The sequence below is a fragment of the Rhinolophus ferrumequinum genome, chromosome 9, assembly GCF_004115265.2.
Source record: "Rhinolophus ferrumequinum isolate MPI-CBG mRhiFer1 chromosome 9, mRhiFer1_v1.p, whole genome shotgun sequence".
NCBI classification, from domain to species: Eukaryota; Metazoa; Chordata; class Mammalia; order Chiroptera; family Rhinolophidae; genus Rhinolophus; species Rhinolophus ferrumequinum.
Genome location: NC_046292.1, coordinates 82352588 through 82480731, shown reverse-complemented (window position 1 = coordinate 82480731; position 128144 = coordinate 82352588). Strand labels below are relative to the sequence as shown.

The following is a 128144-nucleotide window of genomic DNA, read 5'->3' as shown; positions in this document are numbered from 1 at the left end:
GAAAATAGAAATGGACTTGCTGCAATGAAACAAGGAAGAGAATCATGCCGGATTTTAAAATCCAAGTTTTATAGATGTGGGGGAAGGGGCACATTTAAGATTATAGTGGAGGGTAAAAATTAGCCTGCAATTTAGGAACTGGTGGAAGTCCTTTAACATTATGAAGTATGTCAAAAATATCACTGCAACCCCAAAGATTTCCAAACATTTGCATTGGAAAAAAGCTAAAGAAAACTATGGCCTGGGCCATACATACTCGTACATGACTTCAGGGCATTTGAAAAGAACAGAAGAAAGTTTGCCAATTTTGGATACCAGGAAAATGTCTCCAAAGGGATTATGTCAGAAAGATCTGGAACCCATAGCCAGCACTAAACAGGGAATGCTGGGATACTACATTTTAATTAATTACTCTAATGCTAGGAACAAGGCAATGAATGTCCTTTTCTTTCTTGTCTACAAGTGTGAGAGTTTCTTCAGGAGAACGGCCTTTGTGTCGGTTTGCTAGGACTGCCTTAAGAAACTACCACAGGCTAGTGGCTTCAACAACAGAAATTTATTTCTCACAGTTCTGGAGGCTGGAGGTCTGAGAACAAGGTGTTAGGAAGGATGGTTCCTCTCGAGGCTGTGAGGGACAATCTCTGCCAACTCTCTCTTTTGTGGCTTGTAGATGGCCATCTTCTCCCTATATCTCTTCATATTGTCTTTTCTCTGTCTGTCTCTGTGTCCAAATTTCCCTTTTTATAAGGACACCAATCATACTGCATTAAGGCCCACCCGAATGACCTCGTTTTTAACTTGATGACCTCTGTAAATGCACTATCACTAAATAAGGTCACATCCTGAGGTGCTGGGATTAGGACTATAACACACGAATTTTGGGGGCACACAATTCAACCTGTAAATCATCAGCTTTATTTCTTGTGTAATCCGTAACAGAATTTGAAAAAAACTGTGTCCCCCTCACACAGTTTAACCTTAACATTTAACAATTTAAATTATAAATTAAAACAGTTATAAAAGAGAAGATTTCTGGTGTTTTATAAATACTGACACTTTAAAATAAAATGGTTACTCTTTTAAGCGTGTCCAAAGGAATCTAAATACCATAAAAATTGATTCAATAATCACAATCCATTAGAAAATGCATGCATAATTTCCTATGGAAATTTTATGTCTTTCCTGTTTCTCCTTTCCATTTCAATTCTGCCACAGAATTTCATCTTCATATAATACAGTTTTATGCCAGAAAGTTCTTATTCTGAACACCACCCTATTATATTTTTCTTTGGCAAATTGTGGATGAATTTTAAATTTTAAAATATGTTTTCTTTCCTGGGATCATTGGGCTATGAGTATTTAAACTTTTTTTTACACTGAGTTGTTGCAACTGTTATTGTTACACAATTGATCAAGGCAATAAAACTATAAATTTATTAAACAGGAAAAAAATTTAATTGAAAATGTTTCTCTTTAAATGATATAAATGGTGCTTCTCCCTCCAATTAGTCCGTTATCCATTGATGAATGGCTGAATGCTAGAGCAGTACAGATCTCTGCAGTGATTTTATTCCTGTTTCCCACCTTTTCGTAGAAATAACTGCTGAGAAAACTTATTTATGGTAATAAACAAATAGGAATGAAAGGTATTTGTTATAACAGTTTCACTCAATTTTTTAAATTGCATTCACAGTATATGCCAAATACCACCTAGTTTATCGTCAAAAATTACTTTTAGTTCTCCCTCTGCTAAAAATTCTATAAAAGTCTTCAAATTGGTGAACATTGAAAACCACCTGACATGCAAAAAAACCTGTTAACCAAATACGAGAGTTTTTCACAGTCTCAAGTTCGAGAGGTATCCCTAGCCTTACCAAATAACTCTTTCACTTAAGCACCTTGGGTAGATCAGATTGGTGTCTTAGTTTGGGTTCTCCCAACAGCAAACGCTAAGATGAGGTGGTCTTAGGTTCAAGAAGTTTATCTGAGAGTTGAACCCAGAAACTGTCTCCCAATGGGAACTTTCTGAGCATAATATAGAATGCACCTCAGAACTAGCCCACCAAAGGACAGGGAGGTTGGGAATTTATACACTCTCATTGCCTGGCCCTGTACATGGCTGAGTACCAGAGGGAGCCCTCCTTAGGCAGAGAAGCACAAAGAAAGACTTGGGCTCTTAAGACTGGAAGGTGCCATGAACTCAGGGGTCGGCCATTTAGGATATGCAGTGGGACATCAGTAGTGTTTGGGATAGCTGAAAAGGAGAAACTTTGTTAATTTTATTACAGATAAAAAATATTTATCTTATGATGTTTTAAAATATATTTTTACCAAAACCTTGAAGCTGCAGATTTATTTCATTTAGTTTATAAAAATATCCTCCCCATATTGACAAAACCAATACCCTTTGTTAAACCTATCAGCAAAATAAAGCTTATTTTCTGACATAAATAGTTTAACTTCATTTTTAATTAAAATAAATGGTAAAAAAAAAAAAAGAGTGGGAAGACAGTCTTTGTGACAGAGAATCCACTGTATTCCCTTAATGCTGGCATTTTGGAATAAACCAGCTTTTCTTTCCACCAAATAAATAAATAAATAAATAAATAAATAAATAAATAAATAAATAAATAAAATGGTAATATAGGAGTAAAAAATCTCATTAACTATTCCTTGAATTCAATCTGAATTTGAAATTGGATAAATATTAAATACCATTAAAACTGACAAGTAAATTTCAGAATGCATATTATAAAGACACTTAAATGATGTAGATATACTTTATTCACTTTATAATAAATTATACAAGCAAGAAAATGAATTGAGATGTTGCTCATTATTTAATTTATAATAATATAGTGCACCACTTAGCTAAAATTGTAAGTGATCTTTGAAGTGAGTGAGATATGTGATAAAAGCATGGTATTTCTTTGGCACATGTGTTTGTGTGCATATATTGATTGTTGCTTTTCTGCTATAGGGAATAATTAAATTAGAACCAAGTAGAAATATCATAAATAATGCCATTAGTTTCTACACCTGGGGATAAAATTTTTCCAGTATTTAAAATATTTACCTACTGCTAAAACTCATTGGTCTAGAAACAAGCATATAATTTTTATTGCTTTTAACAGGAATAGAAAGCATTAAGTGTTTCATAAATAAAATTAGATGAGAGATTAACTTCAACTGGAATGGATTTTTAATAATAGGATTTTATAATGTGCATTTTAACTGCTTTATTGAAAAGCATACCCCAAATCAGAAAGAAATAATGAACAGATTTTATTTGTGGATTTTATCCAACTTACTTTGGGCAGGTTAGTAGCTCCAGAAAAACATTTCAAGTGCATTTAAAAAACTCAAGAGTCACTAACACACACTCCTCTATATTCAAAGGTGCTTTTCTTTCCAGCTAATGATACATTTTAGGCATAAATATTGAGGATAGCCTGATAGAATTGCCTATACCTACATACATGAAAAAGTCATAGAGGCTGAAAAAATATTTTACCTACTATTTGTTTTCATGAACTCCCCCCCCACCACCACCACCAATAACAACAGAGTTGCAGTTTTTAACATTAGTCTGGAAATAATAGAGGCAAAATGGTTAAATGAACGTTATTTTCACTTCAACTCCGCTCTACCATGTAACTGAATATTCCATTTTAACACAAAGCTTCACTCTTAACAGAAACGTGTGTAATACGGGGAAGACTAGAAGGTTAAAGGCTTTATGGTGCCCTAAATAATCACGAAAGGAAGCTTCTATTTTTTTGGTTGCCAAAGGTTTTGAACTCAGGAGCAACGCCCCTAAGTAAGATTTGGAATGGATGTGAAAAGGGCTTTCAGGAACACAGGCAGGTGCTTAGGTCAGTCTGCTAAAACTCTCTATGCTTTTGAACCCCTTGAATAACCCTGGTGTGAAAACCATCAGGGTCTTGGATAGGCACATATTTAATTTAATCACTATTGCCAAATTGCCCCGAAGGTATTTGTGCCAATTTACATTTTCACTACCTGAGTGTGAGGGTTCTCATCATTCTAGATGCTCGATAATATTGGATATCATCAGACTGAAATTTCTGCCAACTTGGTAGGGAAGAAATGTTATTTCATCAATTTCATTTTGTATTTTCCAAATTATTAATGAGTTTGGGCTTGTGTGTTGGTTAGCTAAGTTTCTACTACAGTGAATTGCCTTTTATTTCTTTTCCTCGTTTTAATGTTATTTTCTGAAATGGAATTTTGAAGTTTTTTATATATTTCGTATGCTAATTATTTGTCAATTTCATATGCTACAAATATTGTATTTTAGTCCGTCACTGTCTTATAACTTGAATTACAGTCGTCGTCATCATTACGTCATTTTAATACTGCTACGAATAACAATATAATTAAAATATATTGAGTGCTTGCCCTTGTGCCAGACCTATTTAAATACCTTGTGCGTATTACCTCATTTAATTCTCACAATAGCCCTATGAAGTAGATGGTTTTTATAGATACGGAAATCGAGGTATAGAAAGGCCTAAGGAAACTAAACTAATGAAGATCATTTATCCAGTAAGTGGCACTGAGGAGGCTACTTCTGGAGCACTCATCCTTAGTCACTGCACCGTCTCACACGACTTCATCTTAACACAATACAAGTAGTATTGCAGTCTTCAAATAATTTCATTTTGGCATAATATAAGTGGCATTTAGTTTTATAGTTGAAAGCTATAGTCCCCTTGCTTTTGATGGTTGACATTAAGTTCCCACAATGGGTTATATATCGTGTTTGAATTATGGATGAAGAGAGAGAGAGAGACAGACAAAGACAGACTGACGAGGAAGACAATCTTTGCCCTCAGAGAGCTTACAATGTAGTAAGGAAGATGAATAGGCCCAATAGTGTGTGATGAGCATTGTAACAGGATTCAGCAAAGGTGCTAAAAGAACATACAGCAGGGGTCCCTACCATGCAATCATGTGTGATCGTATAAATAACCATGTCGTATGAATGATTTGTACTGAATCTTCAATTCATAAAACCGCTTCATCTCTAGCACTTGTGCCACCCTTCGCTTCCCTTAGATGTTAATTTGGAGCTAAATGTCCTAACTCACCTCATTGGTCTGCTTGTTGAGATCATTTAGGACTCTGATTTGCCCATGGAAAGTTTTAGCTAGCACTCCTACCAACATGCCAATACAGTTTGCTTAGAACATTATTTACATCCTGATTCAAGTCATTTACCCTTACAAAAATTGGTAAGAGCCCTCCGATAGATTTTGCCAGCAACTCTCGGAGCCATACCAAGCTGCTGATCAGCATCCTGAAGGTGTGCGTGCAGTTTCCTGTCTTCTTCCAGAACATAGAAGGATGGAGAGGGGGGAGTGCAAAGCAGAATGGGGGCCTGGGTGATAAGCAGGTCTAGCAACCGAGGTGGGGGTACAGCAGCGGCAGTTTCTGTGGCTGCTTTTCCTTTTCCCTTTTCACCCTCCCTTCCCCACTAAAAGCTGCATCATCTCTTCAAGAAGTTAATGAAGCTTTAAGTTTTCAGTTGAGCTGAAAATTGTGAAATATTACTAAAACTGCTGGCACCTCAGTTTATTTCTCTTTAAAATGGAAAAACTAATACCGGACACGAAATGAAAAAATTTAATTCTTTAGTATGTTTTGAAGGGAAGAAAGATTAAGAAATGCAGGAGATTATTTTTGCTCTTAAACATTTGTGGTACCAAAGGGAAAAAGTACATCTAACAGTAAAGCCATTTGTGACTTCATACCAGGGCAAATGTTGGTTTATCTGGGCTTTTCTTATTATGTCATTCCAGATTGCTTCTTTTTAAGCACATAAGCACAAATATTTATTTCTTGGCTGCTCGTTTTCCGTTCTCACCTCTATTGCTATTTTAGCAATTGTCCAATAAATGGACAGTGCTGTGATCTCACAGGGTGCTGTAAAAGAGAGAGAATAAAGGGGAAAGGCAAGCACGATGACATGACTAGAAGGAAAGCAGCGAGTCTGCCATGGGCAGACGTGAGAGAGAAAGAGAGCAGAAACGAACTCTATGACAATGCTGCCCCACGGGCAAGGGCTCTTTGCTGTTTATGGGAGAAGAGTGAGGTTCTTTAAAATTATCAAGACGTGAAGCTGGCAACAATGGCAAGTAACAAGGAGCAAGTCCATTCTTCCCCCATAGCCCCCTTTTGAAAGAGCCGTACATGAAGGGAACTGGCAATGCAGAAATGGAGTTTGCAGATTCAGTGCTAGAATTACAAAGCTGATTATGGAAGGATGAGCTTGGAGCTGAGAGAGAATAACTTAATAACTGGCTCACTTATAATAAAGTGCACTAGTGTGGGGTCGTAGCCACTTTATCATTTAGTACACTTACGAGATGTGGCCAGAATCAGGACAGGAATTAAGGAGGTAGGAGAGGAATACACTTACCCTAGGCAAGAAAATATTATTAGTTTCCCCATGAAAATGTTCCTTTTTAATGTAGCCTCTGTAGGGTTACTCATTTATACTATGAGCATTATATATTAGTGCGTGCATTTAACACCTGTCAGGATGTATCTTCTAGGTTCATGGTGTTTGCTGCCTGGGAGATTCTGTAGATGGAAAAGAGGGCTTATTTAAAGCTGATCTTTCCGCTGTGGCAGTAGCAAATTTGTCTGAAGTCAGCCAGGGACTTAGACACCATGTTTTCCCGAATAAGACCTAGCCGGGCAATCAGCTCTAATGCGTCTTTTGGAGCAAAAATTAATATAAGACCCGGTATTATATTATATTACATTATATTATATTATATTACATTATATTATATTACATTACATTACATTACATTACATTACATTACATTACATTACATTACATTATATTATATTATATTATATTATAAAGACCCGGTCTTATATTATAGTAAAATAAGAGCGGGTCTTATATTAAGTTTTGCTCCAAAAGACGCTCTAGAGCTGATTGTCTGGCTAGGTCTTATTTTTGGGGAAATATGGCAATTTTCTTTTCATTGTCCATTTTTTATCACCAGGAAGGTTTTTTTTTTTTTTTTTTTTTTTTTGTGTGTGTGTGTGAGAGAGAGAGAGAGAGAGAGAGAGAGAAAGAGAGAGAGAGAGGTGTAAATTTTTAAATATTAAAAGAATATAATAAATACCACCTCATCTCTGCTACTTAATCTATTTTTGCTATTTCTTAAGATATTTGGGAGAAGGAAGGAAATTTAGTTTCTCTCTTTAGGCACTGATTATATAAGGTAAGATTAATTTTCCTGTGTGATGCATGGAATCCATCTCACTGCTTTGCAGTCATACTTCTGCCTCACTTAAGTCTATTTGCATCTAGCTAAGCACACAGAATAGGATGTAGCTTAGAATAGAAAAAAGAGAGGGGAAGGTAACAAAGAGAAACAAAATGTAGAGGGCAAAGAGGGAGACAAGATAATTCATTTCTAAGCTCATTCTTCGGAAGGATTCAGACCTATTAGGGTCTAGTCATTCATTCAATGATGTAACATTTGTTGAACATTTCCATGCGAAATGTTGCAGGATACAAAAGTCTCTAGGAACCAGGCATACAAAGACAAATAAAACATGACCCCTACCTTCAAGAAGCTTTCTGTCCAGTGGAGAAGCTGCAGGAGGGAAATCGGCCACACTGTCAAGAGCCCTACAGAAAGTGCCTAAGGTGCTATGGGGAAAGAAACGGAGGGCATCAAAGTCACCCTAGTGATCCGAAAGGTTTCCTGGAAGAGATAGTGCTTGCAGCTGGTTGAAAACAAAGGAAATAAGATTTTGGGAAGAGAGATGAGCATCTTTAAAGGCACAGGGCCGGGAAACAGTTCAGTACTACAAGAGCATAGACGAGAGCTAGAACAAGACATAGGAGGAGATGGGGCTACCACAAACTGTGAAGGGTATGGAATTATCTCCTATTTGTAAGTTAATAAGTTACCGTGGCACCGTTTCATGGATGCTGGCAGATGACATGAGACTCCTGGGTCAGAGACAAAGGACTTTATTATCAACGGTATAGCAAAGCAGCATGAACATCAGCATATTTACATTGGTTCCCCTTTCCCCCAAGTCCCACGTGGGTGATGTAATGGGCCCAGTTGGATGCTACACATTCAGTGGATTTGCATTGCAGCTAAGGAACCCAGAGCCAAGGGTACAGTACTTTTTAAGCAAGCAGCCAACTATCAGTCCCACTCTCCGAAGGACCAAGTAGTTACACAGCAGTCATGCTGTGTCACGTTGATCTATTTAGGTATCTATGTAACTATCTAAAAGAACTGTTCAGTATCAGGAGATGAATGAGTCTTGCAGTCCGGCACACTCAGCAAAAAAAGTACAGAGACACTTGGCACCCATGGTGAACTGTGTCTCCCAACAGGGGCTAGAGAATTCAGCAGGGTCTCTACCACAAAGGGCATTTAAGGCAATGCTAAGGGATTTGAACATTGTCTGAAAGCAGGAGGGGCCACTGAAAACTTTTGACCAGAGAAATGTTATGATGACAAAAAGATCACTCACATAGCTGTGTGGAAAGGATTAGACAGATGGCTGAGAGAATGCAGAAAAACTAGTTAGGGGGCAATTCCAGTATTGTGTGCCTAACTGGGAACTGGGAGGATACTGTCGAGGTCCTCTGCATCTGTGTTCTCATCTGTAAATAAGAATATTAATAGTATCTACAGAGATGAGATTAAATGAGTTAACACATGTAAAATGCTAATAAAATGCAGGACACAAAGTAAGTTATTAATAATATTACCCATTAAATTTTTTCTTTTTAATAACTGCACAAAAATCTCTTAGATCCACTTTAAATAGTATCCTTGGACTTGACAATGTTTTACACCCTATATCTTACTTTACTTCACACATTATCTAATTTTCAGGTGTACAAAATATAATTTGACATCTGTGTACTTGATTGCATGCTTCCCACCCAAAGTCTAGTTCCCTTCTATTACCATATTAAATTTCTGTTTTTTAGCCAACCATTCTGTGTTTTTTGTTATGGAAGACCAAGCCCAGTTGAGGATGAGGTATCTGGGGAACATCTTACTGGTGTATCTAGTAGGTATTTCAGTACATAAATCTGGACTCCAGAAGGGAGGTCTTTGCTGGAGAAATAAATGTGGGATAGTCATTGATTGGGTGGTGAGTGAAACCATGAACTTGGATGAAATCATTCTGAAAAGTATAAAACATGAAAGGAGTGAAGGGCAGTGGGATGAAGCTGTGAAGAACACCGATATTTTAGGGGCAGGTAGAGGAGGAGAGCCCTGAGGGGGGCAGAAAAGAGGTGATCAGAGTGGTAGGATGGAGACAAGGGAAGAAGGCACAGAAGCCAGAGAAGGAGCAGATTTCACCAAGGAAGGAGTGTTTAACAAGAAATAACCTGACCTCCAATAGATTGAGTAATAAAAGCACCACGCCCACTGAATAAGGCAATTTGTAGGTAATTTCTGAGTGTAAAGAGAATAGTTTAAGTAGAAGGTAGTGGACAAGTAGGGAATCACTTACATTTGAATTATGGATGACAGAGTTGAGATAGTATGTGTGAAGTGAGGAAGTTACCTCCACGATGAAGTCTTTATAGGATGTCCAGTCTGTGTTGATTGAAGGAGTACGTGAAGCAGAAATGACAATGAAGTGGAAAGTCTTTTTTGCATTTCCTAAAAAAATGTGATTCCATATCTCTCTGGAAGAGACTATAGTTGGCTTTTAAAGTCACAGCAAGAATACGCACTCTTCTTGTATATTGGAAAAGTGAAATGGGCCTGTGGCCCAGATATTTCACTTGCATTTCAGGTAAGGTCTGGCCTCTGTTCTAGCCTTCCCATGTCTTGCTCTCCTGCAATAACAATTGAAAACAAGAGGTTAAGAGAAGAGAAGAGAGCTGGCTATCTTATTGGTCATGACAAAATGTACTGCTGTTTTTAAAAGAGTTGGGAGTATGTTAAAATAGTCAGGAGCAGGGGCAGGCCATAAAGACCACATAATGGAGACCTCTCTTATCTTTCACTGTGTACTAACAGCTTGGGAGAAAATTATGGGAAAAATAAATACTAAAAAAAGTAGATAAAACATGGGTATAGGGTAAAGCAGTGTGCTCACTGTAGGAGATGATTATTATAATTAATGGTGATGCATACGGATGATGTCAAGTTGTGAAAGCTGTGAGAGTCCATTTCTTCTACTCTTCTCTCCTACTACAGGCTGATCCTTTCTTCCTTTCTGTTAACCTTGTCACTATATTTGGCTTTCTGGGGTGTGTGTGTGTGTGTGTAATTCTAGACAGCTAGATATTTGGCTATGGTAAGTAGTTCCATAATAGACAAATATCCCAAAATAACCAAAGGGGTTGGTTAATATTCTTAGTTGAACGTAATCCAAAATGTAAGTAAAATTACGGTTGCCTGTGATTAACGTGAATCACACCCTCCCATTTAAAGATGAGAGAGGAGAATGGTCTTGCCTTAACGTTGACTGTCGCACATTATCTAGCCTGTTGAAAAATTACTGAATTTTCAAGTTGGAAGGGCTTTTATAGATCAAATTTTATAGATCAAATTATTTTTACAAAGGAGAAAATTGAGGCCTAGATAGACTAAGTGATATCTCTAAGGTGACATAACTGGATGGTGGCAGGGCCTAGATGGGCACAAAGGTTTTCCAGTAACTTCATTGTTACTTGTTACATGTGGCATGCGTGTGAGGAGGAGGTCAAACACATTATTATGTGTTCAGATATGTTTGAATATATTTTTAAAAACTCTGCTTTCTCTATCGCACTCTTATGTTTTTCATGCACAGACATGGGTTCAAAAACCTGTTAAGTGTCTATTTATATATTCTTAGACAAAATTTTGTTATTTGTAGAATGTCGAACTATATTGTCGAGAACCTTGCCCCTTTACTCTTTCTATATTCTGCCTTTCAGAAACTTCTCTGAGAACATTTCAGGATGATGATGAAGAAAACAAACTCAAGTTCTCTATGATAACCCTACTGAAGGGAAGATTCCTTGGGAGGTAGGGTGGTGTCTGAACTGTGAAGGGGAGAACAGGATGCAAAAAACACACAGAAGGGGGTAGAGAGAGAAAACTGCAGGGACTTGGTGGCAACTCTCTAGCTCCTTCTTGGTCTTTTTTAGAGACTTTTGTCACCTTGAATATGAATTGAAACTTGCTCTGAATTGCTCGTTTTAAAAATAGCAGTCATGTCACAGATGTGAGTCCTTCCCTCTAACCTCAGAAAGCTGGTGTTCTTTGTTGGCATTGTTTTCTGTGGCTTATGAATGGCCTGTAGTACAGTCTGTGGGCTCATTATTCATCATTCCCCGTCTTTCCTTTTCCTGTCTTCTTTCCATCAGAACCTGTAGCATAGATTGTCAAATCATTTATTTTCATGAATGTTTATATTTACTACTATATATTTCCATTTGCCCTTGGAAAGAGCACTGTTAAAAATTCTGATGTTGTTTCAACTCAGCCACTTCCTAACCCTGTGGCTGACTTTTCAGAGATGTATCTTTTCCCTCTATAAAGCTGGAACATTTATACCTGGTCTGCCACTCAAATGAGATAAAGTGGGAAGTGCTTGTCATTCTCTGGTAAGTGTGGTAAGCAGAATTCAAAGGTGGGCCCCAAGATGCCCATTGCCTGCTATACTCACGCGGTGTAATTCCCTCTCCTTGAGGGTAGCTGTGACCTATGACTGTGATGGGAGTTCATGCTTATGATTACTAATCAATTGACTGTGAGTTCATTGAAAGGGGGGATTTCCCGGGATGGGCCTGAACTAATAAGAGAGAAACTGGAGCCTTCCTGAAGGGAAATATGAAGCTGCAGAGCTACTCCTGCTGACTCTGAGGAAGCCAACAGCCTTGTTATCAACAGCCAAGGGAGGGGTGGGCCCATGGACATGACAAGGACTTGAGTGTGGCCTCTGGGAGCTGTGAATGGTTCCCAGCTGACCGCTAGCAAGAAAGTGGGGACCTCAGACATACAGCTGTATATGCGTGAATTCGGCCATCATCTGAGGGAGCTTGGAAACAGAGTCTTCGCCAGATGCGCGTCCAAATGAGAATGCAGCCAGTCACCACCTTGATCTCAGCCTTGTGAGACCCTGAGCAGAAAGCCCAGCTGAGATTGTGTTGGAATTCTGGCCCACAGAAACTGTGAGATAACATAGTTGTATCATTTTAAACTGCTAAGTCTGTGGTCATTTATTATACAGCAGTCGAAACTAATATAGTTACTCAGTACCGGACACCAAGAGGTGAGGGGTGACGGAAGTGATTATTGTCTCTTATCACCCCCACCCCCAACACTAGGGCATAGGCACTGCCGGTCAGATGTGCCCACCTGGAACTTTGAACCTCCAGGGAGGGACACAAAGACTCAGGGACTAGTAGAGGTCACCCTCAGAAGACAGTGGCAACGGTGGCAGATTCCCAGTCGTGGCAGAGCCTGGCAGTGCTTTCAGACCAGACGTGGCTTCTGTGACATGACTGGCTGTGTCACATGGAGCCAGGTACCCTTAGTTGCTGACTATTTTCCATGCTTTTGTGTTTATAGAAGTTATGTGAACTATCCATTGTCCTTCTCATACACTTACACGTATTTCTCTGCTTCCGCTATTTGCCTCTAAGAACTTGGATTATTATAGATCGTATATATTAAAGTGCCTTGTAAACTGTAAGAAATACTGTAAGTTTAATATACGATTTTAATCGTTTCTCTGTTTTCACTTCAGGCTCATTATGTATGACCTTAGGCCCTCTCTGTGCTGTTATAATTCTTGGTATCATTCGGCATGCTGATATTCCAATAAATAAACGTACCTTTATTTGAATAAATAAATGGAAATAATATGTAAGTTTGTGAAAATGAAAAGACTGTTACCAAAAAACCAAACAAACTGAGTGAGAACTTGTAGGGACTCAGAGAGGGACCATTTCCTGGGAGTATGAAGGGCTTTAAAGGACTTGCTTTCAGACGAACTCAAATGTCAAACAGAGCAATCGCTGCCTGTCTTAAAACACTGAGAAAACAAGTGTCTGTTACTGTGAGGGTCTCCAGGGAAGCTGTTTCCTTGTCCATTCTTCAGAATGGGCTCAAATCTTGGAAACATATGTTCCAGTTGGTTTAAATTCACATCGAGTGTTCACATTTTCCCTTCAGTGAACCAGAAGTCTGTACATATTCTTCACAGACTCCCAGCTTTCCTGTCACTGTCAGAATGGGGAATAAGTGAAATGAGAAGCACCATCTTTGAAAATAAATGATTGAAAAGCACAGATTAAACACACACACACACACAGACACACACACACACACACAGACACACACAGACACACACAGACACACACACACACACACAGACACACACACACACACACACACACCGCTGCATTATCAGAGCTATCTCGGGGGCCTTGGAGTTCACGTGGGAAAGAAGGGTGGAGTTTGGACAGCTAAACATACTCAGCTCTTGCAGTTATGCTCTTAGATTTACATGTTGGGGTTTTGAGACTATAAAAAGTTTGAGAACACCTGATAGCAGATCTGTTTGTTTTGATTATCTAAACCCAAGACCATTGGGTCAATTTACATATGGCCAATGTAAATTGGCCGGGGACCCTTGCGCAGAATGAACTTTTAAGAGAACAGTCTAGAACCATGAATTTCTCTACTCACCACATTTGCATCTAGTCTCCAGCAAGGGGAAGTGAAGTTCTTTTTTGTGCTCCTTGGCAAGAGAGCTCTGGTGAAGCAGAAAGCTAACTTGGGGGTGGAGGCAGTTAGAGAACAAGTGTTCTCTTTAGAGCACAGAGAAGATGGTAGGAGGAAAAGGACCTGGGCTGTTGTGTGGTGATTTGCCGAATAGCTTTCCCAGTATAACCATCTGAGGACTTCATTTGAAGTTTCCAAATAGAGGAAAAGCTGCCACCACAACCTCAATAGAGAAAGCTGTAAAAGTGAATAAATATAGGAAGTGGGTCCAAGATGGTGGCATAGGAGGATGAGCTTGCCTCTCCCAATAACATACTGAATGTAGGCCTATATTTAGAGCCATTCTTTCTGAGAAACATCTGAGAGCCAATTGAACAGTTTCTGCACAACGGACAGTAGACAGATCAATACATTTGGGAATCTCGAGAGCTCTCCCAGAGCTGAGGGAACTATCCAGGACTAAAGGGACTGGTGAGAGCCATTGTTTATGTTTCTCCTCCACTTGGATAGCTGGTGGGAGCTCTATTCAGGTTCTCTAGCCAAACTACAGAGACGCTGTAGCGTATCCCCAGCCACCCCTCCCAGAGCTATCTCCAACAAGAACAAGAGGGCACCACAGTGAACAAGGGTCTCCTCCAGCCAGAGATTGATCCAGTGGGTATGTCAGAGTACTGCTGCATGCACACATGGGGCTGTGTGCGCATGTAGTGTGTGCACATGTAGGGACCTCCTACCTGGAGATTGTGCAGAGCTAGCAAAGTGTTGTGTTATATGCATGTAGGTCTGCCTTGTGCAGTTAGTGAGGCACTACTATGTGCATGCAGGACTGCCCCATCCAAAAAAAGTGTGGAACTAACAAAGTGTTGAGGTGCCTGCACACAAGGCTACCCCATGTGGAGATAGTGGGGTGCTACTAGCATGCACATGGATGGGGCTGCCCCACCAGGAGAGGAGAGGGTGTGGAGCTAGCAAAGTGCAGCAGTGTGTGCACAGAGGGTGTCCTGTGGGAGAACATTGTAGAGCTAATAGGTTATGGTGACACACACACTTAGAGCAGCCCCACCCAAGCCCTGCTCAAGCAATAGACAAAGCAACAGGGCACACCATGCACATACTGGGCAGCCCCACCCACACTACGTAGCCCTGCAGGGATCAGAAGGTCAAGGAAGTGCACCCACAGCAGGCTGCCCTACCCAGAACCCAGTCCTTCTGGCCAGGCTGCACATCAGACACAGCATGCAAGTACCCTAACTACAACCCAACTGCAAAAACCATCTGGCACACAGTCTATGCAGAGGACTTTTTCAAGATTGGTAGATAGAGTTACTTCATCTAAGTCATAGGAACAAACACAGAAAGTCAAACAAAATGGGAAGACAGAAAAATATGCCCCAAATGAAGAAGCAAGAAAAAAACCTCAGAAAAAATCTTTAATTTGCTTGATAAAGAATTCAAAGAAACTATCATAAGGATTCATTTGGTCAATACACATGAGAGTAGAATAGAGGAACTCAGAGAGCACTTCAACAAAAAGCTAGAAAATGTGATTAAAGAACCAATCAGAGATGAAGAATACAGTAATCAAGATGAAGAATACTTTAGAAGGAATCAACAGCAGATTAGTTCATATAGACTGAATTAATGACCTGGAAGACAGAATAGTGCAAATCAACAGATCAGAACAGCAAAATGAGAAAAGAATTTTAAAAATGAGGATAGAATAAGGGAGCGCTGAGATAACATCAAGTACTCTACCATTCACATTATAGGGATTCCAGAAGGAGAACAGAGAAAGAGAGGGGCAGAAGGTACATTTGAAGAAATAATGGCTGAAAACATTCCTAATGTGGGAAGGGAAATAGACATCCAGTTCTAGGAAGCAGAGCTTTTCAAATAAGTTAAGCCTAAAGAGGCCCACACCAAGACATATCATAATTAAAATTGCAAAAATTAAGGTTAAAGAAAGAAGTTGAAGGTAGCAAGAAAAAAAATTCACATGTAAGGACAACCTGATAGGCTCTCAGTTGATTTCTCAGCAACAAATTTACAGGCCAGAAGGGAGTGGCAGTACACATTTAAAGCAATGAAAGAAAGGAGCCTACAGACTAGAATACTCTGTCCAGCAAGGTTATCGTTCAGACTTGAAGGAGAAAGAAAGAGCTTCCCAGACAAGCAAAAACTGAAAAAGTTCAACACCACTAAACTGGTTTTACAGGAATGTTAAAGGGCCTTCTTTATGCAGAAAAGAAAAGGCAATGACCAGAAACAAGAAAATCAGGAAAGAAAAAAATCTCACTGGTAAAGACAAATATATAATAAACATAGTAAATTAACTACTTAAGAAGCTAATATGAAGGTTAAAAGACAAAAGTAGCAAAATTAACTATAATTACAAAAAATAGGAGATATGCAAAACAAAAAAGTGTAAAATATGACATCAAAAACATAGAGGGGGGAATAAAATACAGTGCTGTTAGAATACATTTGAACTTATATGCCTATCAGCTTAAAATAGACTGCTGTAGATATAGATGGATATATGTAAACTTCATGATAACCATAAACCAAAAGCCTAAAAAAAAAAAAAAAAAACAGAAAATAATGACAAAGGAACCCAATGAAAACACTAATGAAAACAAGCAATTCAAAAAGATGATCAAGAGAAGAAAGGAACACAGAAAAACAACAAAAACTACCAAAAAACAATTAACAAAATGGCAATAACCACATACCAACAATAATTACTTTAAATGTAAATGGACTAAATGTTTTAATCAAAAGACATAGGATGGCAGAATGTATACAAGACCCATCTATATGCTGCCTTCCAGAGATTCATTTTAGATTGAAAGACACACACAGATTGAAAGTGAAGGGATGGAAAAAATATATTCCATGCAAATAAAAATAAAAGAAAAGCAGGGATAGCAATCTCATATCAGACAAAATAGATTTTAAAACACAGAATGTAAAAAAAAGACAAGGAAGAACATGAAATAATGATAAAGGGGTCAATCCAAGCGGAAGATAAAACAATTGTATATATCTACTCACCCAACATGGGAGCACCCAAGTGTATAAAGCAAATATTAATGGACATAAACGCAGAAATTAACAGTAATACAAGAATAGTTGGGGACTTTAATACCCCACTTACCTCAATGCATCATTGAGGCAGAAAATTAAGAAGGAAATAATGGCTTTAAATGCCACATTAGACCAGATTAATTTAGACATTTATAGAACATTTCATCCCCAAACTTCAGATTACACAATTTTCTCAAGTGCACATGGAACATTTTCCTGGATAGAACACATATTAGGCCACAAAACAAGCCTCAATAAATTCAAGAAGATTGAAATTATAGGAAGCATATTTTCTGACCATGATAGCATAAAGCTAAAAATCAACGACAAGAAAAAAACTGGAAAAAGAAAAAAAAAACACCTACAAATACATGATGATTAAAGAGTATGCTACTAAACAATCAATGAAGCAAACAGGAAATCAAAAACTATCTTGAGACAAATGAAAATGAAAACTCAACTTTACAAAATTAATGGGATGCAGCAAAAGCAGTTATAAGAGGAAAGTCCATGGCTATATAGGCCTACCTCAAGAAGCAGAAAAAATCCCAAATAAAGGACCTAACTGTACACCTAAAGGAACTAGAAAAGGAAGAACAAACAAAACCCAAACTAAGTAGAAGGAAGGAAATAATAATGATCAGAAATAAACAGAATAGAGACTAAAAAACAATAGAAAAGATCAAAGAAACTAAGAGCTGATTCTTTGAAAAGATAAATAAAATTGACAAACCTATAGTAAGACTCATCAAGAAAAAAAGAGAGCCCAAATAAATAAAATCATAAATGAAAGAGGAGAGATTACAATTGACACCACAGAAATAAAAGGGATCATTAAAGAATACTATGAACAACTATATGCCAGGAAATTGGACAATCTAGAAGAAATGGATAAATTTGTAGAATGATACAACCTTCTAAGAGTAAACCAGGAAGAAACAGAATCTGAACAGATCAATTACTAGCAATGAAATTGAAGCAGTAACAAAAACAAAACAAAGCAAGACAAAACAATCTCCCGATAAACAAAAGCCCAGGGCCAGAAGGCTTCATAGGTGAATTCTATCACAAACTTAACGAAGAGTTAATACCTATCCTTCTCAAACTATTCCAAAAAGTTGAATAGGAAGGAACACTTCCACACTTATTCTATGACGCCTGCATTACCCTGATACCAAAACCAGAAAAAGACACTATAAAAAACAAAAACAAAAACAAAAACGAAAAAGGAATTACAGGCCAATATCCCTGATGAACATAGATGCAAAAATTCTCAACAAAATGCTAGCAAAATGAATTCAACAGCACATTAAAAGTATTATACACTATGATCAAGTGGGATTTATACCAGTCAACATCTGCAAAATAATTAATGTGATTCATCACATCAACAAAACCAAGGATAAAAATCATATGATCACCTCAATAGATTCAGAAAAAACATTTGACAAAATTCAACATTCATTTATGATAAAAATTATTGACAAAGTGAGTTTAGAAGGAACTTATCTCAACATGATAAAGAGAAGCTGTGTATGACAAGTCCATAGCTAACATGATACTTAAGCTAAAACTTTTTCCTCTAAGATCAGGGATAAGACAAAGCTGCCTACTCTCACCACTGTTATTCAATATAGTATTGGAAGTTCTAGCCACAGCAATCAGACAAGAAAAAGAAATAAAAGGTATCCAAATTGGAAAAGAAGTAAAACTGTCACTATTTGCAGATGACATGACACCATATATATATATATATATATATATATATGAAAACCGTAAAGAATCTACCAAAAAATAATAGAATTAATAAATGAGTTCAGTAAAGTAACAGGATACAAAATTAATATATAGAAGTCTATTGCATTTCTATACACTAATAACAAATGATCAGAAGGAGAAGTTAAGAAAACAATCCCATTTACAATTGCTCAAAAAGAAAAATGCTTAGAAATAAATTTCACCAAGGAAATGAAAGACCTGTACTCTGAAAACTATAAGCCATTGAAGAAAGAAATTGAAGAGGATACAGATAAATGGAGGGATATACCATGCTCATGAACTGGAAGGATTAATGTAATTAAAATAACCATACTACCCAAAGCAATCTAAAGATTCAGTGCAATCCCTATCAAAGTACTAATGACATTTTTCTCAGAACTAGAATCAATAATCCTAAAATTTATATGGAATCAAAAAAGACTACTAAGAGCCAAAGCAGTCTTAAGACAAATACACAATTAGAGGTATCATGCTCCCTGATTTCAAACTATACTACAAGGCTATACTAATCAAAACAGCATGGTGTTGGCACAAAAACAGACACATAGATCAATGGAACAGAATAGAAATCTCAGAAATAAAATCCATGCTTATATGGTCAGTTAATCTATGACAAAGGAGGCAAGAATATACGATGAAGAATTGACAGTCTCTTCAAAAAGTGGCATTGGGAAAACTGGGCAGATTCATGCAAAAAAAAAAAATGAAACTACCACTTTAGTACACCATATACAAAAATAAACTCACAATGAATTAAATACTTAAATGTAACACCTGAAACCATAAAAACTCCTAAAATAAAACATAGGTAGCAAACTATTTAACATCTTAGTAATATCATTTGGGATGCATCCCATTTGCAAGAGAAACAAAAGCAAAAATAAACAAACAGGACTTCATCAAACTAAAAAGCTTATGCACAATGAAGGAAACCAGCAACAAAACAAAAAGACAACCCACTGAATGGGAGACTATATTTGCAAATGATATGTCTAATAAGGGGTCATATCCAAAACATATAAAAACTTGTACAATACAATACCAAAAAAATAAACTAGCTAATCATAAAAAATGGGTTGAAAACTTAAAGAGACATTTTTCTAAAGAAGACATACAGACATGAAAAGATGCTTAACATCACTAATCATCAGGGAAATGCAAATCAAAACCACAATGAGATACCACCTCACACCAGTGAAGATGGCTTTTATGAAAAAGTCAACAAACCAGTGTTGGCAAAGATGTGGAGAAAAGGGAACCCTCACACACTGTTAGTAGGACCGCAAGTTGGTGCAACCACCATGGAAAACAGTATGGAGATTCCTCAAAAAACTAAAAATAGACCGACCATATGGCCCAGCAATTCCATTTCTAGGTATTTATCCAAAGAAAATGAAAACAATAATTCAAAAAGATTATGCACTCCTGTGTTCATTGCAGCATTATTTACAATAGCTAAGATATGGAAGCAATCTGGGTGTCCATGGACAGATGGATGGATAAAGAAAATGTGATACACACACACACACACACACACACACACACACACACACACACACACACACTGGAATATTCCTAAGCAATAAAAAAGAATGAAATTTTGCCATTTGCTACAACATGGTTGGACCTAGGGGTATTATGCTAAATGAAATAAGAAAAACTGAGAAAGACAAATATCATACGGTTTCACTTATGTATAGAATCTAAGAAACCCAAACAATGAACAAACAAAACCAGATTCATAGAAACAGAGATCAAACTGATGGTTGCCAGAAGGGAGAGGGTGGGGGGCTGGGGGGAAAAGGTGAAGGGGAATATAGTCAATAATACTGTCAGTTTGCAAGGTGACAGATGATTACTGGACTTACTGAGGTAATCATATTGTAAGGTATAGAAGTGTTGAATCACTATATTTTACGCCTGAAACTAATATAATATTGTATACCAACTATACTTACATTTTGCAAAAGGGAAACTATATATAGCTACCTCAGGTAGAAGTTTAGCTGTACACTTGGAACAGAAATGGTGAGCACACTAGAAAGCCAGTGGTCAAATGACAACAGGACAAGAAGAGTGCACTGGCGTTAAAAGCAGCCACCTCAGGAGAAGCAGCACAATGACAGGAAGCAGGCCCCGGAGCTCACTGGCATCACCCAAACCGGGGTGGGTGATACCTAGAGAGGATGAGTCTGGGGGCCACCCCAGGCCTGGTAGGGCCACATCTGTCCTGGAAGATCCTGTTTCCCCGAAGTTTGTTTTGTTGACTCAGTACATCCCTCAGCAGAGAAGGCAGAGTGTGGCCAGGGAGCCTGGCAGTATTTGGAGGACCATGGCATTGCTGTGGTCACTTTCTTTCACAGGAATAGTCTTGGCTGGGAATAGGGGCTGTGTGCCATTTGACGGGGCAGAAGCAACCTGGCAGTCCACCCCTTTTGGTTGATATGATGTCAGAAGTGCTGTACCTCCGTGCTTTCAGTTTGATTTATGAGCACGGACTGTAATTTAGTGAGGCCACGCAGCTTTCAAATTACCTATGAACATGATGCTTTCACTTAAGGATAATATGATTTCAGTGTTTTAGGGCTCAGATGCATGAAAAGTAGCTAAACCAAGCTTAAATTGTACCCCCTGGCTTATATAGAAATGAATATGGCTGTAAATGAGGCATTTTATGTTTAGAAACATTGATCGCCGATTTATACACATGGCTCACTTTACTCACATTTGTGAAAAGTCAGAGGCGCAGTTTAAACTAAAGACTTGAAAGGTTCCATGAGAGAGCAAGGGATGCTCAGGTTTGCAACTACTTGGACTTACTGATGGAATCTCTTGTGATTGACACCAGGCACTTCGCTAGCGCACATTGTGATTGGTTGTTTTGGTCAAAGCTTTGGTATGGCTGAGAGAGGGAGAATCATAAAGCCTGATTAGGAGACCTCTTACTTACCAGGGAGTGACAAGTGGGCCAGGAATAAAAAACCATGGTGTGAACACGCCAAGTGCAGTGGCAGCTGTGCTGGGCATATATTCACTGCCGACTGGTGCTGGGCTTCATGTACATGGTATCTTCTAATCAGGTAGTGGGTATTATCCTCTTTTACTAGTTAACAGTGACGTATCTAAGGACGCACAGTAAATGGTCAAATTCTATGATGGTGACAATGAGGTGAGATCTTACCCTCTTATCATGCTTTTCTGTTTACGGAATGAATTATTCAATAAGTGATCTCATTTGATCCCTATAGTACATTGGTGATACATGTTTTATTATCATCATTTTTTTGTGTGGGAAAATTTGTACTGGAACTGCTTTTTCAAAAAAACAAGAATTGAAATAGATACTTATTTAAAAAATAAGCCAAATATTCCTCTTCATTACAGATCCACCAATTTTTCACTGTGTGACATTAAGCAAATTGCTTAACCTCTATCAGCCTTAGTTCCTTGCACGGACATTTTGGAGTACAAAGAATGACGGTGAAGATCATTGTAAGTTGTTTAGTATTGTTAGGGTTCAATAAATATTAACCATTTAGAAATAGTTATCACTAGAGATTCAAACTTCCTTGGGTCTTTTTCATGCAATTTATTTTACAAAATTGTCAATTTATTAAGGTGTTTATAACATTGCAATGAAAACAGTACCAAGGTATAACAAACACAAGTTGAATGGAAGATACATTGTCTGCGTATATAATGTGTTTTTGGTATATTCTCCTCAATATATTGGCTCAGTTAATGCGTGGTTAATGCCTCCTGTGTGCCCTTTACTGTGCCAGGCAGCTGAGATAAGCCAGTGAACCAACAATGCCCTGCTCCAAAGAGCTTACAGTCCAGTGGGTCAGCCACTTATGGGGATAACTCTAATACATAAGTGTATTTTGACTCAGTAGTTCCACTTGTAAGTGTTTCCCCAAGAGAAAAGAGGAAATATGTTCTACATTTGTTCATAAAAGTACTTGGACAGGACTGTTCATAGCAACCTTATTCATAATAGCTCAAATGGAAATTGACCCAAATGTCTAAATGTAGGAAAATGGATAAACAGACTGATATATCCATATATAATAAAAGCAATAAAAGGGGTGAAACATTGATGCAAAGGCATGGAAAACCTTAAGAATATGATACAACCTTAGATACAATGCTAAGGGAAAGAAGCCATACACAAAAGAGTATCTCCTGTATGATACAATTTATATGGAATTCTATAATAGACAACACTGATGTATAGTAAAGGAATCAGGAAAGTGGCTGCCTGGGGTTGAAGGTGGAACAGGTACTGACTGGGAGCAGCATGAGGGAGCTTTCTGTAGTGATGACAATGTTTTGTGTCTTGAGGAGGGGGAGGAGGGGTGGACTGGGATATACAGGTGTATGCATTTGTCAGAACTCATCAAACTGAACACATATGGTGTGTGCATTTCACTGTATATAAAGTTTCCCTTAATAAAAACCCCTAAATATTTTATGTTTTTATACTATTGATTATAAATGGTATATTTTGAAAATCTTATTTCCAAATGTTTGCTATATAGCAAGGCAATTGATTTTTGTATATTGACTTTGTATCTTCTGACATTGATAAATTCAGTAATTAGTTCTGGTAGTTGGTTTTTAAATACAATTTTCTTTGGCGTCCTCATACGGCCTTCATTCAATCTTCCATTTCTTTTAAGTACCCCCGTATGTTTCCCATTTTTGTCTCTTGATGTTACACTGGGATAATTTCTTTCGCTCTGTCTTCTTGTTCTGTCTAGCTTTGCTGACTCTTCTCTTAAACCCATCTACTGAGGTTTTTAATTTACATTTTTGTATTTTTTAATTTGTAGATGTTCCATTTGGTTATTAAAGTCTGCTAGGTCACTTCCCCCCAAGTTCCTGTTCACTACAGATATGTTAAATCTTTGTTTCTTTAAACATAGTTATTTTATAATTTGTCTCTGATTATTCCAGGACCTGAAGACTTCCGGGATCTGTTTACAGTGTTCTGTTTCTTTGTTTTGTTGTTGTTTTGCTGCTTTTTCCTTCTCACTATAACTTATTTCCTTGTGGCTGGGTGACCATTTACTTCAGTACTGTCATTGTCCATGAGACACGGCTTTTGGTGATTCCTGTGACTTGGGTGAAGGAACTTTTCTCTAAATAATTTTGCGTTGCCCCTGCCAGGCAGTTAGGGGCACTACCTCTCTGTAACCAATTTAAACTAATGCTGTGGCTTGATGATTTCTGAACCACTCCTGGGTTTTGAATTTAGGCTGTAATTTCTCATGGCACTTATCTCTGGGTAGAACTACTCAGGGACAGACAATGTATGCGCTTCCCCCCTTTGGTCTACTCAGCATTCAGACATCTCTATCTTGGGACTCTTCTTTTGAGGGGAAGGGCAGGTAGTTTTACGTCTGCTTTATCTTTATTCCTGAGGGTTCATCCTTTGGGATTCTAGGTTAACATAAGATGGGGTGACTAATATTAACCTTTCAACCTGGTGGACCCTGACCTTTGTCCTTATTCTATGAGGTCTCCAAAATAGTAACACAGGTTCTCCCAGCATGTGTCCCAAGGGCAAAAGGCTTTGGTGGCCTTTCTTGTCTTTATGGGTTCTTAGAGTCTTTTAGACGTTGGTCTGGTAACTTGTTATTATCTTGTCATTTCTTTGATGATTTTAAGAAGATTAGAAAATTATTTTGTCCGTTATTTTTAGTTGATTTTAGTGGGATGGTTGGTTCAAAAGCCTAGTTTTATTATTGGAAATGGAGGAAAACGAAACGTGAATAATGTTTAATACAGGAATACCTCAAAGATATTCTGGTTCAGTTACAGAACTGCAATAAAGTGAATATTAAAGTGAGTCACATGAATTTTTTGGCTTCCCAGTGCATATAAAAGTTACGTTTACACTATACTGTAGTCTATAAAGTGTGCAATAGCATTCTGTCTAAAAAACAATGTACATACTTTAATTGAAAAAACTTTATTGTTAAAAATTGTTAACCATCAACGGAGCCTTCAGTGAGTCATAATCTTTTTGCTGGTGGAGGGTCTTTCCTGGATGTTGATGAAAATGCAACACTGTAAAGTGCAATAAAATAAGGTATCATTTTTTTCATCATTTCTCTAGTCTCTTTTTCATCATTTCTAAGTAGTGAAAGTAATTCCCTAAATTGGTAGTTTTCATTATGTAAAAATTAAAAATTTTGTGTGGCAAGAAAGAAAGGAAATAATAAAGAAAAAAATCATAAAGACAGATAGACATTCAACAAATAGAGTGAAGTATTTGAAACTCGTATAAAGAAGCTCAAACTCAAGAGGAAGAAGTTATTTTCTTAATGTATTTACAGCTCTATATTATTGTTGATTGATGCATAATAAATTACTCCCAAATTTAGCAGCTTCAGATACAAACATTTATTATCTCTCTGTTTCAGAGGGTCAGGACTCTGGAAGTAGCGTTGTTGGGTGGTACTGGCTCAGAGTCTCTTGTGAGATTGCTATTAAGCTGCCGGCTCGCAATGCAGTCTCATCTGAAGGCTCACCTGGGGCTTGATGACCCACTTTGAAGGTCATTCATTTAACTCTTGGCAGGAAACCTCAGTTCCTCACAGGCATTTGCTGGAGGCCTCAGTTCCTCACCACATGGCCTTCCCCAGCAGCAGCTGGCTGACATAGCAACTGTTTTCCCCCAGAGCAAGTGACTCAACAAAGAGAGCCACCAAGAGAGAAGTCAAATGTCTTTTACAAGCTAATCTTGAAAAGGACGTGCCATTACTTCTGCCATATAATGCTGGTTACTCAGACCAACCCTGGTACAATGTGGGAGTGGACTATGAGAGGGTGTTGTCCCAGGAGGTAAGGGCCATCTGGGGGTATCTTGAAGGCTGCCTGCTACAAGCTCCTGTAGTTCAATACAAAATAAAAATATAAAAAAATACAAAGAAACAACTCAAAACCAAAAAAAGCAGTCAAAGGTATAACAGCTTGTTCCTAGAAAAAAATATATGTAATATATATATTAAGATACATCTTAAGCCAAAAAAGATGTTAAATCTCACTCAGAATAAGGACAATGTAAATTAAAACTATGTTGAGATACCATTTCTACTCAGAAGATTGCACAACCCACTATATTCGGGGATTTGGGGAAATATGGTCTCATATTTTATCAGTGAGGGTAGACATTGATAAACCCTTTATGGAGAGTAATTTGGCAATAACTATCAAAAGTAAAAATGCACATTTCCTTTGATCCAACCATTCCACTTCTAGGAATTTATCCCAAGTATATTCTGGCACACATGCAAAATGATGTCTATATGATTATATTTATTGCAGCATCGACTTAAAATAGCAAAAGATTGGAAACCATCTGAATTTCCATCAATAGGGAACTGATTACATAAATTATGATAATATATATAATAGAAATCTATGCATCTCTTAAAACAGAATGAGGCAGCCCTCTTTACACTGATTTAGTATTTTCTCCAACATGGACTGAAAGATATGAAGGCAAGGTGCAGAACAGCATGTCATCATTTGTGGAAAAAATATGTACATGCTTGTACATGAATACAGTATCTGTAAAAGCATATGAAAGAGATTGGAATTATAGTTGCTTTTGTAGAGGGGAACTGGGTGGCTAGGGGATAGGGTATGAGAGAGACTTACTTTTTATGTATTCACTATTGTGCACTCACTTTGAATTTTATGGTTTGTGCATGTATTAACCACTCAAAAATAATTTAAACATATTTTAAAAGTATATTATAATAACCTGAAATGATGGTGCCTTAAGCTAAGCTGATGTCAATAGAGACGAAAAGAAGTAGAATCGGCAGGACATAGTGAATAACTGGATTGGCGAGTGGGAAAAGGAAGAGTCCAGAATTGTGCTCAGATTCCTGCCACACGCACCTGAGTGGATAGAAGATAGAGAACCTAAGAGCATATCTCTTCAAAGAAAATTTATGCATTTGATTAAAATGATTGTGTTTTATAGAAAAAAACACATTTAAAAATATTCAAGGCTGTTCTTTTCTGTATTGAAGCATAAACTACTCGCAATCAGAGATTATATTTTAAATTTCCTTACATATCTTATAGTACCTAGTATGGTGTGTGACTTGTTATACATGCCCAATAGATATTTGTTGGGTACATGTCTGAAAATTAAATTTCTAAAAATGCCTTATCTTGTCAGAAGGTAGATTAAATATTTGCTCAGATATTTGCTGAGTGTGAGCATCAAAGAGATTAAAATAAAATATCTCATGATCTCTCTACCTGGGGGTGAAGTGGCACAGGTGGAAAAAACATGAAATTTATGCAGCAAGATGCTATTTGGGAAAAGGCATAAGACTTTCAAAACCCACGGTAATTTGTTTTAATATCTCTAAGTAAAGGGAGGAGTCAATTTAGCCACCAGAGGGCTCTCACCATTCCATTTAATTGTAGACCTAGAATTATTCATGAGATAAAGAAAAACGCAGTTGAAGACCAGAAGAGAATATACATTCTCCCCCACCCCATTAAATGTATACTACCATTGTAAGGACATCCTGCCAAGTCATCTTATTACAAGATGAGAGAATGGAAACTCAGCAAATGTGCTTTAAATCCTCCATTTCCAAATGTCAAAAATGGCCTCCTTATCTCTTGTTAATTAAAACATGAATTGATCTCTAGTGCCTTGTAGTACAAGGATTGCTCGGGAGGTATTCCCATATGTTGGGTGGCAAGAAAGAGGAATTTGCAAGGGGCTGCTTCCCTTAGTGAAATCTACGTGATATGGTGTGGCGTTGCTTGTTGGAATTTTAGTGTTTTATGAAGACTAAGAGGGTTCTAAAAACTAGGATTACTGGAGTCTGTGCATTTGCAGTTTTTTCATTGCCTTCTCCCCATTGTTTATTCTGTGGGGTAATATGTAATGGTCTCTAATTGTACTTAAAGTCAGGGAATGATTGGGACCCCGTTGTTGATTTTGTGAAGTCACAACAGACGATAAGTTAGTGTCCCTCCCATTAAAATCTTCTGACTCCTTGTGCACCATCAGCTGCTTTGTCCATTGTGATTTAAGCACTAGATTTATAAGGATCACAAATGATAACCTATAAACATCCCTCATTGGATTAACAGAGCCTTTGAGTTAAGAGAGCAGAGAAGGAAATTGATGTTTATTGACTGCCAGACCCTGGGCTGTGTTCTATATCCATTATGACATTCCATCCATACATTACAGTAACGTAACGTAATACAAGGTATTTTGCCCCCAATTTATATATGAGGAAACCAGCTCTGACAGGTTGAATGAGTCATCCAGTGCTGTGGAAATGGCACTAACTGAATTTTGCCTGCCTGTAAAGCTCATGCTCTTTCTGACATTGAAGTAGCCTCTATAACATTGAGCTTATCCTTTGGGCTTTTCTTTATCCTTTGGCCATCACCCTCTCCCCAAGCCATTCAAAGGTCTTTAGAACTATAGCTTGTTGGTGGGGCTTTAAGGCAGTGTGTTCTATAGCCCATGCAATGTCTCCTGGGAGCGTGCTTTAATGGTGGTTGCAGAAACAGCACACGGCCATTTCCTAGGTGCGGTAGGAAGGGAAGGGTAGTGTCCCCCAATCCTACATCAACCAGAATGCAGGGTTAGTGATGAGACCCTTGCAGTTCTTTTGGAACTGCAATGGTTTGGCCCTGGCTTCTCTTCTCGTAGCTGCTTAGGGTCTCTGACCCTGGGCGGGCCTGCAAGTAAACACAGGGGTGGGGGAGTGGGGGGTAATAGGCCACCAGATCAGTGACTGTGCTCCTTGCTGCGGACTGCATGTATCCGTCATTTGCACTGAGCTTGTATAATAATGGGCCTTGCTCCCAGGGGGAAGGCACAGTGACCCACAGTCAAAAGGACTTATGCTCATGGATTTGCCCTGTCTCCTTCATACCTTCTCACCCAATACACCAGGTAAGCAACGTTATCTGAGCTGAAAGGTGGGATGAGGTTGGTTGTAACCATGGAGGGCAGTGGCCTTTAGCACCTTAAGCAGGAAGCTGCCACACCCAAAGCCATCGCTGTGTGATCATCATTAGCACATTTGCCACACAGGAATCTGTGTTGTACAGACCCAGCCCTGTGCAACCCAGTCTCTAAGTCAGAGCAGTTTGAAATGTCAAGCGCCCTTATGGTCACATGTGGAAGAGTTTCAAAGCGATACTCATACATCAGGGTTTTCTTTCTGAAATCTGTTCACTGAATGGGCTCATCTGAGGGAGGACAGACTGTTGTTTCCTTGATTGGATGATGTGACATTTTGGGAGACTCTTGAATGAAAGGAAGAGACAGACTTTGGCAAACGGAAGCTGAAGGCTTATTATAAGCCTGTGAGTCACAGAGACTGCAGGCAAATGATCTGGAGAGGGACAAGTGACTGAGGGAGGCCAAACCCAGAGAAAGGAACTCACTTCAGGGAAGAAGAAAGGTAGAGGAGTGTATTAGTCAGTCAGGGTCTTTCAGAGAAACAGAGCCATTATGGGGTGTGTGTGTGTGTGTGTGTGTGTGTGTGTGTGTGTGTAAAGATAAAGATTTATTTTAAGGAATTGGCTCATGCTATTAAGGAGGCTGACAAGGCCCGAGTTTGCAGGGTGGACGGGCAGGCCAGAGGTCCAGGAGAGTTGATGCTGTCGTTCAAGTCCAAAGGCTGACTACTAGCAGAATTCCCACAAGGAGCCTCCATCATGTTCTAGCAGTCTGGGTTCTTTCACTGCTAGGGAAGTGAACTGAGCTATGTCGGTAGATGTGAGAACACCCAATCAGAACGCTCTGTAGAGGCCTCTGAACCATTCCCAGGGCCTTGCCCTGTACTCACCCTAAAGTCACCTCTGGTGTTGAATCCAAAGGGACCAGGCAGTCAGTCATGCCACTAAATTTGCGAGGATGGCTGGGCTCCAGAAGGCAGCTAGGCAAGAAGGTGGTAGCTCTCCCAGGTGGTGTGGAAAACAACCTGAAACTTACTATGTTCAATCAGATCTCATCTGCTGCCATTTCAAAATAAAGTTCAAGGAGAATCCCCATACATCAGTGCTTCAACATTGGCTGCACATTGGAATGACCTGGAGGTCTTTTAAAACTTCCAATGCCTAATCCGTAGCTCAGACCAATGCAGAATGTTTGGAGGAGTGGTCTGGGCATAGGTATTTTTTTAAGCTCCCCAAGTGACTCCAAATATGCAGGCAAGGCTGAATAACTTTGCCATATATTCCTTCAGCCACACTTTGTTTTCCTCCCTTAAGGCTCCCCTCAGTGTCCATTTAACCCATTTTCCAGGGCACTCGGCTGCTGGGGGTCAGGAAAGATGGTTTTCCACAATAATGCATTGTTTTTTCAGGGCCTGTAGCCTTCCACATTGCCTCAGGCTTAAAATGAAAATGTATAACATTTTGACCTTGAGGAGAGAAAAGGAAGGGTTGATCTTCTAGACATCATGAAGGAAACAGAAACAGGATTTGGTAGAAATCCTGTGGCATAAGGAAAAGGGGCAGGCATCCCAGTGGATCAAAATGGGCACGAGCTCCATTCTTCTTGGATAATTTTTCCTTGGGAAAAATCAATCAGTCTCACTGAGCCTCAGTTTCTTTATCCTTAACACTGGGATAACATGGGATAATAATGTTTACCTTTCAGGGATGTGGGGAGGACTAGAGATGATGAACAGCAAATGGACATTCATAGTAGGTGCTCAATAGATGGTGTGAATTATTGGTGACTGTTTGAATTCAGACGGGAGAAGAATGAAAAGCTAGAATTTGATATCCAATGATCTCTGCTTCTCAATCCCCTCATTGGTAAAATAGGGCATAATGTGCTGGATTGACTAGTGTTCCTCCAATATTTATGTCTACTTGGAATCTCAGAATGTGACCTTATTTAGAAATAGGTTCTTTGCAGATGTAATTAGTTAATCATCTTCACAATAAGTTAAATGAGAAGTGATCATCTCTCCTAGTCTCATAAATCAAGGGGGATACAAAGAAAAAGGGACACCAAGAGATCCAGTAGCCTGAAAACAGATGGCCTTGCGTGGCCCCAACTTCCTGCCCTAGGATAGCTGGCAGGTCTCTGGGCTGACACAGTGTACTGGGAACGAACCTTCTTTTCCTTCCTTCAGCTGGAGTCTGGTCCAGAAAGCCGTTCCTCCTGCTGCTTCTACCATCATGAGTGAGAAGCTAGTGTCTCCATGGTGTGGGTGGATTTAAGTCTGGGGCCCTTTGTCCTTCTCCCATATGAAGACTGGAGTGGTGTAGCCACGACCCAAGGATTGTCATGAGTCATCAGAAAGAAGGATTCTTTCCTAGAGTACTCAGAGGAGCATGGTTCTGCTGACATCTTGATTTTGTACGGCTAGCCTCCAGAACTGTGAGAGGATAAACTTCTGTTGTTTTTAAGCCACTGAGTTTGTGGTCCTTTGTTATGGTATCCCTAGAAAACCACTACAGATTACAGCTGTACTACTTCTAGATTATTGCAACTACAAATGAATTTATATTGTAAATATAATTAAACTTAGTAATGGAAAAATTTAAGCTAAATGTTAATTGGAATTATTTAGATATTGGGTGAACAAACTAGTCTAATGATACTCTGTGATAGGCGCCAAGGCCACTGGTACTTGTAGAATCTTTCAAGGGTTACCGTGTCAGATAAAGTGCAATGACAAGTATTGAGTGTAGAAGGGCACAAGGTGAGAGTCATTAATGCAATAAGTCAAAAATCAAAGAACTATCTTCTCTGGGCACCTCCACCCAACAACCAGGAGGAAAAAGGCTGGCTGTTCTTTGATCTCAGGCGCACAAGCACAACCCCTTGGAACACACAAACACGTTTATGCACAAACAGCTTAGAGTGTTGCTGACTCTCACCCTTGGAGATACCTACCACACTACTCCCGAGGTGTAATTTCAATCTCTTTCCCAATAAGCAACGACAGAACCAAGATTCATGAGCACGTGGCGTTTTTATTAAATCAGAATGTACATAAAAATATCCCTTTATCATTGTTTTTTCAGCCACTCAAGTAATCCCTGTATTCCATGCCCAGATTCTAAGATGGCTCCCAGGTGGTCCTGGGAGAAATTCATCTGTTGGAAGGATATTTGGCAACAGGTCTTTTCTTTCCTTTTCTGTGAGGCTTACCCAGAAAGTCACATTGCTGATCAGGAAGACTGACTGAATTGGTTGCAGATAGATCCCTTGGCCTTTTAGTTTGGTGATATGTGAGGGCACTAAAAGGTCGTGATGGTAGGAAGTCTGGCAGAGGAAAATACAAGCAGTGCCAATGCAATCTATTTTATAATAAAAAGATTACAATGCAATCTACTTTTACAAAAAAATTTTTTATTTAATCACATGACTTTAAAAATTGGCAAAGTTGAGTTAATGCATGCACATAAAATGACAATGTGAGTACATTTTAGACTATAGTTAGAAAATTTTTCCCATGAAATAAAACACGCCTAGATTGAGAGTTTTCAGAATTGTGTGCCAGATTTCTGGCAAGGTAAAATCATACAGTACTTGTTTTCCTAACTCTATATCATCTAACTTCATAGTTTGAATCTTAATAAAATTAAGTGTTGAGTGAAAACAAATCCCTAAAATGTAACCAAATCTATCTGCTCAGGCCAGACTTCAGCCTCAGCGGAAGGTTTTGTAATCTGTTGCCGTGGAAGTGTTTTTTTCTCTTCTTCCTGTCAGCATCTCAAAGGAGCTCAGTCTAGCAGAGCAGCTGCTAACAGAGTGTGCTGGAAAAACAGGGTTTCGTTCTGCATTCCCAAAGGTGTTGCAGGATGGAAGAATGGAAACCTCTAACTGTAATGCAGATGGCCAGGACGATGACCACCGTGTCCCTATTCTCACGCCATGGCGCGCATATGGCCAGGGCCATACACATAGTAGGCACTTGATAATTACTTGTTCAGTGTACTAATGAATCCTACAGTATGGTGGAATGCAGTGTTGTATAATTTATTGGTTGCACAGCTATTGTTGGATTAAGAAATCAATTTCATGGTCACAATAGATTTCAAATAATAGAAAATACTAGGATAGAAAATAAAGAGGTCTATCACACATATTGAAAGTACATGTGTGTTTCTACTGGGTCATAATATAAAATTTATTTCTGAAGACATCCATCAGGAAATATTAAAAGCCACAGTGGAATGGAGACTAGTGGGGTATTTGAGTCGGATAGATGTAGGTTTGAATTCTAACACCTCCATGAGACAGTGGAACCAGTTACTTAAATCTGTCTGCGCATCAAGTATGTATTTAAAGTCTACTGTATATTATGTACTGTGCTCTGTGTGGAGAACCATAAGCTATAACCCTTGCCCTCAAGATAGCACATAGTGAGCCCTTAATAAGTGGCAGTCTCTCTTCAACACTTTAGGAGCTCTGGGACTGGGTGATGTTTACACAGAAGGAATCTCGGGGAAGTTCAACCCTGACTAAATCTCTTCATGAACCAATGGAATCCAAAGTTTTTTCTTTGCTTTGTCGCCGTCCTTAAAAATGATGACAACCGAACACTAACTTCTCTCCCCAGCCATGAAACAGGTTTAAATTCCTGTAGTGCCAGGCAGACAATCAAGACTGAAAACATAGAGTGACATGTCACAGCTGTGCCTCCTCTTCCTACTCCTCCAAAGGCATGTAGAATTTTGTTGACCCATCAGTGGGCAGGATCACTGTCTAACTCTATTCTGGGGTACGCTAACCATAGATTAGCTCTCCCAAGGAGGGGTAGAGAGCCAAGACAAACACCCAGTCTTCTCTTGGCAACTCGCAGGGTAAAATGTTGCGAACTAGGAAAGGTTTGTCCTCAGAGTCTGCCGCTGACCCTTTCTGTAGCTGTTCCTTTCCTCACTGTGTACCCATTTTCACTCTGCCAAGAATGCCCGACTTCCCATATCAATACTTGCTTTCCAATCATCAAATATCTTTCATTGATAATTGGACATGAATGAATATAAGTCAATAGGTAACCTCTCTTCTCAGTAGTTACATGTTAAATTTGTCTTTACATGTCAAATGGAAGGCTTTATCCCTGGTGAATAATTTTTTATACATTAGCAAGATATACGGGGTGGCAGTAAGAGCAGAGGCCCTTTCTTTTTTTCTTTTTTAAATTTTTTATTTATTTATTTTTTTAAATTTATTGGGTTGACAATTGTTAGTAAAATTACATAGATTTCAGGTGTACAATTCTGTATCACATCATCTATAAATCCCATTTTGTGTTCACCACCCAGAGTCAGTTCTCTTTCCATCACCATATATTTGATCCCCCTCACCCTCATCTCCCACCCCCCACCCCCCTTACCCTCTGGTAACCACTAACTTACGTTCCCCAGATTAATTTTCAAACCCCGTGGCCATCCTGTGGTTACTGTTTTCTAATCCCCTCACCTTCCCCTTTACCCCCACCCCACCCCCGCCCATCTAGCAACCCTCAGTTTTTCCTCTTTGTCTCCAAAACTGTTTCTGATTAGTTCATTCACTTATTCTTTTCTTTAGATTCCGCATGTAAGTGAGATCATATGGTACTTATCTTTCTCTGTCTGACTTATTTCACTTAACATAATGTTCTCTAGGCCCATCCATGTTGTTGCAAATGGTAAGATTTCTTTCTTCTTTATGGCTGCGTAATACTCCATTGTATAAATGTACCACAGTTTCTTAATCCAGTCATCTACCGATGGGCATTTCGGTTGTTTCCATGTCTTACCTATTGTGTATAGTGCTGCAATAAACATAGGAGTGCATAAAGATTTTTGAATTGGAGTTTTGGATTTCTCCGGATAGATACCTAGGAGTGGAATTAATGGATCATAGGGTAGTTCCATTTTCAGATTTTTGAGATACCTCCATACTGTTTTCCATAGTGGCTGCACCAAACTGCAATCCCACCAACAGTGCACAAGCGTTCCCTTTTCTCCACATCCGCGCCAGCACTTGTTGTTTGTTGATTTATTGATGATAGCCATTTTAACTAGGGTGAGGTCGTATCTCATTGTGTTTTTTATTTGCATTTCTCTGATGGTTAGTGAGGTTGAGCATTTCTTCATATGTCTGTTTGCCATCTGTATGTCCTTTTTAGAAAAATGTCTCTTCAAGTCCTCTGCCCATTTTTTAATTGGGTCGTTTGTCTTTTTTGGAGTTGAGTTGAGTGAGTTTTTTATAGATTTGTGATATTAATCCCTTATCAGATATATCATTGGCAAATATCTTTTCCCATTCAGTAGGATCCCTTTTTGTTTTATTGATGCTTTCCTTTGCTGTGAAAAAACTTTTTAGTTTGATATAATCCCACGTTTATTTTTCCTCTTACTTCCCTCGCGCGAGGGGATATATCAGTAAAAATCTTACTCCGGGTAATGTCTGTGAAGTTTCTTCCTATATTTTCTTCTAGGTATTTTATGGTTTCAGATCTTACATGTAAGTCTTTAAGCCATTTTGAATTTATTTTTGTATATGGTGTAAGGAGGTGGTCCAGCTTCATTTTTTGCATGTGTCTGTCCAGGTTTCCCAGCACCATTTATTGAATAGACTGTCTTTATCCCATAGTACATTCTTGCTTCCATTGTCATAGATTAAATGGCCAGATAGGCATGGATTTATTTCTGGACTCTCTATTCTGTTCCATTGATCTATGTGTCTGTTTTTATGCCAGTACCATGCTGTTTTGATTACTGTAGCCTTGTAGTATAATTTGAAGTCAGGTATTGTTATACCTCCCACTTTGTTCTTATTTCTCAAGATTTCTGAGGCTATACGGGGTCTTTTATGGTTCCATATAAATTTTAGGATTATATGTTCTATTTCTGTGAAAAACGTCGTTGGTAGTTTGATAGGAATTGCGTTGAATATGTATATTGCCTTAGGCAGTATGGACATTTTAACTATATTAATTCTTCCTATCCATTAACATGATATGTGTTTCCATCTATTTATATCTTCTTTCATTCCTTTCTTCAGTGTCTTATAATTTTCTGAGTACAGATCTTTTACTTCTTTGGTTAAATTTATTCCCAGGTATTTTATACTCTTTGGAGCGATTGTAAATGGGATTGTTTTTTTTTAATTTCTCCTTCTGATGTTTTATTATTGGTATATACAAATGCAACTGATTTCTGAATATTAATTTTGTATCCTGCTACTTTACTAAATTCATCTATCAGCTCTAATGGCTTCTTGGTGGAGTCTTTAGGGTTCTCTATATATAGTATCATATCATCTGCATATAATGATAATTTTACTTCCTCCTTACCAATTTGGATGCCTTTTATTTCTTTTTCTTGTCTGATTGCTGTGGCTAGAACTTCCAGCACTATGTTGAATAGAAGCGGAGATAGTGGGCAACCTTGCCTTGTTCCTGATCTTAGGGGGAATGGTTTTAGCTTTTCCCCATTGAATATGATGTTAGCTGTGGGTTTGTCATATATGGCCTTTATTATGTTGAGATATGATCCCTCTATTCCCACTTTCTTAAGGGTTTTTATCATAAATGGCTGTTGGATTTTATCAAATGCCTTTTCTGCATCTATTGATATGATCATGTGATTTTTATTTTTCATTTTATTAATGTGGTGTATCACATTAATTGATTTGCGGATGTTGAACCACCCTTGCATACCAGGGATGAATCCCACTTGATCATGGTGTATGATCTTTTTCATGTATAGCTGAATTCTGTTCGCTAATATTTTGTTGAGGATTTTTGCATCTATGTTCATTAGAGATATCGGCCTGTAGTTTTCTTTTTTTGTGGTGTCTTTGTCTGATTTTGCCATCAGGGTGATAGTGGCTTCTTAAAAAGTGTTTGGGAGTCTTCCCTCCTTCTGGATTTTTTGGAAGAGCTTGAGAAGAATAGGTGATAATTCTTTTTTGAACGTTCTGTAAAATTCACCTGTAAAGCCATCTGGTCCAGGGCTTTTGTTTGTTGGGAGATTGTTGATTACTGATTCAATTTCCCTGGTGGTAATCAGTCTATTCAGGTTTTCTGTTCTTCTTGAGTTAGCCTTGGAAGGTTGTACGCCTCTAGAAAATTGTCCATTTCTTCCAGATTGTCAAATTTGTTGGCATATAGTTGCTCATAGTAATTTCTTAAAACTTTTTGTATTTCTGTGGTGTCCGTTGTCACTTCTCCTCTTTCATCTCTGATTTTATTAATTTGAGTCCTCTCTCTCTTTTTTTTAATGAGTCTGGCTAAGGGTTTGTTGATTTTGTTTATCTTCTCTAAGAACCAACTCTTGGATTCATTGATCTTTTGTATTGTTTTTCTGGTTTCTATTTCATTTATTTCTGCTCTGATATTTATTATCTCCTTCCTTGTGCTCCCTTTGGGCTTATTTTGCTGTTCTTTTTCCAGATCCCTTAAGTGTGAAGATAAACTGTTGATTAGTGATGTTTCTTGTTTCTTTAGGTAGGCCTGCAATGCTATAAATTTCCCTCTTAGGACTGCTTTCGCGGCATCCCATAGATTTTGGGTCGTTGTGTGTTTCATTTCGTTTGTCTCGAGATATCTTTTTGATTTCTTCCTTGAATCTCCTGCTTGACCCATTCATTATTAGTAATAAGTTATTCAGCCTCCATGAATTGGTGTGTCTTCCAATTTTTTTCCTGTAGTTCATTTCTAATTTCATAGCATTGTGATCAGAGAAGACAATTGGTATGATTTCAATTTTCTTAAATTTATCAAGACTTGTTTTGTGGCCTAACATATTGTCCTATCTTGGAAAATGTTCCATGTGCGCTTGAGAAAACGTGTATTTTGCAGCATTGGGGTGAAATGTTCTGAAAATATCGATTAGATCCAAGTGGTCCAATGTATCATTTAAGGCTGTTGTTTCCATATGATTGTTCCTGTCTGGAAGACGTGTCCCTTGTTGTCAGAGGTGTGTTGAAGTCCCCTACTATGATAGTGTTTACTGTTGATCTCTGTCTTTATGTTAGTCAGTACCTGTTTTATATATTTAGGTGCTCCTATGTTGGGTGCATAGATGTTTACTAGGGTTATGTCCTCTTGTCGGATCGATCCCTTTATTATTATATAGTGCCCATCTTTATCTTTTAATATGTTCTTCATTTTAAAGTCTATTTTGTCAGATATAAGTATTGCAACTCCAGCTTTTTCTCATTTCCATTTGCAAGAAATATCTTACTCCAACCCTTCACTTTCAGCCTGTGTGTATCTTTTGTTCTGAGGTGAGTCTCTTGTATACAGCATATACAAGGGTCTTGCTTTCTTATCCAGTCAGCCACCCTATGTCTCTTGATTGGAGCATTTAATATTATCCGTTTACATTTAAAGTGATTGTTGATAGGTACATAGTTATTGCCATTTTTAATTTGTAGTTAGGTTGTTTTGACCTTTCTTCTATTTACAGAAGTCCTTTTAGTATTTCTTGCAATGCTGGCTTGGTGGTAATAAATTCCTTTAGCTTATTTTTTTCTGGAAAACTCTTTATCTCTCCATCAACTGTAAATGAGAGCCTTGCTGGATAAAGCAATCTAGGTTGTAGGCCTTTGTTTTCCATCACTTTGAGTATCTCCTGCCACTCCCTCCTGGCCTTCAATGTTTCTGTAGAAAAGTCATTTGATAGTCTTATGGGAGTTCCCTTGTATATAACCCTCTGTCTTTCTCTTGCTGCTTTTAGGATTCTCTCTTTGTCTTTAACCTTTGCCATTTTAACTATAATGTGTCTTGGTGTGGACCTGTTTGGGTTTATCCTGGTTGGAACTCTCTGCACTTCCTGGGCTTGTATGTTGGTTTCCTTCATCAGATTGGGGAAGTTTTTGGACATTATTACTTCAAATATGTTCTCAATCCCTTGTTTCCTCTCTTCATCTTCTGGTATTCCTATGATGCGCATGTTGTTGCGCTTGATGTTATCCCAGAGGTCTCTTAAGCCATCCTCATTGTTTTATTTCTTTATTCTTTCTGTTGTTCCGTTTGGGTGATCTCTGCTACCTTGTCTTCTAAGTCGCTGATTCGATCCTCTGCTTCATCTAACCTGCTGTTAATTCCTTCAAGTGAGTTCTTAATTTCGGTAATTGTGTTCTTTAGTTCTAACTGGTTGTTCGTTATGATTTCTACCTCCTTCTTTATGTCTTCTCTAAGCTCCTTAAACATTCTTATCACCAGTGTTATGAACTATCTCTGAAAGGTTGGTTACATCTGCTTCATTTGGTTCCAGTTGTGGAGGTTTCTTCTGTTCTTTTATTTGGGACGTGTATCTTTGTTTCCCCATTCTGGCTGACTCTCTGTGTTTGCTTTGATGTATTAGGTAGATCCCCTAGAGTTCTTAGTTCTTGCTAGGTTATCTTATGTAGTATGTGTCCTTTATATTTGACTTGCACTACTTCGTTCTTCTCCTCTGCGTGTGCCCAAAGGTGACTCTAGTGTTGTGTATATTGTCCTGTTCAAGAAGATCTTTAATTGCTTTTTGCTTGTGAGTAGGTGGGGTTAACTACTAGGCTGACTCATTGTGAGACTTGGCTCTGCCCGCCGCAGGGCGTTCTGCTGCGTGAGGGTTGACCACTTAAATGTGGTTTGGCCTCTATGGGCTCTAGTGCCTGCAGAGAATTCCCTCTGGGTGTGTGACTTGTATGTCAAACCCAGTAGTACTCTGGTTTGGTCTGGAGTTGGCCTCTGGATATGTTGAATCTTGTGCCTCTTAAGCTGGGTCCTCCTGGTCTCTGTGCTCTCCGATCTGCCCTGGGATCCCGTGCGTGCCCGGAAACTGCGGGTGCCACCGCAGTTTTCCGCCACTGCCACACCGGCCGCCGCCCGCTCGCCGCCGGCTGGCTGACCCCCCGCCACGGGCCCGCGCATTTTCACTCCGCTCCCTTCCTTCCTTCCCCGGCTCGCCCAATTAATGCACCTTCAAGTAATCCTTCCATGAGTCTCTTAGCTGTTCTGTGTGATGAGCAAAGAGTTCTTTGATGGGTTATAGGTCCCGTTTGTAATAAGATCCGGAGGAGAACTCAGAAAGTGCGCCCCGCTGCTGCCATTCCTATGACGTCCTTCCAGAGGCCCTTTCCATAGTCCCTGAAGGCTCACACCACGGGAGTGACTGAGGAAGTCTGGGTTACAATGAAGTAAGAGAATAAACCAGGCCTTAATGATACCTACTTTCTCTTTTAAAGATCAGCCTCCCAGACTTGGAATCTTGTATACCATAGACTCTGCTTGGGGTAATCAGGGTCATTCAGTTATCTAATTCAGAGCTTCACCAGCATGCAATCTTTATTTTCCATGCCATTCCTCTCTCCTTTTTCTCTTTATCAAATTTTATTTGTCCTGTGTCCCATTTCATCAATGTGCTTTCCACTGCTAGGTCATATGAAACTATAACTTGATCGTCACTGTTAATAGGATTCTGGGATTTAGGATGGAGTGGATCTTAAATGAATCAGGGAGTCTTATGTTGGGAATCTCAGCTTCTGGGAGAGGAGGAGGATATTTGGTGATGAAGCCTACAGGATTGATAAGATGTAAGTAATCCTTATGTCAGTCTGTAAGTATTTTCAGTACATTCTCATGGTGCCGAGTTAGGCCTTATGGGGAATACTGACAACTAGACATGGCCCATGGCCTCAAGAAGTTTGCAGTTAAGCAGGATGGGAGAAGGATTCTAGGATGCCAAGGACTTGCATCCACCACTTTAAATCATCTTATTTTATTATGGTAGGTATTCGCATATGACTTCAAGGGACCAAAGCTCGGGAAAGTAAACTAATTTCCCCAAGTTCTATATATGGAGGATTCAGGATTTGAATTCAGAGCTGATCTGGTTCTGAATCTTAGGTTCTTTCCATAATGTTATGGAAATGGAAGCCAGGAGACTAGATGGAGAAGAAAGTGACTGAATGCTGGGTAGGACTGGTGTGGCCTGCGATGAGGTTTCAAGAAGGGAATGAGTCCAGTGCCTGGAGAGCTAAAAGAAAACTTTTTAGGAGAACTGGGAAGTGGTGCTCCAGTAAGTTCTGAAACTATGAAGGACAATGTATTTGTTCGATAGTGGCTGGAAGAAGAGAGGTCTTTCCCGGTAGGGCGACCAGTTTAAGAAAAGGCTGCGGAGTAGGAATAAAAATGTGCTGGGAGCCAAAGAGGGGAGACTTGATTAAGGAAATGAAAATTATTCAATGTGGGCCGCCTTCTCTTTTACCTCAACTTAATTCAGCTGAGGGAGGGAGAGCCAACAAAGGAGAGGGTTACCCTCTTAGGGACAGGAAGTCAGCAAACCCAGCCTTTCTTGTAGTCTTACCTGGAGCTAAGAGCATATGTTCAGGGTCCCCAAGGTCAGAAGTCCCTGACCAGGCAGATGGTGAACTTCCGGGAGGAAGGACGAGGGATCCAGGCAGTTCTCTTTCCTTTTTGGAATCCTGGCCAGTTTCAATTTACATAACCCAGCTTAATCCACAGAAACAGGAGCTGGGAGGCAGGTTTTTTTTTCTGTTTCTTTCCTCTCTACGACACAGAAACCTTTATTTTCTCCCTATACCGCAAACCAGTGCTGTTAAATAATATTGGATAATTGCACCTGTCGTACTCCCCATATTGTGCTGAGGAAAAATAATTGCTGGTTTTCTGCTTTGCAGTTTAGCTGTGACTCCGTCATTTGACTTGGAGCATGTCATTTTCTCCCATTTTAGACTGTGTACAGTCAAACTCCGTGAAAGGACTCACAGATAGCGGCCCTGCGTGTGTGAGTGGGCGCAGGCCTCATTCAGCAATGATTTCTAATTTATACAGCATTGAAAATCCACAGCTATAAATAAACAGTTCTGACTGGCTTTGCTGCCTACTCAAATGCTTTATTAAAAAAAAAAAAAAAAAAGAGCCACCAACTGCATGAAAAAGGAAAATAATGTCTGGATATGGATTCTGGTTTCTGACACTTCCCCTGGGAGGTGGGCTGCTCAGATTTGGGATGGGTTCACTGCTTAGCCAGGTGGCCTTCTGGGAGGCCTGTCCTCACCTCAGTCCTTCCTCAGCCTCCTCTCACTCCCCATGTGCAGACACAATGTGTTTGTGGATTACAATATGTGAAACTGACTTCCTGTTATGACAAGCATTGGGAGTAGGTGCAGAGGAGCTGGAAATAGCTTGAGAAATGTATGACTCTTTTGGGGGGCGGGTAGGGCTAATGTATTGTGTAGACAACCAAGATAAGTCTTTCCCTCAAATTCAGAATTGGTGTCACATGTGAGATAGCACCTCCAGAACCTAAGCACAGGTGCAGACCCATCCATGAGGCAGTCGTGGCACTCTTCCTGCTGCCTGTACGGATAAGAGTTCCCAAGTTGGGGTCCCCCGACCACCTTCTTTTGTCAAGCCTTGTAGATATACATATATTTTTGTTGTTTTAAATAAAGGCTTCCAGATGACCAGTTATTTTTTTGCTCTGTCATAAAGAGGAAGGAAAGTAAGCTCAGGAATCAACCATCTCTGTGACTTTGGATCAGTCCTTCCCTCCTCTGAATCCGGTGCTGAGCTGAAGCCAGCTTGTACAGGCTCGCGAGAACCGAGTGGCTGTTCACATCTCTTCCCAACTCTGCATTCAGTGACTTGTTGGTAGCTTGAAAAAGGCCACGACAGAGTGTTTACACCATGGAAATGGGCAAACACTATAAATCAGGGACTTAAAATTTTCTTTTTTCCAGAGAGTTGGTTTTTAATCATTTACCGGCACACTAATATCAGAAACTCAGGTTGCTCATTTGTACAACGAGCACACAATACATTTTCTACTTATACGATTTTTGTAATTGGGCAAAATGAGATCATGAATGTGAGTGTGGTTGCAAATTACATGACGCTATACAAATAATATCATTGCTGGTTATCTCATCATTTGGTTTGTATTGTTGTTTTCTGACCATTAATGGCCTAACACAGCCTATCGAGGCACTGCATACCTTTTAATGAATGTTTAATCAGTGTTCTTTATAGGTGTTTTGTTGTTTTTCCTCTCTTAAGCCACAGCATCACCAGAGAAGCACTTGTGTGCTCAATGGGAAATGGTTCTGAGGTATTTCTGGTGCTGGAATAGATACTCCCCAGTGGCCAGTCATGCAGCAATACAGGTTTAATTTGGTCCCGGGAATAGTTTTTACCACATTGTATCCATTTTTACCAAATTTCTCCTGTATAATGTTAGGTTGGGAAGCCCAAGTACAATTTACTCTGGTGTCCACACCCCAACTCACCTGGGCCTGATGACACACCCATGGATTTGAATATGTTTACCTACCACTAGACATCTGTCATTTGTGTTCTTTACAAAATATGTCTGGAAATAAAGACCTGGAAAATTCCACTAGGAAAATCAAAGCAGGGTTCATGAATGTGCTTGCTAATCAATCACCTGACAGTCAGTTTTGTTAAACTACAAACTAACTCAGCAAAGCACTTTGTACCAAAGCACTCTCAGCGCTCCTCATAATCATATCACTTCCCATTTAGACTGTTCCCAAGTCAAATGTACAGCATTTATTTGATGAGTTAATCAAAACTCAAATGGAAGAGATTTTGACAATGTCATCATTTCAGTGTTTATACCTGCCCTGAATGCTTGCTCACAAGAGAGATGGACAGATTTCCTAATATTTTTTGTAACTTATTTTGTCGTTGCCCCAAATAACTTGCTATCATACGTTACTAGGTAGACAGACAACTAGGTAAAAGCCATCTCTCTACACGTCTATCTAGATTGAGGGGAAAAACACTAGTTGAGCAATGCATAAAAATAACTAGTTTACAAAAAGGCTTATTTTTAGGAAAGTTGGGGTTATTCAGAAATGGCACAGGATTGGGAGTTATAAGATCTGGGAGACTAAAGCTATTGTCTCGGTCTGACACTTCGCCTCATGCAGGTAACTTCTCACCTAGGTCCTCAGCATCTTCTGTAAGATGAGTAGCTTCAATGATCCTAAAGTCTTTACTCTGTCTAAATGTTCTCTAACACCGAGTTTATGAGTTCCTTTGGCCTATGGCCAGATTTTGGGCACAGACTATCCTCCACAGAGGTCAGACAAAGGTCACAAATTATGAGACAGCAATAGCTGATTTGGGCATGTCCAGCAAGCCTTTCAAAAACCAGGAGTCCTCAAATTAAGCTACTTTTATAACCCTCTTATTAAATTTAAATATGGTTTCCTGTCCTTCCTACTTTCCTATGTTTCTCCACCACCTCTCCCTACCAAAAAAAAAAAAAAGAAAGAAAAGAAAAGAACAAAGAAAGAAAGAAAGACAAGAACAGAACAAAAAACTCTCATGTTTTCTTCCTCCTTAGTTCTTGGAAAATGGCATGTAATCACTTCATCTTCTTTCTTGGCTGCCTCACGTCACCTGTGCAAACAAGAACAGAGACTTCAGACTTCAGGGTTTCCCTAACAGGTGTTCTTCTACAGGTGAACATTCACCCTCACTTGGGGCAGTGGAAAGTCGAGAACACTTTTCCCAAGGCAGGAAGATGTACTTTAAGGACAGCAGAGTGCCACCACCATTATCGCAAGGGCAGGAAGCCACTCTGTGGTCTCCCCTTGGTGCTCGGCTCACGGTGGCCAGTCTGCTGGTGGTGCCGCTGGTCTTCATGTGGTTCTGCATGTCTAATGTAAACCACTGATTGCTGTTGATTTTGGCCACGTGTTTGCAGGCGGCACACAATCCATCAACAAACTGAGACTTTGCATATGGAGACAAAGAGATCACATCAGATTAGAGAGGAAATAGAAGAGTGAATATTCACGTAATTAGGGGTCATTCCATGACCTCTCACCACTTCAACTTCTCAGCCTGGGTGGAAAAGTACTGGCGTATTGATTAGTTTTTAGTAAGCTCTTTAAAGGATCTTTATTTGACTGAAATTATATCATCAGATTTCTAGAATGACTTCCATCCAGCCAACAACTTGTTACCCCATATTTAATGATCATAAATCTTTGCATGAACTTTGAAATTTCTAAAATTCATTAACTCATTGTCCTGTCTATTGGCAAATGCTATCAATCCCACTTTGAAAACTTTTGTCAACTCAGCATCTTCTTGATCATCCTGGCAGTTAGAGTTCTGTTAGTCCTGGCTCGGTATTACCACGGCAATCTCCTTCTCCTAATTTCATGCTTCACCTTTTAAACCTTGACCCCCCAAACGCACACATACACTTAAATTATATCCTTAACAGTAAACATTAAATATTTTCCTAATTTTATTTTGCTTGATCTCCCCTTCTCAGAGGCTTTAGTGACTGATAACTTGAAGTCCTTCTTGTGGCATCCTCATCACACTGATTTTCTAGGAAAGACAGATCCTCACAGCCCTCATGGCGGTCCCTGTAGTCATGTCTCGGAATATTTTTAAGAACAGTCCTCTCCCTTGTTCTTCTAAACCTCACCCGTTCAGACTACCACCCATCACTCTAGCAAAGCCTTCCTAATTTATCCAGCTTTACAGGCTTCAGGTTCTTTTCATTTATGCTTTCACTTATTTTTTGCTTTTGATGTGAATTTTCTCCTCCCCAGTTAGGTTTTCTTTACATTAGGCCTTTAAGTACAAACACAGTACCTTCTGTGAAGTATATACTTTGGGTTTTTAATGAATCATTTTTTGACTAAGTCACACATGAATTCCCTCATGTTCAAGAGCTTGGTCAATATAAACTTCTCAAATGTCTTCCCCTTGTAGTCATTCTGCGGTCTCTGAAAACTCTCTTTTGGCATGTTGTTTACCAACCCCAGTGCTTTGAGTCGAACTGTCATCATAACCTCACTCTTTTGACCCCAGGTGCCAAGGATTAGAGACTCCGTCTCCGTTTAAGAAACACGACAGAATGTGCAGGCTTAGAGAGAAACAGCAGAAGCAGGAGTGGCAGTAGCGGCGGGAAGTCCCTTTGGACGAGGAGAACAGGTGGCTCCTTCCACTGGGTCAGAGCGGCCCATATCGAACACCAAGCAGCTAAATGGAGCACCACATGGTCACCAAAATGCTAGAGAAGGTGCTGTCCTCAAATGTGTCTCTGTGAGGAACTCCAGCAGTCATTTCATTCTGTAGAGACTTACACAGTGTGAATATAATTTTTTAGAAATGATATTTGCCTCTCTGTTTCTAGCAGGTGGGGGTGGGGCCTTAGTCTTGCATCCTGGGGCTGAGCAGTCTCTAGGCTTCTCCGAGTCCTCAGAATTTCTTTCCTACCACATTTTCATAGTGCATGGCTGGAGATAAGGGAACTGTTGACTTAGTCATAGATTATATTATTCTACCCAAACAAAGTTCTCAAAATGGATTTTGAAGTCTGATTGGGAAATAATATTGTTATCGCTCTTTTCATTGAAGGGAGTTTTTCCTTCTAGTTGGCTGCTAGGGAATTAGGTACAGTCCTGACTTATTTTAGTCCTTTCTTCATCCTCTGGTAGATGGTACCAGGGAGTAGAGATATTTTAGGCCAAACATTTAATGTTCGTCTTGTGCAAGATCCAAACATTTCCTGCTGGCATGGTAAAGGACCTATTCTTGTAATCAATATCACTATGGATACTATATGTGATTATACCCCTTATTATTCCAATAGTCAGAACACAGGATAAGTAAAAACATATTATTCACAAAGATTTATATCTATGTATCTACAACCACGAAAGCTGCTGCTAGACTTTGAATTGAAAATTGGAAGAACATTTGCCTAGATTTAGCGGGTTGGCTTGGAAAAGGTGAGAAGGCAGATGGTTGGGGAGGAGGGGTGTGGTATGCGGTGTTAAAGGAATGAGATGTGAGCCCTGATAAACACAATCGCAGTGCAGAAGTAGCAGGCAGGAGATGGAGCCGAGGGCTGGCTGGAGAAATCCTTATGGGGACAGAGGCCGAGGAAGAGGGAGATGTGATAATCCAGAGTGGACTGTCTTTGAGTTTAAGGAGATGAAATTAGGAAAAGAAATGCAAAAATGCTTTAGAAATACACGTGGCGTTATCTCATGATAAGATTCTTTTCGTATGAAATGATCAGGGACAACAGGCAAGGCAGCTCTTATAACAGATTTCTTGCTGGATAAAAGCAAGGCAATCGACTAGATGGCCTCTAAGGCGCGTTTACCAATAAAATCTCCTTTTTAAAAATTCTGCTCTAGAGCAACTAATATGAAAGGAAGGCTGGCCAGACAGGAATTACCGGCTTATAAACTGTCGTTTGGTGGAAAAGGATCCATGGTCTCAGGCCCCAGTACCTATCCCTCAGGAACGTACTGAGAGAGGTCATGAGCCATAAGCTGACGGACTGCCTCTGTTGCCATAGCTACTAGTACATGTAAGAGGCCCTCCATTTTGGCCTGGAGGCAAGTAGCCTCATTCTGTGCCTGATATATCTTGTGGATTGGCTTTGTCCTTGTGATGGACTTGTGTCCTGCGGTCAGCATCCTTGTGTCTCATCAAGAAAATAAAAACAAAATTAAGTATTAAGTGACAGAGAAGGAAACCTATATTGAGACCCTCTACCCCCAGACCCCCCCCCACCTCAACGATGGCCTCTTTCTCCCAGTCAGTGGGGAAAGAGTCTGTCTGGGTATCCCCAGGTCCTCAGGCATGGTGGACCAAGCTTGCAGTGATCTGCGGAGACAGCTTCCTCCTGTCTGCTTCCATCATTGTTGGAAATCAGTGTTCCACCTCACTCTGCCCCAAAAGTAGACATTGAATCTTTGCTGGTGGTATCTATTTGATCCCAATAAATGAGTCAGTCCTCTGTCCCATGACACATAAAAGCTATTATAGGGCAGGGAGTGAGATGGTGACAAGTCATGCAGGGTGGCCCTCTGGAACCACTTGAGAGCTTTTTGAACATCTTCTTGAAAGCCAGCAAGACCTTCCTGAGGGTCTGACAGCATCTGTCCCCTTGGTACACAGCTCCCTACGTCTGTCTACGTACCCCTGAAGAATGTCACATACTTTCCAAGTTTACAATTGATTCCTGGCACCATTCCTTATTACTGCCCTTGTCACTCTCCTCTGCTCTTTAACCCACTGACATAACACATGCGGAGATAGAAAATGGGTAGATATTCAGCAACTGTGGCCATCACTACTGGCACCCTTCTCAGCGCAGCTGCTGACTTGGGAGAACCCCACATTGGATTAGGATGCTTGTAGACACAATTTCTAAGCTGAGAGGCGTCCAGGTGCCTGTGGCAATAGAGTTGTGTCCTCAGACCGGCAGCATCTGTTTCTCTCGGGCACAGTAGGAGAACAGAATCCCAAGCTACATTCCGGATCTACTAAATGAGAGAATCTGCATTTTAACAAGATCCTTATTTTAACAAGATTCGCAGGAAAATACAAATCTGAGAGGCACTGCTGTGACAGTGGCTCTTGACACTGACTGCAAATTAAAATAACTAGGAAGCTTTGAAAAATACCCATGTCAAGACCCCATTTCCAGAGATGGATTTAATAGATCTGGGGTGGACCTGGGAGTTAGTATTTGTAAAATTTGCCCAGTGATTTTATAATGTCCAATCAAGGTCAAGAGCTACGGCCAGAGAGACACCTGCACATCACATGAGTCTTGACTGATAATTCTTGACCACTTGGTACTTGTCTGGTGACTCCCAACAGACCACACTGTGTCTCAGGATTTCAGAAGCAGAGTTTCAAATTAATTCTAGCCTCAGTTAGCTTGACCTCCTATTTCACTCTATAAATTCTTCAGGAACTGCACCATCTCTGTCAATTTGCATTTGGTTAGGTGGTCGTTACTTTTAATTGCCTTAGCTGAGGAAGTTGGTAATTTATGCATAAAAATCAAAGGGGAGGATTGGAATACCCACGTACAAAAGAAGGTTGCTGATTTTTGCTGGAGAAAAATGAGATTAACAGCAATAGTGACTGCCCCTATGTTCCAGGCTCTGTTCTTGGCCCTTGACATTTCCCAAGTCATTTATTGTTCTCCAGGATTCCAGGAGGTGGGTACTAATATTGTCTCCATGATGCACAGAGAAAACTGAAACAGAAAGACACTGAGTTCCTTGCCCAGCGTCACAGGTCTATAAGTAGTAAGAACAAGGTAGGAACCCGGAAAGTCTGGCACAGAACTTTCTTTCTAACCACTGCTTCCCATGGCATCACCAGTGCGCTCCTTTAAATTTCTGTTCTGATCCAAGGAAGCTCAGGCTGAACAAGGAGTTGAGAAAATAGGGTTAGCCCTGGACTTGGACAGAGTTGGTAGCTACTTACGTGTTCCCATGGATCCAGAACAGAAGGTTTGGAGAGGAACTCAGAGATAGAGGAATCATACAATTGATTGTCCAAGATTAAATAATGCTAAATAATATGGACCTTCATTTCCATCATGCATGTTTGAATGTTTATGTGCCTGGCACAGCAGGAATTAATTCAGGACCAAACTGAGATGTGCCATTGCCCTACTTGGAGGTCATCTTATCAATGGAGGTGAATGGATTTGACACAGGTTACACAGTTTTTGGACAGGTGAGGTACATACCCTAGTTTTCTTGATTTCTATTCCAGTGCTCTTCCCACTATCTTGTTCTTCTTGCCCTAACAATGTATCTCTTTTTCAACAGCTCTCCAACAAGCATATCATACATCACCCTTCTAGGCTCCTTAAACTCCCTCTCCAGTACTTTAGTCTGCAACCAGTAGAGTCACTCCTTGACCACGGTCTCTAGAACATCTTTGCACAAAGTCCCATTTAATCCAAGAGAGAAGAGCCCTTGGATATCTTCTGTCTGCACTGATTGATCCACTGGGTAAGCTAATGCAAATGCGGAGTTCAAAGATGGAGAAGACAAACTCTTAACACTTAAGAAACTCAGGGTCTAATGTAAAAACAAATCTCTGGACAGTCCAGGGAAGGCTTCTTGTAAGAGGTGAGTTGAAATGAATGAGTGGGTGTGAGACAGGCAAAGATTAGGGGATGTAAGAGAGAGAAGCCCATGAAGGTGAGAAAAAGCATCAATGTGTAAGGAAAAGAAGCAGGTTGGTGTTGCTGGGGTGCACGTTTAGAAGAAGGAGAGCAAGAGCCAAGTCAGCAACTGGGTCACAGAGACCTTTGTGTGGCATTCCAAGGGCTTGCATTTTCATTTGTAAGTTGAGAGAAGACTTACAGTGTTTTAAGCAGACTAAGACATGGGAAAATGCTTCCATAGGTAGCTCTGTTTAGTTTTAGGCAATTTAAAAGTGTTCACTGCCATTGGAATTTCAAGTGATCTAACTTTTAATTCTTGTCCAACCACTTGTAATTAGGATTTTTCAGAATTTAACACAATAATGATCCTATTTTGATGCTGTTCAGAATGTAACACATTTATGATCCTCTCCTTAAGGAGTTAAACATCTAGAGAGAGGAGAGACACAGTAGTCTGTACCCACTTACAGTAGTTTCTATCACGCACATAAACATTCAAACATGCATGATGGAAGTGAAGGCCCATATGCTGGTGTCGTCCCATTTGCTCATTGGGACCTAATTATAGTAAAAAATTGGATGTAGTCTTACACAATGAGACTTACTAAAAAGAGTTTTGTGTTGAAAATAAGTATCTCAATAATATTAAATATGGTGAAATTTTTGTTTTTTAATTCAACGGATGTTTAAAAATCACTGTTTAACAATTTAAAAATTAATCATTATGGAACTCAATACGATTGATTTAAAAAGTTGTTCTCTAAGCTCTGAGTAATCAATTTTTTTCTCTGCACATCTTATATCTGCCAAATTTTAAATGGATTAGTTTCTTCCTTCCTTTCTTTTTTTAAATATAGATTTGGGGAAGGCATCAAAAATCTTTACCCAGATTTCAAGGAGCCAAAACTGGTTAGCATTAGATGTCGACACATCTGAAATGTCAACACATTTTTTTTTTTTTTCTGAATAGCTTCCTGTGATTTGGAGCCCTGATTTTGAGAATAATTTTCAGTATTTCATTTCTAAGTGTTTGCTTTCAAGGAGGATATTACCTTTGAGACTTTCTTAATCAGTTAAATTCCCCAAAAGTAGAAAGCATGTGAAAAAGCCAAATTGCATGCTTATTTCTCCAGGGTCTCAGTCTCCTCTCAGAAATATACACTCTTGTACTGAACCTTCTGGAATTGTTGTGTTTTTGCACACACAGCTTATGTTTTCACACCAGCTCATAGATTGGGTGGAAGATGCCACTTCTGCCATTTCTATTTTGATAGAACAGAATGACATGTGGGCGTGTTATGTGGGAGACTATGTGACTCTTGCCTTCCTTATATACAAAGCAGGGTAGAGTTCCTGCTCTTCTCTTTGGGTATGGGGAAAAAATGTGTACTTTGCCACCTGACTTCTTGGTGGTTAATTTTCAAACAAAATATTTTGGGGGTGGGGGTGTGGGGGAAACATGAAGGAGAATAAAACCTTTTATTTTAAAATCAACTAAGTTAAGATTAATTCTTCTTATGGAGAAGCAAATGGTTCCACCCACCTGGGATTAGAAAGCTTAGCTTACTGACATATTCACATTGCCCAAGACCCTGTCGAAATGAGAATTTCAGTCTCAAGTACAGGATGTGATTTTTATCTGGTAAATGTTTGACCAAAGGTTGAGATGCCACCTAATGGGACAGGGATGGCAACTCATCAGGGAAGGCACTGCTGAGGTAGGAAGACCTGAAAGGATCCTTGGGACCCATTTCCTTCAAACAAAACAAAGCAAAGCAAACAAACCGAAACAAAAAATCTTCACATTTAAACATTTTGTATCCATCAAGTCCTTCCTTACCTGAGGGAGACCCTGAGTCCATGTTTTCATGGTGATACCTTGCTCTCTGGGTTCTAAGCTCTCTGAACAATATTACTTTTAGCCTTAAAGTTCAATGAGGTGCTGTTTGGCGGAGGAGGGGAGATAATTTGATGGGGAGCTTTGAGAAAGTGCAAACTCCCCCAGGCTTTTCCTTTGCACACCTTGATAAAGACCTGTCTGAGTCCTTGGACAAAGCCATCAAGCATCACTGCCTTCTGCTTTGGACTAGTTTCTCCTCTATTTCCAGGAGTGGAGAGATGGTAAGAAGTGTTTCTGTAGGTAAAAGAGAAATACACTGACCCCATGTCCAGCGGTTAAGCTTCTCTCCAAATAGGTAGATGCAGGCAATAAAGATGTAGCTGACAGAGAAGAAGGCTGCCAGACCCACTGTGCTGAGTTCAGCAAACACAGGATACACCCACGTACCCGTCTCAAAGTAGATCCACAGGACCCTGCAGAAAATGACAAGTCACAATGATTAGGACAGTAGGGCAGGGGAAGCTCTTTTCTCCTCAAGATCAATGGATTTTAGAACGCAGGCAAATGAAAGGAATCAATGGGGACATTTGCCAACAGCTAAGGTGTTCCACAAAACTACAGAAGGGAGTCTTTTCTGGATAGGCTTTATTCGGTAAGACATCTTATTTCATGGGCTAGGCTATTTTCCCTAATCTATTAAGTTCAATGTTGGTGAAAAAATATGGGAGGATACTGAACATATCATTAGCCAAAGAGAGTGTGGGAGAACATGAATTATTCCTTTCCTGAGAGGTATCACCTGCTGAGACATTGAACCTGCTAAGATGGCACCCACTGGCTGGCTGTCAGCCAGACAAGTGGGGTTTGCCTTTCTGTACCTTAGAGTCAGGTGTATCTTTAATTAGCTCTTCAAATCTGTTGGGATAGGAGGGGCAGAGATTGAGCATTATTGCTGTAACACAGTATGCCTGGGGTTTAATTATTGGTTCTGATTTTACCTCATGGATATAGCCATGGATAGAGTGTGAAGTAGGAATGGATGGAATTACCGGAGGCTTAAATCTTTTTCATGTGGGAATAGAATATAAGTAATTTCTGTAAGCCAAGAGAAGGAAAGAAATGCTAGGAGAGGAGCCACGGTGTCTAAGTGAAACCTAAAAATTCAATTTTCTGGAAACCAACTGCACTGGAAGATGTGAAAGTCTAATTTTAAAATTAAAAATGGGGAATATGATTTTTCAGCTACGGCTTATAATTGGTTCACAGTACAGAATCTGGAACCAGGTTTCTGTGATTCAAGTCCTAGTTCTGCCACCTATTAGTCATGTTGCCTTCAACAATTTATTCAACCTTTCCATGCCCAGCACTTACGTGTAAAGTGGAGGTACAAACATCATGTACTTTACAAGGCCATTGTACGGACTGAAGGAGTTGAACACGTGTAAAGTAGAACAGTGCCTGGCACACTGCAATCATTTAATGAGAGTTTAAAAGCTTCTCTCCTCTGAGGATGGCACAGTGGGAATCTTCTCAGCAACCTTTCTTTTGAGGCTGCTCATCTCTTGTAACAATTAGGAAAGGCTAGATTATGCTTCATAAACAACATTCAAATTTGGATATCCCAGGTTACCAAAGGAGTTCAGATGGAAGAACGAAATTCTGCACTTAACTAAATTTTCATAAACCCAAGTGTGATCTTGGGTGTTTCAAATACTTGTCAAATGCTTGTGGTAGAGACAGGGACTAATCTCAGAGCCAGGACGAGGGTGAGGCAAGGGAGGCAACTATGGTATGAAATATAAGAGGCCGTCCCTGTGAATCAAAGACACAATCAACAGAGTGAAAACACAATCTATGGAACGGAAAAAATATTGGCAAATCACATATCTAATAAGGGATTAATATCCAGAATATATCAAGAACTTCTACAATTCAACAAACAATCCAATTAAAAATGGACAAAAGACTTGAATAGACATTTGTCCAAAGATACATAAATGGCCAACAAACACATGAAAAGGTACTCAATATCACTAATAATTAGGGAAATGCAAATCAAAACTACAATGAAATACCACTTAACACCCATTAAGAGGGCTACTATCAAAAAAACAGGAACTATCAAGTGTTGGAGAGAATGTGGAGAAATTGGAACACTTATGTACTATTGATAGGTATGTAAAATGGTGTAAATACTGTGGAAAACAGTATGGCAGTTGCTCAAAAAAATTAAACATTGAATTACCACATGATCCAGCAATTCTACTTCTGGGTATATACCCAAAAGAATTGAAAGCAAGGACTCAAAGAGACATTTGTACACCTATGTTCATAGCAGTATTATTCACAATAGCTAAAACATGGAAGCAACCCAAGTGTCCATCTATGGATGAACAGATAAATCAAATGTGGTATTTACACACAATGAATATTATTTGGCCTTGAAAAGGAAGGAGATTCTGACACATGCTACAACATGAATGAACCTTGAGGGTATTATGTTAAAATGAAATAAGTCAGTTACAGAAAGGCAAATATTGCATGATTCTGCTTATAGGAGGTACGGAGAATCATCAAATTCATAGACACACAAAGTGGAATGGTGGTTGCCAAGGGCTGGGGGGATGGGGAATGGGGAGATACTGTTTCATGGGGACAGAGTTTCAGTTGGGGAAGATGAAAAAGTTCCGGAGGTGGATGGTGGTGATGGCTGCACAACAATGTGAATGTACTTCATGCCACTGAACTGTATACGCTAAAATGGGAAACTTCATGTGCATTTTACGACCATAGGGTCGTGTGAGTGTAGGGCTGGCCCTTGGTTCCTAATCCCAGCCCTGTTAGTATCACTCTGTCCCTAACTTGTCTAGATGCTCCTCTCATGTAATCAGAACTCCAGTAGATTGAAAACAAATATTATTATTTCCAGTAGTGGAATTCTGTTAATGTGCATTCCACGGGCATGTGTATTTTAGAAGGATATCCACAGTACTTCTTTACTGCATGGCTGCTTCTCATGACAGGCCAGAGAAAGTATAAGGGACAGAAGTAGCAGTTTGGGGTCAATGAGGAGATTTGAAGACATTCTAAACGAGTTGCATTAATTAGTTCACTTTGTTTACTTTATGTATTTGAAATTCGGGCTTTCTAGTTCCCGTGCACATTAGTATATGATGGTCAACAAATAAGGACTTTCTCCTAGAGGTCTGGGAAGTTTCTGTTTATTCATTTTTGTTTCCTTCTCATAAGGTTCTGGCAAGGAAAGTTCTGGAAACAAGATAATGAAGTCTGTTTTCACAGAGAAAGTACAAAGAAAGTTATAGGTGTGTTCACTGACAGTGAAAAAAGTAATAAAAATACAAATAGAGTATCAGGCAAGACCGCAGTTATTTAAAGAAGGGCAGTGAGCAGAGAGGCCTGAGAGAAGGGATAGTCACACTCAGCTGGCATCACTTCTTTAGGGCTGCCCGAATATATGTTAACAGGAGAGAGAGAGCAGGAGAAAGAGAGGAGCGGGGAGAGAAGAGGAGGAGGAGGAGAATAAGAAGGAGGAGGGCATGAAAGAGGGATGGAGGGAGGGAGAGAAGGAAAGAAGGAAGAAAAAGAAGGAGGCAGGGAGGGAGGGAGGGAGGGAAGGAAGGAAGGGAGGAAGGAAGGAAGGAAGGGAGAAAGAAAGGAAAGTAGGAAGGAAAGAGAAGGAAGGAAGGAAAGTAGGAAGGAAAGAGAAGGACTGACTTAGCAAATCCAAAAGTAAATGCATCACTGCCCTCCATCTCAGTCAGTCTCAGCTTTTCCCTAGCCCCCAGGTAAGGTTCATTAACTCATATCTAAATGTTTCTCCAGGACACTCATTTCATCATCTCAGTCCAGGCTCCTTCATCTCACCTGGGTTTCTATAAATGCCTACTCACTGGGCTGTCCTGCTCCCTTCAATCCACTTTCCATGACATAGACCACCAGTCATCCAATAATCTTTTCAAAAGAGAAATCTGTTCATGGTGCTCCCCTTCTTCCAGTGAACCCCTGTTACTTTAGAAAAATACCCAAGCTGCCTCACTCAGCCTCCCTGGCCTTGCCCTGCCCGGCCGTCCACCCTCAGATCTGCAGTGCACCATATTGGACCCGCGTCTGTGTCTTGATGGACCAAGCTCGGCAGCTTCTGGGCCTTCCCCACAGAGCTGTGTCTGCTTGGAACACCTCTGACCTTTTCACCTCCTGGGACACACTTCTGCTTGCTCTCTGCCTGGCTGAGTCATACTCATGCTTCAAGTCCCAGCTTAAAAGTCAGTTTCTCAAAAAAGATTTCCTGAACATCCTCTCACCCCCATTCGGTTAGGTTCTTATGCATGTGCTTCCCCTACAATGAACTTACCCGTGTTGCCTGTTTGACTAGCTTTCTCACTAGCTTGGAAGCTCTACAAGGACAGGGATCATATCTATCACGCGTACCAGTTTCCTAAATGCCAGAACACAGCAAGTTCTTTATATTTTTAAACGAATGGCTCTTTGGGTGGCTCTACTAGCACCTATGGTTCCCTTAAAGTGCTGTTCCCTGCAGCTACAGGTAGACAGCTCTCAGCTGCCCGAACCAACAAGAACACTGCAGCCTCTGGAAACTGGAAAATGGACCCAGTAGCCTCCCAAATTTTAGTGAGCCTGATGTTCACTTTATTACTGCTTTGAAGAGGTCAGTGAGTCTGACTCTCAGGGGAGAGGTCAATCATACGTGTCCTTTTGGAGCTGTCTGCCATGTGAATTTGTGAGTCAGGGCAGGCAGGCACAAACTGGTAGCCAAAAATTAATCTTATAGTCTCCTCTCCTAAATCTTGTAGCTTATCATGAAATCCATAGCTTATCAGTAGGGAAATAGTGGAAGTCTGTGGCTTAGAGGTTAGTAGCAAGCGAGGGGGTTTGTGGGCTGTAAGCATAATTCTTAAAGCATTAACCCTCAGGTCATGTCTTTCCAGCCCAGTGGAATACATAGAAAAAAGGCTCCTCTGGTCCCACGTTTCATGCCAACTCCATACATAAACATGTGAGATGGGCAGCGTTACGTTTAATGCCAGAAGGCAAGCACAACCTGCATTTACATTTGCAAGTGAATTCAAGTTAGCAGAAGACTTCCTACAACGAAAATGTCCCTGAGAATGGAATGTGTAACCTGGTGACTGATCCCTGTGCAGCCTGTCGCTGCCCTTTGAAACTTATCTCCTGATCACACCTCAGTTCACCTACTTTCCCAGGCTTTCTGCTCCTCCCCTACAAAACGCTGCTAATCAAATATGAATAATGACATATTAAAAACAACCTCTAGCTTTAATAGCTAGAAAAATAAAATCTGAGTTTTAACATTAAGTTGTGAATTTCTACCATTGTCTTAAAACATAAATTCCTATCATGATTTACTTTGTTTTCAAATAAATTTTAGGTCAAGCAAAAATAGATAGGTGATAGATATAGATAGATACATAGATAGATAGATAGATAGATAGATAGATAGATAGATAGATAGATAGATAGATAGAATGAATAGAAACTGTGAAACTAAAGTGCTAGATAAATAATATACCTGGATGTTGAAAGTGTTGGCAGTAATGAGAGTTGGAGTAGCAATCTCTTCATGGCATTTAAAACCACTGCCCACCCCTCCCTGGCCTCCTTCTGGCATGAAGCTTCCTCTTCCCTTCAGGGACCATGAGTTTCTTGTACATTCCTGGTTTTCTACCATCTCATCATTCTTTGCTGCTTTGCTGCCCCCTACCCATGCTGTCCCTTAGAGGGCATTTCCCTAGCACTCACTTACCACCCCCTCCCGTCCTCTCCCCTCCTCTCCCCTCCCCTTCTTTTCCCTCCCCCCTCCCCCTTCTCTCTCTCTCTCTCTATCTCTCTCTCTCTCCAACAGTCTTATCCCACCACCAGAAGGGTTCAACTCCCTGGATCTCGGCAGTCCAACCTCTCCTGAGGAGGCCAGGTCTGATTCTCCTGGCCTCTCCTGGAAGTTCCTCTAGGCAAGTGTTTCTCTTCCTTGGGTGCTGATTAAAATTGCCTTGGGGGCTTTAAAACTTCTGATGCCCAGGACTTATCCTGAACCAATTAAATCAGAATCGTTTGGAATGAGACCCAGATATAAGATTTTTAAACTGAGGTTTTTTTACTTATACCCCACACTATTTCTTCCCTAACTTCTCTACGTCTATTAGTGGAATCACTCTCTTCTCAGTCTACCAGCAGAAAATTCTCAGAATTAACCTTGATTTTTCCTTTTCATTTGCCTGCTGCATGCCAGTTAATCCACAGAACCTATTCTGTTACTTCGACAATGTGTCTCAGGTATGTCCCTTATTTCTGATTGTACAGCTGTATCCCTCTTTGGGCTGCTCTTATTTCTAATTTCTAACAGGTATTTTGGGTGAGCAGGAGCTGAGGTTTAGACAGGAAGGATGAGAAGTGTAGAACCGTTTCCTCTCCTAGCCCTCCACTTCCACCCTACTTCAGTATGCATGCTGGATGTCCTGGCCCCCAAATGCTGATAAATAAGGGGAGTTGTATGGCATCTTTATATTTATTTTCATATATTAATTTACATGAGGGCTAAGGATTCCTTCTGTGGAAAATGGTGTTGGGATTCTGATCGCAAAGAAGATTGGAGATTATAAAACTATGGTGCACCTAAGTGGTCCCAGAAGGAGGTCATGCTTCAGGAAAGGGTAACAGTGGCTCGGGAACAGGATACACACAACACACGATTGGACGGAGAAGGGTATTAGTGATGCGACGTATGGCAAGATGGCTGATCCTAGAACTCAGCCCAGCCCTCTGGCAGTTTTTAAGGTATCCTGGGGGTATGATATCTATATGTGTAAGAGTGCATGTGTAAATGAGTGCATAAATTTAGAGGATTGTTAAACCTGGGCGTCCAGGTGGCTTTGCTGTGCATGTCACCTGAGTGAGAATAGTATAGAAGAAAGGAATTATCTCTCGCCTCATACCAACTGCTACTGAGAAATGACGTTGTCAATCATCTCCCACAAAGCTGGGTTATAGCTGCATATCTGTGTGACACTTGCACTTGGAATGCAATACCTTATACGCTAGCAGAGATACCTATGGCATCAGCAGATTTCTGATCTGCCAAGAGCAAGGTGGGGATACGCTCCCCGCCAGCTGGGGCTGTTTCAGTGGCCGGTAGCACTGTTCTAGCTCCACAACATAGAGGACTAATGGGCGCTGGCAGTGTTGGCATTGTTAGGAGTGGGGGTGTGGGTGAGGGGCAGCATGCTGACCTTAAAAGCGGAGCTGGGTGTTGATGATGGGCCCAGGAAACTAGGTACTATGGCTCTACAGTCTGGGGCAGAACAATGTTGAGGAGTGTGTACAACATGAGCATTCATTCAATTAGTAGGACTCTTTAGAGCTGGGGGTCTTGGGGGACCGGACCACCTGCAGCCAGGTGAAAGGGGCTCTGAGCACTCAGACGTGGGAAGACACTGGAACTATGAAATAACCGTGGACGAAGAATGAGACATCATGGTTACACTAGATAAAAAGAGTATTCTGGCTAACTTTTATCTACATATTGTTTTATTCTCTTTTGTGTCCCATGTCTTGCCATTTCAATCTGTTTTAAGCACTGAGGTCAACATAGCCTTTTGAAATTCTCTGGCCACGTTACTAATACTTCTCATTCCTAGCTGCATAGCATAGAAACAAGCACACAACAGCAACGATCCCATCTCCCATTGTCTATACTATGTCTAACCACCTCTAGCATGACATCCACAGCCTTGAGAGGGCAGTTCCAGGGTGGTTCCCTATTCGTCTTTTTCACTAAGAGGTCAGCAAGTGAATTGCTGACCACTGTCCAAACGTGGCCAGTGCTCTCTTGGCCTTGGGACTGTCCTGTGTTGTTCACTTTCTCCCATTTTTTGAAGTTCCAATCCAGCCAGTCCTTCAGGACTCAGATTCAATGCCCACCTTTCTCACACTGCACAGCAAGGCATAACCACTTCCTCCTACATGTTCCTGCGGCTCCTTGTATTTGTACTGACATTTTATCACTTCCCATCATGTGTTCTTATACTTTGTATGCTCATCTCCATTTATTAAGTGCAAACTCCCTGCAGGCTGGAGGTTGGCTTTATATAACTTTGCTTTTCCCCGCAAGACCAGCCCTGTGTTAGGGGAAATATTTATTCAATAAAGAATGAATGAGAGCCAGCAGTGGGAACATTTCTATTTTCCTGCCCCTCACCACTGCCTCAGAAAGAGCTAGGTGAGGTGTTTTGGGGTGAGAGAGAAGCGAGGAGTGAGTGAGCTACCATATTTATAGGTGACTAATGCTTTCCAAAGGAAGTGAAAGATTTGCAGTTATTACTACTTTGTAAAGCTTTATTTTTCCACTGAAGGGCCAGCCCTCCAATTTCACAATCTGAAGCATAACAGAAATCAAGTGCCGCATGTGAGGCAGTCCCCGTGGTCTCAGTAATTATTTTTAGGTTGTTGTGATGTGATTTCGGCAGTGAAATGCTTCCCCAGCTCAGAGTTATTGCCGTTTTTCTGACTCATGTTTGTTTCTCACGCTCCCTCTGGCCCGAGACCCTATTCCTGACCTCATCCCTGCTCTAGTGTTTCCCTATTTGACCATCCAAACAGGCACGCCCGACAGCTGACCCACAGCCACTTCCCTAAAACATCTCCATGGATATCCACAGTTTGTGGAACTTGTTGATGGTCATCTGTGGCCGTGAGGGCCCACGGGCCCCAGAGTGTTGCACAAGGGTGGAGACAGCAGGCAACAAAGAGTCTGAGCTCCCCTAATCAGGGAATGAACAGGAGTCCGGAAGCTTCAATCAGTGATGAGGCATAAAATGCCCACATACAAGTGTATTTGATTTATTCTAGGAATAATGGGGCCTCATAGACCAAATGCTGATTTACAGCTTCATTAATGATAAGGAGGCCCAAATCCCAGCTCCCCACTGGGGTCCACCCAGTCATATTTCTGCTGGTGACAGGTCTCCATCTCTTCCTTCCACTTGCTCCATTACCTCACTTTGACATCCAATCTAAGCACAGCGCTGGAAAGCTTTTAGACTCTAGAGACAGCGTTAAGTTTTCTTTGCATACTCAACTCCTCCAGTACTTAGCAGAGCATGTTTTGCATGTACTGTGAACTGAACAAATACCTGGCCACATGAATACAGTTGAAAGATAATTGGATTTGGAAATAGGGCTGCACGTCAGTCCCCGCTTTGATTTTCCCTGGCCATGTGACCTTGGGAATATCACTTACCCCATTGACACTGCAGGTCTCCAATGCTAAATGATCTCTAAGTCTCCTTCTACCACTCACCTTCTCTAATTCTATTTGCAGATTGATTGATAACGTCACCCATTGGCTAACGTCAACTGTCCTGAGTTACCACAAATGCCACCAACTGGTCTCCCTATCTTGCTCCTTTTTAATTTCCACACTTCGGCCAAAAATCAGCTTTCTAATCATCTTTCTCGCATAAACCACATCACTTCGCTCCTCTGCTTAAAACTTTTCCACAGGAAACCCCTCAGTTTAAAAGTCCAAACTCATTGATGTGAATTCATGAGCTAGCTTTTCCCTGGCCTCCAATTCAGCCACCGCCGCAGCTCCTCCAGCCTTTCACAGATGCTGTTTCCTCTGCCTGAAGGTTTTTCCCATGTCTCTTTTGACTTATTCCTATTCATCCTTTGGGTCTCAGTTTCAACATTACTTTCCTTAGGAAGCCAGCCCTCAGCATCCTACGGCACCCTGCGTTTACCCCGTTAAAGCCTTACCATCCTGTCTTCCCACTGTGTGTATACTTTCCTCTCTCCCATTCAGTCCCAGAAGGCAGCATGGTGCCTTGTACATTGCTGTATCATTGGTACCTTAGCACTGGCACTGGTGCCTGGCACTGGTGAATAATTAAAAGGACATATAATGCACTCACACCTGACTCCCATCTTGTTGCACCTCTTTGCCCCAACCACACAATTTCCTGCCTTGTTAGAATGTGTGCTCCGGCACTGACAAGCCACGTCCTCTTGATCACTACTTGTCATCCTTACGGCAACTGCAATTCCCCCCAAATACCAGTGGCCTTCGGTACTCTTGTACCTTCTTGGTTTCTGAGGAGGAATAGAGTAGGGGTCGGATTTGAGGATTAATGGTCAACTGCCAAGTCCTTACGTAGAACAAGTTAATAGATCAAAACTACTATCTTAAATCTATGTAATTTTGCTAACAATTGTCACCCCAATAAATTAAAAAAATAAATTAAAAAAAAAAAACTTCAAAAGTACTATCTTATATATGAACTCCAAAAGTTACACTTGGCAAGAAAGAGTAAGTAAGATCAAAGTCCACCAAAGAAAGAGTATGGGGGTTCCTGTGCATTATTAGCCAGCTTTCACCGTTTTTCTCCTCAAAACATACAACAGAAAGAACTATCTTTATGGATATACTCTTACTCCATCCCAGGTCCCAGGAATTCTATCTTTAGGAATTTATTCCTTTGGGTTAAGCCAGATTTGCCAAATACATGGCACATATCCTGCCACTCTCCATTCTCATGCTATTGGCAGATGTCAACTACCAGTAGGTCCCCGTGTTAAACCTTATTCTCTAAAATGACTTTTGTTAACACGCAAAGGCTCCAGGCTGGAAAAACAGTGTCGATCACTGGAGTCTTGGGGTAGATTTACTGGGCAAGTACTTTCTTCAAGAGAAGCAAGAAAGACTTTGGGCACTCAGGGAAAGAGGGGTGTGAAAGGGGAGGAGCAGACAGCACAAAAAGGAAGGAAAGGCTAGGAAGCAACCGTCACCTGAGTTCTGGCACAGAGGTGATCTGCTCCAAGACAAAGCCTGGGGAAGCTCATGGAGCGGGTACTGTGAGCCCAAGCCCTTTGGAAGGTGTTCGCTTTCTGGCTTCTGTCTCTGACACAGCACCATGCTGATTTAAGGGTTAGGGGTTACTCACATTGTCAGAAATGAACAGTTTATGTGAGTCTAGACTAGAGAAGGAACATCATGATTAGCTTCTAATCTGGAGGTATTGTGCTTGGCATGGCCCTTTTAGTAGAGTGAAAGCATGGAGTGCACGAGCAAGCTATAGAGTGGAAAGGGGTGTTCCAGTCACTGGGTGAAAGGTCGACTAAACACTTTCCCTTGATTATGGATGATTGGGCAGCATTTCTGGGAATTAGTGTCGCCAGGTGGTTGAATGATGAAATCAAGGCCAGTTACTTAAATGATCTCACATGCCTCCAGCCAGGTGGCTCTGCAGGCCCCTGGGCAATTGCCAAAATGCCCTCTAGGAGCTCTAGTGCCAAATGTTGACCCATCATGATATGGACTACAGGAATGAACCAAACCTCGCATACTCAAGCTGCCAATTGCCTTTTTAGATGGGATACATTTAGATGCCTTGGCTCATTCAGCCATTCAAGTGTTCAGTTGCAAATGGAACCAAAGATCAACATTTTCTTGAGGAAAGCAACACGTGTAGTTTTGCAATCATTAATTTTTCATGAGAAGGAGAAACGAACTCATGACTTGCTGTGTGTGTGTGTGTGCACATCTGTGTATACTTGTGCATGTGAGGTTTCTATGAGTATGAAAAGCAAACAATAAGAGTCCTTCTTACTTGAAAATTTAAAGACGGTTAAATCCCTATTATCTCAAGATAAAGGCACTCTTACAGAACACTATGTTTCTGGAATATCCCTCAGAGTCTCGAATGACAAGTGTATGAGTAAGTTGGTTTTCCCTCTGCAAGTCTTACCTGCTAATGTAAGCCAGGCTAGAAGCAGCCAGCAAGGTGAGTCCTTTCTTCTTCAGTGGATAACAGTGTGGCCTGAGGATGACTTCGACCAGGGAGAAGGGAAATATGAATGTGTGCTGTGGGAGAAAAGATGACAAGTCTTAATGTCAGGGTGCCTTGGCTGTCTCTGGGGTTTCTAATTCTCTTGCCGCTCCAGTCTAACTTCCTACACAACTACCAGGTGAAACTTTCCCAAACTTGGCTTAGATTGTACTCCGTACGTGTCCAGGGATCTGCAGTGACTCTGTTACTTATCGCACTGACCCAACGTCCTTTATCTGGTTACCAAGGTTCTTTGTAATGTGTGTGTTGTCATCCTCTTTGCTTATTGCCTGTGCTCCCCTAACACACGTGCACGCGCCTGCATGCACACACACACACACACACACACACACACACACAACACACAAACACACACAAATTCCTCCATTGGAACAAGGCTCTTTCCTTCATTCTCCTTTGCACTCAGCATGCTTACTCCTACTTTTACCCTTCTGTTCATGCCTTGACTCTGTGTGAAATAAGTTTCTCTCCCTGTATTCACATTGTCCACGTTTTTCATATCCAATGCAATCTTCCATGATGCTGTCTCCGTATTTTCCTCTGGATAATTTTTTTCACTCCCTTTTATTGCATTAATATCGTGGGCCATGCAGTCTTGCGCTTATGATGTGTATTCATAAGATGTAGGGGTCCAGAGAACACATCTTAGCCCATCTCTGCATTCCCCATTGTACCTTGTGCCATGTCACTGTCCTTTCGATGCCTGGTGAGTGCTGGGAGGTATGTGAAAGCCTCCCTCTAAAACCTTCTATGCCTCCCACTCTTTCTCTGCTTCACCCTCTCCTTCATAACCATTTGTCTTCTCACATCTTTCAAACCCTTAACACTAGATTTTTAATGAGGTAATCAAGGAAACAAGCCTTTAGGAACAGTGGTGTTTTCAGGTGGAAAAACTACTGAGGCCTGCTCCCCAATCAGTACGGAAACCAATCTGGGAAAGGTAGGTGACGTTAGTCTATGTGCAATGTCCTTTCATTTATTAAACACATTTATTAAGCCCTTCTGCCATACTCTGTGCTTATTGGGAACATCTAACAGTGTCAGTATTATTTTACATGTTTTACACTTACAGTTATCATTCCTCTTCCATCCCTCTTGCATCCACAGCCTTTACATGCAAGCTCCATCTCATTCCCATTCCTGACCCCCAAGGCAGCTCTGTCAGCACCTCAGTTATTGTCGTCACTGGGGCATAAGAATGTCACAGTGCTGGTGTCACAATGCACCCATGCCCAGCTATGCTGCTGAACCCTGGGCACTGGCTCGGGGTCGTCTTTGCTGTCAGTCACATCATTCTGTGCTCAGAGGCATCCCCAAGTGACAGTAGCTCCTTCCTGCCCTACCTGAACTAGCTAAGGTTCAGGCAGACTCTCAGATGGCAGAAAATGCATCAAGTTTTGAGGGAGTAGGGGCGGGATGAGAAAGAATAAGTCTTAAGTTTAGGGTATTACTGGACAGAGAGGGGCTCCTGTGGGTCCCTTATCAAGGGTGCTGCTGGGTGACACAGAGCAATTAGGCCTCTGAAAGGCCCTGGGTACCCACGTTTTAGTAGCAAAGCCTAGAGGAACAGCATTTTGGACAAACCATAGCTTTTATATACTTTGTCCAAAGCTGGCCCTAATATACTGACTGGTCGGATATGCAAATGGAAAGGCTTCCAGGCCCACTGTCATACCTTGCATCTTTCTTTGGTCTGATTTAAGGTGACAACTTCTGTGTGTCTGTCTCTAATAAAAGAACATGGTGTTTAAGGGCACACACTTTCGAATCTGACCTTGGACTAGTTTCTGAATCTGAACTTCAGCTTCCTTGGTTATGAAATGGCATAAATAGTACACATGTCTTAGGGGTGCTGCTCTGAGGATTGAGATAAGTGCATGTAAAGTCCTTGGCCCAGGAGACTTTTAGTGAGCATCAGCTGTGATTGTCACTCTTACTGTGATCGTCATCCTTCTCTCATTGCTGACCCAATGTGAGTGGGGGAGGCAAAGTTCTGGGATGTTCACAGCACCAGGTGCTCGAATGCACCCTGGCCTGTGGCCTGCAGGAGGATGTGGCATGCAAGCAGCTGGAGTGTGGTAACAGAGATGTTCCCCCCTGTGACCCCTTCCTCAGCCCACAGCTCGTGCCTGTGCTCCCAGCCATGGCTGCCTCAGAGCCCAGGCCATGCTGGGTCTCACAGTGATGCACTTGTCACCCAGAGGCCACCTCAGGAGGTGTGAGATGGGGCTGCCCACCCAGCAAAACCACCTGCCTCTCCACCCGCCTTCATTCTGCCACAGCCAGGAAGATCCAACTTCTATTAGCAGCCGTTAACAGTCCCATTATACTGGCCAATGATCTGACAGATTTTATTAACCCTGCCCACAGTCGGCAGCTTCCGCTCTCTACTTTAACGATCACTTGGAACAGAATTCCTGTGGAATAATGTAGTGAGTTTGCATTAGGAGCAAATGAGTTCACAGTGATTAATGTTTGTACAACAAATAACTCAGAAATGCATGACTGATCACCTCTTCTAGGAGCCTGCCCTTTGTAAGTGACATTCAATTGGATTTCCAAATGAATTCTCCCTGATGACTTCTGGGAAGTTTCCTTCAGTGATGTCATTAGTGATGGTCCATATACTGTGACTTAATACAGGCTAAAAGTTTTTAGAAGAACCACAATTTTGGGGCAGGGCTGGGAGTAGAAATAAAGAAAGGAGGAAGACCACATTCTGTGAGCTTTCTGAATATTTAGCTACTGTGAAGAGCCGAGCATGAAACAATAAACCTCCTGGTATTTCAAATGTGCTGGTATTGCACCTGAGGTTGACATAAATTATATAACCTTTGTCAGGCAGCACATATTTAAAAAAATAAAAAAGAGGAAGAGAAAATTCAGTAAGAGAAAAATCAAACATGCTTTCTGCTTCCAAAATGTCTAATAATTAAGCTGGGATTGACACAAATTAGAATGCTGCCAAAAATTGCTGAAAACAATGACTCATTCTGTATTTCAATTAACAGTTTCTCAGTTTCCCTTATAAACAGTGAAGCTGACAAAAATTAATTATCTCAGAGGGGATAAAATATTTCCTTCCAAAGTAAACAAAACACCATGGGCTAAAACAATAGTATGTGTAAACAGAGGGAATTAAATGAAGCTATCTTTCCTTGTCAATTAAGCCATCATTTTGGTAGATTTTCCTTTAAATAACTCATTCCAAAAGTACCGGTTAAAAGGACAGTGTTGCTCTTTTCCCATCCTTTTCTACTAAATTATGTCTTTGCCTCCTGTCCTTGCTTCCATCTGAATATCTTGGAGACAGAACTATAAGCATGAAATATTGATTTAAGTGTTAGTGTAATAGTTGCCCTTTAGATTCCCTGTTTGCCAAATAGCCTTGTGGATAAGTACTAAAATTTACTAGCCCATAGCGCATTCTTACAAGGTTACATGAGTGGCAACATGGAAAATAATGAGCACTTACTGTTACTATCATACCAGTAGATAAGTAGCTGTTATAAACAGCGCCTTTGTGTATGAAGCTAAACTTACAATGGGATGCATTTGTCTGACTCATGGGAAAGAGGCCAGCCTTGATCCCTGAGATAATCCCTGGAGCTGAGAATGTTGACAGTTCATCATTGTAATGCAGGCTCCAACAACCGAATCCTTAGGGCCAGGAAGGTCACACAATCTTATCTCTAAGATTCTTGGGGGGACAAGAGCACTTTATTGTCTCCAGTGAAAGAAATTCAGGGAGCCTACATATTTTAAATATCAGATAATAACATTTTAAAATCTGATCTCTGCCTCTTTCTTCTATTTCATTTCCTCGTTGGACTAGCTCTTGTGTTAAGCTGAGTTGACGAAGATAAACAAGCCAGCTTCTACTTTCTTGGACTGGCCATTGAGAGACGTTCTCCTTCATATGCTGTTTCTGATAATGAACTTACATAATATTGCCCACTTCATGTTTGTCTCAATATGCCTTTTGCTGTTCAGGCAACACTTGGATCTGAGAATTAATTCCTTACGTTGGCTCTTCCTAAACTAGTGTCCTTTCCCCCAAGTATCTAAGATAATGTCTTTGGTTTGTGTATGGTACTAACGGATAGTTTTAAATCAAGTTTTACTCCACTGGCGAGATCTCATTTCTAGGTATATTAAGGAGGATATTTTTGCTTACTATATATTAAATATGTCACTTTTTAATTTATTTAAAAAATGAAAGCCTTCACAAGATCTCCTCAGGGGCAAACACGTGGTCAAAATATCAATTAAAACTTAAGCATAAATACAACCGACATGAAAATGGAGACAAAACAAAACTTAATAGAATGTCATTTTACCCAGGCTTGTTATTACACTGCTGGATCATATTCCTTAAGCTTGAAAACTACACGCAGTGAAAACACACAGTAATAGCTGTTTTGTAAATCCTTGTAAGGCAATCTCTGGCTTTGATAATAGCATCCCTTTGCCAGCTGCAAACTTTTACCTCTCACCTTACCAATTCCCCTCACTGAAGTTTCTGCCTCTAACCATCTATATTCTCTATAGCCCCTATATTGTTAAAGGTGAAGGTTTGCTTTACGTCAAACTGATACACGTGGTAATCTGGAAATGTAGACATAAGCTAAATTGCTTATATCTCTAGGGGACAACTTTTTTTTTTTTTTCCTTCTCTACTCTTCTACCTACACTACCTGCAAGGCTCTTTTCAGTCTCAAATATTAAAGTTTAGAAGGAAATTGGATTTTTAAAAATTTTCTTTTCCACTTTCTAGGAAAACTCAAGTACATAGGCTAAGCACCACGATAATTAAAGAGTCAATGTTGAAATGCCTGGGGAGGAGGGATTTGGAAGATAAACCATCCGCAGAAGGAGCCACAGGCTTCTCTTTGATCTCCATAGTCTACCTAGGTGAGCTGACACAGTCCAGCCTGCTAAAAATTCAAAAAATAGAAGTGAAAAGCCAATAGTTTTATTTACTGCAGAGGAGTAGTAATGTTTGCAGTTTACTCTGAAATACACCAAAATAAGATGAGTTGTTGGATAGATAGATGCATACATATGTGATAAAGCAAATACAGTAAACTATTAATAGAAGAATGTAAGCAGTGTGTAATATAACGTTCACTATAAAATTCTTCCAACTGTGCTTTATGTTTAAAAATTTTCATAATAAAATGTTGGCAGAAATGTGAATAGTCTTTACTGACCTGGAAAAAGAAACAAATGCTCCATTGGGCCAAGGAAGAAAAGCATGCCATTATTTATGAACTCATATGTGAATTCAACAGGTGGTTAAATGATAACTTTCTGAATCTTCTCGGAGAGTTTCTAAGTGATGTTTTTTACTTACTACAGTGTTGTCCTTTGGGTTAATATGTAGTTTGGCCAACATCTGAAAGCAGCATTCTGCTGCTAGGAAGCTAGTTGGCTTTGACTGAAACCAGCCAGGTGAAGAAGTTGGCAGTTAGAGCCCATCCAGTTAAGGGTAAGATAAAAGCAAGATCTGACATCTTAGGACCCTACAATCAGAAGGATATCTGCCTCTTCCTGCTCCCCTCCCCTCTCTCCCTCCCTCTCCAGAGCACCCAAATCCCTTCCTCTAACTCTCTCTGGCAATAATAACACCTGTAGACACCTGCTGTAATCTCTGATTCATTCCTTTCCTTCTCATATCCAAATGTGATTCACTTTCCCCCTCAAATGCTTCTCATAACTGCCTATTCTTTAGTTTTCTCCAGCATCACCTCCCTAGCTTTCCCTGATTTTGGTACATACTCAACATTGCAATTAGACCAACCTTCCTAAAACAAGTTTCAAGTTTCTACTCCCTGCTCAGAAACCTTCTGTGGCTCCCTGTTGCCTCGGTCCACTGCCTACACTCCTTCTCTAATCTCATCTCACTCTCATTTTCCACAATATCTCAACAGACTCCCTCCTTTTAAGTCAAACCAGTCTTCTCATTGTGCTTGTGTTTATTCCATTTCCTCCCCTAGAAATCCCTTCTTTTCTCATTAATTCTTTTCTTCAATTCTTCTCTCCCAACCAGCTCCACCTTTGAGACTCCTTATAACCAAAACACACACATGAACATGAGAAGATATAAATGAAAATCAAGACCCAGGAGAACACTGAAATACCAGAGGCTTGCTTGTCTGCTATATTGAGATTCAAATTTAGCAATCCTTTCCCGACAGCCAAAGTAAAAAGAGAGTGATGGAATATACACAGTTCTTTTATTTTTTTTTTAAGGGAAACTAAGTGTTTCTACTAGTAATTAGGCCTCAAAGAAATTTCTACCATTGCATTTAGGGGACAAGAAGTTATAGGAGGCAGTGATCTCAACTGTGTCCCCTCATAGACAAAACAGAGATCTATGTTCCATAAACTGATAAAATCTGAAGGCAAAATAATAAAACAAGATCTTTTAAAGGGGATTCTGTCAATAAGGAGATAACGTTATTTAACTATGTAGCCCGTTTGATGGACTCCAGAAATACCATTTCCCCCATGAGTGTTTTTGTTTGTTTTTGTTCCAACAATGAGTCAGACAACAGACAGTATTTTATTCTCTGTTTAGAACCTGCAATGAAGGTATTATATACTGTTGATGACACAGAGATCTAAATGCTTGGAGGAATTCAGAGCCAATGGGAACGTTGACACCCTATTGTTGCAAATCAGGAGCCTCACCAAGGAAACCATCCTGCCTCTTGGAGCTGAGTGCCCCGCCCTTTCTGCTACCTCTGGGGCCCATGTCACATCTATGTCACACCCACATCACATCCTGTCTTTGCATGAATGCTCACACTCCTGTCCTTCCCTTAGCAATTTTGGTCTACACCAAGACTCTTCAGTGCTCAATTATATTCAGTTTTATTTTCACCCTGTCAGTTTCATGTGTTTGTTTCTTCTGTTCTCCGTTATAAACAATTTGAGCTCAAAGCTCTCATCTCCTTTTTCAGGACTCCCCTCCACCATGATTCATAAATGCTTTTTGACTGATTTTCTTCATTTGAACCTCCATGTTGCAAAGTAGAGTTAAGCCCTTAGTATGGCCTAGAAAGCCCCTTGCGATCTGGTTACCTGTCCTGTCTTACTTTTATGCTATGCTCCACCCACCTATAGCCCTCACCCACCTTTACCTCCTGGTTACTCTGCACTCTACCCACAGTTCCCTCTCTCACCACTGACACATCCACACTTATCCCTACCCCCCTCAGCCCTCACGACCTTCTCACCTTATAGGGCTCAGCACAGATAGCATTGCCTCCAGGGCAGAATCCGAAACATCCAACAGGTGCCCTTCCTTGGCCCGTCTGGGCCTCCCTGGGCTCATCCCCATCACAGCATCCCGTTATTGCATGCATTTAATTCTGGCCAAACTGTCCTTAGCAATGGAAACAGTTCAAAGCTTAGAGCTGTCACCATTTCATCGCCAGTGCCTAGCATGGGGCTTAACCTACTCTGGCCCCTTAATATCTGTGGCAGGAATTAATGAATCAATGAAACAATAAAAAGAAAGAAGAGTTCTTCTGCATAGCCTGGGAAAACAATCCAACGTCCCGGTGTGAGGAAACAACAGCTGCAGGCCAGATTCAGCTGACATGGCAGCCATATATCAGGCTGTGTCCATGGTAGCAAGGTCAGAGTCAGCCCCACTTCAGGCTGGTCACCTTTACCTTTTGTCATGGCTATAGATGGCACACCAAATCCTGAAAATGGCTGTTATGAGTCACAGGGAAATGTGTGAGAAAATATCACTCCTGGGAACAACCCCTGGGTGTCCACTTCATGGCAACTGAACTGTAGACTCAATAAAGTATTGTCACATCCAGGAGCTAGCAACCCCGTGGGAAGTTGGAAGATATCAGCCAGCAGAGGCTATTGTTTTGTTCATCTTGGGACCCACTGGCCTGTGGCCCTCCACTCTGAAATTGGGCTAGGTGGAAACCCCCAGGTTCTGCTTGATATCTTCTTATACCCCCTCCTCTGTATCAATCTGTAATTCACCCTTCCTCCATGCTTTTTTGCCTGGCTCCGCATAGCGCACATGGAGACTTGTTTTTAAGACAGACAGATGGGCAGCTCTCTAGAAACCTGCTCCAAGTTGGAGGAAGGAGACTGTTCTTTTCAAGAAAGAAAGTTTTGGGAACACGGGGATCTGCTCTTGCTTTAAAGCCACCATCATTCAGGACACCATCCTCTCAGATATCACGATGTCAATAAAGGACTAAGAATGTGTAGGCAGCTGGTTTCCCTGGGAGATAACAGTATTTTAGGGAAGCATCCTGTAAGCACAAGAGCTGGGGCAAAGTTCCAAATTCCCCACATGACTGATCCCATGATGGACCAGTTTCCACACTTTCTCCTTCCTGCTTCCAGCTTTTCCTTGCTGACTTGTCAGGGTATTCCTAAAGGGACTCCCCACCATTCTGCTAGAATGACAGTTGCTCACTGGTGATTTTCCCAAATGTAAGCAACTGGTTGATTTAGAGTTAGTCTGTATGTCAGTTTGCATGAAGGGCACATGAGCTAACTGTGGGGGTCTTACTAGAAGAAGAAGTGGGGTCTAGAGGTAAAGGAAAAAGAGAAGTTTGCTTGGGAAATGCCCTCATTCAATAGTCATTAAATATTTCATGAGAAGCAGCTATGTTTCAGCACTCTACGCAATCAAAAAGTATATAAGATATGGTCCTGGAACTCAAAAAAGAATGAATTTCAACTTATATGTATTGTAGCCCTACAGTGTCACTAGGACTAGGCTCGTCTGAAAGTGATAGACGACAATAGGTAGCACGGGGCTGAGCCCTTGGGAGTCCACAGTGAAAGAGAACAAGTCCTTGTTTAATGCAAAGACCTACTTCTCTCTCACTCACTCAGTAAAAATCTTTCTGACCTAAAAGACTCAAGGGTTTCACTTCAAGAGCTTTTGTGGCATCTCAAACTGTGTCTTATTATCTTGTAAATGTCACTAGGTTGTGTTTTGTTCTTTCAAAATAGAAGTAATTTTAATTCCTCTTTACTAAAAACAGATAATTACATATTACAGACTACTTTTTCAATTATGAGCATGTTTTATCTTGCTGGTAATCACAGAACAAGACAAAAGGGCTGTCTGTAGGATATAAAACTGAAGATGTCAGGTAGATCATAGAGATGAGTTTGGTGCTCAGAAGAGAAATTTAGCTGGAGATAGATATTTGGGAGCCGATAGAGTTAGATAATACTTTTCTTAGTGGACGTAGAAGAGATGGCCCAAAGAGACTGTATGAGTTAGGAATAAATGGTCTAGGAGTAAACAATGTGATATAACAATAGTTCAGCCAGAGTTTCTCAACATCCATGCTATTGACATTGTAGAATAGAAAATTCTTTGTTGTGGAGAGCTGCCCGTGCATTGTAGGATGTTTAGCAGCATCCTTGGCTTTTTACTTACTAGATGCCAGGAGTATCCACCCATTCCCAGTTGTGACAATCAAAACTGTCTCCAGGTATTACCAGGTGTCGTCTGGAGAGCAAAATCAATCCCAGTTGAGAATCTCTGATTTAAGTGATGGACAAAAGAAGAGCATCTTGCAAAGATAATTGACAAGGAGCAATCAAAAAGTCTGAAGGTAACGAGGGAAAGGGAATATTGTGAGCAAGATGTGGTCAATGGGTCAAATGCAAGGAAAAGTATCAAAACACCAAACTCCTAGTTGTAGAGACAAGAACACTGGGGGAAGCACGCAGGAGCTTGCTCTTTTTGTCCCAAATGGCTTGTTCTTCCTCCCAGGGTGACAGCCATGTTCCTTGTCCAGTCTCCTGTATCTTTGGGTTTCAGCTTCCTGTTCAGAGAATCCTTAGGCTTGGACCTTGGAGCCCCTGAGCATGGGGAGAAGGTTAGCATGGAGTTGTCCCCATGGCTGCCATTGCCATCTGTTCCACAAAACCCAAGGGTAGGTGGAAATCTGGACAAGTTTGTAAGTGCAAAATCTAGGAACCTACACGCAGGACAAGTTGATGACAAGTCGGCTTGCTCAGAGCCCTCTACACTTCTGGGAATGCAAGCTGTGTCACTGAGACAATCTTCCCATTGCCAAAAAATTTTGCTCACTTCCTTATCGTGGTCTTCTTAGAAAAAACAAAGCAAAATTTCTTCAAAGGTCACAAAATTTCTTCAAAGATCACAAAATTCCTTCTCACCACAGAATAGTAAAATGTGGCTTTTATGAGTTCTAGATATAAACACATCTAGAGAGACACCAAAAATACACAAGCTTTTATTCCCAACCAATTCATAGTAGGAGAGCTTTCTAGAATACCTCTCTAAAATGGTCAAGCACTTTTTGGTTTCCAAGCTCAGATGGGAGAAAGGCATAAAGGTTTTTGTTATGTTTTGTTGTTAGCTTTCAAATCTGAATTTTCACTGGTAAAATCTGAAGAGAAGTGAAATGCTGAAATCCCCCCTGCCTTTATGAAGCTTTCTTATTCTGCCCTCAAAACAAGAAGACTCTTGATTACTATTGAACTGTTCAAATGTTAGGTTCCATGGCAGCCATCAAAGAACGAGTTCTGTTTCTATTGGTGAGGTTCCACATTTGTGGATTCAATTTTCACATACACACACTAATGCACACCATCACTAGCCTCTTTGCCCATCAATAGGAACCCTGGGTGGTATATTATCAAGCATCTCTCTTGGGGCCAGTGCTAGCCCACCAATGAAGAGCATGGGGGAAATTGGCTTTCTACGTACTTCACAGAGATAGAGAGAAGGTGTTTTTTCAACTGATTCTCCTTTTTCCTTTGACCACCTTTCTTTCATGTTACCTCTGTCGTCATGTCTTCATTCTTCATTTCAGCCTCTGCCATCCTTCTTTCTTGATTCAGTGGCTTTTTAAAACTCACTTTGGCTACATGAGTACCTAGTCACCTAATTAACATCTAAGAATGGTGGTAACAGAGGAAAGTGTAAGCCTGGAAATGGTGCTGCCAAACAGCCTCCATCTTTGAGCCATAGTCCAAATCAGAGCAAACATCATCTCCATTTAACAAAATATATGTAATTGCTATGACCTTGTGCATCTCTTTCAACATAAATAAGTTACTAATATATCATACATCTTCAATATAACAGCCAAAAGTTCCATAGGTATTTCTAACTACCAATAATCTCTGAAATTTCCTCATATATATAACAACTTTCTACACAAAAGAATACCTCAAAATATCCACACACACGTCAGCCACAGAGTCTAAAGGTATGGCTGCTAGCCGCTTTCTCTCTGCATTCAGTGCCTCCTGGCCCCAGCACATCCCACTCTACCCCTAAGGATGAACTCTGGGTTCAGTCAAGGGCGCAGAAAAACTACCCAAGTGGAGATAAAGACTTCATTCATAAAGTAGCAATCTTCATTAAGTACCTACCCCATGCCAGGTGCTGTGCAAAGTGCCGGGGATTCAATGGCAAACAAGTATGGTCCCTGCCCTTGTAGACCTTATAGTTTAGTCAGCAAGATCTTCTATAAACAATTTCAAAACACATAGATGCCGATTATGGTATGTGCTATGAAGGAAACAAACAGGAATCTGCATCAGAAGAAAAGAGGAAGGACATGAAGTAAGGCAGTCAGGGAAAGCCAGTAAGAGATCATTTTTAAGCTGGTGATTTTTAATATTGCAAAGTATTAGAAAGAGAAACACTATTTTCCTCTTTGCAGTTGACCATTGAACAATGGGAGGAAGGAGGAGGGACATTGACACTCCCCCTCTCTCCCAGGGCGGTCAAAAATTTGCACATTACTTTTGACTCCCAATAACTTAGTCATCCCTTGGTATCTGTAGGGGACTGGTTGCAGAACCCCTGCAGACACCAAAATCCATGGAAGCTCAAGTCCCCTGTATAAAAAGTTATAGATCAATGCATGCAGTTGGCACTCCACATACACGAATTCCAACCATGGATAGAAAACAGTACAGATATTGAAAAAGTCTGCATATAAGTGGCCTTGTGCAGTTCAAACCATGTTGTGCAAGGGTCAACTATATTTTGCTGCTGTATGGAGAAGGCTGAGAATGGAAGCAGGAAGACCAGTTTGGAGGTGTTGTGTGGGAGAAGTGGAGGTGAGCACCAGGGTGTTGGCAGTGGAGGTAGAATTTAAACAGATTTACTACATATTTTGGAGGTAGAATGGATAATATTAGCTTATTGATTGGATATAAAGCTGGTGAGGTGAGGGGGGTGGCAAGTTCAATGCTGGTTTCTGTCTTGAGCAATTGGGAAGATGGTGGTTCCATTTCCTGAGGAGGAGGAGCCCAAGACAGGTTTGGCAGTGAGTATTACATGTCCACTTCTGGACAAGTTGACTCAGAGATGGGCCTCTAACAGCCATGGAACTCAAAGGAAATCTGATCTGGAGACTCAGCACACGGATAGAATTAAATCCATGGGGATGATTGTGAGCTACTGGGAAAAGAGTACTGGAGTACTGGCAAAGATGGTGGCTCAGGATAAGCCTGGAAGAACACCACCAATTAGAGAGCAGGTAGAGGACAAAGGCAGAGACTGAGGTAGGAAAACTAGTTAGTGTGCTACGAATAGAACCAAAAATGCAGTTTCGAGGAGGGAGAGGTCTACTATGCTGAATGCTGCTGAGAGTTAATAAAATGGGTTGGGGGGAAGGAGCCCAGGATTTGGCCATGTGGAGAGAGTTGGTGACCAGAATAAGAGGAACAAGCAGAATAAGTATAGATAATACATTTGGGTCTGGGGGAATGCTCTTGGGCTTTGATCCATTCAGAGATGCATACCTGCTTCTTTCCCATGGGGCTTGAGTGGCAATGTCTGCCCTGAAGGAAACTAGCCAACCTCCCCCCCCCACCACCACCAAATCCTGGTGGCAATCAGAGCCGGGTTCAGGAAAATGAAGTTATAACTTGAGGTTCACCTCTACTTCAGGTGGTAGGAAGAAGTAATGTTCTTTTTCATGTCTTTCCTTTTATCCTCTTATAAGCAGTTTGAAAGACTGGATGGATGCCAGAAAATAGGTCCTAGAAAAGTGAACTAGCAGCAAACTGCCACCCTGCTTCTAGTGACGCCTGAAGCTAAAGGGACAAAATGGCTCAATCTAATTTACTAGAGCACAAGGTATTGAGAAATTGGGGAGTGGGGGAGATTAAAAAAAAAAAAAAAGGCAGCACCTCAGATGGCAAAGTTTCCACCTGGGGGCATTAGGCAGTTTGGGGGAGAGCTGAGCGTTTGATTTCTGGTTAAATCTCTCATTGGGGGAAATGCCAGTGAGATTTCACCCTTCCCCTCTAGAGTAGGCCTAGGTTATTCTGTAAGTTTGTGTGCAGAATTCCCACATTGACATTAGCCAGAAAGTAAATCAAGCGATCCTGGGAACATTAAAACCTAACCCTGAAACATTAATTACACACCAATAAACAGCATCTACCAGTATATAAAGAAATACAAACTTGTGCTTAATTGTTACCTTGCCTGTCATGAAAGGCAGGCAATTGGATCACCACGAGACTCCACTTTATGAACAAGAGCCTTTCCTTAATTGCCAGAAAACTCTAAGGGCCTCCCCACCAAGGACAGGTGCCACGATTAGAAAAGAGAACACTCTACAAAATTCGTCTATAATCACAATGTGGTATTATTAAACAGCAGCCTGTGGAATCAACCTTAGGGAACAGGGCTCTTGTCTCTAGTAAAGGATGAACAAAACGGATTACTGAATCATTAGTTCTCTTTCTTTGTTTTTACCTGCCTCTTTAAAATGAGTACTTTAAAAACTTTGTGTTTTCCTTTCAAGTATTTTCTGATCTTACCATACGCCACTGTCTCCACCTACGTCTGACTACATTATTAATAAGAATAGGGTTATTGCATAATTTAGAGATTTGTACCTTCGAGAACAGTTGAAATGCTTCCAGAGGGAGGTAACTTAATCCTGCACAAAAAGCCTTTCCACCATAAGCAGCCTCCCATATTCCTGGATGTGAAACTACCCTACAACAGACCCTGTTCCCATGCCTTTCTCTACACCTCTGATCATGGATTAAAATTCTATTAGTTTATTTTTTTCCTATTCAGTTTTTCCGCTTCTAATGTCCAAGTCATACACTCCATTTCTATGAGGTTATTTTAGACATTATGACATACTTATTTAACTTGGTAATGGCTAATATAAGTCATTATCTCTAGCCTCGTCCCGCCAGCCATCCAAGAAGGCTTTAGAATGTCTTTATTTCAGTCATCTTTCTCCCAGCTCACATTCTATTTTCATCTGGTATCTTAATTCATTCTTTTTTAAAGTCACCATAAGTGGAACAAATTGCTTGCCACTGCTTTTGGTATTTTGGCCCTTCCCTTCTTCTTGAAGTATATCTTTCAGCAGTTCCCATTACGAAGGGTCTGTGGGTGATGACGTCTGTTTTAGTGTGTCTGAAAATGTCTTTATTTTGCCTCTGTTTCAGAAGATACTTTCAGTGAGTAAATAGGTGCAATTTTTTCTTCAATACTTTGAAACTATTGTTCCACTACCTCCGGGCTTCTTTGCTGCTATTGAGAAATCAGCTATCAGTCTAACAGTAGTTTTTTTTTGTTTGTTTTTCGGACATCCATCTTATTAATCTGGCTGCTTCTTGGATCTTCTACTTGTCTACATGTCTGCAGTGTCATACAAGTGGCTAGCTGTCTGCCCTTTGTCCAGAGTGGCATTTTGAGGTTTTTCTTTTTTTTGGTACTTCTTGAATCTGAGGATTAATTTTTCATAAATTCCAAAAAATGACCAGTGAATCTCTCTTCAGAGATTGCCTGTATCTCGTTTTCTTTGTTAGAGCCTGTTCTGTTTTCTTTTAGCTTTGGGGAATTTCCATTACTTTCCTGTCAGTAAGTCAAACATTTCAAAATATTTTGAGAAATATTTTGTTCAACATTTTAGTTATCTTCTCCTGTTTGTTTCAGGGGACTGTTCCACCTATAGCCAGAAACAGAAGTCAGTCAGAGCCTTGTTTCCTTTGGATGAGTAGGTTTCTCTTTATGTTAAGGGTTGTGGGCATGATTTGGAAAGAAGCAGAAATTTTATGGTCGTGTATCAGTCACGTTCCCATCAGGAATACAGTAAGGCCAGTGAGGCATCCCCAAGGAGGGAGGTTTCAGAGCTTACGCAGCTGTTGGAAAGGGCAGAGCAGTAAAAGTCAGGAAACTTCCGATGGAAGAGAGTGATTTGAGGGAGCTGGCTAAGAAGTTGTGGCAAATCTCAAAAGTGGCTGGGAACTGCCACCATTGACCTCAGCTGCTTGTCATATAAAGTGTGTGATTTCTAGGTGTTTGTCCCGCAGCCGACGCCAATCCTGTGTGGGCAATCTTCCCCACAGCTCTTCTCAACTGCCACTAGAGAATAATACCTGCTTCTCTTCCACGTCTCAAAAGAATGCTTCTCATCAGCTGATTCTCACCTGGAACCATATGCAGAAAGGAATTCCGGGAGCTGTGTGTGGTTCCAGGCTTATCCCCTGCTACACAGAGGAGAATGGGGAAGGGGTGATAGTGATTTCAAGTTGACAACAATCAGACATAAATCGTTATCTATCACTGATAGCGCTTTATGTCACACGCATATGATTTTGTTTGCTGCTAATAATATCACTGAGACTTAGGAATAGTAAAAACATCCATTTTGAGCAACCTAATACCCAGAGAGGTCTATTAACTTTTCCAAAATCACACAGCAAGATAATGGCAGGAATGGGGCCAGAATCGAGGTTTTCTGGTACTGAAGTCAATTCTTTTCATGAAATCAAAAATTAACTTGTAGAAAACATCTGAGATAGTCATTACTGCAATTTAGACAAACAGCTAAGAAATTTTGCTTTCACTCACCGCCATCTGACTTTCAGGGATCAAGCTCCAGCACTTTTCTTCCTAATAATGTATCCCTTTCAACTTTTTAGCCCCAAAAGAAACTTAACAGATGTGAAAGAACATTTATGAGGCTAGAATATGAGTTCCCTGATGGTTCATTTGCTGATGACCTGTACCTGGAGATGTCTTGGATTATCTGCACCATGCTCTCAAAGTCACCACCTCAAACAAAAGCCACCGAGATTGTCATTTTCCGTGGACATGCAACTCAGTGTTCCAACTTCGTCAAATTTCATTCAACAAATATTTTTTAAGCACCTTTTTTGCCTGCCTGACAATTTATGTCATCATCACGATGTTTTAGAGCTACTAACACTGACATTATTAGGCTAGCAAAGTATTTTAAAATATGTCAGTAAAAGTATGCATATTAATTAAAATGTTCCCACATATAAGCCTTACACTAAACTCCCTGGGCTGATTGGAGACAAAAGACTTTTATTAAATACTATTTGAAAGGTTAAGGATTTTAGTATCTTTGCCAATCATCACTACAAAAGAATATTTATTGTCAAGCATGAAATAGGTAAAAAAAAAAAAAAAAAAGGGAACTATTACCATTTGATTATTTGTTATGGTCACTTGTTCTTCAGACAACAGCAAAACCAGCACTTTCAAGCAATGACCAGGCCATCTTGCTCATTTGCAGGCCTGCTATCTAACATCAGGTTTTTCTTTTTTTTTTTTTAATTAAAATGTATTGGGATGACAATGGTTAGTAAAATTACATAGGTTTCAAGTGTACCATTCTGTAATACATCATCTATATATCACATTTTGTATTCACCACCCAGCGTCATTTCTCCTTCTATCACCATATATTTGACTGTTTACCCTCCTTTACCATCCGCCTCCCCCCATACCCTCTGGTAACCACTAAACTATCCTCTGTGTCTATGAGTTTTTGTTTCTTTATTTGTTTGTCTTGTTCCTTTGTTGTTTTCAGTTTTATATCCTACATATCAGTGAAATCATATGGTTCTTGACTTTTTCTGTCTGACTTATTTCGCTTAACTCAAAATGGATCAAAGACCTAAGCATAAGACCTGAAACAATAAACTGCATAGAAGAAAACATAGGTACTAAACTTATGGACCTCGGTCTCAAAGAGCATTTTATGAATGTGATCTCAAAGGCCAGGGAAGTAAAAGCTAAAACAAATCAATGGGACTATATCAAACTAAAAAGCTTCTGCACAGCAAAAGAAACCATTGACAAAATAAAGAGGCACCCAACCTAAAGGGAGAAGATTTTTGCAAACAGTGCCTTCGATAAAGGGCTAATATCAAAAATATATAAGGAACTTATACAACTCAACAACCAAAAAACAAACAACCCAATTGAAAAATGGGCAGAGGACCTGAAGAGATATTTCTCCAAAGAGGACATACAGATGGCAAATAGACATGAAAAAATGCTCAACATCACTAATCATCAGAGAAATGCAAATAAAAACCACAATGAGATATCACCTCACACCAGTTAGAATGGCTGTCATCAACAAGACAAATAGTAACAAGTGTTGGAGAGGCTGTGGAGAAAAAGGAACCCTCATACACTGTTGGTGGGAATGCAGACTGGTGCAGCCACTACGGAAGGCAGTGTGGAGGTTCCTCAAAAAATTACGAATAGAATTACCATATGACCCAGCAATCCCTCTCCTGGGTATCTACTCAAAAAATCTGAAAACATTTATACATAAAGACACGTGTGCTCCAATGTTCATTGCAGCTTTGTTTACGGTGGCCAAGACATGGAAACAACCAAAGTGTCCTTCGATAGATGAATGGATAAAGAAGGTGTGGTATATATACACAATGGAATACTACTCTGCCGTAAGAAAAGGTGAAACAGTGCCATTTGCAACAACATGGATTGATCTTGAGATTATTATGCTAACATCAGATTTTTCATTCTGTTTTAAACATTCATAATTAGAAGTCTGATTCTTTGAGCGGATAGATGGAGTGTGAACCAACATGCCTGTAGATTATTGTGTAAATTGAAATGCTCTCCAGTAGCATCCAGGCTCTTTTAGTTGTCAGCCCACTGTTAAAAGACTGCAGGTAGAACCACTGAGGATTAAAAACAGGACCTGCATGTTGAGCAAACCTTTTACTTGCATGCCCGTGGACTCTGACAATCACTCCTGCCTCACACGGTTCAACATGCATGAGCTCCCTGGACAAAGAGCTCTTCCTCGTCTCCGTGTTCTCACTTCTTTTCAGCTTTGTTCGAGTGTAAATTTTTAGAGAAAAATGGATGAATCTAGCAAATACATGAAGGAGATAGAAAGAGGATGAAGCTGGTAAGTAAGTAAGGCTGATGATAGGTTGGAAGAGTTGGTGAGATTGAGGAAGGAGTTGACAAAGCAAGTCCTTATATGTAAATGAACATGCCATTGGATGGGGAGAGGGGAAGGAAGGGCAGGGCTGAGATTTCAAAATGCTGGCCATAGCGCATCCAAGAGCTAGGCATTCATGTGTGTGATATGCGGGCAAGTGGAGTCACCATCCAGAAGACTAGATAATGCCCTGCTGGCAAGCAACCCAAGGACCTGGAGTAGGGAGAGAGAGAGGATATGGACAAACTGGAATTCCCAATTCAGCACAAGTGAGTGCTCTGTGGGCAGAGAAGATGAAGGGCCCGGTAATGTGATGTGGGGGCTGGCTGGAAGCCTGTCAGCAGCTCCCCATTCAAGGCAAGGACAGGACGCTGCAGCAGTCGGAGTATCTGTCTGTGGAGTTATGAGGCAACTAGAAGCAGGACTGGGGTTCTTCTGCGCTGGCTATCCTGTCAGGAAGGGAGAGCCATTCAGATCTGATCTGACAGAGCAGTCTCTCCCACCCACCACCCACTGGACTGCTCTTGGGCATTTTCACTTTTGTTCTGAGATCATGGGACTTTAGCTCTTTCCTACCGACTTAGATTTGATTTCTCTTAGTATTTCAGAGAAGTTTAGGATCTTCTGTTATGAGTTTCTCCATCCTGGTTATTCTCCAGTATAAAAGTCATTTTTTCCCTGTGGTAGTATTACACATGGTTGCCATGGAAATAAGGATTAATTACATCACACAGGAGAGGAGGACACTGAATGATCTCAACTATTTAAATTCCTAGTAACTTCTTAGAAGACAAATATATATATATAATCATTTAAAACCTTTGACCTTGATTTTGAAATTGGGGTGTGTTTTCTACCAGTATTCTTCTGTTTAAAAAGCAGCCTATTGATAGGGAATCACTGAATAATGGAACTGTTAAAGCAAGCTGTTCATCAGCACACACTGAAAGTTCTCTGCATTGAAGTTTTTAAAGAAAGAAGATACACTTTTGCCATTTTGGTTCCTGCTCTCAAGAGATGAAGAAAGCTGGCACCATGCCTGCTTGGTTTTAGTTATATAAAACCTTAAGTGAACTCGTAGTCCTTTGGCTGTTCATTATCAGAATCTCCTCTGTTTACCTTAAGGCTTCCTGAGTTGCAGAATGGCTTTATTGCCCTTACTCAGCTGAGTAATTCTGCTTCCTGATCCCAGTTGAGCTTCTAATTTCACTGATGAGCCGTAAGCATTCATTTAACTTCTCAGTGTTACCCAGTGAATGCTGCTGGAGTAAGAACTGAATGGAATAAAGAAAGTGATGGCTACAAAGTGTTTTAACCAAGAGGACAATCCATAAATAATCCTGTCGTGATCAAACTTGAAAAAATACCCAAGTAATTATCAGGCTGTGGCGAATGATTCCATTTCCATTCTTGCTCAGGAGCTTCACAAGAGTGCTCTGAAAGAGGATCGTTCCAGTGGTACACCATTGAAGTATCCATTTATTGGCTTAACTAGTATGTCTCTACTCTTCCTAGAGTCACATGAGAAGTTATTCACCAATACCGTTTCCTGGTCATTGTTGGCAGCCATATTTTCTCTTTCCAATGTGGACCTGGTCTAGACCAGAAAATTGCCAGAGAAGAATTTAAAATTTAATGGTACAACAGATTTGAAGGAGGAAGAGGCCACGAATCAAGAAATGTAGGCAGACTAGATGGAAAAAGCAAGGAAGCTGATTCTCTTCTAGAGCTTCTAGAAGGAAAGCAGCTCTGCTGAGATCTTGATTTTATCCCATAGACGCATTTGAACTTCTTACCTCAAGAACTATAAGATAATAAATTTGTGTTGTTTTAAGCCATTAAGGTTGTGTTAATCTGTTACAGCAACAACAGGAAACTAATATAGCATTACCAAGGCTCTACCTCTCCCCACACGCCATCCTATTGCTCGCAGACCAGAGAGTTCAATGTTGCCAAATCCAATGGAAAATTCTAATTCAAGTCATCTTACAATGTCATCCTACTTGATCTCTCAGCAGCTGTTGACATAAAATACTTCCTCTTTCTTGAAACATTTTTATGCTTGACTTCCAGGAGACTAAACTGCACTGAGTTTCCTTTGAACTCATTGGCACCTCTATCTCAGTCTTCTTTGTTGAGTTCTCCTGCTTTTCCTCCCAAGCACTGAAAGTTGGAGTGTTCTAAGGCTTAGTCCTGGAGTATACTCTCTAACCATTTTTGCTCCGTAGGTGATTTTATTTAACTTTAAAAGCAATCTTTACAATGAAGACAACCATATTTATGTCACCAGCCTTGCAATCTCCCCTGGGTTTCTATGTTCAATTCCCTATTCTGCATGTAGATTTGGTGTCTAATAGACATCTCAGAAACAATTTCTTCCTCCATACTCCTTGTACCTCCCCTAGCATCTCTATTCATACCCCTTCCCTGCCTCTTAGGCTACAAATCTTATTTCCTCTTTTTTGTTGCCACAATTCAGTGACTCTTGATGGCTCTGTATTCAGGGTCTATACTGAACACAAGCACATCACTTCACTGCCAAGTCCCGAGCACAAGCCTCCATCATCTCCTGCTGCACGTGGCAGACGCCTCCTAACTGGTCTTCACTCCTCCCCTCCTTCATCACAACCCCACTGTGCCTACCCTTAGAGCTCATTTTCTACACAGCAGTGAATGTGATGCTCTTGAAATGCGAACAAGATAAATAAGTAAAATGCAATGTAGATAGATGATAGATAGATGATAGATAGATAGATAATAGATAATAGATAAGTGCTGAGGAAGAACAGGGATTTTTTTTTCTTAGAAAAATCATTTTATTTGTTTTGTTTAATGATATGTGTGCTTTTCTTCTATAAATAGACAGCAAATTTTTGCAGATAGTCTCCATGTGTTGTCTTTATTTTGTATTTCACTATGTAAAACCAGTGAATACAGCTAAAGTTAGTGGACTGGACACAAAAACAAAAAAAATCTGGTTATTATGCAAGAACAGGGGTTGTAGTTATCCATGGTTATTTTTAGCCATGCAGACTAATATATTCTGCAGGTCTAGGGCTCAGCACCTTCACTTTTATTCACTGGCATTTCATGTAAGGCATCAACCCCTGTAATTTTTGCTGATGCTGAAGCCTGTCCTTGGATATATACATCCTTCAGCACTGCTTTGTATATATTATATGTAATGTGTTGGAAGGGACAGCTAAGGCTTATCCCTCAGCCTTCATATAGTTTATATAGTTTAAACATTGAAAGTGCTCCATCAGCAGTAAACCCTCCCTGAAAATATGCCCCGCCCCATCACGCTCAGAATAAAATCCTAACTCCTTATAAGTCCTGTCAGGCATAATCCAAACCCTGGCGACAGCCCTATCATTCACAGTTTATTCAGTCTGAACAGCATACGGGCCTTTTTGCTCCTTCCTAAATATGCTAGTATTTCCTCTCAAGGTTTTTGCGCTTGCTCTTCTGTCTTTCTGAACCTTTCCGCTGCCAGAGCTCCTGGGGCTGCCTCCCTCACTTTATCCAAATTTCTGTTTAAATATCAGTTCATCATAGAGGGACTCACTGACCACCCTGATTGCCCTACACTCGAGTAAACCTACTGTCTTAGCAGGCGTGCTCACGTGCACGCGCGCACACACAGACACACACCGCTCTGTCCCCGTACCTGGCTTTATTGTTAGTTTAAGCACTTTCACTACATGCATTGTAGTATTCATTCATTGTTTACACGTTTATTGATAACTTTCCCACTAGGATGTATGTTTTCTTTATAAGGACAAACTTTTTGGGTGTTTTTGGTGGTCTTGTGTATTTCTGCATCCTCAACTCCTAGAATAGGGTCTGGTATGTAGTAGGCATTCTATACATAAGATTATATATTATGTAAACACATAATAGTTTATATATGTGTGTATATATATATATATATATATATTAAACAGACTCCCTGTAGTGAGATAATATTTTATAGAAAATGGTATCAATAAAGGTGTGGCTTGCAATGAGGGGGATTACTTTCCAGCCCCCTCACTGTACCAAGAGCTGCATGGCTTCCATTAACTTTGGACCATGCTTCAAGTATTCTCCAAAGGATCTGTGACCACCCTATGCGTGACATGGACTGGGGCACTATATCAGCAGGACATAGTCTGGCTACTGTCTTATATCATGTGGAAACAGAAGTGGGTGGGAGGTTGAGTGCCCCGTGGGAACCCTGACCAGGTACCTCTTTCTTTGCAGACATGGACTTTCAGGGGAATAATAGTAGGGGATTTTGTTTTTGCTTCTGAACTTTCCAAATGTTCTCCTGAAGATTCTGCAGAGCACAGCCTCTGCTTTTAGCAAATGAAAAGCTGGTTGGGGAATATGTATATTATATATAATAAAAAGCTGGTTGGGGAATGTATATATAAATGATTATATAATGTCTATAATTTAAGCTTTTTGAGTTTAGGAACCATATCCCATATTTCTCTTGCCACCCCATAGAAATTAAAATAGCACTAAGCACATAATAATAACTGAAAAATGAATAGTCTTGATTTTGTCTTTTTTATTTGAACTCAGCATTAGAAATCATCTGGGGGCCCTCTTTTCAAGTATATGCTCAGTTATATCAGGAGATCTCAACCTGAGGCCCATAAATGGATTTTTGAGGGTCCATAAACCTTCTAAAATAGTACGCAAAGTGTTATGAGCATTTGTGTTTTCTTTGGGAAAGGGTCAGTAGATTTCCTTAGATTCACAGGGGGGTCTATTCCCTAAAGGTTGACTAGTACTGAGCTATCCAGAGATAGCTGGAGTATGGATCGCTGCCTAGAGGAAGGACTGCGGTGAAAAACTGGGAAGTTGGTAGTGGTGGTGGTGGGGGGTGTGCTTTGTAATGGTGGTAGACAAAGCGTGGCCATTTGGTTCTGACATGCCTGCAATTGACCTTGACTCATCAGCACTCACCTACCTCTACTGAGCAGCCCAACCATCTCACACCAAGCTTACAGTGAGAGGAAAATCTGAGGTTTGGTCTGAATTTAATGATAGACATCATCTTACATGCAAAGAGTGAGGAAGAAACTGGAAAGTTTAGAGCTTCACTCCCTTGACATTTTAACTCCACGCTACACCCCGGAGAGGGCTCAAAGTCACAACTAACATGTCAATCACAGCCAGACCAGAACACAAGGGGCATGAAGCCTTCCTATGCACGTTGTTCATTTGGCAGTAATCACATACAACTGCATGACACCATCTACATCAATGTATTGTGTCACCATTGTTATTTTATTACTTCAACTTTGTATGCGTATACTAGGTTCAACCGGATTTCTAACGCTAGAAGTCAAAATCCTTGTCAACTATTGATCATGGTGCTACACACATGGTAGGTATTGAATAATTATTTTTTCAAGTGAATAAATGACAGCCCATTAAATAACTAAGTGGCTGTATTTAGTACTTACTCCACTTTAAAGAGCCAAAGTAAGGCCTGACTCTTAAGAGCAGATTGTTTGTAAACTTCTATTAATATCAATGAAGTCTTTTAGTTCTAAAACTCTGTGATCATGAATTGAGAGTTTTACATGATAACATACTCGTATTTATGCAGTCCTTGATAATTTATAAAGTGCTTGCACATATATTCTCAACAATCCTGTACTATTTTCAAATGTAGAAGAGCTCCGAGGGGGTTCTCTGATCTATTTCATCCCTTTTTGGGGGCAACCTGAACAATTTAGGTTATTTCCAAAGAAATAAATTCCCCAACTCCCTTCAGGTAAGCACCTGATAGTTTCCTAGTTACTGAGTCCTCTTCTTGCTATTTAAATCTGTCTGTTCTGGTTCTATCTTTAGCAGTCATTTAGATAAGACCTCAGGAGTTAATGTTTCCCTGGCAAAACCTGGAGGAATACTTTGCTGTTCTTTCCCTTCTTTCATGAAGACTGGAGAACTGCTTAGCAATAAAACAGTCAGGTTGATCTCCTTTCAATAAGGCAGCTGGGCTCAAATGGGAGTTCTTAGGGCACCAGTGAATGGCAGCCTGTTCATGGTTGAGGTAAATATTTCACTGATGTTACTATTTGATTTGAACATAAAACAAGGGTAGGAAAATGTCCATTGGAGAAGATCGTCAGCTTTGAATGGTCCTACTGCAATAACAAGTCTCCACTGAGCTAGAAGCCTTGTGCTGGAAGGATTCCAAGGACTTGATAAAGCATGAAAGTTGTAGAACCACATTGTGTCAAAAGGGAGACTGGTATTTCTTAATTTGACAAATATTACTCATAGAACCCAGAGCAGCAGGGAAAATATTTCAAAACTAAAGCTAGAATAGCAAACATAAAAACTGTTGTGACATGAGAGAACCTTTCAGGAAAGTACGACACAGGCTATCTATACACCAATAATTCGTATATAGTGGAAGAGAAAAAGGAACAAAACAGGAAGCGTTTCCCTTTAAGAGCAGGGCCAGCCCCACGAGCAGGCATCTAGTACCAAATATCCAGCCTGACTGCCTGTCATCACTCTGGCTGCCACAGTGGTGGTTTCTGGGTATTCACTCCTTTGGACTGTTATGGAAAGACATTGTTAAAATGTAGAAATTGTTACTAAATTGATCCGGTAACAGCCATTTCCACATTTGTTCATACTAGTATTTACAAGTTAGCAGAAAGCATTCCTTGACACAATAGACCAGGAGGATTGAATAGTGGGGACGGAAAATGTCCGGAATAAGGGACACGGTCTGGGAGAGATGGATGAGATGTAGTCATGGGGACATTGGACTTGGAACAGACACCAAAGGGAAGCATGGATGTTTGGGCATGACCACATTAGGTTTTGCGGATGCCAACATTTGCCCCTGGAAATGGTTCTGCTGGGAGTTTCTCCAGTTAAATTAACAATCACAGAGTCTGTGTCTGACTGAAGGCAGGTTGCCGCCTCCTATTTTCTCTTTGTCACCATTGTTCCACCTCCTTTGACCCTAGTCATTTCTCTCTGAGAGATTCGGGTTACTTGGTTGACCAAAGGACTAGGAACAAACAGAATGTCCCAGGTGGTGAAGGCACGAAAATATGTTAGGATCTCTGTTGTACAGTATCTGCCTTGCTCTTGGATGTACGTTGTCCTTCTGTCTGCTTTTAAATTACTGAAAATCCATATGGCTGTTTAGCAAGGTCACCAATGCTGGGCCTCACCACCACAACTATTTGGAAGAAATCCAACCTTATTTCCATGTGGAAAACGGAACCCTAAAGAGCTCGCAAGCTTGTATTTGTTGCAGGAAAACTGCAGGATACGCTCCCAAAGCCTGGAAAAGGTATTTGATATATGTGTTTGGCCCCAAATAAAAGACACTTTCAAGATTCTGATTTTTTTTAGTTTAGTAACATCTAGCGCAGTCAGTTGTCCCAAATCACTTCGTTTTCTTTGACTTAAGTTTTGGCTTATTAGCATACAGATGTGGATTCTGAACTTTTTCTTAAGTGAGAAATCACACCTTGCTATCTTAATCAAGCAAAGTGACATTCTTTTAATTGCCTGGTAATTAATTATGAAACCAGATCAAACCACAAGTTCTGCATTTACTGTAGCAAGGGACAAGGAAGAGTGAATTAGCATTGAATTTAAATTCTAGCTGTCCCACTTGTCAGTTCTGTGGCCTCAGGCAAACCACTTAAACCCTCTGAGCTTTTTGTCCCCTAATTTGTAAAAAATCAGGATTATGGCTGTAATCTAAAGGTTTTGTGGGAAGTGAATGAGCCCATATTTGAGAAACATGCGTAGTACAGTGTGAAATGCCATCAAAGAGTAGGGATGTTCCCTACATAGGTGTCTCAGCAGATCAATGTTAATGGGACTTGGGAAGGTGGTCAGACCTTCCCAGAGGGAGGTGATCAGACAAAAAAAGGTGATAGGAGGGGGTCCCTGAGAGGTGGGACTTATTTAATACAGTTTTTGGTCCTGAACGTTACATTGGATTAGAACTTGGCTGTCTTTGTCAGTAATCAGTCTCTCACTGAGCACATATTTGAAGGGAAGGTACATTTTTACTGGGGGATGGGGTGTGTGGAGGGGCAGAGTCAGTGGACTGAGCTGCTTTTCCATACTGGGAATCATGTGAGTTTTAAGACAATGCAAGGGGTGTAGGTAGAAGAAGGTTTGTAATTTTGAGGAGCCTTGATAATGCTACTCCCTGGTTTTTAAATATTTGCTTCACAGATTCTGAAACCTCCTTCTGAACTCCTGACTAATGTGTAAATACATTTGTAAGTATTGAGCAGCTAAGCTAGATCATCAAACAATTATTTCACGCCTGTCATACAGAGACTCAGGCCCCTCCCTCATCTGAGACCTGGACAGCCCTGCTCCACTTCTGCTTGTCCGGGTTCCTGTTCCTGGTATTTAGATACTAGGGACCTGAATATCTCTGAACAGGTTCTGTTTACTACACAGCCCTTTAAGATATGAATACAAAAACTAAATGGGAATGTATCCATATAAATAAGTAATTCCATTTGCAATGAATACTCCCAATCGCGTATTAGGAAAGAAGCTGCTGAGGAGCTCTGATATATTCTTTGGATGTGGGGGTGAATTTTTTAAAAGCTTGCTTGCCTCCATTGCTTTCATGACGTGCTATTTGCTGAAGTCACTTCTCGTTCAGGGCTGCAGCCGCCAAGGAGTCGCCTCCTCTTGTGGTTGCATGTCTTTTCAATGACTTCATAAGCAACTTGGCAGCCTTGCCTGGACATCCCCTCTGCTCTCAGTGACTGCTATTACTGTCCCAGTTTTCGTTCATTTCGTGTCCTCAATGAGCTCTTTAAATAAATAGTGACAGGATGGAGAGGGAGGAGTGAACAGGATGTTGGAGGTTGAGGAGAAGTTTGGAAACATAAACCAGGCACTTGGGAGTTCTAAGTAGAGAGGCTATTGCCTTTCTATATTCACTCAATTTTTCCTCACTCACCATGGCATGATTCAACCATACTGGAAAGATAGCATCTAAGGCCTTCGGGTAAATAAGTTCTCGGTTGTAGAGAAAGAGCATCCAGAATGACAAAAATACAAACTGGAAAATAAAACACAAAAATAGCATTAGGTTTGTTTTCAATCAGAGCTTTCTAAAATAACCAAGGAAACAAAGCACAATAAAAATAGATACCAGTTTTGAAGACGTTATAAAAATATAACATAAAGGGAAAAAAATCCCTCATTGTAGAATTGCTCTATCTACTACTCTCTGGGGGTTCCAGAGTTAGGGATCAATTATTTGTCATTGTGGGGGGCAGAGAGGATATAGAGAAACAGGATTTGCAGACCATTAAGTCATGTCAGTTTAGCTTCTCTCTTCTCTAAGTTCTCACTGGGAGTGCTGAGAGAAGTCACCGGGAGTGCCTTGAGTCTTACACTTCCCTTGCCCACCCTGGATGTAGGCATGGCGTAGGCATGGCAAGGGGAAGCAGGAAGGCTGGCTAGGAGAAGAGACAAGGGCCCAACTGCCAGGATCATTCACAAGTTAGTTAAATGAAAGTTGGATCTCTCCATTGCTCAGAGCTTTGGGTTGATCCCTATCCTCTTGTACCCCTTGGTTGTCTTTTCAAGGTCTGTCCTCTATATCAAGTCAATGTAGAGATGGAAAAATATATATATATATTAATCTTCCAGTCTTCCTATCTTCTTAAATTCCAAAGACTCAACTTCTAAACCTTAAAAAAATGAATAAATTCCATTGTTATAAAAAAACATCATGGGGATGGAGGAGGAGGTGTCCTGCAAAGTGAGACTGGAATGCCAGTTCTCGCTCTGTTATCTGAGAACTCGTTAGTGTTTGGACAGTTTCATTTTGATTTTAAGTTTGAAGTCTCAATACTTCAAGAAGCAAGCCAATGACAGGTGGAAGGAGGTCGTCATTTCTAATTATAGGCCCTTCTGGGCAGCTGGCGTGCTTGATCACAGTTTGCTTCCATTTTAATGAATGAAAACATAAGCAATGTCATAAAAATGTGGACAGTGTCAGCAAACAAGTGTATTGCCCCTTGCATGTCTTATTTCTTCCTAGTGTCCATTCATTCAACAAAGTGAATGAGGCACCCACTCTGCCCACACCAGGTGTTTCAGACAGATTAATTTTTCCATGTGCCAACTATGTAGGTTCGCATACCTTTTCTTTTTTCTTTTTTTTTAATGGTTTCCACTTACAGAAGTAGCTTATGCTTATGGTAGCAAGTAAAAAAAGACATATAAAAGGAACAATTAGTCATTCTCCCTCCCTAGCACCTTCTATTCCCATCACCCTGATGGAACCAAGGTTATCTCAGTTGTATTTTAAGAAATATCCTTCAAGCTTCCCTGTTACACAGCAATAAGTATCTTGTATCAAACATTCACAAAGACACAAAAACTAATGGTAAATCTGTTAATGATATGCCCTATTTCCTAAAGACACTGCACAATGTGGTCCAGTCCTCAGACAGGACATTTGTTCAAATACAGTCGCTCTGGTTTACAATAATCAACTCCCAAACAGCCCCGCCCCCCAGGAGACGTGTTCGTCCATATGTGCATGTGTATTATAATGCGTACACATCCTTGGAACTTACTGTGGATACGGGAAAAGCCAAAGTGGTGAAAAGCAGGTCTCTGAAGGCCGTTAGGAACTTAATGTCTTTTTTCCCTTTAATTCTTTTCAGCACATCTTCCAGGCAGGCGACCCCGTAGAAAATGGCCTGCAAGAGCTAAATTCATTACAACAAATGAGGGCATTTTCATTTGCTTTAATTAATACATTCTTCACTGACGTAAAGCCCTCTCCCTCTGGGAGCAATGTTGATTTGAGAAGGAGGGGTGGTTGGCTGTCTTGGTGGAAAGCCAGTCCGAGGGCTGGTCTTCCAGCTCACTGGGCCCTGATCTTGCTCACTAAAACTGATTGAGTAAAGTCGTTTAGGGGATAATAATGTGTACAGTATTTAGTGTAATGGACTTGAGCTAAAATGGAAACAAAATAAAGCGTCAGCTTAAAAGGAAAATGTAATGAGCTAGATACCTGCACAGAGGTGGGAGAAAACAAATAAACAGCACAAGGGCAGAGAGCCAGACTCGGTGGTGGACGTGTTCTTGCCTCTTCCTAGGAAGAAAAACGTAAGAGAAATGCCTAATGCTGCAATCTACTTAGAGAAGCCAGAATCAGGGTCCAGAGCGCCGTGAAGGGGCTCCGTGCTCTCTGGAGGGAGATGCACGGAATGGCGTCTTGCTGATCGGAGGGAGAAGCCAGTGCTCTCCCTTCATTAAAGGGGGGTCCCTGAAGGCCTCACAGAGAAAATTTGGCTCAGAGAGTTGTTTAAATCCACAAAGACACAGCAAGCCATAGGCTCTGGTGTAGCACTAAATACTGTGAGGTCCTTGAGGTCAGGCAAAAGAGAAGCAGCGCCCTTTTCAAGGAAGTAAGATCACATAAAGCACATTTTACCCACTCTTAATATTTTGCACAAAGTCATGTTTTCTCATTTCAAGCCTACTGGGTCACAGCAATTCAGAGTTGGGATTGGTTTGGAGTTATGCTTACATCCAAAACCATCTTATTCCTTGAAAGCTCTGGTTTGGTAGAAAAGGGGCAAGACTCCCCTCTGAGAGTATGAGTCAGCAAGTTCTGGAAACTGGGGAGTTTGATCGATCAATTTGGCTAGTGGGGAACGACCTCTGAGGTCTGAACTCTAGGAAAACTCTAGCAGAGTTGGCCTCCTGCCGCTCTTTGGGCCGAAGGTGTGGGTGGAAAAGAACATGGAGGTGGTTTAGGCCAAGAATACTCCAGTGAGGTTCTCAGACCAGCAGGACCAGCGTCACCCAAAAATGTGTTAAAAGTGCAGGACCTGGGCCCCTCCAAAGACTATGGAATCGGAATCTTTGGGAATGGGGCCCAGGAAGTTGATTTTGAACAAACTCTTCAGGTGATCCTTATATAAATTAGACATAAATTTATCACTTAAAAATCCTACTGACTACTCAAAGGTATAATAGCTGACTTTTATTATCTCTTGTTATATGCCCAACTGATCTAAAGTTTCAATTTCTCATAACAACCTTATGAGGTAAGTCCTATTATTATGCTCTCACCCAACCCATTTTACAGAATGAGGAAACTGAGACACAGACAGATGAACAACCTTGTCTAAAGTCTCATACCGTGTTTCCTTGAAAATAAGACCTACCCAGACCATCAGCTCTAATGCGTCTTTTGGAGCAAAAATTAATATAAGGCCTGGTCTTATTTTAATATAAGACCGGGTCTTATAAGACCCAGACATATTAATTTTTGCTCCAAAAGACGCATTAGAGCTGATGGTCCGGCTAGGTCTTATTTTCGGGGAAACATGGTAGTTGGTAAATGTCAAGGCCAGGATTTGAAATTCAGTGTCTGTTTTTCTGAGCCAGACTTAAAAATTAAAAAAAAAGTATCAGGTTTCTTAGAACAAACAGTTCAGATAAAGCACTGTGGTGTGTGTGTGTGTGTGTGTGTGTGTGTGTGTGTGTGTGTGTGTGTCAGAAGTGAGAAAATTCTCTCCAGGTGAGAGAATTAAAAATGACTTCAAAAAATACTGATGCCTGATACTCACTCACCCAAAGATTCTAATTTAATGGGACTTGGGGTGTGTCCTAGGCTTCAGGATTTTAAAAGAATTCTCTCAGATAATTCTAATCAGGGCAGCTAAGGCTGAAAACTACTTGCCTAGAGGAATTTCCATTTGGAAAGTAACTCCTGGCCTTCTTAGGGGAAGTGGGGCTGTGGAGACCTAGGGAGCTGAATCCTCCTGATGGGATGAGATTGCTGGAAAGAGGAAAGAGGAGAAAAGTTGGAAGGGAATGCTGAGCAAGTGCCCTCCTCTAAGAAACAGCAGGGGGTAAGCAGACAACAAAGTAGCAAACAATGATCAGATGGTAGAAAACCAGGAATGTACTCTTTCACGAGCTTTGAAGGAGAAAGCTTCAAGCTAGAAACGGGTGTTGGTGTGTGTGTGGGGGGGGGAGAGGCAACAGTTTTAAACGTCATGAAGAGGTTGCTAACCCTATACTTGTCATCTACTTTTGACATTTGGCCCCCAGGGCTGAAGAATCTGGACTGCAGTCTTTTGCACTGGATGTTAGAAGTCTACTCCTCCACCCTTCCCCCACCCCAGCAGCTCTCACCTTACCCCTGGTTTCACTTCCAGCTGTTCAGGCCACAGCAGTAGCTGCTTTATTTAGGAAAGGCAGGCATGGGGGCTGGGCCTCGGGGGAGGTAGGGTGAGGAGGCCTGCACTGGTCTATCAACATAGCAATTCATCATGTACTGAGCTCTGAGTGTCTGCCAGGTTTTCCTTCTTTGGGGAAAGGCTGCCTCCACCCAGCATGTGAAGTCCATGTGACCACTTTCCTTAGCAAGAGCCTCCTAGAGTCATCATGAGTCAAGATCATACTGACTTTCTCTTGCCTTTCCCATTCACAGAATGTGGAAATTGGACTGGGGAAAAGAACACATTACTCAGAGCTTCCATGGCTTTTCCTTCATCAATAAAAATCTGCTCCACACCTTAAACTTGCCAATCATTTCTTCCCCTCCATCCCCCAGCGCACATGTTGTTTCACAGGCATAGGCCACATTGTAAAGGTGCCAACTGTTTGTGTGTGAAATAGCCTTGTCCCCATTGATCTTAATCTGCACTGACATGCCATCATTTGTATCAATAAGGAATATTAATGGAGCCTCCACATAGGAGCTCAGGAGGGAGGTGCCAGGGTACAGGCAAGAGCTATAAAGAAGTAAGAACTAGGATGTAGAGGAGCCACACAGCGGAGCTAGAGGGCAAGGAGAGGGAGCTGTCAAGCGATCACCCAATGGGGAGGCTGCCTGCCTGGGGGGCCTCAAGGACAGGCTTGGATCAACTCACTGAATGGGACAATGGCCTACTCATGCTCTAGGGACAATACAACAGAAATGTTTATAAAACATGCATGGAAAGAACAGTCAGGGAGCAAATGGTAGCTGTTATGGGGTGAATTGTGCCCCCTGCCTCAAAATTCATACCTCAGCATGGGACTGTATTTGGAAATACCTCTTTAAAGAGCTGATTAAGTTAAAACGAAGTCAGTGGAGTGGGCCCTAACCCAATGTGACTGGTGTCTTTATAAGGAGACTAGGACACAGGCACACAGAGGGAGGACCTTGTGAGGGCACAGAAGGAAGATGGCCATCTGCGAGCCAAGGGGAGAAGCCTCAGGAGAAACCTACCCTGCCGGCACCTTGATCTTGGACTTCTACCCTCTAGAACTGTGAGAAATAAATTTCTGTTGTTTAAGCCACCCCGTCTGTTACAGTGGTATGGTAGCTAGAGCAGGCTAGCACAGCACCATTAAAATAAGATAGAAACAACTGGCCTCCTTTCACGAGTCTTACAACAAAATTATTGTCATTTATATTTCTCAACTATTTTGCCTGCCAAGGAAAGCAGAGCTAATGGTATCTTTTGATCAAGGCTCACTTCTGAGTTGCTGCTCTCTGATTTACCTTTTCTACCAGTTCTTCCCTAACTCTGTTCTTTTGTGCCTTTTTCTGAAATGCTTCTGGTCTAATTTTGTTAGATGTCTTCCGTTTTTGTTGTGAGCTGACAAACTTCCCGCCTGGGAGAGCTGAATTTACATTTTTACAACAAGAGCAATTTAAGAAACCATAGCTAAAGGATATTTTGTTTTTACATTCATGTGTCTTCCCCAAAAATCTTGAAATCATGGAAATTTAGTCTTTCTAAGTCATCAAGTTTATTTCTTTGCCTTTAAGCCAGAATCCTTTTAAACTATCCCAGGAAATGCTATTTTTTTCTGTTTAAAAAGTAATTCCAGAGAGGGAGATTCCACAAGTTTCTTGAATAAGACATTACAACTTTTATTAGATGAGTCAGGTAATCCAGTGCCCAGCTCAGCAGTCCATGTCTGACTCAGCCAGGCTGGGGTTTTCTTAGGTCTCGCCTTAGAAATGATGCAATACTTGCAGTAGGAGACTATTCCAGAATCAAACAGCAAATAGGGACTAATTGTGATGAGTATTTTATATAACTGCAGTGGTGAGGGTTGTGGGTTTGGGGCAGGTAGAGGAAGCCTTTGACAAATATATCTGTGTTATATGTATATACTGTTTCAATCATCATCCATAATGCATTTAGTTTAAGTAAGAAACTGAGATAAAAGAATAAGATTACATAAGAGAAGAAATGATATAAAGAACATAAGGTGGAATGATGAGAAAAAAAAAGATGAAAGCAAGAACGTTGAAGGACAGGTTGGAAAGAAGAATTATAAGAATGCTTGGCCAGAGTTGAGCAGCTGAGGCCCACTTGCTTCCGTGTAGCAGAACAGCTGTAGGGTAGGCTGTCTTACAGGAGGGCTGGGGTCTCTAGAAGGTGGCTCTTACCAGTAAGAACCATGCGCTGTTCATTTATCCATGGAACCAACATGCACAGAACGTCTGTCGGGTGCCAGAAATTGTGTTAGACATACTACAGGCCAGGCCAGGCTCTATGTGAATATGTTTTCAGTAGTAGGAGGAGGAGGAACATTTTCTGTATGTTTACTATTTTACATTATGTAGGTCAGGTTCCTTGGGAAACAGAATCTGAGATTCTGAGATCTGCCTGCAAAGCGTTCATGGCGAGTGCACTTAGACCATCTGTGAGAGGGAAGAAAGAAGTAAGGAACAGGACTGAGTGGCAGGAAAAGCCAAAAGGCCATGCAGCCACATGGAATCAGTGGGTCCCTGAAGGAGCTCTGGAGTTGAGTGGGCCTCCCAAGTTGTCCTGGAGCCTGGACTTTGTATCCAAAATCAACCAGTCATTGGCTATAGCAACCCCAGGAAGGGCCATATGCTTGTCTAGGCAGCTCCCTTCTGCTGAGCCCAGTTCTGGGACAGAGCTCAGCTGTCAGTCATCAGCAGCCGACACTCCTCCCAGGAGCTGGGGAATGCCGACCTCAGTGCTGAGGAGGTGGGGGATTCTGGGTGCAACACCCCAGAATCCACTACATGTGAGGAAACTGAGGCACAGAGAACTTAGGTAACTCACTCAAGGTCCTAGAGCAAGTGAATAGCAGAGCCAGCATTCACACCTCGGGAGTGGGGCTCCAGAAGCTAAGTCTTCAATCACTAAGCTCTACACTGTGCGTAAAGAAGCTACCATCATGTTGTCAGGGTTGCTCAATAAATTATAGCTATCGTATTTTGGGCCCTGGTGATGACTATTCCCTTCTATCAGCCCTCATCCTTTCAGCTCTCTGAGGGCTGACACAGTGGCCTGAAGTACTTTTGTAAAATGGAAGGTTACGTCTATTTCTAATCTGTTGAGTTTAAGAGTTCCACAGATTACTACATTAACCTGATTAAGGAAATTGAATGTTGGCCCCGAGTATTGAAGTGGGTGCTATAATATAAATGGATTCTTGTCTTCTCACTGTTCATAGGCTGCCTTGGAGTTTGGACCCCTGGAACATCCTCAAGGATCTCTTTTCCTCTGGTCCTGCTTTGCCATCCTTGAGTACCTACGTGATGAGGTCCTTGTTGTCATTGGGAGAGCTTGAGGATGATGAGGTGAGAGCTGCCTGAGGCTTGGGCACGTTAAGGAACAGAGGAGGGAAAGGTCATGCCTCTGATAGTGAAGTAGGGGTGTGTGAGTGGGGAGGGCCCCACCCAGAATCTCCCCTGGAGATCCCGGTTATGAGGCACCACCTCTAACAATGTTTCAGAAGTATGTTTATTTTTAAAAAGAGGAAAACCCAGCAAACTGTATGAACTCTGCAAACCAAATCGTAGCAGAACGTCCTCTCTTCCCCCACACCCCAACTTGCCTTCCCTGGGGTCAGAGACAGTCACTGGATTGATGGAGAGGAGGGGACACTGGAAGCCTGGGCCAACATGAGCATCCTGAAGATGTCCACACCCAGCTTTGGGGGATTCCCACTCGCTGCTCTCTGCTTGAGCCTTTAATTTCTACCTCTGGGACTGTCCCAGTACCAGGGGCATCCACCTGGGCAGCTATAGCAGCAAAAGCAGGGCTCCACAGTGGTCCTCCTCTAGCTGGGAAGCCAGAGCATGCAGCCTGCAAAGGGAGATGTTTGAGCAATGAGGCGGGTGGGTGACCCCTGCCTGTATCCATGATCCACCAACCGTGCTGCTCAGTGAGGACCCCCATGTCTCACTAAATCACCCTCCCTTCTGTACCACCTCTACTCAAAGATGAGGTGACTAGAAGCTCAATACGCCCCTTCCATCTTCTCTTTCCTTCATCCACTGCTTATACCATCTAAGTGCTTCCCACATGTCAGGTTATTTATCTCTCATGGCCACTCTGTGGTTATGAACTGTTTTTATTTCTATTTGATGGATTTAGGAATGAAAGACACAAAGAAATACCTAGGCCAAGATCACAGAGCCATAGGAGGTGGTGGAAATGAAGTACCATCCCAGAGAGCTCATGCTTGTAACCACTAGGCAACATTGCCTCACCCTTCCAATAGAGAACTGGCTGCCTCTTCCCTGGGGTCAATTTACTCCCTCATTAGGCAAAGTTTCTCATCTCCCCTCTCCTTTTTTTACTCTCTTTAAGCACCAGGCATGAATTGGTCACCATGACCAATTCTCAGTGGCACTCCGTTTCACCCTACCCCTCTGCCACCAATCCTATGTTTCTTCCCTTTGAATACCCTGGGATAGATTCAGGAGAAAGTGAGGCATGCTCAGAATGCTGACTTCCACTAAGGTGGGCTTTGCTCTTAAAAGGGGGCATAACTGATATTCAGCCAACTAGAAAGTAAAGCTCTTTAAAGGGGAGGAATATAAATTTCCTGGAAAGCATGATGAGATACTTATTTCAACAAGCTTACATAAATTTTTGTTTAACTGTTATAGCAATTTATGAGACCTCTATAACTTTATAAGCACAACCATTTACTAATTAATCATTTGTTAGCACTAATTAATCATTAGGAAACACAACCGTTAATCAGCCCACAAGACCTCAAGGACTAGAAATTTTAAGGCCCAGCATTTCACCTTAAGTAACATATTTGAAATGTGTCCTTAAATTGGTCTTCTGAAACACATTCAACCCATCTTCACCAATTAAAAACTTTGCATCAAGTCACACTTTCAAGATGACACCTAACAGAGCTCAGAAAGGCAGGGGCCACAGGTAAGCCCCTCTCTGCTCATTTCAAGAGCCAGAAGATGTCAGGAGAGACTAATTGCTCAGGATTACAGAAAAAGCTAAGTAAGGTCAAGTTCAGTCAACATACCAAGTCACCCAGTTTTTATTATGGGAGTACTCTGGTGCCAGCCACTATAGCAAATACAACTTAGATTTGTAGACTGTTAGGTCTGGTAAGGACGTGGGGGACAAAATTCCTGTTTCGGAATCATTTACAATATGATTAGAATGTTAAGACTCACGTATGGATGGAAATTAGAAAACAACACTATACATAAATAAGCAGACACTGAGAGATGCCATAAAAACTCTGGGACAGGAAAAACAAATTGGGGCTGGAGTTGGTCAGCAGAGATTTTAAAGAGAATATGGGATTTTGGATGGTCTATGAAGGTCACAGTGGGGTGGGGAGGCACATCCTTTCACTCAAGGATGATGTGAACATGGGTAGAGTAGTGACAGCAAGAAGCCTAGGAGACAAGACTGGAGAAGATACAGGCCTTCCTTGAGAAGACACTAGTCTTCCTGGGGAGAGGGGTACCTGAAGCCTGGGTGGGCAAGTGAGCTCTTAAATCAGGAGTTTGAAATTGGATCCATAAGGTAGGAGGGGGCAATGATAGTTTTTTGAGTTGCTGACCACCCTTCAAGCAGGCTTATGATGTTTAAAAGAAAACAAAACCAAAAACAGTGCTGTAGGAAAAAAAAAAAAAACAGTGCTGTAGGAAATTAACCTGGAATCTGAGTGGTAGATGGATACATTGATAATTAAGAGATGATCTGGTCATTCAGATATAAATTATTTAGAGCCTGTAATGAGAGGGACAGTAAGGGATAAACCTAGCAAAAGGAAAATCGTAGGATTTGCTGACTAGCTAGGAAGCAAAAAGGGGATTAACACTAGCAAATAATAGTGTCTTTGATAAAATAAGAGTCTTTTTCCATTTTGAGAAATATGAGGGCTCTGGGGCATGCAATTGAGCCAGAATTAAGATGTAGAGAGCTGGTTTGTGGAAGTAGGTGATAAATCTATTCTTAGCCATGCTTAGTGTGAAATGTGACTCTGGAATTTTTGTTTGATTAGGCCATTAACCTGGCTACAGAAACCCCTCTCTTTCCATAGACCATTGTAATATAAAGCCAACAGATACGCAAAGCTGAGGTTTTTACTCTATTGTTCTAGCTCCATATAAGCATTTCTTTTTTTGTTTTCTGTTTTTTTTGTTTGTTTGTTTATTTGTTTGTTTCAACTCCCATAAAAGTCTGTGATTGAAATAAGCCACTGTCACCTTGGTACTTTCAAGCTCACGAGAGCTACGTTCAGGGCTCCGATCTTTCAGACCAAAATCAAAGGCTAGCAAATGACCAGAGAAGAAGAAGTAGAACCTCCAGGCTTGATTTGAACTTTCTGAATTTCCCTTCGCATTTAGGAGTGTCACTTTTTCTGACCATGCATAACCTCTGCTTAGGAGTATGATTCTAAAGGATTGGAATATTTTGTCCAGTTTCTGAAATCAGGTGTTTATATGGCACTCTACATTTTAGTTAAAAAATTTCGAACATTAATTAGTATCCCCAAAGGATGCACCATTTTTAGCTTTTAATGATATAAATATTTGTACATGTTCCCAAAACATTTTTGAAAAATCTGGTTTCCTCCATTCATTCATACTTCATTCATCAGAATGTAGTCACCTGGGCTAGAAGGACAAGAAGACATCAAATCATATGATTGGTTTATAAATAGTTGAAAATCAGTATTTGCCATCTGTGATTTGTCCTTTAAGATAGGGCCTTGAGCCTATAAAAAATTGAAGTGGAATCTGAACATGGCAAAATGTATTTGCTTTTCTTAGATAAATCTGTTAGTCTCTGTGTGCTGTAAAATGGCATTATTCCTCCATTGGAAATTGCACTTCCTACGCAACATTCATCGTTCTGCCTTCCTCACAGACTTCCCTAAGCAAAGTTCAAAATCCCTACTACATTTGTAGTCAATCTCATGGTGAAACCATTAATTTAGTTCCCCACTTGGGATCATCTGAGATGAGCTCCAAGATAAGATTCTTTTAAAAAATGCATGTAACAATTAGCCAACACAAAATATAGCTATGGATAACTTCCGAATTAGGCTTCTCGAAGCAAATTGCCAAGTAAATGAGAAAGCCAAAACTCAAAAACAATGGAGAAGGAAGACAAAATAATGGAATTTTGTATTTAACAAAATTCAGAGGTGATGTATATAGAAGCACCGATGTTATAGACAAATAGAGTGCTTCTGCGATGCTTGTAAGGACTTACCAGATTAAGGAGGGTCAAGTACTTCCAGCGTCCGCCATTTAGAAAAATTTTGAATTTCTGTAGATCCCCTCTTTCTTGTGAGATGTAATAATTGATGAAAACATACCAGCACAAAACAAGGAAGTGGTATATGCACGTAGCAGTCCGTGTCATGGCCAGCTCTGATCAGGGAACTGTGAGATGTCTTAAGTAGCTTTCCTCTGGCGTCCTTTTGGGTCAGAGCTAAAGTCCTAGCAGGCAGGAGAGCTGTAAAATACGCTCCCCTGGGACTGAGAGCAACAGTTTTGCTTCTCTCCTAGGCTCCCTTCCTGATCAACTTTGGTGACAGGATTATTGCTTGTTTTCAGATGTCCCGTTTAGATAACAAGTAATCAGCAGATTTACATAAAGGCAGGGAGCAATGCAAGAGATGCACTTTGTACTGTTTGACTGGAATGGGAGCATGGTTAAGTGACCTTATTACGAATACCAATAAACTCTGATGAAATACCATCTTGACGGTATTGTTTTTTCTTCCCTTTCCATTTGAGCAGAACAAGGAAGTCGCCATAATATCTCTTAAGAGAATGAGGAGCAGGTTGATAAACCAGGAGGGAGAGATTGTTGGCATGTTTAGGACACGGAGGGAGGTAAGTAGAAAGGGAAATTGTGTTACAATCTTGCTTCGGAGGTCCCAGAGGCCCTATAAAATCTGAAACAACCTTTGATCCTCCAGGCAGCAGCCCCAAGGGTGTGTGTGGGTGGGTGTGTGTTTGCATCTATGCCATACAGAACCAAAGGTTACCCAGGGCTGCTCCAGACAGTTTATTTGCAGAGGTGTTTCTATGTCCTGGGAGGGAAGAAGCATAGCAAGTGGTCTGTGGCCAAAGAAGCATAGGAAGAAGTGTGTGGTCGTGACCCCAACATACCTGAGTTTAGACATTGCTGGGAGAGAGTGAGGGTCTCTGCATTGCCTTGGAGAGAATGAGAATGTGTGTCGGCTAGGCGGAGTTTCAAGCCTGACAGAAGGGACCTGAGCGAGAGCTGAAGGTGTGATACCTTGTGACGTCACCAGCTTGTTTCCCTGGGAAACTGATTTAGAGGGTTCTAAACATACTCTTCAGGTAAATGCTCCCAATGCAGTTATGTAAGTTTGTAGTTGGTGCTGTCCGATGATTTAACCAAGATTTACAAGTACTGGGGAGAAAGAACCGCAGGCTGTACCTGGAAGATAAAACAAAACAAACCCACCTCCTGAGAGTCGTCAGATCCCAAACCTTAGGAACTGCAGATAGAAAGAGGGCAAACCTGAACCAGCAATAAAAGGTCTGCACTGTAAACATTCCCCAAGGAGATGACCATCTGGGAAATGGGTGGCGTAAAACTCTCTGTACACGACCCCACGGTCTAGGTTAAACTTGCAAATAACAAGAGCAGCCAATGCTTTTGCAATATTTACAATATGACAAGCATTGTTCCAAGTGCTTTACACATACTAACTCATTTACATGCTAAACACCACTATGAAGTGAGTACTATTAGAATCCTCATTTTCAGATGGGGATATTGAATGCCAGGCTGCTTAAAAGAATACATTCAAAGACTACTACTACGGGGCAGAGTTGCATTCTGCATTCTACCCAGCGTGCCTGCACACAAACAAGCAAGGCTTGCTCTGCGCACCCTCAGACTGCCTTTGCACTTCTGCAATCCCTGCCGACACCTCTTAATTCCTCTTTCCCATCAGAACATTCTATACCCATCAGTGTAAAAGAAGTCTGTATTTCTCCATTTTACTTTTTAACCATTCACAGAGATTTGTCTGCCTTGCTTTCTCCTACCTCAACCTACCACCAATTGATTTTATGTAATCTTCCTTACGTTCCCTCCTTTGATTCCAAATGCGTAAAAAGAACTACAAACCTGCCATTCTCTGGATCATTTTCTCCATCCGTTGAGAGCTTGCTCCTAGGCAGGTCCTCATTTTGTTTCAAATAAACTCATAAGATTTTTCTCCAGGTTTGGATGTTCTTACATTGACAACTGAAACATCACTACGCAGCACATGATTGTTTATGTGGAGTCGCATATAGAAAATATGTAATTTCTTAATTCAGTGTATTTTCTTATAAAGTTTTCTACAAAAGTATTGCTTAAAGAAAATTCTACACTGTGACCATATTCACATCATAATTTGTATCCCTGGTTGAATAACCAGATAAATTTTCATGAAGCACTTTGGCAATCGGCTCCTTGCAGTTTGGGGGAGTAGGTGGAGTGTTGGGGAACAATGACAACATCACCACTTAGTTACACAATATCACAAACTAATACATACAAAGGCTGCTATTGGCCTTCCTTTCTCCACTCGCCAAGTATTTGGAGGCCTAGTATCATATCCAGAAGAAATGGGAAAGAATTGTTTACTGACTTAAAAACTGACAGAGATTTAATTTTTTGAGATAGGAAATACTAAAAAGATACAAAAAGAGTATTTTATGCTTGGACTTGAACACTATACAGATAACTTGATTATTAAAAGTGACATTCTTTGAAACTCTCTGGCCTCCGGGAGTTTGGGACCGCATTCTTGAATTTTGTAAATACTGACTGAACAACTACTAATTACCAGGCGCTTGCTAGGTTCTGGGGATTCCCTAGAGAATAAGACAGAGCCACTCCCTGCTCTCGCGGAACTTATATTCTAGTGGGAGAGATGGACATTTAATAATAACACACTCAGGTGTTAATTTATAATTATAGTAGCTTCTGTGAAGGATAAACACAGAGGACTTATTAGAGGGTAATAGTACCAGACTCGGGGCATTCAGGGCAAGGCTGGCCCCAAGGAAGCCATGTATGAACAAGGCTGGTCCTCCCAACACTCCCCACATGCTCTGATTGTCCTTTTCAGGGTTTGTTTTTTTGTTGTTGCTGTTGTTTTGTTTTGCGTGTGTGTGTGTGAGAGACAGAGAGAGACAGAGACAGAGACAGAGACATAGAGAGAAAAGAGAGAGAACTTCTCTTCCTCTACCAGCTCCTAAAGTGTTGGTATTTCCCGGGGAGCTGGGCCACCCACTGCCCATCTCACACTACATGCCTACCCTGGTGGTTTTGCCCTCTCTCATGGTTTCTACCACTATTTTCTAGCTTATGATCACAAATTTTATACCTCTTGTCCCGGCCCTCTCTCAGTCTCCATCAAGCTTCAAGCACATCTTCAACTACTTGTTGGACACCTTCTGAATGAGTCACGTGCACTTCAAACTCAAAATGTCTAAAATGAACTCACCTCCTTCCCCCAAACCTTGCCTTTCTTCTCTAGTCTCTGTCTTCTGAGGATGGCCCCCTCAACCTCTTGTCTTCCTCATCTCCTCGCTCTCCCTTACACCCCAAACCCAATTAATCACCAAAGCTTGCCGTGTGCATCTCCCAAATCAAGCTCAAATCAGTTCTTTTCTTTCCATCCCTTCGATAACTGTCCTAGCTCAAGTTTTCTTCATTTCTTTCCAGTGCCATGGCAACTGTCTTCTAACTGGTTTTCTTGATTCTAGTCTTATCCCCCAACTCTGTTCTTCACAAGGCCAGGGAGTGATTCTATCTGGAATGTCAATCTTACCACATCCCTCCCCAGCTTAAATCCCTTTACTGAATCAATATCACCTACAAGATAATATCCAAGTTCCATGACTTTCAATAAACTTCCCACTTCCATCTGACTTTGGTACTCTCTCCAGCCTCATCTCTGGTCTCACACTTGATGTTCCCCCACTACCACCAAATTGGCAGAGTTTTTCACCTGCGCCTGGTTATGTCCTATCCCAATGCCTTTACTCCTACTGTCTCCTCTTCCTGATGGCCTCTTCTCAACATGTGTTTCATTGGTTATCTCATAACCATCCTCCAAAATGCAGCTCAGCAGTTTCCTTCCCTGAGCCTCAATCAAGCCAAATTAAATAACCCTTCTAGTCATCTTTAATACTCTGTGTATCTCTGCAAATTGCATGATGATTGATTATGTCTTAGTCCATTCAGTGTGCTATAACAAAAATACTATAGACTGGGTAACATATAAACAACAGAAACTCATTTCTCACTGTTCTGGAGGCTGCGGAGTCCAAGATATAGGCACCAGCAGATTCAGTGTCTGGTGAGAGCTCCTTCTTAGATAGTTGTCTTGTCACTGGATCCTCACATTTCACAAGGAGCGAGGGATCTCTCTGGGGCCTAATCCCATTCCTGGGGGCTCCACCCTCGTGATCTAATCATCTTCCAAACGCCCCACCTCTTAATACCATCATTTTGACAGTTAAAATTTCAACATGAATTTTGGAGAAACAAAAACATTTAGTCTATAACGATTAGGAATTAATCTTTTTCTGTGCCATTATCTCCCAGGGTTCAGAGGTGTGTGCTTGGATTCTTAGAGCTTAGCATAGTGCTGGGCACACAGTGAGAACATAATAAATATGTGTCGAATAAATGAATATGCGAATACCAAGTATGCTTGTCTACTGAGCCTTACTATAAAGTCTGCTCATTCATTTAAAACTTACTCTGTTCAAAGTATTTCACTGCTGGGTTCTGGGGAGGAAGCAGAATATTAAGATGAGTAAAATGTAGCCTAAGGCCTGGAGTGTAACTCAGTCAAATGTCAGAGACAGATATGCAAACAAAAAATTACAGCACGATGTGATAAGTACTATAATAGAGGTATGTATAATGTGCTAATGGAGCCTAAATTATCCTGCACATTATTCTGTCATTCTCAATATTCACAAGATTGAGTTAAAGATGACTGCTTTGAGTAAAGCATGGGAAATTCCAGACACCACATAAGAGAAGATAAGGATTAAAATAATGTCACTGAGCGAAGTAGTCAAAGCCACGAGCACAGATGACAAGTTTGCCTGGTAGCGCTTATAACTCATTCCCAGGCCATTCACAGAGTGACAAGGTACAGAGCAGGGGATCAAAGCTGGGCTTGAGTTTACTGCATGACTTTGGGCAGCCTCATTGGAGAGTTCGTTCCCTCCAGTGTGAAATGGGGCTCAGGTAATCTGGAGTGCTGATTGACTTGTTTCCTAAAGCCAGGACATCTACTGGACTAAAGGAGCGATTAACCAGGGCTGGTCTCTGAAGAGACTGGAGAGAAGCCCCAAGCCCACACAGCTACACACCCACTCCCACAGATACCACGGAACCAACCATAGTGGAAGAGTTGGAAGACCCTCCACAGTGATGGCTGCACAGAAAAGAAAATAGAAATGGCAAAGCTCAGAATTCTTGAGGTTATGGTGAAAAGGTTTGAGGGAGTGTAGTTTTATTCTGACACAAGGGAGAGGCACCTCCAGCTGCTGGTGCGAAATGAGCAACTAACCAATAAATCCCAATTATTTTTAGCTTCAAGACAAGACTTGTCAGCAGAACTTCCTTGAATTCCACTTACCCTCTTGACCTACACGGGGCCATTTTGAGATGTCTCATTTCCTTTAAAGCTGATCTATACCTTTATAGCCCTTACAAGCTCCCTTAGCTTTGCCCACCCTTTGGTGAATAGTCCCATCATTCAATTCTCATTTAAGCGGGCTCCCTATTCCTGCTGGAACTCTCATTGATGCAGCCAATCAGACCGAGCTTCTGCAGGGGTGTCTGGTACACCTCTGGGCCCTCAACTCTATTCGTTGTATCAGGTAACTAACTTCCAGATGCTAATAACGATTCGTTTGCATGGATCAATTCTGGTATTGTGATAGTCTTAATATTTACCTGGGCGGGGGCTGGGGGTATCTCTAACCCTTGGGTTTCCTGATCGTTACCACCCTCATCACCCAGTTCTGTTTGTATTTCCCTGGCACCCCGACTGCCTCTGAACCAATATCACCCTCACTATCTTCTAAAAGCCTCTTCCCCATAAAAGGTAGGTGATTCTAGAAATAATGAAATATGTGTGTGTTGCCCGGTTGAAGCCAAGGTGAAAGAAAACTAGGATCTTCCTTCCAGTGGACTTGGCATCCCTATAGAAGCCCTAGTTCATTTGCTGTACCTGCAGCTAAGAATTGAGTTAGCATGAAACTCACCCATTGGGTTATTTATACCATATCTAAGAGTACTTGTCTTTCTCAGATGTCACTGTGACTGCCCTTCTTTCTACAACCGAGAACATTCATTCCGAACACTCCATCAGAAGTCTATTTGAGAACATGTGTAGGTCTTCAGTCACCAAACCAAGCCAATTCTGAAAGGCACGGGAATTTCTTTCTTGAGACTATGAGAATTTTCCTGGCCCACCACTTTGCCTGTTGCACTGGGAAACCTGATTCAGATCTGCCTTACTCTTCAATCTGCGGCTTTGCTTTCACAGCGGGATGCAGTGTTCTGTGGTGATCTCAGATTCACTCAGAGGAACACAGTTCTCTGTTGATAGTTTTGAAGGTACATTTTCAGTTGGGAGGCCAAAGAATGCTTCCTGTTTATAATCATGAAATTGACTCACATTGTTTGGAAAGTTTAGAGCAGGAAAGAACCATTTTAGGTCAGTTGATTCATCCTTGTTATCTTTCAGGTGAGAAAATTAAAGCTCAGAGAGATTAAGGGACTTGCCTAAAGCCACAGAGCTATTAGTTGGGGAGCGATGACTAAAACACAGGTCTCTTAACAATCAGTCCAGTAAGCTTTCAGTGTTTCTTGAATTACTTTGTTTTGGACCCAAGTTCTAGAATTTTTCAAGTGAATTTCTCTTGCATGAATTAGTTTGCATACTTGATTATGAGAGATCTGATGAAGTTATTAAAGAGAAACTGTCTACTTAGGAACACCTTTTTTAGACCCCGTGTCAGATTTCGCATGTTTTGCAAATATCCTGTTAAGCGAAATGTATATGTTTTCTCATAAGAAAACTCAAATATTTCATATAGATTGTCTTGACTTAATCAACAAAGGTAAGAAACATATTCAATGCTTACTATACGCACATTCCAGTTTCAAGCTTTTGGGTGTCTCATGCAAATCCCTACTTTCCAGGGAAATTCACCACAAGAAGAACAGCAGTTAGGTTCTGGTTATCTTGTTTTAGCAGTCTGTATGTAGAGACGTATGTGTGAGTCATGGATATCCTTATACATGAACTGTTCTCTGATTTGCTGATTTTCTATCTAACAATTTTAACATTTGCAGAAAGGGGTTTGCAGTCCCTAACGATAATTATGAATTGGTCTATTTGTCCTTTGAGCTCTAACAGTTTTTGCTTTATGTATTTGAGACTCTGCTGTTTGGTGCACATATCTCTAGGATTACTATGTCTTCCTGGCAATGGATCCTTTTATCGTTATGTAGTAGCTCTAGTAAGTTTCTTTGCTCAGATGAAATCTGTTCTATCTGATATTTATATTTCTATTCCTTCTTTTTTTAAAATCAATGCTTACATGGTATATATTTTTCAATTCTTTTACTGTCGATCTACCTATATTGTTGAAATTAAAGTGAGTGTCTTGTAAACAGTATAGTTAGGTTATGGGGTTTTTTTAAATGCACTGTACCAATATCTGCCTTTTAATTGGTATATTTAGATCATTTACATTTAAGGTAGTTGTTGATATGTTAGGACTTAAGTCTTCCATTTAATTTATTTGTTTTCTCTGTTTCTTGTACTTCTGCACCTGCTTTCTTGCTTTCCTTAGTGTTACTCGAAGACATTCTGGGATTCCATACTGATTTATTTATACTGTTTTTGAGTGTATCTCTTTGTACAGTTTTGTTAGTGGTTGCCCTGTATATGACAACATACATGTGTGATTTTTTACAGTCTACTGGCATTAACATTTTACCACTTCAAATGAAACAACTTACTTACGTTTTAGCCCCTTCACTTTTCCCAGTTTTAAATATCAGAGTCTTGAGCATCAGATGATGTTATATTTTTTGTTCTAATCATTAAATACAATTAATAAAATTCATGAGAAGTGTTCATATATTATATCTATTTCTATTTTTTACATTGTTCCTTTATCCTTTTCGACGCTTCAAGTTTTCTCCTTTAATCAATGTCTTTCAGTTGGAATTACTTCCTTTAGCCATTTTTTAAGGTCAAGTCTGCTAGCAACAACATTCTTTAAGTTTTCCTTCCGCTGAAAATATCTTTATTTCCCCTTAGCTCCTGAACAATAGTTTTGTAAGATATAAAATTCACTGTTGACAATTGTTTTCTTCCAGCACTTCAAAAATATTGTGCAACTTCCAAATGTCTGGCTTCCTTGGTTTTAGATGAGAAATATGCTTGTATTTGAATTTGTGGTCCCTATGGTTAATGTGTCATTTCTCTCTGGTTGCTTTACAGACTGTCTTTAGTTTTCAGAAGTTTACTTATGATTTGTTGTGGCATGTATTTCCTTGATTTATCGTATTTAGAGATTGGTCAATTTCTTAAATCTGTAGGCTTACATCTTTCACCAAATTCAAGAAATTGTCAGCCATTATTTTATTTTATTTTTTTAATATTCTTTCAATCCAACTCTTTCTATTCTCCTTCTGGGATTCCAATGATATGAATTTTGGATCTTTTATTATTGTCCCACAGTTCCCTGAGGCTCTGTTCATATTTTTTCCATCTGTTTTCTCTCTGTTTTTCTAATTGAGTAAAATCTATTGAACTGTCCTAAAGTTCATTGAATCTATTCTCTGTCATTTCCACTCTACTATTGAGCTCATCCAGTAAGATTTTTCTTTTAATTTCTGTTATTGTATCTTTCAGTTCTATAATTTTTTTATTCTTTTTTATAACTTCTATTTATTTGCTGATATTTTCTATTTCTCATTTGTAATTGTTCATTGAAGCACTTTTATAATAACTGCCTTAAAATCTTTGTCAGCTAATCCTACTATCTGATTCATCTCTGTCTTGGTATTATTTGATTGTCTTTTTTTCATGTAAGCTGTGTTTTTTTCCTGGTTCTTGGTATGGCCAGTGATTTTCAGTTGTGTCCTAGATATTTTGATTATTATACTAAGAGTCTCTGAGTCCTGTTTAACTATCTTATTTTAGCAGTCAGCCACCATGTTTTGGTTTAACACATGAGTCTTGGCCTGACTTTTGTAAACTATAGTTCCAAAAACAGCTTAATTTTCTGAGCTTTTGTCAGGCTATTTCGATCTGTTTTGTTTATCTAGTGTCACTGGGGCTCCCAGTATGACAACAAAAATATCTCCAGACATTACCAAAAGTCCCCCGGGGAAGAAAATCATCCCCAGTTAAGGACCATTGTTCTATAGATACCAGAAGAATTCCATGTCCCCAATGTGGGACAGGTCATGATCCTTTAGGGACAGTGGAATGTATTCTCCCCCAAAGCCTTGTGGAAGCACTTTAGGATCCCAATCTGTGTTTGCATACACTAACTCCTTTGGCCTGGGAAGAGGAAAAGGCTTTATTTGCCTCTTTCTACACCTGCTCATACTTGTACTCAGAGAGCATACTGATAATGGTTGCTATAATGGAACAGGGTTTGATTTCCTGTATGACCCAGCTTAGAGATTAATCTAGCCCTTGACAAACAAGTGGTCTTTATTAAGGAATTACAGCTCTCAAGTTTCAAGGTAAAATCCTCTTTGCATTACCTATATGCACATGCATGTTTATATATTCTGCTTTAAGACACGCTGCCAAAGATAGTTATCAGATACATCCTTTTTGCTTGTTAGTTGGTTTTCTTCTTATTTCTACATTGTTGAAATGATATCACGTGACCTTTTGAAAGTTTTTGCTTTTCTGCCTGGAAACATAGGGCAGTGTTTCATAAAAGAAAGGAAAAGGTTTCTGTGCTACAAAAAAAAAAAAAAAAAAAAAAAATTCCCCTCTGAAAAAAAAGAAGCAGAAGCTGCATGATTGTTTATTGCAGAGTTGATTCATTTGATGAAAAGGAGTTGTTTTGGATAATTGTTTACTCTACTACCCTCTGAATAAAACTGCCATTCTCAAACTGCATGAAAATGAAACAAAACTTTACATAACGCTTGTTTATAAAATGGCTAAAGTTAAAAGTCAAACGTGTTGGTTTCCTTGGCATTTTCTGTCACCAAGCAAGTCTACTTTGGTACATAGTAATTATTCATCTGGAATTGCTTCACAGTATCTGATTGGTTGCGGTGCATCAATGGTCCCTAAACAGGCCGCACCAATCTCTTCTAGAACGTTTATGGTGTTGGGGCTACTCAAAATGATTCCAGTTTTTGTTGTTGCCTAAAATAAATCTCATGCCAATGCAGAATAAAGTCAGCCTCTCTCTCTCACCTTCAATAAATTAGATTTCTTTAAAGCTTGGCCTGCTTGAGATAAGAATGCTTTATAGATTGTGACTTCCTGGAGACAGAAGAAGTGCAGCAGATTTTTAGGTGGACAGAGGAAATGTCTACTCCTGACCCTCTACTCCAGTCCCAACCCTTTGTATACTTGTCATCAAAGATGTCAAAACTTTTTCCATGATATTCTGACTCTTCCCCTTCTATGTCTGCCTTTCAAGATTCAGAGGGAGTCATGCTGAAATGGCTTAGAAAAGGCCTGTGTAAGGAGTATATGAAGCATAGCTACTTGCCTTCAAGTTTGTTTTCAAACCATGAGGACTCTTGGCCAGTGAACTTACTTGAAGTGCTGGGAAATTGACTTTTTTCTGTTCTGGGAAACAGTGATTACTCCACTGCAGTGCTAACACCGACTTCCCCCACAGTTGTAGTAACACAAAACAATTTTTATGTAGTTTTTCACTTTTTAGTGGAGTTAGTGTAAGCATCCCTAGTTCCATCAATCTGGTTTCAACTTTCAAAGTAAGCAGAGGAGCTAAGAGAGAACACACTGGACCTAGAAGCCACTGGGCTAAGTGGCCAAATAGGAAAATACAGTCCCCAGCAATACCGTTGCTTTACCATTAGTGATGTTAGTATAGGGCTTCTAAAAGTAAGAGGATGATAAAAGGAAATGTTTGCAAACTGCTAGATGATTTGACTGGCTCGCAGTTTGCTTCGTGTTATTTTGGTAAGGCTGCCAGCATGTAGTTGAATGTTGGCTTCTAAAGAAACGTGGACTCCAAAGTGAAATAAGGCAAAACATTTCCACACAGTCGCCAAGAGTGTGGGCTCCAAGGTCAGCGTGTCCCACGTCTATTCTGGTTTCACTTCTTCCCACCTGCGTGTCCGTAGGCAAGTTCACAAAACTCTCTGTGTCTCAGCTTCTTCAAATGTAAAATGGGGAAAAAACAGTGCCTGACGCATAACATTGCTGTGCGGGCTGGATGAGACAGCACATGTGGAGTGCTAAGGATAGAGCCTTTGAGATAGCAAATGCTCAGTAATCATTACGTTGTATGCTAGAGGAAGTACTCCGAGAATGTCTGTCCTCACAGCCACCCCCTGATCAGAATGTCCATCTGGCCCACAACAAGTATTTCACTACTAGGAAGTGTGTTTGCAGGAGCAACTTTTGCAGTGTGTCTTCAGTGAATGGCATGGTGGAGGTGTTAGACCTATCAATGGGCTCCCCATTGCGAGTAGCCTGAATTCTTTCCAGAAAATATTTGATGGGAACAATTTTCAAACATATTGCAGGTTGTCTTAAGGTCAGAATTAGCTTTTAAACTCAAAAATGTCATAACTTTTGACCTGGGGTTTTCCATTAAGACTATAATGACCCAGAATTCCCCAATGCCTTTGCTAAGTTTCTTAAGAATTGAAAAGAACAACAGAAATTGAGCTAAGGTCCAAGGTTTGTGAATTATTATCACCTCTCTCTGAGGGGGAGAGAGATGGAGAGAAAGAGGGAGGGAGGGAAGGAGGGAGAGAGAACTGTACGTGTATGTGTATGTGCATATGTGTGTGTGTGTGTGTGCGTGTGTGTGTGCGTGTGTGTGCGTGTGTGTGTGTGCGTGTGTGTGTGTGTGTGTACTAGGGGTAGGTTCATGTAGGAAAAGGAGGTTAGGAAAAACGAAAGCACTCAATATTGAGTTTGTGTCTTTGTTTTGATCAAGGGGGATGCTAAGTGATAATCAGAAGTGTCTTCTAGGTAGCAGGGAGAAATATAAAAAATTTCAAGTGTGTTCAACTGATTACCAAATTATGAAGCCTCAGAAAACTGATTTTGAATGTATATTGCAAATATTGTCTAGTTATAAGTATTTCCTTCTAAAGAAATCAGATAGTAAGAGTGACCGTTAGTCAGTGATGGAGGTACATGTGCAGGACCCTAGTGGACCTCACAGAGACTGGGAATCCTGAGAGTTCTCTGTGTTTGAGAAGGAGAAAGTAGTCCTCAGTACTTCAGAGATCATAGAGAGGGAAGAAAAGGGAAGAAGTTGCTTGTCTCCCAGTTACCCTGCACTTCCAATCCCTTCCACAGCCCAGCAGAGAAACAATGGGAAGCTGAGTTGTGGAGTATTCACCAGCCCCACAGAAGAGGGAGTCCCGATACTTACAGCTAGAGCTCCTGAGGGGGTGCCCTAGGATACCTCTCAGTGAGCCCACATTTAACACACCAGAGCAGAATATTTCAGCTTCCCATCCTGGATGGGTGCTATGGACTGAATATTTGTTCCTCTAAAAATTCACCTATGGAAACCTTAATCCCCAACTTAATGGTATGTGGAGATGGAGGCTTTGGGGAGCTCATTAGGTCATGAGGGTGAAGCCCTCATGATGGTCTTAGTGTTCTTACATGAAGCGATAGGAGAGATTTTACTTCCTCCCTCTGCTCTTCATCATGTGAGTATGCAAATCGGGAAGCAGACCCTCACCAAACTCTGGGTCTGTTGGCACCTTGATCTTGGACTTCCGGCCTCTAGACCTGTGAGAAATACATGTCTGTTGTTTAAGCCACTCAGTCTATGACATTTTTGTTACAGCAGCCTGAACTGTCTAAGACAATGGGTATGCCCACTCCATCTTCCCTTCATTTGTTTAGTTGGGGAGAGACTTGTTGACAATGTGAGACAAAAAGATGGTGGATCCATTTGGCTTGGTGTGGACTGAGCTTGGGTGAAGGTTAGAACAAAGAGCTTCTTCAACTGCCTGAGAAAAGCAGCAGGATAAGGAAGGAAAAGGAGCTTGTCCTTTGAAGAGCTAAAACTGTAATTATTAGACATTGGCCACTCAAAACTATTATAACATATATCATCATTAATTTGATAAAACAAATAAGTCATCCATATAAATAATAATAATGTGCTAATATTTATTACGCACATCGATGACCCAAGCATGTACAAAGCACTTTACTCATATTCTCTTACTGTTTTCTTTCTACAACCCTCTAAAGCAAGTATTATTGTCCCATTTTGCAGTTAAGAAAGCCACATCTTCCTTAACTAGGATATGAGTGGTTAAATAATTTGTCTAAGCACACAGTGATAAATAGCAGAACTGGGATTTCAAGCCATTGTTATCTGACTTAGAAACCTATTATCATATGGGGATGCTATGTGCTTTCTTTGCAAGTATTCCATAAATCTACAATTACTCCAAAATAAAAAATGTTATAAAAAAATAAAAGCCATTATCTAAATTGCTCTATGTTATCTTTCCAAATACTTCTAGGGGTTTTGTGGATATGATAAATTTCCTAGAACTTTTGAAAACTAGTGTGTTATATTTTCACCCGGGGTTCCTTCCAGCATCTCTATTCCCAGAGTATTGTCTTGTGTTTGTTAACGTAAAGCACTTAGAAATAGAGCTTGCCACCTGGAAAGCTCCCCATCCATGTGAGGCGTCGTCCCCATCATCTTCACCATCATCAGCACCGTCTTCACCAATAATCATTTGTTACATTATATTAGGTTGGTGCCAAAGTACGTTAAAATTGCAGTTTAAAAGGTTAAAAATAATTGCAAAAACTGCAATTACTTTTGTACCAACCTAATAATACTTTTAAAACCAGTGAACATGTTCAACTTCGCCATTGGACTATGAGTGACTCGAGTAGAGACTAGAGTAGGTGCGCGATAACATTCTATAAAACAAATACAGGCAGACCTCGGTTTATTGGGCTTTTCTTTACTATACTCCACAGATACTGCGTGTTCATCAACATTGAGGCAAGACCCTCCGCCAACAAAAAGATTACGACTCTCTGAAGGCTTACGTGATAGTCGGCATTTTTTAGCAATAAAGTGTTTTTTAACTAAGTCATGTGCATTTTTAGATCTAGGGCTAATGCCCATTTAACAGACTACAGTATAATTAAACATACCTTTGATATGCACTGGGAAACCAAACATTCTGTCACTCGCTGTATTGCGGTGGTCGGAACTGAGCCTGCAATAGCTCTGAGGTATGCCTGTAAATTCCTCTGCTTACAATTAGATATTTCAGCAGTGCATCTTAAAACCTACAAGCAGTTTGTTTCTGTTGTTAATTCGCCTCTTCCCTGAGGGAAGAGGGCTGTTGCCAAAGCACGGTCTTTTCCTTGACACTTGGTTACTTTGTAAGAGGAGAATCCCCATTGCTTCATCCAACTGATTCTTGGGGTGGGGATGTGATCGACTATAATCCACCCGTTCCAAAGGTGGTTTTCTTCATGCATGTCCTCCTGATTCAGCTCTAACTCAACTAGATCCAACTGTCCTCTCTTCTGTGCTGTGCATCACGGGGAAATTTCCAAATGGGAACAAAATTTGAGTGACCCTCAGGCCTATGAACACAGTTTAAAAGGGGTCAAATCCTCTTTTCTTGCTGCCATGTTAAATGTTTCTTATGCCACGTTCCCATTTACACTAAAGGCCAACAACTGTTTATAAATTCCTGGGATCTAGGAAGGTTGATGGCTTAGTTTCAGAAGCCTGATGCATTAGGAAATGTGAACTCTGAAAAACAAAAGTTTTCACTGCGGCTTTGCTGACCTAGCACACTCTGTGTGTTCACTGAGATAGCAGGTCCCATCACATGAGTTTGCTCAACCAAATGGTGACATTTGACTAGGGTGTTGTTTTAAAAGATGTTAGTTCTAGGTAATTACAGGAAATACCCTCTAGCTCAGCACTATCCAGCAGAATTTTCTGCAGTGATGGAGGTTTTTATATCTGCACTGTCCGCTACGGTAGCCACCAGCCACATGGCATTACTAAACTCTTGAAATATGCTGGTGCAACTGAGGAACTGAATTCTTTTTATTCTATTTAAATTGATTGATATCTAACTAGTCCCATGTAGCTGACTAATGGCTACTATATTGGGCAGAGCAGCTCTTGGGTGACCAACTGTCCCAGTTTACCCAAGACTGAGGGCCTTCCTGGGATGCAGGACTTTCAGTGCTAAAACCAGGACAGCACCAGGCAAACTAGGACACTTGGTCACCTTAAATCAGATCCCATTGTAAAATATGCTGGGCATTTTTAGAAGTGAGAATTGGACATGTTTCAGCTACAGTGTAGAGTAAAAGGGAGAAAAATGTAGAGACAAAAAAAGAACTGAGAGTTTTCCTTCCCAAGCAAAACACAAATACATGTTTCTCTTGAAAAAAAATTAATGAATTGATGAGACCATGGTGTTGATTCTTTAACTGAAGTAGTCTATGTAAGACTGCAATAAAAATATGAATATAGGAAACAGAAAAGACACTCATCCTCAAACTACCTGCAGAACTCACCAGGAACCTATTTGACTATATTTTGAATCCCATTGGAAAGTGGAAGGCGATTGGTGAGTTCACTGAAATATCAGAACTGCCTTGAATTCCTGACCCCAAACAAACTGGTGGTTAAGAACCCCTAGAAGTTTATTGTCAAATATACTTCTCCGGAAAATGGCTTCCCTACCCCAACTCCCATCTACTCATCAAGCAGAGAACCTGAAACTCGCCACTAGAGATGGATTCCACCAGGTTAAGCACTGTCCTCTATTAAAATACAGATATCTTCTACAAAGGGTCACATATGACCATAAATTAGTATTATATTGTAATTTTTTAATTTGTCAAATTGATCTCAACTATCAAAGTCCTGAAGGAATGAAATAGTTAGAGCTGTGGTCTCCAAACACTTTAGATTATGCGTCTATATATATATATGTATATATATATATATATATACACACACACACACACACACACACACACACACACATATGTATAGATCCACTGTTACATTTTATTATTTTATTTTATTTTGTTCTTCTCATGTCTCTGGTTTGCTTGATGACTTAAACCAGCATCCATATTAAAATGTATCCGTAATTCAGTAGTATCAGTTACCTGAGTCAGTGTCTCTATTAATATAAGTAATGATGTCTTGGATGTCTTTGCATCATTAAGGAGAGTTGAAAAGCAATCTGTTTCAGCATTCTAACATTATAACTTAGATTTTTATTTCTCGTATTTTGTTCCTCTACACTTAATTCTTTCTCGCGCATTTCCTCTTCTTGTCATTGGGTCACTGGAGGATAGTGATAAGGACGAGGGCTACAGTTGCTGAGATAATACGAGGATGAAGTCAGGGCCTTTGTTCTGGTTCTTTTATGAACCAATTTATTTGCGATCTTTCTGGCAGTGGTTATCAAACTTTATCGTGCATAAGAATTACTTGGGGCTCTTTTTTTAAAAAACAATTCCTGATTCTTCCCCCAAGAGATTCTGCTTCAGTAGTTTTGGGGAAGGGTCAAGAATCAGCTTTCCAAAAAGACATTCTCCTCCCCCCACACAAGCAGTCCAAGATTGGGCTGTGCTCATATCCCGAGGAATTTTGGAGGAGAGAGTGAGAATGGATGATCACTAATGCAACCTCATGTTGGGGAAAACAATCTCGACTGTATTACATGGTGGCCATTGCTCAGAAGCATGATTGCAAAATTGCTAGGAATGGGGGAGTGGAGGGCAGAGGTGTAAGGGTGTGGGTGTGGATGTGTGCAGGTGGAACACCGGCTTTCTATCTATGAAGCTAAACACTCACAACAGTTCCTCTCTCAAAGAGGAAGCTTGTATTGAATGTATTTTCAATAAACTAAACACTCTTTTAGAAATTAACACCTTTTAAATCTTATACCTTTAAGGTATTATTTGTAAATTTCTGTCTCATTAACAACTGTGCCGTTTTCTCACTCAAAACCCAATTGTTTAAATGGACATCTTTTTTCATGGTTAACAATGAGACTTGGCTCAGGTGTGAATCTTGGTGCTAGAGTAAATTTGTTATCGGGGTACCAAAAGAACAAAAACAGCATAGGACATCCAACTGTCCATTCTGTTATTTGCCACCGATGAGTTATATAATTGGGTGAGAGGGGTAGATTTAGAAGTTATTTCCTAGAAACCTCTTAAACCCCTACAAATAGAGCCTACATTGGTGAGCCTGCACCTCAGATCCTAAACATAATCAGACTTGTCTGTTTCCAAGTATGAAAACAGGGCACTGTTCTTAAAGACTGTAGATATATTCATTTATAAAGAGAACGATAGGTCTTACAGAAATAAAAACCAAACTTTATTTCAAATTTAGGTTCTTCCTTAAGTACGACTGCAATTTTTAAACTTCACCCTTTTCATTTCTTTGTTTTGAGTCATGATGTTGAAAACTCAATAAGCATGACTAGTCCTATTGAATTCAATTTCCTTCTCTTTGCTTATAGGAACTAATTTGGCAAGCCATGGTTAATTTAGCGAGCACGTTTGCACTAACCATAGTTTGTATATCTGACCTATCGTATAGAATTGTGCACTGTGATCCCTTTGAAACACTCCCTACAGCTCATGAAAGTTCAGAGCAGCAGGAGGGCTTTAGGGAGACCCTTAGGGTGTGAGAAAGGAGGATTTCTTGTTTCTTGATTTCATATAAGGCATATCCTCAAGCATAAATCTATTATTTGCTGTTCATTGCAACCTTGCCAGTTTTGAGGGAGAAGTATTCTGAAGATCATTTTAAATCAAATCCATGGTATTTCTGACCCAGGATCCCTGACATTTGCTAGTTGAGTTCCATAGGAAAATCTAACAGCAAAAGCACCCCTAAATGGTAAGGAGACACCATTCTATAGATGGTTTACATTCAGTGCCTCATTCTACTGCTTTCCTTCCAGGGCTGTCATGCTTCCCCACTAAACCTCATCTCCCCTCTCTTGGATGCCTTCAGGATGGTTTTCAGTGTATCCCAAGTACCTATCAACTAATTACATCTCAGTAAATGGAGAGGCTAAGGAACCGTGATGGGGGTAGCAGATATCTGTCAGGCTTGGCTGAATGGCATGACACACTGGCCAGTGATTTCCCCATCAGTGTGTAGTCTGTGTAGTGTGTATGTGTGCGCGGGGTGTGGGGCTAAGGGGTTGTTTTTCCCCCTGTCTCTCCCAGCTGGAAATTTCTCCACCGATATGTATAGATATCTGAGACATTGGCAAATTATACAGGCTGGGCTGTACTAAACTCCTCCTAGTTTTATTCTTTCTCAGGGCATAGGGAAAACTTTTCCTGATTGTACAAAAGAAAGTAAATGACAGGTAGACTCCTGGGTTTTAAAAGGAAGAAGACTGAGGGAAAGGGCATTTTCTTAACTTCAAGGTATGGGATGTTCCACAGCTGATTCACTGTGTGTTCCAACGGCTGGTGGCTGGAGACCAGCTGCTGCTTATCTGGATAGGTGAGTTGGCTGTAGCACAGGGTGGATGTGCCCATGTCATGAGCTACTGCTAGGCTCACAGTTCTGTCGTGCAGGGCGTCCGGCGGGGTCTCTGCTTCCACTCCCCACACAAGAACCCAGGACATGGTGAAGCCAAACAGGAACACCCACAGAGCCATAGGTAGGGGAGTCATACCATTATAGTCTCACTGGAGGCTGGGTTGGAGACACAGGAACCAGGAGCAACACAATTCTCAACCCTCACTGCGCCGCTTGCAGGCTCAACCACCATCTTCTTGCTAGCCCCCATTTTCTGCTAGCCTAGCCACGGCAGTTATATTCATGGCTAATGGCTCACTGGTTACAGCTGACGGTCAACTAGCCACAGCTGATGGCCATTTGATCATAGTTGATGGCCATTTACTACCTGAGCCAGGACGTTTCTATGTGAGGCCGAGAGCCTGGAAACTGCTTTCGGGGCTCTGTCCCCACAGTTCATGCTGCAATCTCTTCCTGCAAGTCAGGGGGACTAACCCCCAGGAGACTCTCAGACCCCCACGATCTACCTGGCACTGACCAAGGCCTCCGTGGTAGCCATGGCGTGAGCGAAGCACAGAGCACGCAAGATCTTAAATGCCTTTCAATCATCAACACATCACACAGTCAAGCACACAGAGAAATACAATAATTGGGTAAAACGGAGTAACTAAGCCGTGTCAAAGTCAATCAGAGTCCTGGTGGAACGAGGAAGGGTGGCTGGTCTGGGAGGTTGGTCCGGCATAGGCTGGGTCTGAGCGGAGCAGAGTAGAGTGGAGAGTTCTTGGAACAGAGTGACAGCATGGTGACCTCTCAGTCGAGACCAGCTTTCTGAGATGCAAAAGTCCTCAGTTCTTATGTAGTTCTGAGTGCCTTCCTGATATCACTTTATCTTCAGTAGCAGACCTCTGTGGTGTAGCTGGTTACAACCAATTATCAGGGCAACTGGGCAGCTCCCTGGGCATTGTCTGCTAAGTTCTTTGCACATGCCCAAAATGGAGTTACTCTTGCTCATTAAATATGGAGTCACTCTTGCTCACACAAAACTCATTCTAACAGCTTCCAGGAGCACTCTACACAGCCCACCTAAGCAGCAAGTGGTAGGACACACCTGGGCTTGCTTGCTCTTATCTCTCTCTCCTTGGATTTGTGTGGTCTTGTTCTTCCAGAGAGGGGTCACTCAGCAGCTGAGCTGACAGTGCCACATGTACTTTACCAGGGGCCTTCTGGCAGCAAGAGCCCCATATTTGTTGGCTAACCTACTAGTGACTTGAACAGTTTAAAGTATAGGAAAGTTTTGGCTAGATTAGAGGTGGGAAATGGTACCTGAGCAAGCCATTGAGGAGGGTTTGGAGGTGAGGAAGGCCTTGCTTAAGAAAACACAGCCTGCTGAAACCTGCCTGCTATGCAGTTTCTATCTGCAGGTTGTCTTACCAAACCATCAGTCAGTGCCCAATGGGGCAAGGAAGCATGTTCGCCCTGTAGGAGTTTGATAATAAGTACCCACCGTGAGCTGAGTGTTTTTTGAGAACAAAAGAAAACAAGATACCCTATATAATGTTTAAGTCAGAGAAAACTAGAATTGGAGGATAAAAGGCATCCTGCTCTGGGATCCCATTTTATCTAGTGAGCAGGAATGTTCCCCACCACCCCTTCCTTATCTCTGACCAAAGCAATAAATGGCATTAAACCTCTTGGCGTGATTTCACGCTATAATTATAATTGAGTGAACATCTGGTAACAGGATAATTTTTCAGAAACTCAAGTAGTAGTTCTTAGAAGCTGCACAAATCCACCCACTATCAGACCCATCTTCACACCATGAGTAACCTCAGATTCAGACTCTAACGTGTGGAACTCACCCTGGGCTGCCAGAGTCTCCTAGGAAGGGAAATGTAGTGAGCTCCGAGACCAAGCCCAGCTTCCTGTGCACAGGGGATTTCTGGGCCCAGAGTACCCTCACCTCATGGCCCTCTCACCTCATGGCCCTCTCACCTCATGGCCCTCTCACCTCATGGACATCTCACCTGGCCATGCAGCCACCTCCCCTTCCAATTGATCGTCAGGCCAGGCAGACACCTGAAAGCTGTTTTTCTTTAGATTTGGCTTCACCTTCTGTGGTTTCCAAAACAATGGCTCTCTTTCTGAATACCGTCATTGCGACTGAGGATGACAAAGAGCCGAGGTCTTCCTCTTTGGTTGGTGGTAGCTCATTTTGCTTTGAAAAATAAAAGAACAAGAAAGGTGGTTCTGGTCAGAGGAGTCTCTGAAGCTGGTAGACTGTGAGAATACTATCAAAGGTGAGCAGATGGCATACCTGACTGATGAATGGTGACAGTTGTGACTGCCAGAAAGTGTGGGCTCGGTAGCTGGCAAGAGCCGCTTATTTATTTATTTATTTATTTTGGTGAGTGGGAGTTCAGAGAGAACTCCCTCCCAAGCTTGTATAGTCCACCTGGAATAAGAATATGCAAGAATAGGGTCATGGGGAAGTGTGTGGGAGTGTGTGGTGGTGGGTGTATGCAAACGCAACACGTTGGGTTTCCATCAATGAAGCTAAGAACTAGTTTTCTCTTTCTTTGTTTAAATAGCTTTATTGAGGTATAATTGATATACAAAGAACATATTTGTATACGTTCTTTGTATACGTTCAAATGTGTACAATTTGATGAGTTTGGACATATGCAAACACTTGTGATGTCATCATCACACTCAAGGTAATAGACATATGCAATACCTCCCAAGTTTCCTTCTGTCCCTTCGGCTTGTGTGTGTGTGTGTGTGTGTGTGTGTGTGTTAAGAACACAGCATGAGATCTACTCTCTTAACAAAATTTTAAGTTCCCAGTACCATATTGTTAACTATAGGTACTATTTGTACAGCAGATCTCTAGAACTTATTAATTTAGCATAACTAACTTTATACTCGTTGAATAACCACCACCCCCCATTTAGAACCAATTTGCCTTAAACTAATTTTCCTTTAACCAATTGTCCTCTATTTTGCAAGAAGTTATAAGAGCTTTGGGATTTTCTTCCATGGAGCAGCATGATTTAACAGTGGGTTTCAAAAATTATTTAAAGCACTGGAAGCCTAGTTTTTCTAAGCAAAGTCCTACGCCTGAGCCACAAATTATAAAAGACATCAAAGCAGAGCTGCTTTAATTGGAGTGGGTGCTAGACCCAAAGATCCACACCCTCTACTGATTTCTCTCTATGGCCAGGAAGGCCCCATAGGGCACCCACTGGGAGGCTGCAAAGCTCCCCAGAACAAAACTGAACTAACCTGTGGATGAGTATAAAGAGGTTTGGCACGTGGAGTCTTTATACAACTTATTCTTGCTGTAATTAAGACTTTGGGATGTGGGCTACCTAATGGAGGCCACAAGAGAGAAGAAGAAGAACAAATAAAAGATAGCAAAGAGACTGCCCTTAGCTCAGAACTGTTATAGCTGTTATTGTCCTATTTGGCATTCCTTTCCCAAAAGCATCAGAATGCTTTGTTTGGGATCTGCCCTTTAAAAACAGGACTGTTAAGAGAGTAAATAGATAACTCACCACATGCAAGAAAACAACCTAACTTAAAAATAGGTAAAGGTCTTGAATAGTTATTTCTCTAAAGAAGATACACAAATGGCCAACAAGCACGTGAAAACATGCTCAATATTGTCTGTCATTAGGAAAATGAAAATCAAAACCACAATGAGGTAAAACTTCATATCCACCAGGATGGCAATAATAATACAGAAAATAACAAGTGTTGGTGAGAATGAGGAGACATTGGAACCTTCATACATTGATGGTGGAAATGTAAAATGGCATAGCCTCTATGGAAAGCAGTTTCTCAATCCCTTCGTAAGTTAAGCATAGAATTGTCACACAGACCTAGCAATTCCACTCCTAGGCATATACTCAAAGGAAATGAAAACGAATGTTCAAACAAAAACCTGTACACAAATATTTTTAGCAATACTATTCAGAATGTGCAAAAGATGGAAACACTTCGCATAATAATTTCAAGATCTATCCATGTTGTCACAAATGGCATTATTTCATCTTTTCTTATGGCAGAATAGTATTCCATTGTTTATATAACCTCATCTTCTTTATCCAATCATCTATCAAAGGACACTGGTTGTTTCCATGTCTTGGCCATCATAAATAAAGCAGAGAACTATATGATTTCACTGATATATGGTATATAAAACTGAAAACAACAAAGGAACAAGACAAACAAATAAAGAAACAAAAACTCATAGACACAGACAATAGTTTAGTGGTTACCAGAGGGTACAGGGGGAGGGGGGCGGTAGATGAGTATAAAGGGGGTCAAATATATATGGTGACAGAAGAAGAATTGACTGGGTCGTGAACACACAATGTGATATATAGATGATGCATTACAGAATTTTACGCCTGAAACCTATGTAACTTTACTAACCATTGTCACCCCAATAAACTTTAATTAAAAAAAAAAGAGAGAGATAAACCAAATGTGGTATATCCATACAATGGGATATCATTCATCCATAAAAAGAATGAAATACTGATACGCACTACAATACGGACGAACTTTGAAAACATTATATGAAATGAAAGAAACCAGACACAAAGGGCCACATATTGTATCATTCCATTATATGAAATACCAAGAAGAGGCACATCCATAGAGACAGAAAGCAGATTAGCGGTTGCCAGCTACTGGGGGAGATGAGAATGGAGGAAGGACTGCTAATGGGTACAAGTTTGCTTTGAGGATGATGAAAAAATTCTGGAATTTAGGGTGATGAAAAAATTCTGGATGGTGGTGATGGTTGCACAACATTATGAATGTCCTTGAAGCCACTTACTTGTAAAATAAAATGATTTAAATATAAGCTGTCTGTTATGTTTATTTTACAAAAAAGAAAAAGATGGGACAAGTGTCCACTCAGCCAAAATACAGCCAGTGCATTTTTTAAGTAATTTGGAAGGCTTGGTGTTCCTTGTGTCTTTGACCTTCTTGCACGGACACAGCAAAACAGAGGCCTGAAGTGACAGGCCATTGGTGCTAAAGAAGGCTCACTCTTGTTTCAGGGGCTTATCTCCCTCCAGAGGGCCAAGGAAAATTGGCCTAGAGAATATGAGTTCCCACACCTCTCTCAAAGGACAACCTAAAAAAGAGACTTTTGAGGAGCCTAGCCAAGAGCCTACTGGGGTATGACAAAGCACCCAGCTCATTGGCTTGGACAGGGCTACTCTCAGCTTAGTGGGAGCTGCCACAGTTCAGGTCTTGGCTTGTCCTGTTGCCCTGTTAAGCCCAGAACCCTTTCTGGTGGCTTCTACCCTAGAAAGGGGACATGTCAGGAGCTGTAGTCTCAGGGATATTCTTTGGGGTTTCGAATGAGATCCAGCTCTCGGGCAAGTTTTGGAATCCCGTGGGCTGTGTTTGGCCCAGATAGCACCCCTTTCGCCACTTTTGCTGTTTCTATTATTTTTAATTGGCGGGGCAATTATTGTATCTCTTTGCACAGACTTCATATGGAGAATCTTAAAGATCTTTACATCCCTTCCATTCCATCACACATCCCTTTTACCTCCCTATTAGCAATGATTATTCTCTTGCATTCCAAACTAAAAAAAGAAAACTCTTGGTGAGGCAAACAAACTGCCTTAAACCAAGTAAAGAATACTCCTTGGGGAACCAACACCTACCTGCTCACCTGTATAACCTTAACTCACATCTGCCCTTCATACTCATACACATATACTTGTCCTGTTCTGAGCCAAGCCCCTAGGTCACAAGCAATTCTCTTAAAAAGAGAGTTGGAGTTGATTTTGTTTTCTGTCTTTAGTTACTTCCTGCTTTATTTTACTATTCAACAGCCTGAACTTAGTTCCATAATTCATCTGTATAGTCCAGATTTCCAATGTGCCATCAGAAGTAGAAGTAGCTAGGAGTGGAAGGCATTGGAGAGAAATGGAGAGAGGGGAGGCACACGAGGGCCAGTAGGGAGGAGTAGGGGCCATCGTATTAGCAGACCTGGATCCTAACATTCCCAGAGACTGTCCTGAAACACATAACAGGTCCTCGTACCACACGATCCCTTGAATTCAACTTTAGGGAGGTACAGAGCTCCCTGCAATGAAATAAGTGATCGGTTCCTTCCTTCCTATATCCATTCAGCTGTATGGTGTGCTGGCACAGTGCACAGCACTTGTTAACCACTCCAGGAAAAGAAAGAGCCACTCACTCTGATTAGCTGTCAGAACTAATTTGCAGCCATTTTATTATATGGTAAAGAGCAAAGAGGAAATCCAAGGAAACTGTGCTTACGGCCAGTGCCTAATCAGGTTTTCCCCCTTCATCTGTTTTATACAAAAGCTGCCTGGAATCACTGGTGTGAGCCATTAGGTTCCTCTCTTCAAGCATTAATTAAATGTGATATTTTAAAATATACACTCTCTTTCCAGGTAGAACAATCTGAGCCCCTTGTAAATTGCTCGACGCTGTTGCCCCTCCCTCGCTGCTCTACTTCATTGCCGTGTGCCTTCTGTTCCCCTGTTGGGCCACAACTCCAGCAGCAATAAGTATAGAGTAATGCTTTCTGCCAGAAATGTTCCCCCGAAAGAGGCTTGCCTTATTTTCGTTCTGTGTGTGTGTGTGCTTGAAAGAAAAGCATATTATAATATCAGGCCTCTTTGTTTTCCCTCTTTTAATACCCACTGGTTCTCCAAGATGTCATTGGCAAACACAACACCATGTGCTTTTGTTCCCTTCACAAATATTTCCCACTTGAGCCCTATTTCTTACAACTGCTGAGTGTCTTGCTATGGAAAGCAACTGTTTCAAAGTGGTAGACCAAATGAACACAGACTGTGCGGTTTGGATTTCGGAAATATTTACTAAGGGTTTGGTCTGAAATGCCTTGGAATCTGGAACAGTTGATAGTCTCTTGGGTTCTTGAGGGCAACTCAAATGGTAGGTATGTATATGTAAGGTGGGAGCTGGGGGCAGATGGGAAAACTTGCAAAATTCAATTAATTTGTATGTCATGTCTATTGCAATCATGCAGTTGTCTACTGAACAACAATTGCTAAATGCCTATTATGTGTTCAATACTCTCAGGCAAGTTGGACACTCCTTCCCCACCCCCTGGCTCACCTGCCCCGCACCCACAAGGCTGACCATTCAATCCAAGTAGAAAGCCTGTGTTAGACACCCCATGTCAGGAGGGTCAAGAGACCCGATCTCATCTTTGTCACAATCTGTGTCAGATGGAAGCCCTACCCAGAAATCTGGAGATGTTGAAGATTTCCCTGTCTTGGAAAAGAGCTTGCCATAAGATGCTTACATAATTAAGTACTTTTTTATTTTAAAAAATGACTAAGTTTTACATTATATAAACAGACAAATCAAATTATTGTCTCTTACTCCAATAAAGCC

At 40.8% G+C, this 128144-nt stretch overlaps 1 protein-coding gene across 1 annotated transcript; it reads right to left on the bottom strand.

The window, feature by feature from the left end:
• Positions 1–41538: 41538 nt before the first annotated feature.
• ADTRP (androgen dependent TFPI regulating protein) lies at positions 41539–102462 on the bottom strand. The gene is made up of 6 exons (XM_033115473.1): positions 102130–102462; positions 92212–92346; positions 90579–90680; positions 63237–63352; positions 51760–51911; positions 41539–44038 (listed from the first exon to the last, which is right to left on the bottom strand). Exons 1-6 carry the CDS (start codon positions 102280–102282, stop codon positions 44004–44006), a joined length of 693 nt encoding a protein of 230 aa, XP_032971364.1. The 5' UTR covers positions 102283–102462; the 3' UTR covers positions 41539–44003.
• Between the last annotated feature and the right edge of the window lie 25682 nt (positions 102463–128144).

Bases quoted from the DNA above. Each gene is read 5' to 3' on its own strand.
- ADTRP (XM_033115473.1), bottom strand. From the start codon at position 102,282: ATGACACGGACTGCTACGTGCATATACCACTTCCTTGTTTTGTGCTGG. The intron at 63,353-90,578 runs GTGAGTGAGGAA...TTTCTCCCACAG, and splicing joins TATGGTTGAATCATGCCATG to CACACATTCATATTTCCCTT. The intron at 44,039-51,759 runs GTCAGTGTATTT...TTGTTTGCACAG, and splicing joins GCTTAACCGCTGGACATGGG to GTGACGTGAGGCAGCCAAGA.